This window comes from Emydura macquarii, unplaced genomic scaffold (assembly GCF_026122565.2).
Source record: "Emydura macquarii macquarii isolate MOO-44397 ecotype Brisbane River unplaced genomic scaffold, CSIRO-AGI_Emac_v2 contig_374, whole genome shotgun sequence".
Lineage (NCBI taxonomy): Eukaryota > Metazoa > Chordata > Testudines > Chelidae > Emydura > Emydura macquarii.
Genome location: NW_027130511.1, coordinates 7,728,719 through 7,830,165, shown reverse-complemented (window position 1 = coordinate 7,830,165; position 101,447 = coordinate 7,728,719). Strand labels below are relative to the sequence as shown.

The window sequence follows — 101,447 nt, the reverse complement described above, 5'->3', positions numbered from 1 at the left end:
AGTTTGCACTCTAAGTCTAAAACAAGCAACAAACAGATGGGTATGGACAAACAACTGGGGGAGTACAAGGGAACAATGAAACTATATTGGTCACCATGAGAGGCTGCAGTCCCAGTATATCAGCAGACTAACTACAGACAAGGTTTTTGTAAGCATCATGGCAAAGGAGGGTTTTGAAGGAGGACAATGAGATAGTTTGGAGGATGTTTATAGAGAGCTCCTGCCAAGCATGAGTGGCAGTATGGGAAGAAGCACTATGGTGCTTATTTGAAAATTTAAGCGGTAGCACATGGAGGTTGGTATCATGGGTCAACTGGAGGTGGGGGTCAAGCTTTTGATACTGAGAGATGACAGGCACAGTGGAGACAGGGCATGAAGGTCCTTGGAAAATAAGACAAGCAGCTTACATTTGAGGCACTAGAGAAAGGGAGCCAGTGGAGGGATTCAAAGAGATCAGTGGCATGGTCAAAAGCAATGGTCTGGGAAAGTGATCTTTGCAGCAGCACTCTCAATGGAAATAAGTTGGGCAAGACTGCATTTGTCAAGTCCAGAGAAAAGAATGTTCAAATCAGGACACAAGGGTCTGGACAAATTTTAGTTCTGTGGATAGACAAGAAAGGCTGTATCTTCGAGATATTATGTACTTCCATCAAAGCTGTCACCAAGTCTCACTGCTTCTCCCTTTACAGCTAGTGACTAGCAAATGATGGTCCACACAGCATGTGCTGGGAGTCCAGAGAGCTGGCTGAGAACAAGGAGAGCTCATAAAAATCACATTTAAAGATACTAAAAGAACATTGAATATTTTCCTAATATTAATTTCAAGTCTAGAAAATTGATGTTGTTGCCACAGGACCTTAAAGTACCTAGGGCAGAAGGCTGAGAATAGGAAGGGATATGAAGTCAGGCAATGGTGGATTGGAGAGGACACTGGTCTCAGGGTGGGAAGGGTGCTTGCTGACCAGTCTAATCACACCTGCTGGGGGCAGCAGACCTTCAAGAAGTAAATGGCAGGAAATAGTCACATCCTTTTATGGGGAGGGTTGTGAGAAGCAGGGACCTCCAATAGATTTGGTAAGTACCTGAACATTAGGCTTCTTCTCTAAACAAACCCCAAGCTGGTTTTATAGGCATTTCCTCAAAGTGACTGTAGGGGTTTCTATAGCTCTTCTGGGTATTTTTCCATCATTCCGACAAATGGCATGACCCATTGACACAGCATAACAATTCAGTCAGTGGAGCATTGGATGACCCCACTGGCAGCTATTTGGTACACAAGATATTTAAGACCAGCCCAAAAACTACATCAGTTTTAAGGCCCACCAAAATCAAAATGATAGTATGACAGAACCTGAAATTCAGTGAACAGCTGCACCACTCTCCAGTTGATCTGAATAATTGTCTCCAGAATGGGTAGGAAGAGAGGAGTCAGTTGCTGGCCACCACAGGTATAAGCAGAGGTTCTCCCACAAAGAACTGCCTTCATCTTGCCCTGGCCTCTACTCAGATCTGAGAAAACTCTCCTGAGCAACATTAGGCCAATTTTAGCTTCTCCATCTCTCACTGGGTCCAAACACTCAGATATTTTTTTCACATTGATGCCTTACCAAAGAAGCAACAGGCTGCCACAGCTTTTTCCTTTGAGTTTGCATCTTTTATACAGTACCCCAAGACTGGGGCATTGGCATACTTTGCAGCAAGGTTCCTAGAAGGTCCAGCACCTGGGCAATTCCAAGACCAGCTTCAGCTACTTTTTTTTAAATGGGGATTTATAGTCAGTTAGGTCTGAAATGAGTAACACAATGAGTATGGCAACCCCTCCCAGCTTACAATAAGGTTCTAAACTCTTCAGAGCAGACACAATGGCTTCCATGTAATTGAACAGCACAATAGGGCTCAGAATCTATGGGGGAGGTAGAGGAGATAGAATTTATTTATTTACCAGAAAACTCAGGTTCAAGCGCAGCATTTTCAGCAAAGGGTGGATTCCATGGCAAATTGAGCAGAATCCACCAGACCCCTGCTTTCTGTAAGGGGTTTCCTTCTACAGGCGCCATGATGTGGAAAGGTAAGGGCAGAGGCTCTCCCCTTTACTTTCTTTCTGATACAATGTTACAGAGAAGTGAGATGAAAGCACAGCAGAGAAGATGCAAACACAGACGTTTCATCATTAGGTGGGACTGCTGCCTGCCTGCCTGCCAGACTAACTGAAACTTGTCTTAATATGTTCTAAAAATGAGAATCCCCCAAAGCACCACCTCCCTGAACCAGTTTCTCCCTTAGTACTGCAGAAGAAACTCCTGATGTCTGGTGAGTGCCTTGTGCTTCTAGAAGACAGGCAGACAAAAGTTAGGAGTGGGAGAGAATGCTGCAGACAATGCAGTTTCCAAGCAGCACATTCATCCTTTAGCGTACCAGGCCAAGGGGTTGTGGGTGTGGACAATCAGGGAGCCTGCAACATTTTCCCTGGTGCAGCTGCCTGTAGGCACAGAGGACACAGGCTGGTGCATGCAGAATTCATGAGACACATGCATAACTAGGACTTCTCCTGGCCCAGTCCCAGGCAAAATCACATATATACTGGGATGGACTGAGGTTGCAGACCAGGCTACAGGTCACTGGCATCATTCCATTTCCATGACAACAGAAGGAACTGGTGAACAAGACAATGGAGCTGGCCAGATGACATCACCAGGGCAGAAACTTTAGAACCTGCTTCATGCTAAAGTAATTCAGACTGCTGCTCCCTCTCCTTCATGTCCAGCCAAACGGATAGTGTTTCTAAAAGCTCTTGCCTGCACCTTGACCCTTTCCCACGTGTCACGCTGCTCACGGTGCACATGGCTTGCTGATGTGCATGTCTGGAAGAGGAACACAGCCACTGCTGGAAACCATTTTGATCATTCCACAGGGTATATCTGGGCTATTTACCCACCTTTGAGAGCCCTGATTGAACACCATGAGCCCTAGAATCATCCGCTATAAGGTCTTCAGGGGATACTGGGACTCAGTCTCTCTACATTCTTCATGGCACTCATCACTGTAGTAACTGAGCTCAGACTTCTCTGCACCAGAGACAAAATGAGAGCTTGCTCCTGTTGAAGGCTGCCAGATGGTTCTCTGTAGTGCAATACTACAGCTGGGACTCTGGGATCCACAACTTCTGCTCACACTCTATCCAGCAGCTAGCACTCACTCACAGCTTAAAAGGCAAATACTGGCCACAGTAAGAGATGGGGATGCCAATTTCATTACACATTAGGATACCCGCCAGCACGTAGTGGGACATACACAAACCAACAGGGCTATACCTACCAGAGAAGGGGGAAGAACTCCACCGAAGCCTTTGGGCTGACTCCAACATACACTTTGACAGCATTACATCCAGCAATACAGATGTCAGAAGCCCATGATGCAGCTGTCACAGAACCCACTCCCTCCAGAGTCTTTTTTTTAAAGTTATGAAGAAAAATCTTCCAAACATGAATATTGACAAATATAGAGTTGTTAATCGGAGCCTGCAGATAGCCTGAAACAGCTCCCAGATTCACAGTGAAAGAATGTTGACCCTGAAGCCTAATGGTAAATATTTTGTTTTTTGTTAACTATTTAAGTTGATCATTTAGAAGAAACATCCAGATGCTAAGATTATATTCCACATTCCAAAACTGCCTTCCACGACTTCCTAGGTTCAATACACTCCAACTGTCCACTCTTCCAACCAAAGCCTTCAGCTTCTCCCCAACGTCTACAATGCTGTTAAGCAAATTCAATGCAAATACCTGTAGCACAGAATAAAATGAAATGCATTTATATCAAAATTAACTCAGAAGCTACTGTGCTGATCCTATTATCATTTGTACAGTAAGTTTACTAAAAATCTCACTTCTGGATTTACCAGAAGCTCCTGCAGAATTTCCAATGTGCTGCCCTGAAGCACCCCAGAAGTCAGAAAGTTTTGCAGCAGAATTCAGTTGAATTTCCAGGTCCCTGATTTAGTCGCTCCTACCAGAATTCAGTGGGATGGGCGCAATGACCAGCCCAATGCAGGGGGATAGACTTGGTAAGAAACTAGAGGATCTGAAGAGTACTCTTCATCACTAAGGCTGATTTATTTAGTTCACCTCTGTGCATCTTAGGAACAACCCCAAACCAAGACAACAGCATTTTTAAAATATTTTATTTATTATACAAACTATTTACATAATCCATGGGCTTCCAGAACCTGCTGAACTCCACTTGGAACTTGCCAGTGTGAACTGGGGCCTGACCTCTTTCTCTTACTCAGTCCCTGGTTTCTAAAACATGACTCTTGGATACAGGCAGAGGCCAGGCCCTGTGAGGTCCACAGCAGCTCCAGAGAGTGAGAAATCTGTCTGAGATAGTACCATGCACCAAAAAAAACTTTCTACTGAAGTGCCTCAATTAGGTGGGAAGAAATAAGGGACCAACTAAAATAAGGAGCCTCTGCAGCAGAAAACATACAGTACAGGTGACCACAGTGCATTCCGTACCTTGCCCCCACACTGGTGTCATTATATGGGAAGCATATAAGGTGGGTGCGTTGGAAAGAAAAAGGAAGAGATTTAGGGACAAAGAGATCCTCTGCCACTGAAGTGATGGAGCCCTGGGGGAAATGGGACCAGCTAATGGAAACAATACAGAAAGGTTATCAACTAAGAACTAACAGCATGCACCACAGTCCTGACTGCACTGGTGTTGAAAGAAAATCCTTGGCTTCTGTATAACTGCAGAGAGGCGAGGGGTGCTGACTGCACCACGATGAGGGTTAGGAAGCTGCTTCAAGCAGAGGAAATCTGCCCAGTGTCCAGCTACTCAGTTCTCAATGTAAAAACAGTCCAGCACTAGAGAAGGAGGAAGAGGATTCCTGAGGAAGAGGTCATCAGCAGAATCAGCCTATAACCACAAGGCTCAAAAGACCCTTGCCAGGCCACAGAACTAGACATAGGACTGCAATGAGGGACCAGCACCACGCTGTGCCTCCCCAACCAACATGAGTTGGGAGGAGCAACACCACCACCTTTCCTTGGTCAATGGGGAGAGCAGTGAATGAGTGGCACAGTAACCAAGAGCCCCAACTGCACTGACCATAGAAGCCACATAGAGTGCAAATAAGTTGGACTCATACTCTCCCCCCAGAGGAGGTCAGAACCTTACGGAAAGGGAGCCTGTTTTAAAAAAGGGACAGAGTAGCCACTGCTAAAGTGATCAGTCAGGGAGGAATTGCAGCAGCTGTCTAGCAGGCTGTCTTCCAGCACTTCAGTGCCTGAGAGGGAATGAATCCACAAGACTGAGAAATCCCCCTGAGCAGTGTCAATGTTTGGGGTTCTGGCTGGTTTTGGCACCACAATGGCTTATATTTCTGTACAGATGTGACACTCTCCCTAAGAACAGTTAAGACACTGCCTTAATAAAAGACATTTTGCTAGGTGTCGAATGTTCCCCAAGATTCCTAATTTATTCAGTTAAATTGTACTGGAAAAGCGAAGAGCCAACTTAAAAGCCATACCTCACAAATCCTGCCTAGTTCAGGGAAACTCCAGATCCAGCAGAATGAAGGGACTGAGGGTGATGGCACAATTTTTTTTTTAATAATTTTTTCTAAAATTAGCTCTTAGGAGAGATGCTAGATTGAGATCCCATCCCAGGAGCCTGATTCCTTCTCATTCCAGTGACTGCATACAGCACAGACAGTGCAGGTTCTTCTCACACACCAACCATTCACCAACGTGCCTCAGACTCTTAACCTGGAGAGATGCACTTTAGGGGCAAGTTGGGAGTTCAATAATTTGTTCAGACACTGGTTTCACTGCTGAACTGGACAGATTGCCAGGCTAAGATCCTTTACTCCCAACCTCTTTATTTTGCTAGGCTAGGAGGAGATGAGTGGACAGTCAGAGGTAACAGAACCTGGTAGTTAAAAATTTGCTGCTCATACTATCTCCCAGCTGTAATTTGGACAGCTGTTAGTACAACATGCCACTTGGTGGGCTACTCAGTGTCTGCTTGGGAAAAGCTCCAGTTTAGTATCCTATGTGCTGGAAAGCCAATAGCACTAGAAGGGATAGCAAGGAAGAGTTCTCAGGAAGAAAACAGGATTGGGAGGCGAGAAGGCCAGCTGCTCTCCAGGCACCAACATCCCACTGGGAAACACTGTCCCCTTTCTCCAGCATGCTTCAGGCAGAGCCTCCTGCAGTCATGTGATAGAGGTAGAAGACAAGACCCTGTGAAATGTCGGGCTGAGGCACTGGGTTCTGTCCAATACTGTCACCCCAATTGTAATTCTGTACAAACAGAAGCCCAGTGCACAGTAGTAGCTGCCTGCTAGCCTATCATACTACATTCGTGCCCTGCAGGTGAACGTTGGTTAAGCATTTGTGCTCAGCATTGAGGGCTCACACACTCATATCCATCCGCTCTCCTGAGGAAGGCAAGGGGCGTGGGACAGCTTCCTGTGCAATTTTAGGACCACTGTCAGAAATGTTCACTGGAGGAGAATCTCTTCTTCCAGTTTAGAAGCAGAGGCCCGCACCAGCCACTGCCAGTACTGAAGGATGCTTCTGCTGCCAGCCCTTGGCGGAGGTAGTACAGTGTCACTGCAAGGGCCAATGCTTGTGCTCCAACGAGAGAGTGTTCCTTTGGGTTACTCTCTCTAGCAGATGCTGCTCTCCCCCTCCTCTCCAGCAGGGGGAAGAAATGGCAGCTTCCAGTGCAAGTGAGAGGAAGCCCTAATGGGCCATGGACTGAACAGGGAAACAAGCCTACGCCCTTCAGAGACATGCAATACAAGGAGAGTTACATAAGCTACAGAAGAGCATCAGCAGAAGGACTTGGGCCAAAGCATGGAAAGGTATTAAGGCTTCCCACATGCCAGATCTCCAACAGAGCTTCAAGCTGGTCCTCCCCCAAAACAGCTACAGTACTGGCTGCTACATAGACCTCCTCCTGTATCAAACTGCAACTCCTGCTCACAGGCTCTCTCTCTTCCCAGAGGGATAGATGCACAGAGTCCTGCGAAATCCCACCATACCACCCTGACAAATGTACCACAGTTCTTTTGCCGTACCACCCTGAACTGAGATGGGAGTGAGGGGAAGGGACAAGGCGAGCTCTTGGTGATTTACTCTGGACATGGAAAATCCACATGCCAGCTTATGGATGACAGTCCTCTTTGCACAGAGTCTATACTCTGCCTCCATTGCCCTGTAAAGGGAAGAAGAATGAGCAGTGGACTGAAGGTACGCCTTGCCCTGAAGAGCCAGGAATCTAGGTAGGGGAAGGGGAAATCACAGCATGCCAAAGCCCTCACATCCCTCGCTGATGGCCAGCTGCAGCATCTTGTGGACCTCTTCATAGGAGTCATAAGTAGGGAGGCACAGCTGGTTAAAACTGAAAAAAGAAAAATAATTAATACACACTACCCATGCACTGGGGGAATGTCCACCACAGGCACCTCCAGCTGCTCATTGCCCTCAGGTGGGATGACATGGTGTCCATCACTTGTCTGTCACCCATTATATACAGGTTGCCCACCATATGCTTGCTACCAGCAGCTCACAGTTTAGAGGGGGGGCCACACACCTGGCATGCAATGTTGGCAACTCACCACAAGGCATGCCAATAAATGAAGTACTCGCCACTCACAAGCGCATAGTGTACTCCCACATGCATGCTTCAATCAGAGTGCAATGGCCAGGGCACTCACCAGGTGTGGGCTGTCGGCAAAGTACTATGGGTTGGAGCTGCGATGATCTGGAAAGAGGGACAGAGTGCAGCAAACCCTCCCGGAGGCAGCTGAGAGGAACCAGTTGTGAACTGCAACAGCCGGGCCAGTTCCTCCTGCGTGAAACTGGAGACCACGGTCCAAAACCACCTCATAACCTGATAGGGACCAGAAATGGCAGAGTCAGTCAGGGAAGCAGGGTCACGCAAGTACAATGGCATGTTACCAGAAGAAGAGCAGGCAAAATGTCTTGCAAGAAAGTAGCTCTACCAAATGCTACAGCCACCCCTATTATGAGGTCAAACCAGAAAAGGAACAATTGCATAGTCACTTCTCACCTACCACTTTTATCCCTTGTTGCTACCACCCACCTCTATTACACTAGAAATGTCTCCATCGCCCCCACAAATGGTGCTTTTCTCTATTGGAAATGTTGAATGGGAAAGCTAATTAGTTTAAGCTACGAATCCATATCTACTTCCTGCACTAGGCTAATGTTTTGCTCTCCCACATCCTCTGGTGCCTTGGCAGGTTAGAAGGGGGAACAGTGATAGCGTATCACTCACGTAATTTGTTTCCATCTTGGACATTTTGGCAGTTCCCATCACTTTTCCAGACAGTCCTATGTGCCCCCCACATCGGGGTGGGAAGTATAAGTCCAGGACCACGTGCTCAGGAATCTCTACTGTTGCCAACCTTCTACCCCACAATGACATATAGAACCTCCCCCGCCCCCAACCTGTTGCGAAGGGCCGGCGCAGCACAGCTTCCCCCTCTCACACACACTTACCTGCTACTCCAGCCCCGCGCCGGCTCAAAAGGGGGGGGGGAGGAGGGGAGAGAGGAGGAGGGAATGCAGACAGAGACGGACCATGTGCAGGCTGGCCCTTCACTACTGGTGGAGGGCGCAGGAGTGGCTGCTCCCACTTCTGCTCCTACATCCCTGTCCCGCCTTGCATGTCATGAAGGGCCTGCCCGGCCCCTCTCCCCCCAGGCTGGAGCCTCTTACCACATCTGAGCCAGCCAGGGCTGGAGCAGCAGATAAGTGCGCTCCGGGCCAACCCTTCATGGAGGGTGGGAGGCGCAGGATGCTCTGTGCCGCTCAGAGCTCCTGTCACCCCCTCCAAACTCCCTGTGCGTCCTGAAGGGCTGGCCCAGCACCCCCCTCACAGGCCAGTGCCCAGGGGCCCAGGCCCCCTCGGTACGCCACTGGGAAGAAGAAAGCATCCCACCTACCTTTTCTCGGAAATGCCAGGATCCTCCCACCACCACAGCATGAGCCTTGAAATCACAGACACTGATGTCTCCAATACCACACATCAGCAGCTGAAAGGAAAAAGACCTGCAGTTACGAGAGCAGGAACATAATGTATCCATGAAGCCAGCCTTATTCTGGTTACAATAGTCAGCTTTGTACCCGTAAGAGGCATGCAAGATGCTCAGAGCTCTGGGGTCAGGATATACACAACTCTAGTAAAACCCCTTGATCTCAGTAAAGAGGCAGGCCAGTACCAGCTTCTCCTGCTGGATGTAAGATGGGCTAAGGGAAGGGAAAAAACAGCTGCCAAACCAGGAAATGCAGAAACCCTGAGAGGAGGGAGTTGAGATTCCTATGCATTCCACTGCCATTCCAAAACCTTGTCACCTGCTGACAATATCCCCTTGTAGTACCCTAAATTGACTGGGGCAACAGTTACCCAAGAACTAGACCTCAGGTTTGGATGCCCAAAGGCCCACTGTAAAAAGCAAAGTACTAGACAGATTATACAAAGTGATGAGTCTAAGAGCTGGAACTGGGATGTGTGCACCAAGGAATCCAGGCTCAGATGTTAACTAGAGACCAGAGAAATTGATTAGTGCCTGTCTGTCTTGTACTGGGCTCAGTATTAGTATAGAAGGATGACCTAAAGGAACTGGCCATGTCCTTTCAAGATCATCCCACCTGCCCTAAGAGGCATTCACTGTCTATAGCTAGCCTTCTTACTACTCCAGGGGACATTAACAGCATCTGAACCTGTGACTCAAATACCCATTGCCTAGGACTATAATACTATAAACTATAAACAATAATACATTATTAACCACGAAGCCAGCACATACGTGAGAGAAGGATTCTCCCAAACAACACTCAGTGCCCTTTCCCTCAGAGACAAATATTCACAGATGGGGGAGGGAAAGAGAAGGGAGGGGGGAAGGTTTGGGGAGGACACACTTTGCAAGTGTTGAGTCTTTCCATCCCCAGCCAGCTTTACTTTCGCCCAAAAAGGCCCAAAGAGGAGAGTGGGTGGGCAGGTGGGCTCAGGACAGCAGCACCTACCTCAAGCTCATTCTCATAAAAAATAGCTAGGAGGTTTTCAGGAACCAGCTCATTGAGACCTGAAAGACAAGAAGAGAGCAAGTAAGTGCCAGTGCCTCCAGAATAGGGGTTAGGGTTAAGAAGGGAGCACACAGTACCTTACCTTTCAGGAAGTGATCCACCTCTTCTCTAACCTGATTGGCCAGTCTGTATTGGGCAAGCAAATTCAGGTAGAAGATCTTATTTTCATTGGTTACTGGGACCTGAGCCCCTCCAGTTACCAGCTCAACCACCTGAAACGAGGGGGCACATGAGGATGTCAGTGTAAGGATGTGTGAGGATAAGCAGTATTATACTTGTAGCATAAAACCACACCTGAAGAAACTCTCCCTGTGCTCCTACTTTGTTGATACTTTTCTTTTGTGGCCACTGCTGCAAGGACATCACACACAATTCCCAACCTCTCCACAACTACAGATGAAAGGCGTGAAGACTGTTCCCTCCTCACCCATCATCTCTCACCTTCTCCAGCTGCCCCAATTTGTTGTATTTCTCCTCAGCGAAGACAAGCTCCATCTCACTCACATCATTGTTCAGTATGAAACAAACCTTGGATTTATAGAATTCTGGGTCATCTGTTTCAAAATACTGAGGAAGAAAGGTAGATGAGGTATAAGGGTGTGGGGAGAGAGAGGGAGGGAGGGATTTAACATACACAGTTGAGCAGGAATTCTGGGTCTGTAGGGAGCAAAGCTCATATTCAGTGCCACTTCAACCTGGGCCCAGCACAGAGGCCAGTGTGGCCTTACCTTGTAGTGCATGCGCAGTCCTATGATCTGAGCCAGAAAGGATCTGGTGAAACGGGCTCGCACTAGCTGCTTGTAAGCTCCTCCCAGAGACGACTCATAGAGACACTTCCCTACCAGGCGGCCTGCAAACTCATACACCTTCAGTCGTAAATGTGGAGGCCGGCCAGGGTTGGGATGCACCTGCAGAAGCAAGGAGTCAGAATTATCTCAGTACCAGCCATGGTTAACACAAATGATACCAATGACCCCATCTGCCATTCACATTGCACACTGCACCTAGGAAGATGCCTTCACAGCCCTCAAACTGCATCCTAAATCTGAACACAGATTCATAGCTTTTAAGGCCAGAAGGGACCATTATGATCATCTTTCTAGTCTGACCTCCTGCATACCATGGACCATAGATCTGGCCTAGTGCTTAAGGTAAAGCTGTTGTGGGTCTCACAAGTGACTCTCTGGGAGCGCAGCAGCAGAATTAAAATCCAGAATCTGGCCAGCAAGGACACAACATGCACCACATGCATTGTCCCAGCCTGTGCACCAAAAACCTGCCTCCCACTCCATGACAAGCGGAAGGGATTCTAATAGGCAAACAGACTGCTTCCTGTGCCCAGTAAGGTCTTCTTAGGAAGTGCCACCCCCAGTTCCTGGAATCCCATGGTTCCTTGTTAGCAATGTACCTATGCCGGCCAACAAGCCAATGCTTTAACTCTGCAACACTGTGGGACATCCCAGCAACAAATTGGGAAGAAGTTAGAAGGTGCAAACCCTGCCAACAGCAGGGGGAGGCGGGCATGCATGCTGTTTTGATATGTTTGCTGTTTACCTGAGAGTATGCCCACATGCCCTGTTCTGTCCACCCAAAGTTGGAAGCTAGGACTCACCAGTGCCTGGTTGTTGTCACTGAAGCGGGTAAAATATTGATTGGTGGTATCAAATAAAGCCTTACAGATCAGCTCAAACCACTCTCTGCGCGGGCCTCCCCAGTCCAGAGCTACAAGATAAAATAAGTCCAAACCCATCAGCTCTGGGCCACACCCAGTTCTCTGTGTCCTTAACCCTTCTTCCCACCCATAGCTGCCAGGAAAACAGAATACTCTCTCTGGATAGATCATCATTTTCTCTAAGTCACTGTGATGGGCAGAGCATTGCCCCCGGGTATTGGATCACAGGAAAGTATGTACAGATATGGCTGTTCACTTAACTTTCCCATAATTACCTCATATCAGACTCCGTTCACTCAAACCTGTGGTTTCAAATCCATGAGGTGAGGATGAAACGGATGAGATTCATTTTCACACATATAAATACACAAGTGACTGGTGATACCTCTCCTTCTATCACTTTCACATCCCTTTCTGCACAAAGGAGGCTAATATCAAACCAGCCACTATTTACAAGAGACACAATGGGAAGCCAAGCTGCAAACTCTAAAAAGGATGGTCTTGTAATGAAGACACTGAACTAAGACTCAAGAATAATGGGTTCTGTTACAAACTCTGCCTGCCACCCACCCACCCAGAGTGACTTATGCAAGGTCACACATTTGTGTTTGTGCCTCAGATCATCATCTGTAAATTGGGGATAATACTTCCCTACCTCATAGGGGGTTGGGAGCTAAATTCAATAATGTTTATGAGAAACTACAGGGATGGAGACCATAAAAGGATCGAGACCACAGACGCTATAGAAGGATCTAGACACAGATGGATATGCTGCAAGACAGCCAGAATTTTACACCAACAAGTAACTCCGGTATGCTCCTGGCACACTCTCCTCAAGCTCATAAAAGTTTCTGCAGGAGCAGGTTTACTCACCTTCCTCATCCTGGAAAATCACTTCAAAGTTTTTGCTCCAGTCAGAAATGGAAAAATTCCGTGTTGCTTTCAGAGACTGAGACAGTGAAAGGAAAAGCATTAGCAGCAGCGGCCACCGCCCAGGGCTCAGTGTCCATGCACAGAGGACTTAAATGAAACAGAATGGGAAGGGTCCAGTCTAATAATTTGAATACAGGATGGGGAGCCAGGAACTAGTTTTGGCCTCTGGGACCTTGGGCAGGTCACTTTCCTTTCTGCCTCAACCATAGGTACGTTTTCCATTACAGAATTTAAGAGAAATGTTCCCCACATCTGACAGCTCCTGATCTCAAGACCAGGACAAAGTTTGCTCAATAGCAACAGCCTAAGTACTGCCCATTCACAGCACTTCCCCCAACGCCCCCCCTCTTCCCCCACCACACACACAAATGCAGCAATTCAATAGAGTTTAGAGTATTAAAACATCTGCAGTTAGGAGCAACTTTTGTAAAGAAAGGTCAGTTCTCTTTGGCCCATCTGTCCAGTTTAGCCTCTCAGAGAACATGTAGAAGAAAGAAGCCCAGAAAGGAATCACTGGTTTACATTTACCTGTTACAGCATGATTTACTTTAACAAAATCTTTCAAGTGACTAGAAATATGTAGGCCCAGATTCCTGATCCCAATTACAGGTCTAAGTGCAAAACAGCGCCCTGAATGCAACAGTGTTAGCTCAGACTTAGTTGATCATTAAATAAATTGGAGCATCATGCTAGCCCCATATTAGTGCTAATCTCTCTGGTTGCATTTGCCATGTGTGTTGCCCTCATACATCAAATGTTTACATTTCTCACACACACCCCATTAATTTCTTTGATCTTGTCTGACTGCAATGCTACAGCTAATGGCTCTGCAGCGATTTTTAAGATAACAGGGGACAGAGGGAATCTCTGAAAATGCCTTTAGGAATTAAAAATGGTTTGGATAGTGAACCAATATCTGAAGCCTCAGTGCATATAATGCACAGCTTGTCCTACCTCCAGAAAATATTCCCAAATCCAAATTTACCAATCATACCAAAGAATCTGAACCTTCCTCTCCCACAACTGGTCTTTTCCATTTCTGTCCATTTCTGGAATAGTTACCAAACCTGAACAAAGCACACTGGACTAAGTCAGTGCCTGTCACAACAGGGCTTGCCTTGAGGGCACTTGGGGCTCTTTCTACCACACACAAACCAACTGCCCCTTTAGCCTGGACATTCCTACTATTGCCACACCAGGAAAGCCCAACTGCCCCTGAGTCCTAGAGTGACTAATGCCAGAGGTTTAAGAAAAAGGCGTAAGGCTTTCAAAATATATCTAATTATGCAATACTACCAAATGCGAAGTTTCTCTCTGCTTCCCTTCCCTAAGCCGGTGATCAGTTTAAGCCCTGAAGCTACAGGATCAAACCTTCTTGTCATTGTTCCCCCAGCTGGTGTCAAATTGAATTTAATTAGAGAATAACTGAATGGCAGGGATGGGTGTTGGGCACGCTTGGGAGCAGCCTATGCACAGTGTCCCTCCAAGTGCCAACTATCACGAGCTCACTCACCGACTCCAGCAGGCCATGGCGGCTGACCTTGAGTGTAACCTTGGAGTGAGGTCTCTTCATATGCACTTGACGCAACTCCCGCTGGAAGAAATTCACTTTGTCCTGAAAGGTCTCTGAGCCACCTGAAAACAGTGATCTTATGATCGCATCTGAGCTGCCAACACCTCACGTGTCAGGATGGGGTCCCTATCCCTATTTGCCCCGGGCCATTCTATAATCAGAGTGAATCAATCATGAAAGGCATGACAGCAGATCTCCAAAAAGACAGTTTGTGGTTAGTCTCAGACATTCAGCAACTCATGGAGATGCCTTCAGAGGAATGACAGAAAAGCCTACTGAGCATGAGGAGCCAGGGGCAATGAAATCCATTCACTGGAATTGCTATCAGAAGCAGAATGGGAGGCAGATGACTACTCTGTGACTCAGATGACTACTCTACAACTCCTAGAAAAGTTATATAACCCTAAATAACCTCAAGTGCTAACTCCCTGCCTGCCACCCTGTGATGCATGCGAGCTGGGGATGCTGCAAGCTGGGTCCCCCAATCATAGCGCCTTCCCCCTCCCACCAGCCTGTTTTACCTATGTTTTTATGCAGCGAGCGAATGAAAGTGGCTGCCAAGATGTTCCTCTCCTTGCAGCTGAGCTCCACAGGGGGCTGGATCCCATCATCTACCACAAGGGTCAGCAGTTTATGCACAGGGTCAGGCCCATGGTAAGAAAACTAGAAGCAAAAGAGATGCAGGACAGGGGTCCAATGATTGTGTGCCAGAGTGCACAGCACATGCAGCAGATACACTAAGACCACCTTCTGCAAACACACTTTCCCCTCTGCCCATCCACACAGACCCAATAAATAGGCATGCTGCCTCTAGCAAGGACGTTACCTTTAAAAAGCCCACTTCAAACAGTACGGGCTTCAAGGGGACCAGAACTAGATGCTTAATGGAGGAGGAAGGCAATTAGGAGAAGGATGGGAGAGGACTGAGAATGATAACTAGGATCCTGATGTTGAGGTGGGGAGAAAAGACATGGTTGACCCCTGCTCACACGGCATTTCTAGAATTCTGGCAGGGAAGGTGCTTTTTGATTTCCTGGATCTCATGTATCTAGCTGATATGCAGTAGAAATAACACCACTTCAACAGGCAGATCATTATTCAGCATCCAGGGCCACTAGGGTGGGAACTGCAACAGTAGATGGATGGATCAGACCCACCTTGGTGCCAGGACACACTCTGAAAGTGAAGAGGCGCCAAGGAATGATCTTCAGGTAGAATTCCTTCACTGAGAATTGCTGGGGAGCCAAAGGGGAGAGAAACTATTAGCAGCCACATTTTTATTACAGCTCTTTTCTGAAGCATTCTAGACTCAAGACACAGGAGGAAAAAATACACAGGGAAAGTTTCCTTCCAAAACCTAGAGGTAAGTCCCCTGCCAGGTCAAGTCACACCCTCCCGTGACAGTAAGCACCTCCACTAAACAGTGACATCGGAGAGAAGAGTGAATGTAACAACTTGGCAGAAGGACTTCATTATTACACTTGTCTGAGAAGCACCCAGGACATGCTGATGTGACATAAACACAGCAATAAATCAGGGCATGCACTGACAGGTCTTACGTTTTAAAAAGATAGTTAGTGTATGGGAGTTTAGGGTGGAGGCCAGAACTGAGATAGCAAGGGATGCTACAGGACAGGACTGCAATGCATTGACAGATCTGGGAAGTCCTGAGGAAAGTTATCCTGTACTAGCCAAACTATTGCTGTTACTCCTTCACTTTCATGAACATCAAGTTAAAACAATTAAAAAAAAAAAATCTTGCAATTTTTGAAGCTGGGGGTGACCAGGGAATTTAGCTCTCTTCACCATGCAGAGTGTTTCTGGCAGAAGGCCCTCAGCTGTGGATCTCCCTCTCCCTGGAGGGCAGGCTAAGCCCCAATCTTAGCTCCTTTAGGGCACAACACAACTCCCTCTGCATAGGCCTCCTTCACCAAAGATGGCTGGGAAATGGTCAGCAGCAATTTTCCTGGAGCTGAGCAAGTGAGAACAGCCCTATGTAAGGAACAGCTGGGCTGGATAGCATAGGTCTTTTGGACGGGAATGATGCTCTGCTTTTTTGGCTTCCCTAGATACTCTGTGTAGGATAGGGATTTTATTGGGGAGTGGAGGATCAATGATTGCTGTAAATACTGTTCTGGTTACAATGGTAAAATCTACGTTGTCCCTCTCAATTTCCTGCCATTTCTCATAGTTATACCCTAGGATAACAAACTCAATAACCATTCTCTGTTCTAGGTTTTTATATTTTGATCCCCTCACCTTAGTTGTTGCTAAACAGATTTTGCTTTTCTAATCTTTCTTCCTAAGTCAGTCTCTCCCAAGAGGAGAGAAGACAGAGGAAAGGAATCTGAAATAACAAGTTTAAACAAACACTTAGTTTAGGCAAACTTTACCAGCCAAGTCTGACGTTTCTAGAAGAGGAGCCCAAAGTGAGGGGAAAGGCAAGTTCTGAAATGCCAGAACATCTAACCAAATGCTGAAGAGCAGCTACTATGTGGTCTTTACCTTGGGTGACACGTAGCAATATACTTTTTTAGGTTTCTTCACTTTCTCAGGAGTCTGGCTGTCAGAGGGAGAGTCTTCATCCTCATCCTCAGTTGTGGTAGAAGGACGGCGCTGGGAGGAGCCCAAATGTGTGGATGGGAGGTGCCACTGTGTGTTGGCATAGCTAGTAGAGTTGTAAAGATAGGCCTCAAAGTAGATACTGACCCCTGATGTGGACACATTGCGCTCTACAATGTTCATTTCATTTTCTAAAGGACACAAATGGAACAAATGTAAAGCTTGATAACAGCCAAGAAATGAAGTTCAGCATCTCAATTAATCTCAATTAGTCCACAGAATAGCACTAGGTTAGAAGTATCATTAAGGAAAAAGTCTAACTGTGGGAACTTGGCAAAGTGAATCTATAATGAAGGAGGCTCAAGGGCAGGATATGGAGCCTTTTACCTCCAGGAAATCAGTCTGTTGTGGCTGGCTGTAGGCCTGGGAGACAGGGTGGCTTGGAAGAGGGGAGAGTGAGAAAGAATACAGAACTCTTCACTTCTAGGCACCGGTTCTAACCTGACTCCTGTGTGAAGTGACCAAAAGCAATAACCATACGACAGTCATTCAGTAGCTTGTGTGAAAAAAATTGGTAGTTTCATTCCTTATGAGATAGAGGCCCACATCACAAAATAATTAAGAATGAGACTACTACCTAGTTTTTATGTAGTATTCTTCATCTGTAGTTCTCAAAGCATGCTCAAAATTGGCTCTCCTACTGTTAACCTCTGAGAGGCAAAGGAATCAGTAGGCCAGAGAGTCAGCTTGGCAATCACCTCTAGAAAGTTAACCTCTGAGGCAGGGGAGGAGGCAGCTCCTGGGTTATACCTGTTGTGAGGATAAGGAATGTCTGTCTCCAGTGTTTTCTCCATCTAGCTTTATTTGCCAGCATCAAATCACTTCATTTAAATATTTTTAAATGAATGGACATTACCAGGGCAACAGAGTGTGGCTGGCATGGAGGAAAGCCACATTTAAATCAGAAACCAGATCACTTGGCTACAACATATGAAATCCCATAGATATATCAAGGTGCGATTGGATTGGGATTAACTCACCACTGAGGACAATAATGTCAAAATCGCCATTGCTAATGGGCTGGTTTTGGTAGGAGATGCAAGCATGGAAACAGCCTCTACGATGCAATGTGAGTCGCAGGAACACTTGGCAAGTCTGCCGATTGGACATCACAGACTTCTCAAACAAAACAGCAGAGCCCTGTTCTTCTTGGGGACCCAGCTAGACAGAGAGAGAAAACAACAGTGGAGAGGATGACACTCTCTAGCTCCATAGGAGACTGGGAGATAGGGATGGAGTCCAACTCACCTCATGGATGGAAAGGCTGTAGTTGTGCTCATCTATTGGGGACACAGAATTGCTGGTGGGATTATCATACTCATCTCTGGGGACAATCTGCAAGGTGTGTTGCTGCCCATAGGTCAGCACCAAAGTGGAGAAGTGGCAAACAATTTTGGTCTTGGAGGGAACCACCATCCCTGAAACAAAGAGACAATTTAGAAAGAGAGAAAGCTCTTTGCTGCTGTGCCTGGGGCTAACAAGATAGGAGTACAATGCCCTGCAAAGAATGGATGAATTAATACATTCCTCGCCTCTGCAACTAGAGAACCAAGCCACTAAGCACTGAAATGCATGGGATGGGGAGGAAAGAGCTTGCTAGGGGATAGAGGCCCAGCACTCTGAACAGGGTTAACTCTCAGCTTCATTAGTGTCTATTTAAAAGAGTGTCCTTCACTCCAATCATGCTAGCATTTAAGCCTTCAACTCTGGAACTCACTCCCACTGCTGGTCCAACAAAGTCTGTTGAGACTGTAAGACTCATCTAGTAATGCAAGCTTTAGTCAGAAGGGTATTGAGTAAGTTCTGGGGATCCACTTTTGGAGGAGATAAAGGGGGCAACTGATCTGGTATTGTGTCTATTTTTACAATTATTTAACGGATGTATTTTTTTTATTGTACATGAACAGAGGGTATAAAATGTTGTGATAAGAATCAAACAAGAAAAATATAATTTAAAAGGAAAAATTTAAAGCTGATAAAAAGGAAACTTTTCCAAGCAATGTATAATTAATCTGTAGAACTGACTGCTACAGAAAATCAGTAAGCAGAGTTTAGAAAATCCAAGAGGACTGCAGTCAAATCAAATTGCCATGATATTAGCTAGGATATAAATTATAATTCTTAATCTTTGTGCATAATGGCATTCTCTGACCACAAACTTGGTCAGGATGAAGTTACCCACAAGGGATGGTATGGCGCCAATGGCTAGGTAGGTTGAGAGGCACTAACAGCCTACTCCAGTATAGCAGCTTCTATTTTCCCATGTTTGCTGGTTACAAGCTTGCTTAAGCCAAGAGTTTCTACCACTTGTGGTGGCATGTGTGAAGAGCAGAACGCTGAGGTGTAAACCACGACCACATATCTATCTCAGCTACCAACATGTATATCTTGGTGCCTCTGACACCTCTATATCCACTCAGGCTCACTACCAATTCATCTAGACCTTACCTGGCTGAAACACTTTGTAGTAGGGGCTGTAGGCCACATTCAAGCCGCCGAGCTTTATGGTTATCTCATATCGCCCAGCCCTGCGCACAGTGAAGGCCACTTTCGCCACATTGGAATTGGGCTCCTGAAGGACTTCCTGGGTCACAGGAATATCCATTGCTAGCTCCACATGGCAGATTTGAACTCGCAGCCCCACAGGCCGATGAGCAGGGAAGGGCTGCCCATTCTTATAGAATAACTGCATGGGGAATGGAGAAGCCCAGGTCAGCAGAGATATGGGATGCATGGACAGAGAGAAACCAGCCGCTTTCCAGAGGGGCAGGAAGGGCAAGATGGAGCCCTGCCTCAGCAAGGGAATGAGGGGACAGCAAATGCAGGACAAGGCCCCACAGCCCCTTTGTATGGGCACCATTCTGCCAGAGGGAGAAGGGACAGTGAGTACTCAGGTTCCTTATTGTTCTCGGATTAAAAAAGTGACTTGAGAAGAACAAGGTTTTGGGCAATTGATCCCTTAATTGTTAGTGTGCATCCAGAGCAGGATTAACAGAACCCAAGCTCAAAAGAAGAGCACGCAAAGCCACATCCTTATAGGAAGGCCACTAAGTCTTGTCCATGTGTCACCAGAGAACTATGCAGTGCCCCCCACCATTTCACCATAAAGGAAGGTGCATAGGAGACACTCACCCCAGCAGTTGACCTAGATTGTGCCGATGACATGCAACAGCATGAAAGGAGTTTGTTAGATACAAACATTGTACTCAGCTCAACCATGAAAATGACCTAATAGACAAACAGGGGAGGACCTCACCCTGTCCCACACCCTCCAAACAGGGAAGAGATTTTCCCTTACATCGCCTAGAGGTGGAACTCTGCTCCTAACCCCCAATCTGTGTGGAGACAGAAACATTCCCTTACATGCACTCGGAAGGCCATGCTGTGGCCCACCTCATAGGGGTCCTTCCAGTCCCAGGAGACTTTGCAGGAGCGGGGGTCCAAGTAGTTGCCTCGCACGTAGTCATAAATAGTTCGCTCCCCTCGGCGCTCCCTGTCCTCATGTTGGAGGAAGCTGACTACACGTGCGGCAAGCTCAAAGAGAAACTTAATGGTGAAGAAGAAGGCTACAACGGATACTGTGATCCCACCTGAAGCAGGGAGAGAATACGGGATGGTTATGACAGCATGACCAAGCAAGGCACTGAGATCCCACTTTCATTGAGATTGGATATCTTTCTAAAGGATACGCTCTAACTCAACCAGAAGTTATAGGCTGGATGTAGAAACTACTGTGGAAAATTCTGTGTCAATACACAGGCCACACTAGATCACCACAAAGGTCCCTTGGTTTTAGAATCTATGAATGACTATGAATTGAGTGAAGATGTAGATACCCAGAGTCCAAAGTATGGCACAGGAGAGTCTAGACACATCTTTGAGTGGTTCTCTATAAACACCCTACATAAAACTGCTGAGATCCCACCAAAGGAAACAATGGGACAACTACCATTTGTAGCATTTAAAACTAGACAGGGATGGATCACAGAGGGAACAATCCTCCACTAGTCCCTAAAGGAAAAGGGAGGGATGAGCTAGGAGAGAGGTCAATGGGATGAGCTCGCTTGGGATTGAAGAACAGAACAATGGGGCAAGTTTGCAACAGAAGGATAATGTGGCAAGAAAACTTTGTTTGTTAGGTAGATTCTAAATCAATATGAAACCATTCAAGACAGTAGAAGACTTAGGGAAACTCTTAGGATCCTACAACAAGATGCACAGACATTAGGGCAGCCCTCTCCACTTACCAATAACGTAAAACATCAGGTCCCTTCGGTGAAACAGCTGAGGATCATAGCTGCATCTAGAACACAAAGCAGACTGTGTCTACTGCAGTGACTCCTTCTCACATCCACACATCTTACAGTTCCCATCAACAAATACCCAATGCCCCATAACTGTTAGGAGCCAGCTGGACTCTCCATCTGCTTCATCCCTCCATGTTACATGCTTCAGTGGGAGCTAAGAAAACTGATCTTCTTCCTGAGATCCCTCATGCATGATACCAAAAGCCTATGGAACACTCAATCAGCCCAATTTATTGTAAAGAACAATTACACCACAGATTCCTGTTCTGAACAAGTGATATCTGAAATTAGGACAATGCAGTGCGGGCTACATAGACCGTACTGGGAGTGAGCAAGTGCACTTTGGGGACTGGGAAATAGGGCAACTCACGTCAGGGTCACCAATTCCAACACTAGTGACTGAAAGTAGTTCCTATCTGCTTGATGGCTTGGTGAAGTGAGTTTGCATGGATCTCAGTTCCATTCCCAGAGGTCATGTGGGCACATCACAAAACTACCACAACAGCTGGTGCAATTAGCCCTCACATTGGCAGCCTCAGTAGAAAAACTATGGAATAAATGGGTCACGGAGCATAAACTTCTTCCCCACCACTCCCTCCCCATGAGCCCTCTAGTGTAGGGTTGAAATACATTTGGCCCTTCGGAAGCTGAACCACAGAAGATAATGGGACAGGGAAGTGCACCTACATCTTCTCTCTCACTTCAGAGAAGTGGAAACACCATGCACTTTCAATTATTGCAAAAAGTTTGCAGGTGGCTCAGGGGACCCTCAGGTTGTGACATCATGGAGTAGTGCAGGAACCACTTTGTTCCAGAATCTAGTACCTAGCCCAATAGCCAGAGGTGAAAATTAGTTTCAGACACACCAGTACATACAATGTAGCTTGCCAGCCATTAGGTGAAGAACTACAATGTGCATACAGCTAGTCTATGCATGAGGTGAAATTACTTATCAGTTATCACAACAGTAACAGCAGCAAAGATCAGCACCATGCAGGAAGCTTAGGCCAGACATTTCCCTATCTGATGGCTATCACACCTGCCATCCCTGAGAATTCTCCCCACTCTCCAGCCAATGACAATCACATACCTTTACATGAGTGCCCCTGTCCTAAAAGCCAACAGGGAGGCACTCATTCCTCCTCAACGTCCTTCCTCTTAGATCCAGAGGTGGAGAAAAGGTCAGCAGGAAGGGTCCAAGCAGCAGAGCATTGTAGAGAAGGAGGCTTTTAAAACTCACACCGTAGGTTCAAAGTTGGAGAAAAGGGACTCAGGTACAGCAATGTATCCCCTAACTCTGCGAAGAGGATATCGCACTCTGCAGCCCCCAGGTACTTGCTAGCCTCCCTGACTGGGAAAGGACAAGAGGAAGAAAAATCAGTTACATCTATCCATGGATGAAGAAGGCAACCTAGAATGGGATTAAAATAAAAACTTGACTCCATGTCAATGCCACAAGCATAACAGCTGTAAAGCACCACAATGTAAGTGAAGTGCTAGGGCTTCACCATATCCCAGCACTCTGAATATAGCTGGGTCTCATTTCACTTTGCAGCCTAGATATGCAGGGCCATTCAGTCAACACCAACACCCCTGAAACCCTTCTGGTCCAAGATGGAACAGAACTTTGCCAGCCCAGATAGATTTCCACAGGCTGAGGATTTCAGCAGGGCAACCAATTACTTGGTTCCCATTTGAGAGTAAATTTTATGGACTGGGCACTGCCTGAGCCCCTCAGAGAAAGAGGGATGGGAATAAAGCTAATGAAAGGCATGGTGCCCAGCAAAATATGACTGCATCAATCCCACGTTAAAGTTATTCAGCTGTAGGGACATTGCCATTGTCTATAAATGTCTTACACAGAATTTGAGACCCAAAACAGATGGGACAAATGTTTCTGCTGCTGCCACTTTACAGGCATCCCAGATCTGAACAGCAGGTGGCCTCAAAAGACACTTCATTTTAAGCACTGTCCATCCTGCTAAAACTCTGGGGGCATGCTCACACTACAAATTTGTCAACCTTTGTTAGGTTGACTTACAGCCAACACAGTAATTACTGCATTTTTTCATGTCCATATTAGTCTCCTTCTGTTGGTGGAGCACATCCTCACCAAAAGCGCTTCCACTGACTTCAGAGGGGCAATGTGGGGGCGCTGAGAGCCTGGGCTCTCAGCTCCATGCAGAGCTCCCTACTGGGAGCCCAGCTGATGCCTGAGTTTTCAGCTCCACTCACCACTTGGAGCCCAGCCAGGAACTAGGAGCCCAGTTGCCTCTCCCCCATCCTCAGGGTTCCTGGTCCCCGACAGTGGGGAGCCTAGGTGGTAGCCCGGCTTTGGGTGAGGAACCTGGGTTGCAGCCCGGCTTGGAGCAGGGAGCTGGGAGACCAGGGGGGACAGCCAGGCTCTAGCTGGAGCCCCTCACCTGCCTTAGGCTGGCAGCCCAAGCTGGGGGGTTCATAGCAGGGAGCCCACCAGCCTTTCTTGTCAATTTCATGGCTCCAGCATAGGAACCATGAAATTGTCAAGAATGAGAGCAAACAGCCAGTGCAAGTAATGCAACTACACTGACATAAGCCCTATGCCTCTCGTAGAGGTGGAGTTATGTTGGTACAGTAGGGCACTTATATCGGCGGGAGCAAGGCTGTAGTGTGTACACTGACATAGTTAGGTTGACATAAACTGCCTTATGTCAACCAGGCCCGAGTTGCAAAACAGCAAATCTCTCATTCAGTCTGGAGACAAACCCCATAACAGACAGGATCTGTGCAACTTATAGAGAATGGGAAATGTCCCAGTGGTGCATGAGCCTTCCTAGCTCACACCTGTTCATTGAGAATGCAGAGTGAAGGAAGGAGACAGGAATAAATTAGGAATAACAGTGCAAGGCACACAACAGCAGCTCTCCCAGAACAGATCACATCCGCTAACTGTCTGATAGTGGTGTTCTCCTTCTCCTTCATGCCAGGACATCTGCTCTGCCTCACTCCCTACTTACCCACCCCTCCTCTTCAGGGTGCCTGCCATGTTTACCCCATCCCTTCCAAACCCTCTACTTCAGGATGCCTGTTGCCTCCCCAAGACCTCTTACCCACAACTCCACCGTACAGAGCCTGCTGCCTTCAGGGCACATAGCTCTCCAACTACATATGCAAACAGATAGGCAAATCTGTACAGAGTTCTATACATGTGCTGCAGAAAAATGCAGTCTCCTGCTGTCTCCTGCTCCCCCACATCTCAGGGAAAATCCCACCCATTCAGCTATTTTATCATTCCTTCCCTCTTTGGCTGAGTGAAGAGAGTTGCAGTCCTTACGGCATGAGCTGTCAATCTCTACTCTACCCAGCTTCACGCCTTTGAACTCTCTATTCTTAATACAGCAAGGCAGGAGCTGCTGATCTAGCTAATGCCCTGTGATACAGGCTGGTTAATTGACTCATGAATGGGTTACCAACTGTCTGTAAATTTACGAACAGTCAATAAAAAAAATAAAATTATAACACTGTCCGTAAACCCGTAAATAAATGAAAATGTCCGTGAAACTGGGTTGAAATAAAACATTGTATTTTGACATTGATTGTGATCATTCAGAATTACTTCTTGAATCATAAAACTATACTGACCCTGACTTCATCAATTTCCTGTTTTCCATTATTGCACATGCCCAAAGAACCCGATTGATCAATTATCTCCAGCTAAAACAATTACGTTACTCTGAATTCCTGTGTACAGAATATCATGAGTACACACTTTTGTGACATTATTGTATTGTTTATGGTATTTTTAGTGATGTCAGTAAGAAGTTTACCATGTCAGTAAAAAAAAAAAAAAAAAAAAAAAAAAAAAATCAACTTCAGATCTTCATGTCAGTAAAAACTAAAATTCAAGGGTGGCAACCTGTGCAACCCCAAATCTTTCACACTATGTACTAGTGACATCACCCCCAAACCTGTACTCCTTGATGCTCATTCATTTGGCCTTGAAGCCTGGCTTCAAACTATGCTCCAACTAAGCCAGTTTGTTACAAGGTTTTACCTATCCACCAGCATAAATGGTTATGAAGCTGCAATGCAGTCTAGGCAGGAATACAGTGCAGGGTATTGTTTCTAGAACTATTTCTTACTCTGGTAGCCTCAGCTTCACTGGCAATGAAATCATGATTGCTGCACTGTTTTTAAACACAGTAACACACGCCTGCCTCCACCACTCCTCCCACGCCTTCCCAGGACCACCTAAGTGCTCCCTTTGTATCTATCTCACCCTCCAAATGAGGAGTGCAGTCCATCACTGAGCAGTTTGTAAATTCCACAAGGAACCCCATCACTGTGCAACTCTGAAGTATTTTTGAATCTCCAAGGAAATGTTTCACCAGCATCTACAGAAACAGCTCCCTTGCCCCAGTGAAAAAATTAAGTACAAAACTGGCACTCAGGGCCCATATTCACAAGTTGCCTCAGCCCAGAACTACTTCCCTTCTCCAATAAGTCATGCTGAAAGTTAGCCTGTTCTAAGTTTGGTGCCTGCAACCTCCAGAATCAGCAAGATCCACATTGTTCCCACCCCTAGGAGCTTAATGCCAATACAAACCTGGGTCATTTGTTCTTGGTCACAGAATTTCAGAATTAATTACCCATGTCTGACAAGCTCTCTCCCTTAATCAGCCCAGCAAGTTCTTATTTCATTACCTCTGCATGAAACGGCAGGCAAGGCACCAGGTCAGGTGGCCAGCAGAGATTAAAGGAGCTGCCAAATTCACAGCCAGCTTCCCTCTAGCATGTGCATTAGAACCAGCCCCAAAGATACTAACTCAGCCGGGGCACTGTGAGGTAAGCTGTCTGCCCCAGTTAGCTGGTGCCCAGAATATGTAATTCATTCACAAGTTATTTTAGATTAGTATCAGGCAGTGCCAAAAACTGCCAGCTAACAAGGGTGCGAACTAACCTTTCTGTGAAAGATACCAGTATAGGGTCAATCTCACTGCTACGCAGAGAAAATGCCAGCTTTCCTACAGGCCTTATGTGCATGATCCAAGGACACAGAAAGAAGAAGAAGAATTTAAATTTGGAAGACTTAATCCAGATTTGCTTCCAGAACTACCTGCAGAGACAGGATGGAGTGCATAGTACCATACAGAGAACTGCTGCAGAGACAGCAGAGTATGCAGCAAAACTCTGAGAGCTGTGGGCAAATGTAATTGCAGCTACAAGGGGAATACTAGCTAGCACTGGCATGATAGTGTAATTGCAGATGTAGCGCCATTAGGGGGCACACGCTATACAGTATAAACCAGTCTTGTTGAGGCCCTAAAACACATCATCTTTTCCTCCTTTTGATGTTTTGTTGCTGCACTGATAGATTTATACTGGTTTCCTCTCCTCCTCTCATCCCCAGATTCCAACAGATTTCACGAAAAATGGATTACAAATCATTTCTGCAGGACAGTATTACCTCAGATCATAAAAACAAAGATGAGAACACCTCAGCAACTTTGTAAACAGAATACCATAGATGGCATATTTAGCCACGAGGACAAATACCCGCTGACAATGCTCAGTGCTTCTCAGAACACACACACAAGAAGTAGATTCTCCTTAGACTAACAACCAGTATTTTCTCACATACATTAAATGTGCGCAAAGGTACCAGTGCAATTGCACATATGCACTTAATTTTAAAACATGTTCCTGAAAGACAGAAGAGTCAGCTCAAGGGGCACTGGGCAAGTTCCAATATCTAGCCGCAAGCACAGAAAGCCACATTGATGGCGAAGATCAGCACAAACATCTGTTACTCTCTCTCTCCAGGGTTGAAATATATAATCAGAAACTTTAAACAAGGTCCAGGTGTAATGCAGACTTCGCAGAAAAGAAAAAATACAAATGAGACCACAGAACAATGCCAAAAATCTAAGATCACACATTCCTTCTAATCTCAAGCAGATCCCAAATCAATGTCAGCACGCATGTGCGCCTCACCTCCCACACAGCAGGTCAGCCTTCTCCATTCACTCATGACACAAAATTCACTTTCCAAATAAAAATAACCCTCAGCCACTGCTTCTAGGGGAACAGCGACTTTTCATTGCTACTCAACCCTCCAGCTCTTCCCAAAGTAGAGTCACTCAGACCATCTAAACATCACAAGCAAAACACTAGAGAATGCATCTCTTCAGCCAACAATTAATTTGAGTAAAATTGCCCAGATGTTGACCTCTCTCAAATGCCTCTCGTCCAAAGTTTCCTTACCAAGCCCAATTCTCCTTCCAGTCTTTGATTCTCTTCCTCACCACTGGCACGTCAATTACAGTTCTCCCCAAAGTACCATCCTCAGCAGAAGTGGCTCAGCTGTAACTCAGCCTGTGTTGCTGCTTGTCTTGATCATGCTCATGATCACTTCAGCAAATCAGGTAGAACTAGGTCACAACTGAAAGGCACCAGCAGCTCCAAGATCACAGCAATCCCAGTATATGCATGAAGAAGAGACGCCACAGCAAGGCTTAACTCCCCCTTCCTTTCACAAGACATCAGGGACATTGGTCACAAACTGGATCATGGCATAAGAGGTCTAGGAAAAGACCTATGGCCAAAAAGGGATGCGTCAACCACACTAGCCATCGCTCTCTGCTGGCAGCCTCAGTGAATTTCTGTGCATTTGTTAGAACCTCGGGCAATGGCCATTGCCAGGAAGTCTGAATGATGATAAAACCTCTCTCTTATATGAAGGACTGGACCAGCCAGAGTCAGGATCCTGCAGACCAACACTAAAGGAGTTCTTCAGACCCTAGAGCTTCACCTACAAGCGGCAGACAAGCAAAAGAGCTTCATATGAGAGGGGATATATAACCCTTCTCCATTTTGCAATGAAGTGGGAGGGAAGAGAAAGGGAATGTTTTCCCCAGGAACTGAAATTAGAGGGGGTGTTAGAATTTAAACGGGGGTGAGGGCCAACTGGAGAGACTGGGAGGGATGGGGGGGCAAAGGTTGGCTATACAGCACCATAGTAAAAACTGAAAAAACCACATAACAGTTTTAGATTTCTAAACCAAAAAATATAAAAAATGTTTTAAAATGTATTTAAACTGACTTTTGAAAAATTATTTTTAATATAATAAAAATGTTTAGCACAGAAACTCCTGGCTATAACGACCTCTTGAGATAGCAACGATGTGAGATAACAACCTTAGCAAATAATGCATTTTAAAAATCTTGGTCTAATAGGAAACATATACTTATATACAAATCTAGCATTCTGGAGCAAAGTAACTAAAAAGCATACTATTCTAGATGTCCCAAGAACAAGAAATTATATTAATTCCTTCTATATATGCATAAGCTTTCAAGATATTTCAATTAAAAAAAAATAAAGAGAAGTTAAGCTTACTGTGGCTGGCTGCCTGCTGGCTGTAAGCAAGTTTTGTATGTTTTCCTCAGCAAGCTGAGTCGGTGCTAACTCTCAACCTCACATTTTAAGACATTAAACACCAATAAAAATCAACATTTGAATTTATGATTATTGTTGTTTATAAATCATATTCTGAAATTATTAGGTTGGCCATGTGCCAACACTGCCGCAACAAACAGCTATGTGAGGAAGCTAGTCTTTTTTCATACTTTTCCAAACCTATTATGCTTTTTCAGGAACAAGTATTTTGTCATAGATACGCTTTTAAAGTGTGTATTAATGTTTCAATTTCAATTCAAATTTCCAACGAACAATTAAATGGAAATTTTTTTCCAACTAGAAAATTTTTAAAACAACTAGATCTAGTTGGAAAATGACTAAATTGGCAACTTTTAGTTCAATCTCTTTCAAAACAGCTAGCAAATTTTGATAGAGATTGCAAACTATAGAATATGCCCCCCATACACATACACACACAGTCTTGTTAAAAGTTTTTGATAACATAATCCAAACCATTGTTCTACACAGAAGTGAAATATGAGGCCAATTTATATCTGCAGCTTTCATTGAAGAAGACAAAACGCCAACAGAAACCTTACAAGTTCTGCAAACAAATATTATGCATCCGTAAGAATAGACAGTTGCAGGACAGAACTAGAGATTCCTTTTGCTAATCAACATAAAATAAGGATATGTTCTGGTGACACCTCAGTGGCCATAACTTTTTGCCCACTACAAAGCACTAGAGAAGAAAAAACAGAAACTTGACAATGACTCCACTGCAGGTACATCAGCACAGCGCAGGCCTCAACAATGAAATAAACAATTTCACCTCAGCCTAAATAATAATGTAAATCACTTATACTTCACCACAGCAAGGTGTGCAAAATTCAGGTAGACTTCTTCAGACATAGAAGCAGCAACTACAGAATGGAAGACAGAACTTAGAGGTAACAAGGCACAGAAGAAACACAAAGGAACAACCAAGTTTCTCATGTGATAGAGAATAGGTCCAAATTATTTCCAGCTTCACTGCAGAAACACTTCCTGGACTGATCAGAAATGACTTTTCATCCAAGGACGGTAGATCTCACTCTCTCGCAATCTATAGGGTAGCAGGCCCACAAACACTAATGGCAAATAGACAGGGGATCAAGTCCCAACCCCGCGGTGACACCCCACCTTGGGCAGAGACTTAATGTACTGGGGAATCAGATTCTAAATACACTGGGGAGCCCTGTGCTGGGTAGATACTTGCCCTATCCCCATCCCTCAGCGAGTTTAGGACTCGATGTCCTCGCACTTCGGCACCCGCTGCCAACCCGTCATGCCGCTCTGGCCGGACTCCTCTGCCCGCCCCGCCCCGGGGCTCCGCGGGAGCGAGGCCCACTAGCCATGGCTCTGTAACTGGCACTGCCTCTCCAGGGGCGCGCAGGCCCCGCCAGCTCCCCCACCCCTCCGGGCCCCCTTAGCTGCCCTGTCTCGAGGCCCAGCCCCGCACGGGCGGTTGGGTCGGGGGGAAAGGCGGGGGGGGATTTCCCAAGGACGAGCCCGGACTCCCCAGGGCCGCCCGTCCCCGCCACGGGCCCAGTCCCTGGCTGCATGGAGACAGTTACCAGGGCCTGCGGGCAGCAGGTTCCGGGCGGTGCTGCGGCCTAGTGGTGCGCGCAGCCACCAGCGCGGGCTCCCAACCCGAGCCCTCCGCCCCCTCCAACCAGCCGGTGGCCGGAAGTGACAGTTGCCGGAAGTGACAGGTTGGTCCGCGGTGACAAAAGAGGCGAGCGCCGGAAGTGACGAGAGGGTGGTGGCGGTAGGCTCAGGCTGGGAGGCGGAGCCTGGCGGGTCTGACTCGGTGGGAGCAGGAGCAGGATGGTGAGAGGCGCCCGGCGCCGAGCACGCGGGTGGGGGTTGTTGTGGGACTTGCTGCCTCCGCGTGGGGGTGGCCTGCGCCTGATTCTCCGAGTCACGGGATTCTGTGCCAGCCCCCGTAGGGCGGTGCGAGGGAGGCTTCCCGGGTGTCGGGGGCTGCTGCAGGGGGTGGTTATGTGGAGAGGATGATGTGGGGGGTCTCTGGGGAGAGAGGGTTTTGGGGGGCTGCAGGGAGACAATGCAGGGGATCGCTGAGGAAACAAGGCTCGGGAGGAAGTACCAGGGGGTTGTTGGGGAAGAGGTACCGGCAGGGGTGTGGGGAATGGATGAAGGGGGTGTCACTGTGGACAAGGGAGGTAGTTTTGGGGAGAAGATGCCCGGGAGTCACGGGTATTGGGGGAGCTCTCTCCTCTAACAATGTTTCCTTCCAGGGGAAACAAAAGAAAACCAGGAAATATGCCACCATGAAACGCATGATCAATCTCCGAGACCAGCGCATGTGAGTCTCCCAGCATGGGGTGTGGGGACAGTTTGTCAGGGGCCAATTCATAGAGATTTAGCTAGAGAGAAACTAGGCCTACAAAGATAAGTTGACCTATGTTAGGTTGACTTACAGCAATGGCATTAATTACTGCAGTGACTGATGTCCACACTACCCTCCTTGGCTCAGAGGTGTGCGTCCTCACTAAGAGAGCTTCCACTGACATAAGAGCGGAAGCTGGGGAGCTGAGAACCCAGTCTCTCAGATCTGCTGGCAGCTCCCTGCCAGGAACTTGGCTGCCCCAAAGGCTCCTAGGCTTCTGGCAGACTGCCCCCCTCTCCCTCACCTCCCCATTACTTGCTGAGAGCGGGCTCCAGCTACCTGGGCTTCTTGCCCTGGCTCCCAGCCAGGAGCAGAGTCCAGCTGCTCAGCTCTCCAAGGGAGTAGGAGGCAACTGGGCTCTCGCTGCCCAGCTCTTGTCAATTTTGCAATTGCCAAGAATGACAGCCAACAGTCGATGTAAGGAACGCTGCACTGGGTCACCCTGTGCTGACACTGCATCACCCTAACTACACAAATATAAGTCATATGCCTTTCGTTGAGGTGGTTTTATTATGTTATCATAGCAGGGGAGTTACATCGGTGGGAGGAGCATTTCAGTGTGTACACCTCCACTGTTTTTTCGACAACACTCTGTAGTGTGGACCAGTGTTTCCTCTAGTCAATCCCTGAAGGCCAATGCAGGATGAATCTTGGTTGAATGTTCTCCAAGGTCTTGTCCCATGTTCAGGATCCCCAGTGATTGCTTCCCCCTCCTGCCTTAGGAGATGATTTCCCACTTTGATCCATTTCATTGTCAAGGAGTCTTCCTGAGGGCTAACCTACATCTTCTTAATTTCAGTCTAACTTCCTAGTTTTACTTCCTTATATCATTTTTAGCTTTTCCATTTTCCCTTGGTTTTTATATCATTAAAGCATTTGTGATTTAGTATTATTTCCATTATTCTCCCTCTACTCCCTACTGACATACTTGTGTCACACAAAAACATAATTTATTTTTTGTTGTCTTAGCAAAAAGACGGAGCGAGCAAACTCCAAAGTGAAAAAGAAGGATGATCCCAGTGCAATCAAGGAAAGAGAGGTGTAAGTACCCAAGGAGCTGCACTCTGCAGTTTTGGGCAGTTGCAAGAATATTTTTCCCCATACCTTTCACTTAGAGGAGCATTCTAAAGATTGTGGGAACTTGCCCCCTTGGCCTGAATTTCTTGATGTGTATGATGTGGGAAGTGTTACTGTGAAGCAGGGGAGTTGACTCTCAGAAGGAAGAGGGTTGGGGGTAGGCTGCTTGGTAATTACCACCATCTTTCTCTCCAGGCATTATCTCAAAACTGCTCCTGACTGGGTATGTTTCCTAGCAAATTTGTCCAGGTCATAGGACTTGATGTATTGGTGATGTCAGTTTAAAGTAACTGATTTGAATTGTTTCTTTCCTGACAGCCCTCAGCACCCATCCTGTTTGTTCTTCCAGTATAACACACAGTTGGGCCCTCCCTATTACATTCTGGTTGATACAAACTTCATCAACTTCTCCATTAAAGCCAAGCTGGACCTGGTACAGTCAATGATGGACTGCCTCTATGCCAAGTGTGAGTGTCTGTTCCTGTTAGTTTGTCCTGAGACAGCATGGTGCGCTGGTGTGGTGAGGTCTGCTCTTTCCTGCAATAATCCCTCACTCTTCCACAAACACTTTGTAGGCCACATAACACTAGTTTAAGGTAACAAAAGTCCAGTTAAAAGGATTTATGCAGCTGGCAGAGTATAGCAGCCAAAGGAGCTTAATATTGTTCAATGACCCTAGGATTCTTGACCCACATTAACCTTAGAACTCTTTGCAATTAGTAATCAGATGAGTCTTAAATACTAATCTTGACAAAATAAAAAAAACTAAAGCCAAAAACTTTAAACCCAAAATTCATCCAAAAGCTCAACAAATTTAACAAGATATGCCCAGCTTACTGCTTGGTTGCTTAGCATTTTATCACTTCCAGTCTCCCTTTGCGAGTTTTTGTATGTTTAATACACTGTAAGCAATTCAGGGTAGAGATCTCCTTGATAGTTTATCTTAGTATTTTCTAAGCACATTGTCATAGCTAAGCTTTGTAGAGGTAAGAGCTAATATACTTTTGGCACTATAGAGGTACTAAGTAATATTAATAATATTCTGTTCATGCAGGTATCCCCTGTATCACAGATTGTGTGATGGCTGAAATTGAGAAGCTAGGGCAGAAGTACCGTGTGGCACTAAGGTAGGTGCAGGACACTCAACTCTGTTCCTTAGTCCATCTGTCCACTTGACTGCTCCAGACACTTCACTGATATAAGTGATATAAAGTGCTACAGTACACAATGGCAACCCCTATGTTTGAATTTTAAATAGGTATTGGGAAATGGAAAGTTCTGTTCCCAAAGCAAGGGTTAGATTGGGTTGGGGTGGAAAGTCTTGTCAGAGCTTCTCTTCTTGGCCTATCAATTCCTGCACAGTGTAAGCTTTTATTTAAAAAAATGTCTAGTCATTATGGTGCAAGTCACAGCTTCAGAATATTTAGAATCATTGTGAGCAAGACTGGCCAAAACAGCCAGCAAAGACATAAACATAGATCATTCACAGAAGACCTGCTACAATGGAAGCAGCAATCCCATCTGAATTAAATTGGAGGAACCCACCATGAGAAACATTTGACTCTATGTGAATGAAAACAGCCTGTATACACCAATTTGTCTATCATCCTGGATAGTTCTGCTGGTCAAAACCACATGGATATTCTGGAGGAGGATGATAAAATCTCCTTTGCCATGATTGCAAGCCATGTTCATAGTGAGATCTCGGTCACTGGTACTCTGTTCTTCTTCCTTTGTGCTTGTTCTCTACAGTGGGTAACCTGTTGGGAAAAGGGCATTTAGAAGTACCTGCATTGAGGACAAAAGTTGTTTATAAAGTTCTGTGAGGTCATCTGTAGCAGTCCTGCAGCCTGCATTGTGTTCTTGCACTGAAAGCTCTGTAGTCAACTTGATCCCTTTTAATATCAGGAGGTGATACAAAGAAACCAGTCTTCATCCTGACAGGAGAAAAGATGACTCTGGTCTCAGTCTGCACCAGCTAGATTCTTGATGTGCCAACTGTAACTCTGAATTTCCTGACTTATGTGAATTTAAATGATCACATACAGAATGAGGCATTCATTTATATTTCTTGCATCTTATGTTAAAAAAAAATCCATCTTCATGCTTCCACAGAGTCATGGTATTTGCTAGTGTGATCACTTAGAACTTTCTCCAGAGTGATTTGTTTCCAGAGCTTTGTACATCAGCACAGTAAAAAGAAATGATTGTGACTTTCCACTACAACATCCATACTGCACAGGATTTTGAAATCATTCCAGTTCTTATAACTATTTCATATTTGTTCAACCATATCACAGGCACCTGCCAGCATTAAGGTCTGGGTCCTGAATAAGTTTTGAAAAAGAAACAGATCGTCTTTATGGGATTCACCCAATCTCCAAATCTCTTACCTTATGACAAATATTTTTAATGCTTTAAATTCCAGCAAACTTTCCAAAAGAACATTTCCCTCCAGTCTGAGAATAAGTAGGTGAGAAACCTCTGTCCAGAGAAGGAGGTGTGTGTAGTTTTTTTCAAGATCAGTCCATGTTTTCAGGGACTTAGGAGCTGCATTCCATCTCAGTCTTATAGCAGCATTATAATGTGAACTGTTAATCCTAGAGTCAAGGTAGTGGCCTGCAATTAGATTCAAAGTTCCATGGTCTATTAGTCCAAGTCAGATAGCTAATTTTCCTCTGTTTTGTCAATCAGTCATAGTTACTCACTTCCTTTCTTGACCTATTATATAATATTGCAGTGCAGCTACTAAAGAACTGCTGTGTTCCATCCCCAAGAGGGCTCTGTTTTAATGGTAGGTGAAATTATTTCTGCATATAGCTTGTAAAGCACTTTGAGATGAGGTGCTAGAGGGAAATACAGTCTTTCCATCTACATAGACTGTCAAATCAAGCATATTAGTCTAAATATCTTAATCATTCAGTAGCTGAGGGAAAAGCATTCTGCAAGTCCATGAGAGAACCAGGCAGCCCTTGCCAATGGATGCAACTTGCAAATATATGACCTACATCTGACCACAGCAGCAAAGAGGGGAGTCACGAAGACCCCATTTATAGTTGCTAGCAGCACATCTAAAGCAATGTGAGTTTTATCCAAGGATGGCTTGGGAGGTCAAACAGGAAGCTGAACTGTTGGATCTGTCACAAGAAGGCATTGGCTATGTTTGAAGCTTGTTTTTGCCACCTGGACATGATATTGAGGTTTTGTAGGGGAATTGTGCAAAGAACTTGCATTTCTAATGACCTTTCTCTGTTTTGCATAGAATGCAGCACAGTGGGGCCCTGATCCTGATTGGATGCTACTGCAAAAAATACTAAGTAATACATAAATAAAGATAATTAACCACAATATTTGTTAATCCAACTTGTGCTTTTTGACCTTCTTTGCTCCTCATTTCAATTTGGCCTGAAGAGATTTTAGCCCCCAGGTCCTCAGGTTTGGAAATTGCCCAGAATGGAGGAGAGGTTGTTCCTACTTCCTCACCCTGGATTTGTCAGAAGATGCCTCTGTATAGGTCAAGTGTCTTGGGTACTTTTCCTAATGCTACCTTTTATGACCCCACAGGATAGCCAAGGACCCACGATTTGAACGCCTGCCTTGCACACACAAAGGAACCTATGCAGATGACTGCTTGGTGCAGAGGGTCACTCAGGTACTCCCATTCCAAGGGTTCCTTTACTGCACTGTTGACATGAAAACTTACTGAACTCCTATAGGTCCTAATGACCTGTAAAATCACCTGCTGAGAAACTCTGGGAGCCAGTCAAAGTTCCTCTAGTTCAGTATCCAATCTCTTACATTAGTTGTTCAAAGGAAGATATAACATCCCCATCATGTACCTCATTGTTCAGTTCTGTCTGAAGGAATACGTATGGGATGGGAAATTTCTTCCTGAGTACTCCAGCTGGCAAGCCACTAGCCTTCATAGCAATAAAGATGATAACACCGACCTCCTATATAGTGCTTTTTTCAGTAGATCTCAAAGTACTTTACAAAGGAGGTCAATATCACTGTCCCCATTTTACAGATGGGGAAAGTAAGGCCCAGAGAGGCATAAGAACTTGCACAAAGTCACCCAGCGGGCCAGGGCCAGAGCCAGGAATACAACCCAGGTCCCTGAGTTCCAGTCCAGCGCTCTATCCATTAGGCAACATTGTCTCCCACCTGTAAGTCACCTGGACACTATGATGAGCAGAAGAACATAGCTAAATCTGTAGTAGGGCTCTGTATGAATAAGACTAGCATCTTATCCTAGTAATGGCTAATTCTTTTAGACTTGGTGCCCTACATTGTTAGAATTAAGTGAAGAGAAGCATTTGTTTGGCCTCTCTAATGGGCTGGGTTGCTGTTACTGAATCTGACGTGCCTCCCTTTCCTGCAGCACAAGTGTTACATAGTGGCCACGGTGGACAGAGACCTTAAGCGGAGAATCCGGAAGATTCCTGGAGTCCCTATCATGTATATTTCCAACCACAGGTGGGAGACCTCTCTAGCAGGACACAACACTGACTTTGACAGAATTGCTGTCTGTTAGCAGTTCATTCTCAAAAATGTTTGATCATTCTAGCTATCTTTCAGTTTTTTATAGTGCCTGTAACTGTAGTGTCTTTGAGTCTTTATCAGCGGATGTAGTTACATAAAGGTATGTCCACCTGTGCAAAGAAAGGGTTGTACACTGTTGTAATAGGAGTACCTAATAGACTAAGTTTGGTATGCCATTTCCATTACAAACATTGCATTCAGTTGCTCATAATTTGGAAAAATAATTTCCTTGGGGTCAGTTTTCATTGTTTGATCCCAGCTCAGAAGTGATTTTTTTTTTACATTCTGAAATATCAGCAAAATACACTCAGAAGTTTCTTGAGGAGTAGGGTTTTTTCATGTTCCAGTCACAAATTTAGTGTCACACAGATAAGTGGGTGACCTAGTTTCTGATCTAAAACAAGACAACTTTGAATGAAATTGGTTTAGTGACTTTGAAGTTGCAAATTTTTCCAAGCATGTATCGCTTGGGTCTGCTTGCTCAATCTAAAGTTACTTTACACATTGCAGGACATGTAATCTGCTTTAACACAATCTAAATTTGCAAGGATTTGCAACAATCCCAGCCTTCCTGAAAAAGGTCTTTATTTACCTTTGCAGGTCACCTTCAATATTTTAATACTATCTTCTGCATGAAAAACAACTCTCCAGATTGTATCTTTCACACCAGCTGTTAAATGGAAGGGGGAGAGAAAACAAGATGTGGTCAGAGAAGAGGCTGTTTTCATGTGGGATTTAAAATGGGGGTGAGGGAGAGAGAGGAAGCTATTCCAGATGTTTATGGGGGAAAGAGGAGAAAGCTTTTGTACTAACAGTGATGAGATTGTGTGAAGAGAGGAGGAGTCTGGTGACAAATAGGAGGGAAGTAGTGTCTACAGTGGCTGAGACAAGTCGACAGAGTCTTAATTGAGCCATAATTGGAATGTTGCTTTGAATACTTCTCTCACAAAGTGTCTCCTGGTCTAATTCTTTTGTGCCCTTGAATGCAGCTTGGATGACTAATATAGCTGCTCTTTGAAGTGCTCTGCTTTCCGTGCTGCCCAGTCACAGGGCTGAAAGTACTAATGTTATTTATTATGAAAGAACTTGATATTAAACTTTTCCTCCAATAGTGGATGATGAGTTTTCTGGGGTGCCTCCTGTGTCGCAATAGATAGGTCTTGTGGAGGTTGGTAATGCTGGAACACTAGTGGGGACGTCTCCAAGTTTCTCCGTAATTCCAGTACTGCCAGTCTTTGCCCTCCCTGGGTATTCATGCTTCAGGTCAAAATGCCATGAAGCTGTTTGCTATGGGTCTGAATGCACTAGGCTTCTCTCCACATTTGCTGCCTGATAAAGGGGAAGATGGCAGGGCAGTTACTGAAGGATGCTACTTTCCAAGCAGGCTGTACCATATGCTCAATTTTTTTTTTTTTTTTTTTTTGTCACTTTCAGGTATAACATTGAGAGAATGCCAGATGATTATGGAGCCCCTCGATTCTAACCCCGCTACAGATGTTCCTAGCACATCCTGCTACCAAGCCACCAACCATCAGGACTCTAAGCCCAGTCAGAGGATTCTTCTGTTTCTAAACTCCCCTCTTCCCTCCCTCTGCTGGGATTGCTCCTAGGATTGCAGATGACACTGGACTCATTTCTTCGCTTTGCAGCTTTGATCTTCTAATGAAACACTGATTTGGATCTGTCTTTTCTGTCTTTATTCAATCTTGCTCTGACTGCTGCAGGTAACCTAATCCCATTGGTCACATCACCATGAGTGGGCAGGATACCAGGACCCAGACAGTGCATCTACCTAGCTTCCTCCTCATTCTGCAGGTTGGGTATTTGGAGAAAGTGTCAGGGAAGGATCCAGCAGTGGAACAGAATGAAAACACACAAGTTCCTAGAAACTGGAGTTGCAGATCAGTCTGAAAAACTGTGGCCTGCAGAAGAACGTGCATTTCTCTGGCAAAGCTGAAGTCTTTCCCACAATCTGAATTTCATTATCTGCATGGTGGGAAACCAGCAAAATTATGAGACCATGGCAATGGATATCCCTCATGTGGACATAGAGGCTCTGCAGAAATTCAACATAAGCTGGGGAGAAGGGGAGACCTAAATAGAACAACACCATCCTGCCTTCCAAATCCCTAATAGATTCTGTGTTCTGAGTCTGAACAAAATTCACAAAGTTCCTCCCGCCTCCCCATGAGAACATGGTGGCCAATGTTACTGAAGTTAAATCTCCCATTAAGTTACAAATGAAGAAAGTGCTTTGTCTAGATGTGACCATCAGGCATGAGGATAAACTAACTTAAAACATTCACTTAGCCATCAACTTTCTGGTGTCCTTGCTGAGGGAAAAACTGGCAAGTGTGACTGTTGGTGAGAGCACCATTGGCAAACTGCAGCACCTCTTCTAAACGGGCAATAATTAAGGAGTTCAGTCTCTATTTGGAATTAGTAGGCTTTTCTTCAACTATTATATAATCAGCATAATGAATTAAATATGATGCCAGTGTCTTACTTGCATTCTGAAACTCTGCATGTCTTCATGTGTGTCTGCCAACTTCCTGCTTAATACAGGCACTGTCCCACAACACATTCATAACTGGGTATAGGGCACCTCTTGTAGGCATTATAGCCACCTCTCTCTCAGAGGAGTCAGGGCAGAGAAGAAAAGGTGCCAAATGGATGCAATATTTGTTATTAAGCCCCTTACTGAGCTCCAGGATCTTGGAGAAGAATTCCCTGCTTAAACTGGTTCTTCAACAGGGCCCTGTCTACACAACAAAGACAAGGGTTTCCATTCAGCCCTCATGTAGATAGGGCTAACTCCCATAGACTTCAGTAGCAGTTGCAGCTGTTTTACCATTTGGAAGTTGGTCCTAAATGCAGTAGCTTTAAAATAATACATAAATCAGTACCATTTTGGTTAAAATGGCATCGAAAGCAATGAGACTGGTGCTTGAATAACTCATGTAGATTTAAAATATTTTATTCAAGTGCTAGCTCTGGAACAGTCTTTAAAAATCCATTTCCTAGCCTTGCTGGGATCTGTCAGAAGGGCTGCAGAAGATTCACATTGTCTGATCTAAGCAGCAAAATCACCAGCCCTTCAAGTCTTATCATTTTCTCCATTAGAATGGTATGTGTAATTATAAAACTTTTTCCTCTCTCATGAATGTACATATAATCTCTTGCTCATATGTTGGAGTCTATTAAATGGGCTAGACCTGGAAGGCTTTGAACTATTACTAGATCTTTCCCCTCACATACATGTACACTTATTGCATTAACAGTTATGCATTGTTATGTGTTCATTGTGAAATCTATGGCCTGTGTTATGCAGGTCAGACTGATCAGAAAGAATCCTTCTGGCCTTAAAATCTATGAAAGTAGAAGGTGGCACTTTGTTATTTCTATAGGCTAAACTGAGCACACACCAGGAACTCTTTTCATCCCTCCATTTCCCCACACAAGCTCCCTCTGTGCCATCCTCCCATCCCTCTTTATTTTAGCCCCAGCAATCACCACCCCTTTCCTCATGCCAGGGGCTCTGCGTATCCTCCTCCTCCCCTCCCCACCCCCGCATTCCTCATCCTCCTAATTGCCCTCCATGGCAGGTGCTCTGTGTACTCCACTATTTCCCCCTCTGTTACATGATGGGATTTGTGTGTTCCCCATACCTCCCTGTTCCCTCCCATTATCCCCACTGTCCAGGGGCTCTGTATGCCCTTCTCCCCTTATGCCCTTCCATACAAAGGTGTCTCTGTGCCCCCCACCCCTCATTCCCCCTTGACAGGTCCTGCATTCTTTCTAACACACACCAGCTGCTCTTTGCCCCTATATCAGGAGCTTTGTATGTGCCCCATTCCCCCTCCCCTCATCCCAGGGTCACCCATTCTCCTCCTGTGCCATGGGTTACTGTTATGCTGGAAAATGCTAATAGCTGCCATCAACTGTTTCATTGATCTATAGACAACAACAGAGCTAGTTGATGCTGCTGATCTGATAACCAGATTCCTGAGGGTCTGCATTTCCCTTATTTCCCCTGCTTTTTTTTTTTTTATTTTTCACCAAAATTCACTGTGTTCTGATGATAGCTGACTAGAATATTTCCCTGAAATTTTGGAATTGATCTGTGTTCAAAAGTTGTCGCATTACCCACAAACAAACAGAATGAATCAAATACCAATTTTTTTTATATTAACAGTTTTCCCATGAAAGGGAGCAGAATGGCACAGATTAGAGAATTTGACAAGGTTTATCTTGTTACGAATCTGGGTGACCTGGCCTATGCCTCGACTATTAATACAAACAGCAGACTGATGGAGTGCTTCTCTGCAAGACTAAAAGGAACTGAAGATGGCCATTGAAGTGCAATGCTAATAATAAGTATGTCTCTGAGCATGTTGCTGTACGCGATTCTGCAATTTCAGAAAGTACAGGGGAGCTTTTCTCAGGGGATGGGGAGGGGCACAATCAGCAGAGCTGGGCATCCTAGGCAAGTCCCTTAAGAGTTCTGAGTGTTCAGCAGAACAGGGGCTGAGCACTTCAGAGGGATGCTCAGAGGACTTAGGAGTTGGCAAGTGCCTATTGCTAATCTGTCCAGAGAAGCCTGGAAGACAGCATTTGTGTTGCCAGATGCTGGTAGTTTTATGGGGCTGATCCACAGTAGGCACAGACAAGGCTTCTTCACACTAAGGATAACTGGTAGCAAGGTGCATCACAACCATGGGTACCCTGGGAAGTGTCACATCAGGTACTTCTGTTGTCAGGATCCTATTTATTCCACCATTGTGTCCATTGTATTTACTGTGTAATTCACCCATTGGGACTGAACTGTGCTCCCAAATTTTAGCTTTAATTTAAGAAAATATATTTCTAGCTCTCGTGGTTGTGAATTGTAAACCCAGTTTAACCAAGACAGTGATGTCATCCTGAGTCTGCAGAGAGTCTACAACAATAGCTCTAAGAGGCAGGAGTTACCCCATTCATTTCAGTGGTGGTTGACTCTCAAACCTAAAGGTGACAATGTCAATCCCACCATTATTAACTATTTCACCACTGATAATTTTAGTAGAAACATCCAGCCAGTGTATTCACGCACAATTCTAAACTGTCTTCACACCTCTCTAGTTACCAAAAGTCCCAAATGTCCTACACCAAGCTACTATCATCTCCAACTTTCCCCCACACAATTGCTAAAATGTGGTTATACAACATCAGTTAAAAAAAAAAAAGAGGGGAAACTTAAATTAAATTGAATATGAATGAAACAGGGAGTACTGACTTTCTTTTTTATAAAAGTCCCTTTTTAACATTTATCTGAAGCTGCTAGCAGAATTCTTTCCAGTGCCACCTAGTACAGGGACCTTGCAACAGAACTTCGGTCCAGCTTACTGCAGAGAATATGGGATCTTGTCTACTGTGCTTTACATTGTCAATTAGCTTAATGAACACAATTCCCACAGCGACTGATTATGGCACTCCGATTCCCAGTGGCTATTGCCAGCTCATGGGAGCACAGCTTCGGTTGCATTGTAAGGCTGGCATGTACCTTTACTCTTAAATTTCCTGATTTTCAGAGATTTATGTTTAGCCACTCTCTACATTCTGGAAGGACACAAAACACTACTGTTCTTTATGCAACTTTATGTTCACAACATTTTGAAGCATTTGATTATCGATTCTGACCAAGTCATGCCTTAATGGTGCACAAATATAATAGGTGTAAGGAAGAAGAGGAGTTGTTTAGGGAGATACAAAAAAGGGTCTTTTAATATACCAGTGACTGTAGATGAGCATTACTGCCATCTATTGGCTGGTATGTCAGTCCAGGTTAAGTGCCTAACAATTGCCAAGTTAGATCCAAGGCCAGCCCCCTCAAGCACAGCTGAAGGGAAAAAAAGGGTTGGCCAACTGGCTGAGCAGCAGAGTGACATAGTGCAGGCCTCCCCCCCCAGGGACATTGGCAGCTAGGGCGATCCCCCTGATGGCCTACTCATAAGGCTGGCACTGGTTACATCACCATGAGACTATTCACTGACAAAAAACTTAATTGATGCAGAGTGAAGGTGCCTGGTGGTAGCTTGTTCCTTTCCAGAAAGCTGAGTTCAGCAAAACTCAAACGTGAAACCCAGGAAATGAAGAGGTAAGGTACACACCCAAGCAACCTGAACTCTGCCCCTCTGGAGCTAGCAATTAACCACTGGGAATTATCAGCATGTACTCCAGCTGCCTTCAGTGGGTTAGGTGTTGCTTTACTGAATGGTGGAGGAATTAGTTAGAACAGCCTGGAAGAGCTGTGAATGTGGAGAGAGTGCCTTTCTGGCAGCAGGGTCTGAGCCCCTCTTTGTGCCTGCTATGTGTGCTGGAAACTGCTCCTGCCCTGCTAGGGGGTATTTAACCCCTCTCCCTTCCACACCACATGTGAGCTGAGGTCTGGTGAAGCCTTACCTCTTTGCATGGGAAGCTAAGAACAGGAGTGCTGGGAGAATGCTCCAAGAACACAGTGACTAGACTAGGGTAAGGACAAGGAGTTTAATTTGAGAACAGGCATGCTTGCTTGATGTACATCACAGGCTCTCAAGTGCTGAGGAGGAGGGGATGGAACAATTCAGAGAGCTATTGTTTCAGGCTCTGTATTCATCTTCATAGCATGTTCTCATTCAGTTAAGACCATCACACTGAAATGAATGGGCCACTTCATATCTCTCAGAGCCTCCTGTGCTTTCAGGATTATTCTATACTGGGGATCTGGATATAACAAAGGTTATAATTGATTAATTTCCTGCAATATTGTAGTGTGGCACTAGCTTCTACAGAAATTAGAGGTTATTTGAGCAATGGGTTCCAAGAAATACAACCCTCCGCCTCCCTCCACAAAGAAAAAAAAACAAACAAAAAACCCAAACAAACCAACCCAGCATTTCATAAAGTTCAGTTTCTAGCATCTTTGATTTTGAAACTCACCTTGAGCAGAAATCTGAGAATTAACTGAAAACATTTGGCTAATATCTCTCTACTGAGTGACCTTAGGCAAGTCAATTCATTGCTCTGCATCTCAGTTCCCCATCTGTAAAATGGGGATAAGGATGAAAAGTTCTTTGAGATCTACTGATGAAAAACACTATATAAGATATATCTTTTTGTTATTAACTAGCCACAGTAGCATAGAGTCATAGACTCCAAAGTCAGAAGGGACCAATATGATCATCCAGTCTGGCACAATTCAGGTCACAGAACCTCACCCACTCCTGTAATAAACCTCTAACCTATGACTGAGTTATTAAAGTCCTCAAATCATGGTTTAAAGACTTTAAGGTACAGAGAATCCACCAGCAAGTGAGCAGTGCCCCATGATACAGAGGAAGGTGAAAAACCTCCAGAACCTTTGCCAATCTGCCCTGGAGGAAAATTCCTTCATCACAAATATGGTGATCAGTTAAATCCTGAGCATGTGGGCAAGACTCACAAGCCAGAAACCCAAGAAAGAATTATCTGTAATAACTCAGAACCCACCGCATCAAACATCCCATCACAGGCCATTGGCATATCTATCACCAGTAGTCAAAGAGCAGTCAATTGCCAAACTAGGCTGTCCCTTCATACAATCCCCTCCATAAATTTATCAAACTCAGTTTTGAAGCCAGCTAGGTTTTTTGTCCCCACTGCTCCATTTGGAAGGCTATTCCAGAACTTCACTCCTCTGATGGTTAGAAACCTGTGTCTAATTTCAAGTAAAAAATTCCTGATGGCCAGTTTGTATCCATTAGTTTTTGTGTCCACATTGGCGCTGAACTTAAATAATTCCTCTTTCTCCCTGGTATTTATCCCTCTGATGTATTTATAGATAGCAATCATATCTCCTCTCAACCTTCTTTTGGTTAGGCTAAACAAGCCAAGTTCTTTGAATCTCCTCTTATAGGCAGGTTTTCCATTCCACCGATCATCCTAGTAACCCTTCTCTGCACCTGTTCCAGTCTGAATTAATCTTTCTTAAACATGAGGGACCAGAACTGCACACAGTATTCCAGATGAGGTCTCACCAGCACCTTGTATAATGGTACTAACACCTCCCTATCTTTACTGGAAATAGCCTGTCTGATGCATCCAAAGACCGCATTAGCTTTTTTCACAGCCACATCACACTGGCGACTCATAGTCATCCTGTGATCAACCAATATGCCCAGGTCCTTCTCCTCCTCTGTCACTTCCAACTGAGGCATCCCCAGCTTATAGCAGAAATTCTTCTTATTAGTCCCTAAATGCATGACCTTGCACTTTCCACTATTAAATTTCATCCTATTTCTATTATTCCAGTTTACAAGGTCATCCAGATCTTCTTGTATGACATCCCGATCCTTCTCTGTATTGGCAATACCTCCAAACTTTGTGTCATCTGCAAACTCTATTGGCACACTCCCACTTTTTGTGCCAAGGCATATCAACTTCAAACCTAGATAAGAACTACAACTGTCTAAATGACCACTAATTCCTACAACAAACACTTCTTTTTCTTTAAAAAAAGCTAGGAAATTTGCTGACAAAAATCTTATTAGTGCAGAATGAAGGTGCCCAGTGGTATCTCATGTTCTACCAGAAAGTTGAGTTCAGCAAAACTGAAACTTCTGAAAACCAGGAAATAAAGATTTAAGACAAATGCCCATGCAACCTTACCTCTTCCCCTTTCCCCAGAGTTGGCATCACATATCCTGGTTGCCACATGGGAAGCAGGGACAGAGGCTCAGACAATCCCTAAAGGAGCAGGAACCCATCAGATTCCACCTCACATGAGGGAGTGGGAGACGGTCAGACCCCCATAATGGACAGCCTTCACACACACAGGGAGCCAGAGAGAGAGACTCAGATACCCTGGAGGGGAAAACCCACATATTGGCTCACATGAGAGGAAGGGCAGGGGGACTCAGACCTCCTTAAGGGATCAGGAGCCATCCAGGTCCTGACATAAACATGGGAGCAGGAAGAGGGCTGAGACCCTCCCTCTGAGAGGCTGCCTTCCAAATCCTGGCACACACATGGGAGGGAAGAATGTGGGGCTGAAAGGAGCCCCTGCCCCTATTCTCTCCCAGTCCCCCTGCCATTCTCCTCCATTTTTGCCTTCCCAGTGTTCCTAACCCCCACCCTCACCTGAGCCACCAACTACTCACCCCCATTTATCCCTCTCTCTATAATCCCTCCTTCCCTCAATACAGCCCCCAACCCCCCCCCACCCAGCCCCTACCTACTTCTCTGTCCCCAATCTTCCTTCCAGCAAACATTCACATGTCTAATTTTTATTTTTAAAGCTAGTTTGATTACATTGCCCCCACACATCAAAACCAAAAAGCCCCAACAAAAGTAGATTTTAGCAACATGCTTTTAAGCCTTTCTTACATTTCTGCCTTAGGTCAAGCTCAAACTGATACTGGCTAAGCATAAGTCAAAATCAGTAGTGATTGCATGTTTCTATGAGCTACTCAGCTGTAGTGAACACACATAGGCTAGAAATGCTCTTGGCTATTTGGTCCATATGTTTTCAGTATGCCTAACTTCAGAGCTTCTCTCTCTCACCATTATTTTCAATTTTGCTGTCCCAAAGGATTAGTGAATGGCATGCCCTAGCTGGGTACACATCCAGTGATTGAGACCACTTGGCCAGGCTCAGAACCACAGAGTGATTCCTTTTTCCCTAGATCTGGGCAAAAACATAGAATCATAGGATTGGAAGGGATCTTGTGAAGTCAGCTAGTTCAGCCTCCTGAACTTATGGCAGGACCAAGCACTATCTAATTCTAGACCATTCCTGACAGTATTTGTCTAACCTGCTCTTAAAAATCTCCAACAATGGAGATTCCACAACCTCCGTAGGCAATTTATTCCAGCACTTGTTGGTAGGTCAACCTTCAAAAATGCTTTTTTCTGGGGGCGGAGGGGGCTGTATTGCAGGAACCCCTTGCTGAAATGCCCCAAAATTTGGGTGACTAACCCTGCCCCAGACCCCCATGAGTCAGAGTAACTGCAGATTTTAAACACTTAAAATTTGAGTCAAGCTTTAAACAGAGAGCTGATCTTAATCTTTACTATAGCAGCATGAATAGTGCATGGCCTGGATGTAATCATCAGTTTTCTGTAAGCTCATCTAAAGCTACTCTAAAAGAGCAGCTCAGGTTTCCCTAATGGAGGGGAATCCTTAGAAAAACTGGCATAGCTAGCTTTATGCCACCCACCCGAGTATAGGGTCATATCAGGAGAGTACATGCTAGGGTTAAAGCACACAACTCTCCAGACGATCCTCACCTGGCAGAATGTCTTATAGGAAACTATTTTGTGTTAATGTACATCACAGCCACACTACCACGATTGGTTTTAGGATTGTGGGAGGTGGTGTAAACCCACCTCTGTTCCTCCCAACCCTCAGGTCTGTCAAACTCAGCTCGGGCTCTCCTGAGGATTAGGCCCTCACTATATTTAATTGCATAATTGTAAACCTAGCAGGATTCAGATAATAATGAAATCTTGGTTTTCTATTTTTTGTTGCATTACAGTAAAACCCTGCAGTGATTACTTAGACTCAACTTAGACCAAACTCAATCAACATTCTGAAGATCATATAATTTTGTCTAGTAAGGACTGAGCAAGAGCTGCAGGATTAGACCCTTATGGTCTGATTTTCAGTGCTGAGCAGCTATCAATTAAGAGCATATCTTCACTTCACTGCAGACATAACTCAAGTTATCTACACCTCACTTACTTTTCTCAAGAAAGACAAGGTGAGTGAGATAATATATTTTATTGGACCAACACTCTGTGTAGCTTGAAAGCTTGTCTCTTTCATCAACAGAAGTTAGTCCAATAAAAAATATTATCTATTTACCTTCTCTCTCTCTCTAATATCCTGGGACCAATATGTGCTACAACAACATTGCAGACTTAACTTTTCTCAAGGTAGTCTATCTCGAGTGAGAATGGCAACATAGCCAATGCTGCAGCTGCTGTATTCTCACTGGTGCTGCATTCACTTGTATGTGGCACTGAGATCACTTCTACTGAGCCCTATAGCAGCATAGCTATGGTGCCGTAGACCTCATGCATAGATATAGCCTAGAGTGACGGAAGGGTTTTTTCCATCACTGTAGTAACTCCACCTCCCCAAACAGTAGTAGCTAGGTCAAAGGAAGCATTCTTGCACTGATCTAGTTGCATCTACACTGGGGGTTATCAGACAGGCATATCTGAGGGGCATGGATTTTTAAAGCTGAGTGCTTTACATATGTTGACCTAAATTTTAAGTGCAGACCAGACCTGAGACAGTTGAATGCATATTCTACAGTTCTGAGCACTGCAATGAGATAAGCTGCACTACGAATTCTATTGCAGTGAATTGTGTGAGATTTATCCATCCTTCCTGGGCACATAGGGGGATTATGGGAAGGCACTGGAAAATTAGCACTACTCAAATGTCACCAGCGTGGGTCCACACTACAGATTGGTCATGTTAGCTGCTGACAAATTGGACTCGCTTGCATTTTAGCCTATAACCCCTTGGGCTAGCCAAGTCGTATTGAAATACCCCTAGGGTTTTGTGGTTGCATGGCACTTGAGAAAGGGGCAACACTTGAGTTCTAATTCAAGTTCATTTCCAGTGAAGCCAAGCCCTAAATCAGTGGAGTTGTGGTTGCTAAACAGTTGTGCAAATCAAGCTAACAGTCGGTCACCTCCAAGAAAACACAGGCACTGTAAACTGCGCACTGTCTCCATGGCAACGGAGTTGAGGGTTCAACGCTTTGTCTACGGTCCTCAGCAGCGTCCCCAGGCAGAGATGGCCCTGGCTGGTCATTACCGCTAAACGCTGGAGCTAGCGGAGCGGCTCTTCCGAGTTCCCGCAGGCCAGGGCTGGTCCGGGACCGGTTTGATCCCAGCTCGGGAGTGAATTTCTTTGTGGCCAGGGCCACTGACTCTGCCTGACACCGCCATCCGCCAGGCGGGAGGGAGGGAAGAGGCTCAGGGGCGCCCACTGCCAGCCAGCGCGGGAGGGGGGCAGTGACGAACGCCAGCGCGCGGGGCACCGAAGGAGCGCCCCGTCCCCTCCCCCGCATGGGAGGGACCTGACAGGAAGGGTGAAAATGTTGGTCGCGCTAGGATCCAGAAGGGGCCGGGCGGGCGACCTCCAGGCCAGCCTGTTCCTCCCCCACCCGGCTGCCCCAAAACAAGATGGAGGCCGATAGCTTTCCTCTGCGCGCGGCGCTCAGATCCTCTCTTTAGTCCAAGACGACACAAGGAAAGAAGACAAGAGAGCTGGGTTTCAGCGACACTCTAGTCCCCTGGTGCTCTTCTCTATGCTCCGTGTTGTTAATCCGCCGGCGCCCGACCACGCTGCGGACACCTATAGCCCGGGCGGTTCGGTGGGTGGCGCTCTAACTTGAGCGAACCACTCTCATTGATCTCTGTGGTCCAGGCTGGGGGCACTCTAGCCCCCATGACGCAACTCTTCTGTCCGGGAGGTCCAACGACGACGAGCTTCAGTCACTACGCAGGCGCCGTGCGGCGCACGCGCCGCTGTCGCCAGCCACTCGCCGCGGCCTGTGGAAGCTCCGATCTCCGCTCCCCGCTCCGGCCGCCGCCTCAGACCCGGCCCCGCCATGTACCCGGCCTGGGGCCTGTACGGGGCGGCGGGGCACTACCCGCCGCCTCCCACCTCGATACCGCCCCCGCCGCTGCCCGTGCCGCCCCCCAGCGTCCCGCCGCCCACCGTCCCGCCGCCCAACGACCCGCCGCCGGTTCCCGGCGTGGCCCCCGTGCCCGGCGCCTCGGGCTTCCTGAGCCTGCAGGAGCAGCACCTGGCCCAGCTGCAGCAGCTGCAGCAAATGCACCAGAAGCAGATGCAGTCGGTGCTTCTGGGGGGCCCCCGCCCGGGCCGCCGCCCCCGGGCCTCCCCCCTCCACCCCTTCCCGGCTCCTTCACCGACTGGCCGCCGCCGCCAGTGCCACCCCCTGTCCGCAGCTATCAGAAGCAGTTCAAGCACCGCGAGCCCCCCCCGCCGCCCCCACCCCGGGACCCCCAGATCTGCAAGCCCCCAGCGCCCCCGCCGCCCCGAGAGCATGAGACCCTGCAGCCGCCCCTGCCCCACAGCGAATGGGAGCTCCTGCCTTCTTCCCCAGTGCCCATGGACATGGAGCTGTCCTCTCCACCACAGTCGCCTCCGCCACCTGACCAGGCCTATCCACCCCCTTCGCAGCCCTATCTGCCCCCAGCCCAGCCTGAACCTTATCTGCCCCCAGCCCAGCCACCCCCTTCCCAGTCCCCTCCACCCCAGTCTTATTTGACCCATTCTCAGTTCTCCCAGCCACCCCCACCATTGTTTTTGGAGCCCCCTCCATCAACTGCTCCTCAGTCCTATTTACCCCCATCCCAGTCCTATCTGTCACATTCTCAATCTTACCAGTCCCCTTCCCAGGCTTCCCCTTCCCAACCAGTGCAGTCTAATTTGACCCCGTCCCAGTCTAAATCTCATTTCACTGCATCCCAGTCGTCCTTGCCCCCTCCCACTCCTCCCCAGCAAGAGGCATTGCAGAGCGCTGCTAAGGATACCAATGACAGTTCTGATCAACACAGCACCCCACAACCAGATCCCTCCACCATGACACCCCAGGTAAGAACAAAGTGTCCAATGTGTGTGCTCTGCTGCAGATTGTGGCATCAGTTTGGAAAAGGTAGTGATGGGAACTGATCATTTATAGATGTATTGTGAGTTGTAAAGATGCTCAACTAAAGATAGATAAAATAGAGCAACGAATCACATTTAAATAACTTGCAATATTTGGCTTTATTTCACAAAAGTCAAAAATGGCACAGATAAAGCTAAAATTCCATAAATCCCCCTGAAATTACATTTTGTACCCTGTGTTTCAAAAGCCCACAGTTCCCCAGTATAATGGAATGTGTAAAGAACAAAGTTTCAACCTTGACTTTGAACTTTATCCCTTTGGTGGACTTTTCAGACATTTAAGGCCCCAATCTTGCAAAGTATGTTGTGCAGATGAATTGCATGGAATCTGGTTGACTTTAGCGGACCCTCCATGCAGATGTACTAGTTTGTTGGCATGTTGTATGTTGCAGGATTGGTACCTAGTTTTGTTTTGCGTAGTTTCTTGTTTTGATTTTTCTCTTACTGTAATATTTTTTCAGTTTATCAACACAAATGATATAGCAGTATGACAGTGGTTGCTTGGCCACACCTGCAATAGTTAAGATTACAAAAGTGTTTCCATTATAGACCCTAGATGCCTTATATGTAGAGCTTTTAAAAATATTTATACCTTGTCCTAACTATGTACGTGCTTGATCTCTTCCTAAAGGTGAGTTTTTATGAAGCATGTGAGGAAAATCCTTTCAGATGTTTTTGAGTTGGTGAAGGTGCAAAATATACTTTTTACTGTTAAAAACACTTCATATCTATAGCTGGGCAGTCAGGCCCCAAATCTGTAAACATTGACCTCAATGTGACCACTCACCTTCATTAAGCTGGAGACTGCTCACTTGCATAGAATTAACCATGCACATGATTGGGGCCTGAGATTGTATGTGCAGCTGATTAAGACTCTGCTTGGGCTCTGCATGAGCCCAAGGATCTCCTGTTCAAATCCAGTTGTGACCTAAGTATGCTCTTTAAAAAAAACCTGTTGATTTAATTTTTATAGTTTAAAATTAACAAGCTTTTTTTTTCTGTAATTTGACTATTCAGAGTTAAAGCCAAATTTGGAAAAAAATTAATTTGATTGGTTAAGTCACTGATTAAAATTATTAATCGTTGGGACCACTTAATTCGTATCCACTTAAAGCTATATAGCTGTACATGCATAGGTATTAAAAATGCATACTTTTCTAACTGATACTAGTCAGCCTTTTGTGTGGTGGTGTTGGTTGAGTCTATGAGCTGCAGTTTTATAATAGTATTGATAGGCACTAGCTGGTCTTTTACTTCTATAGAAATGGGGACTCTTATTTTCATTTTTCTTTAAACTGTACCCCCCCCCCCCAAAAAACAAAAAACAAAAAAAACAACCAAAACAAAACAAAATAGTAAATTAATTGTGGATTCAGTATTGTGTTTGCATTACTGAGTCCTCAAATGTGCTGGACTTGAGGAGGTTGACTATTAAATTTTAACATCCCTCCCCCTCTCCCCATGCTTTATGGCCATCCATTATGATATAGTCTGTAACTTCATTATGGTACACTATTTTTAAAATAATTCAATACAATAATTATTTTGACAACCATACATACATATAGCATAGTCATAATTAATAGATTATTGCAATGCATACTTAGGGGAGCAGAGTTGTGTTTGAACAAACACCCCTAACTTTTGCATTTTCTGCTTTTTGCTCTAACTTTGCATTAGTGTAGTTTATTGAATTTGATACAATACAAAATTAAAATTTAATTTAAAAAGGAAGTGGTACTTAAAGGGTTGTAAAGACTGAACATTGAAATAATATAATTTCTACTCGTGTGCAAAAAGAGTTATGAAATTTTTCTTTTTTTAATTAATGACAATCTAGTCTGGGCAGAAGATAATTTTCTGATGATCTCCTGTTGTATGTGTCCGTAGCCAAATAGATTGGGTGCTGCTTTTTTCCCTCTCCATATATTCAGTATATTATGCAACAGATTGCAATTTGTCATTTGTAATTCCTGTTGTATTATTTTTCTTCCACTATGTAATGTTGACAGATCTCTATGTGTGATGGTGGTTTAGAATCACATGCTATGTGACAGATTTTGCAGCGCAGCCTAGCACAATAAAAATAAGGTTCCTGTGTCTTCTTATGGCAAGGTGTATCTTTTGAGAAACACTTAATAAGTGAAGTGGTGTGTTTATAGTATACGATTCACTTCGATATCTGGGTGCATATTCTGTGCAAACTTAAACAAAGATTATGTATTATTTCCATGAAGGATACCTAAGCTTCATCGCTCTGCGTTCTGGACTGCTGTGTAGTTTTCCTCTTCCCTGCTTATCATGTTTGTTGTTATCTTCTTCCATGAGGAGCATCATCAGGCCTTTTTTTGTTTTTTTTGCCATCCTGGAGAAGGACTTGATGCAAAAAAGATGGGTCTTGCATTATACACTAAAGGCACTCTGATTCATCCTGATATTTTCTAATAACTAAGACCTCCAAGCTTTTTGCCATGGACTCTGCCATTCACACTGCTTGCATAGAGACTTGCTGGCCTGGTGGGCCATTAAAGGTTTTAAAACTGAGAACTAGTACTTGAAATGGATACAGAACTGAATGGAGAGTCAGTGGAACAAGTGGTATGTTAATGTAATGCACTTCTTTGTTTTTTCTTGTTTGAGTCAGGCTGCTGTAGGTCATACCAGGTGGGGCTTCTGTGTGACCTTCTGTCACACTGGCTGGATAAGGGGGGCCCTTGAGGTGTATTCAGGAGCTCTGATTACTCCCTTCTACACCAGTCTCGCATTGGGGGTGTCATGATGGCTGGATTGGGGAGGGCATTTATTACATTTTGACATCAGTATGTTAAAATCATAATAATTCATGTAACATATGACATGTCAGGTACTGTTAGAAAGGCTATAATGTGCTTAGTAAGATGATGATGTTTATTATGTTCATGTGTTATATGTGTAATGGAAGGTATGGATATGTTTGATGTATCTGTATTTCAGATTGTGCTGTCTGGGTCACACCTCAGACAGGATGGCTGCAGGACAAAAGCCTGCTTGATGGCCCATTAAGAAATTCACAGATACAAGGGGCCCAGAGGGAGAAACCAGGGATATACCTGATGGGTCACCAGGACTTGCTCATGTGACTCTGGACTCAATTTTGGTTCCATTTTGTCTTCAATCCTGTTCAACTTTCAGCCACCTATCTACCTCTGGATCAAGTCATCTACAACAGAATCGAAGACACAATGGATCCCATGCCTCTGCCTTTTATGTCCTCTGGCCCTTTCCATGATGCTTGTGGAATTACACAGGAGCCAAAATGGAGTCCAGAGTCACATGGGCAAGTCCTGGTGACTCATCAGGTATATCCCTGGCTTCTCCCCCTGGGCCCCTTGTATCTGTGAATTTCTTAATGGGCCATCAAGCAGGCTTTTGTTCTGAAATACAGATACATCAAACATATCCATAACTTCCATTACACACATAACACATGAACATAATAAACACCATCATCTTACTAAGCACATTATAGCCTTTCTAACAGTACCTGACATGGCATATCTTACATGAATTACTATGATTTTGACATACTGATGTCAAACAATATAATAAATGTCCCCCCCTCCTCTCTCCATCCAGCCAGCGTGACACCTTCACAGTTGGGTTTGGCAGAGTGGGTTGTGGTAATTTAACCTGACCAGAAGGTGATGACACCAGGTTCACTGTGGTAAGATCCTCCCCTGAGAGGAATAGTTATAAACCACTGTGGCTCTCTAATGTGTCTCCTGGGGCTCTTTGCAGTATGATATTAAAACACTGTGAGCTTTAATCATTAAGCAATCAGGATGCTTTTACTATGTTATTAACCAATTAAGTTATCAACTTGCACTAAATTATTAGGTGATTTGCTGTGAGATAATATAATATAAAACTAAACATTTCTCCTGTCATACTGTTTAAATATATGAATTTTACTATAGTAAATGTAACAATGAACTCACACTACTGTGGCTATAATGTTGATGGCTAATTGGGCGCCTGAACCACTGAAGTCTGAGTATCACTGGTATAAGCCATTGGTTAGCCAAAGACAGAAGAAGGTACTCTTTGATATTATTGCATTCCTTGTGTCTAGGAGTAACAGTTATTGCAGTAGGACTCAAGAATGGTCACCACCTTGACACTGAGAGAGTAGAAGCCCTCAGTCAAAAATGAGGACTAAAGTTCATACCATCTCTTTGAAATGTATTCTTCACCAGCGTCTCCTCTGTTTTGCTCAGTCTGAGCTTTAGACATCTGTTTTTGTCCATTCACTTTTTTCAGTCAGATGCTGGGACATAAGATAGTTCTAGTTTCATGTGCTGTGAAGGAAATTTATAGCTGGGTGTCATCATATTGGTGGTATTAGAGCCGGTGTCATGACTTCTCCTAGAGATTAATCTATATATTGAGAAGGAGAGGAGACAGGATGGGTTCATGGGTGACTGGGTTTTTCGGACAGAACAGCAGTTGTTCATCATGACTGTCTATCTTTTATTTATGTTATCTATGTAACACCCATCACTATTGCATAAAATCACTTTATGTGCCATCTTTTTTAAAAGAATGATTAAATCCATTTTAGTGCCTCTGCTCGATTTTGAATGCAAAAACAGTTTCTAATGCAACATGGAGTGGAAGGCTGCTGAGAGAGATCCCATGTTGCAAGTATGGATGTTTGTCTTCCACTCATAGCCATGAAAGCTTCTCTGTGTCATATCCTGATCTGAATTCTGGTTATGAAGGATATTGGCAGAGGTCAGTAGGGTCTAGAAAGATACCATCTCCTATCATAGACATAATCCTCAAAATGCCATCTTAGAGAAGTGATTTTCTGAATATACCTGCTCTTTAAATTAATCCATTTTACACCTCACTACTATTAGGCCCTTCTAATTCAGACATAATGTGTGTAGATGGCGGAATCTTGCACTGCACATGCTTATTTTGTACCTACTGTATTTTGAAGATGAATTGGAGACTTTAGTCTTGAGGAATCTCATCTGACACTATTCACTAATGCTGAATTTACACTTGCATTTTAAAATTAACTCTTATTCATGTTGTCTTCTCTATTGTTCCTGTGCTTGGTTTTCAGAAGTGGCTCTTCTTGACTGTGTGTGGGTAGAAAAGATGAACAAGAAGGATATGAAAGATAAGGGGCAGTCACAGATTCTCAGAGGAGGGGAAATTGCTAATAGAGCTTGCGCTTTCATAGGCTGCATCGTTCCATCAGCTTTAGGATAATTTTCAATGTCCTCACTTCATCAAATACCAACCTCTATCCCCTTTATTTTGCTAGAGTTCTCATAAAAGATATATATATTCTCTTGACGAATGGGACTTTAATACATATTCAGTATACATTTTTAGTAAACATTCAGTATTCTGAATTCATAAAGTAGAATTTAGTTCTTTCTGTATCTTACACTGTATTTTAAATCTGAGTTCACAGCATTTCATTGAGTTTTAGTGTGTGCGCAGATTATAGAACCCTAATCACTAGGAAGTCTCTTCCAACTTTATCCTTGATATTTGGGGCTGGACAATGAAAATCCTGATAAGTAGTTATTGAGCTACCCATTATTTTGAAAATGTATAAAAATATTTGAGGGCTGAGCTGTTCCTTGTAATAATCTCAGCCTGGAGAAGATGTATGCCACGTGGTTACAAAAGCTAGAAAAGGGGATTGATAATGGATAATATATATCCATTTGTCCATATGACACATATGGAGAAAGTGAAAATCTTTGAAAATTCAGAAGAAATTCTGCAGCATTATCCCCTTTAAAGAAGGTCTAAATGTCATAATATGCCATCAGACCTTGTAGAACCATGTCCCAGAGGACAGGTCTTTCACCTATAAAGCACCTGTACTTTGAACATATTTAAAGTTGAGGACTTAATGCTAGGAACTTGACTGTCTCCATAGCTGGTCTTGTCTTAATTTCTGGCTTCCCCATCTGGTTACATTTGCAGCTCACAGATACCAGTGAGGTTAGAACATGGTTTTTTAAATCTGAACTCTGGGTATTATTTTCTGTCTTGATTGATTGTCCCAGCCTCCTTCCACATCTCTCCCTCATAGTTTCCCTGCTGCCATCCTCACTCTTCCTGCTCTCCATGGTCCTCTCCATTTGTCTCTCCCCTTTCTTTCCTCTGCATTTCCTTCCTTCCTTCATGTCCTTCTACCCCCTCTTTTCCCTGTTCCATTACTCATATTAATTCTCCTCCAACTTTCCCATTATCCCGCCCCATTTCAGCTGCATAATAAATATGTATAATAAATTAATAATAAAACAATGAAATGGAATTAACAAGCCCATTTCCCTCATCCCTTATCTTGTATTTTGAACACCTTTCTCTCATTGTTTCTGTTTTTAGCCTTCAGTTTTAAGCTCTTTGGGATTGCAGTTGTATCTTCCTTTGTATCTGAACAGCATCTAGGACAGTGGTGCCTGAAACATGCATAAACACTTCTTTTGAGACTGTTTTCTCTGCCAGATTTCAGTGATTATCTGGGTTGATCCCATCAATGCCAAGATCTGTTTTTGCCTATTAAACCTGGTTGCTACTGTAATTCTCACAAACTTTGTGTGTATTATAGGAACAGCAGCAGTATTGGTACCAGCAACACTTGCTAAGCCTACAGCAGAGGGCAAAAGCACATGCTCAGGGACAGCAGCAACTGAAGGGTCCAGGAGTAGCGAAGGATGCCCCTGAGCAAAGAATACAGCAAGAAGATGGGAAAGTGACTGCTCCTACCCAGCAATCTGAACCACCTTCACTTAATGAACCCCTGATACCAGCCCCCCAAAAAGAGGAACCTACTGTCTCATCCACTGAACCTAAGGTAGGCTATGCAAAGATGATGTTCCATATGTGACATTCATTCCTAAAAAAAATGTTTTCCTCTCATCCCTGTGTCTGAATAATAATACCTATCTCTTATATAGCACTTTTGATCAGTAGATCTCAAAGCGCTCTATAAAGAAGGTCAGTATAATTATCCCCATTTTACATATGGGGAAATTGAAGCACAGAGGGGAAGTAATGTACCCAGAATCACCCACCAGGCCAGGGGCAGGTCTCTTGAGTCCAGTAGAACCCAGATCTCTTGAGTCCAAATCCAGTGATCTATTTACTAGGCTATACTGCCGCCCAGTTAATAGAATTTACAGCTGGGAAAGATAGGCCTGGGCACACATGTCCCTGGTCTGTCAGGTTTGGAACATAGCAAAATCTTTTTCAGGGGCAAGCTGCTGCCTCAGTTTTGTTAAGTGATGAGTTGCACAGTCAGGTTGGGTTTGTAGAGTCTTCCTACTACAGAGTTGTAAGGCTTTTGCTACCTGTCTGCTGAAGTGAATAATGTTTTGAGGTTCTGAACTGATGCCAGTAGGTCAGATGACATCTCATAAAAGGTGAATTATTTTAAAGAAAATAGACTAAAGGAAATGAATTAATTACTGTAGTCCCATTTAGTTAGTCCCCTGCCCCCTCGTTCCTTAACCTGAAATCCCTGAATGAGTTTTCCTTATTAGTGTTCAAGCTTTTTACCTCTATTCTTCTATATGATTTGCTAATCCTACTTGCTGAACTGGAAGGTACTAGTACCGTTCCCCTTTGCAGCTGCTTGTATAAATTTTGCAGTCGTGATTAGAGATGTGCCTGAGCTAGTACCCCATAGTCAGTCTAGAGCCTCTGTCTGCAAGACTTCATGAAAATTCATATCCAGACATACATCTGAACTTAATAGCTCAGGCCTGAACCAGACCACTAAATCCAAACACACCTGAATTTTGGAATAGTTTGGATTTTAACTTAATTAATCATTCCAATTTTTAGTTGAGATGCATATTACTTTTCTGTTATGTGCTGGCAAAAGAAAATGATGATTTTGCCTTCCACTTCTGACCTTGGGAGATAAAAGATTCCTGTGTTAAAGAATGGAGTCATAATCTCTGCCTAATAACACGAAGTTTTGCCGAAAAACCTTTCTGCCCATGTGCTTAGTGACAGTTTTTACTTAGGATACGCAGGCAAATTCTCACAAATCGGATTTTTGGCATGAACCATCCATCTTATTGAAGAAGATAAACAAAATAATCTATCCTGAAAGTGTTATGGAAAGTCAGACCACCAAAATGCGGGGTCACCGAATTATGAACTGCCATAAAAAGTCTATGAATTTGGTTGTGCTTGTTTAGATATTATGCTTGATTGAGCTTTCCCTTAGTTATAGTAATTACATTATCTTTAGCTGAGTATTGAACCTCCTGAGGACTCAGAGGAAGATTTGAGGTTGCAGCAGTTGCAGGTGGCAGCAGCTCAGTGGCAGCAGCATCCACAGCATCGAGTTGGCTTTCAGTATCAGAGAATAATGCAGAAGCACGCCAAACTGCAACAGATTCTACAGCAGTACCAACAGATCATACAACAGCCACCACTCCCACAGGTTAGTCACTAAGGAACTGGCGTTTGTTATACCTCTTGGATGATGTAACACCCATGGTCTTATGAGAAGTATATAGTATAATTATTTCTTCTTTCTGACTTGTTTGCCTCGCTATCTCTTTAATCTTTCTTTATGGGCAAAGACTTAGCTCCCCCTTTCCTTAGAAGTTACTGTCCAGTCTCAACTGAAGAGTAACAAGAATATTCAGAGATGTTGGTGGAAGCAGTTTTCATATGAGGAGTAATTAAAAAGACTATTTATTTACATGGGATAAAATTCTCAAAATCGCCTCAGGAGCAGTTGAGTCTCCTAAGTCACTTTTGAAAATGGGATTTAGACGTCAGAAACTTTTATACTAGGACTGCTTAGTTTAGAAGAGAAAAGGTTACTTAAAATGGCTAGAACAGAAAGAGCTGGTCGGGTGCCCTTATTTAATGTGTCCTCTAATGCAAGAAAAAGAGGATATTAAAAAAGACAAATTTAGATAAAGTATAACTAATTGTGGAACTTACTGCCTAAGGATATTATTGATATAAATAGATTAGTAAGATTAAAAATAGATTAGACATCTGTAAAAATAGCAAATGCAGATAAAACTAATTGTTGTAAATCTTCATGCTTCAGAGTGTAAAATGATTGCTATCTGGGGCCAGTGGGATGGTGTTAGGTAATTAAGCAGATTGTTGGTGGTTAGGAGAGCCTACTATGCCTTTCCAGTGTCTTTGTGGGAGGGGCTGTTTTCACCCTTAAAACCCCCACATTATTACAGTAGCTCTTAGAGACCCCCGACTAAGGTCAAGCCCCCCATTGTACTGGAAGAGGTACATACACATAGAGAGAGTCCTTGCTTGAGAGAATTTACAGTCTAAACAGATGAGACAGACCAGACAAAGGGTAAGAAGGGAAACAGGCACTGAGAGAGAGCCCATTTCTGGGTGAGCTGGGAATAGAATCTTGATCTCTTGTCCCAGTCCAGTGCTCTGCACTGCCGAGTGTGTGTGTTTTACAGCAGCTACAATCATGGGGTCCCGATCCTGATTGGATTCTTTGGTCATTACCACAATGCAAATAATACATAATAATACATCATTGCTTGTTCTGAGAGACAAAATCCAAGGCTAGAGGGGCAACTGGTTTGACGCAAACTAATTCAGACCTTACTACAATGAATTAACTGGACTGTTGATTTAGCAGTTCCTCTACTCCTCCTTGACTGCTTATGACAAAATTGAAAGGGGAGAGATAAAAGATGATAATTCGGCTATGGCATTTTTTCTTGCACAGCTCATAGTGGACTCTAGTTGATTCACATTTTATACAAAATATACTATGCTTTAATACTTTTTCATTTTATGTTGTATTAGTGTGACTCTGCATGAATAATATGTATTGTATGGATGTTTGCCACTCCAAGTGCTCAAGGAGCTGAAAGTCATTAGATAATGAAAGAGTAAATTGGAGCCAGTAGCCCCAAGAGGAACTGGGTGAAGGAGACAGGTAAAATCATCACCATGGTTCCTAGGATAGTACATTTTCATGATTTTACAAGGCAGGGTAAAGGAGACTTGCAGTTTGGTTACAGCAATTTAAATACAGAGGTGGGTACAGACAAAATATATGAAATAGTTAGTGACTGTTGTAGGTTAACTAACTGTTTATTACAAGCTTAATGAGAGATTGTTCTCTGAGTTTTTGTTAAACAAGTTCGGTAAATCCAAACTTGGAGAACTACTGTGGTTTACTCACAGTATACCTGGTTTAGTTATTCTCGAATGTGAAGGAAAGTGCATTTAAAGTGAATTGCTATGCCCTTTGAGAAATAAATTGAAGAGCTTGGGAAGCAGGGCTGCTTGCTAAATATATTAGAATATTTGTGGATTGATTGTGAGTCAGTAGGAATGGAGGATAATCTAGTAATAACCCGAGATAGTTTGGCTGTGTACAGAAGTAATCTGTTGCTAAAATTTTACTCTCCCCCCCTTGAGTTACATGGGCTTTTTGGATGGAAGTGTGTGCGCCCTTTCCTAGCACTAAAATGTATAGGTTGGAGACAGTGGATTGTCACAAAAATATTCCAGACAGGATATGTTTGCTTCTGTTTTTACATAACTCTTCTCTCAAGCTTCTGCCTAAATTGAAGATTGTGACAAAGGGTGATACTCAAGCATGTTGCTTCAGAAGGAACTTAAAATGTATTCTGTACCATTTTCATCTCTTTTTCTTGCAGACAATGTCAGTGGATATGCAGCTGCAGCATTATGAGACACAGCAGAAACAGTTTCAACAACTTCACAAAGAATGGGAGCGTGAATTCCAAGGATGGCAGGATCAGCTTCAAACCTATCCTCACAAAGATCAGCTTCAGGAGTATGAGAAACAGTGGAAAACATGGCAGGGACAGATGAAAGCTACTCAATCCCATCTGCAGGAGAAAGTGAACTCGCTTCGAAACATGAAGAGTCAATATACTGGGAATGTTGCATTGCCACCTCCTTTTGTTCCATACACTCAAACATCTCAAGGAGGCATGCCTGTTATGCCTCCCACTTTGCCTTCAGCCATCCCTCCTCAGGTTCCCCCACCTCTGTCTTCTGGTCCTCAGTTGTCTAGCTCATCTGAACCCCCATCCAGTCCTCGCGTCTTCCAGGCCACTAAGACAACCAGACCAGCCCTACTTCCTATTCCTGATTCTTTTGTATTTAAAATATCTGGTTCATCTGCACCTTTACCTTGTCATTCTGAAATAACTTCATCTGCTGGCTCTTCAGATCAAGGAAGCTCTCAAGTTCATCTGGGCAAGCAAGCTGTGCCATTTGTTTCTGTCTCATCTGAACAAGCATCTGGAGAACTGAAAACCTCTTCTACAGTATCTTCAACCCATGTACTCTCCACCTCCACCATTCAGGAAAAAACAGTGAGATCAGATGGATTGCTTCCAGACCCACCCAGAGGATCATATTTTGAAGGACCAAGAGGTCCTAGGTAGGTCTTTTTCTTTTAGTTTACACACATTCTCATCTAAACAGATTCCTATACTAACTTCATCACCTATAATGCCAGTTGTGCATTAAACAATGTGAAAAAATCTGTCACGTGTGCTTCATTCTTTGTCACCTGTCCCCAGGGGAACATTGTGTGGTATAGTGGGTTTTAAAAATAAATTATGTATACTGTGCTCTGTGTTTATCTTCTTCCTGGTTGGTCTACACTTAAAATTTAGATTGACCTATCTATGTACTCAGGGATGTGGAAAATTCACATCCCCTGAGCACTAGTTAAGCAGACCTAATTCCCAGTGTAGATGTGGTTAGGCTGACAGAAAGTTTTTTTTGTAGACCTAACCTACTGCTTTTTGGGGAGGTGGATTACCTACATGGATAGAAAAACCCCTTCCATTGGTGTATCAAGTATCTGTGCTTCAGTTCTGCTGCTGTAGAGCCCACAGTGTAGACATGCTGTCGGTGAAAGCAAAGTCAGAGACGTGCACCTTGCACTTGGCCATTATCAAGGGCGGGTCACATCTTTCTAGCGTGACTGTCCTGTGTACCCACACACAGCATCCCTTTCACAACTACAGTTGCTCACATGGAAAAGAAACAGAAAAATATTTACTGTATTTTTAGTTTCTTTTAATACAGGTTATCTGGAAACCTAGTGTTACACTGTTACACGTGTTACACTGATCATCTATGGTTCAGAACAGTTCGGGAACATATACTGCAAAAATGTTTAAAGGATATCTGTAGGCACAATTACAGTTTGTGCTCTTTTCCCTAGATAGTATTTTAACCTATGCACTGTGAATGAGATACAGGCAAGTATCCAACTACTACTGACTTGGAGCATCTAATTATCTAACTACCAACAAATTAGATGCTGTAGTAAAATCAAGAAATGAAGTAGCCTGAATCCTAAACCCCAGCTATATTGTCTACTGAAGGTTGTTACAAACAGATGCTGGGGAACATAACATCACATATTGATGCAACATTGAGGCCTGACACTGATTATTTTGTGACTCATCGTCTAGCATTATTTCCTAGAGGTCGCTGAGTCTGCAAGTGGCTTATATCACTCTCAGTTGTGCAGTGTGAAACTGAAGTGCATTTTTCTGTATTTCTGTACTGATTCAATAGGGCTTGCTCATGCGGCGCACAGAGATATGTTTGTATGGAAGTGATTTTATAAAGTGAAAATATCTTCTAGAAGATTGTCACTTGATTTGTTCATTTGAATACAATGTCTCTTGTTTTATTTGTAGGTTTGATGGATCTCGAGGAAGAGGCTTTGACAGATTTGAAGGGCCAAGACCGAAAGGGCCTCGTTTTGAGGCCCAGCGCTTGGAAGGGCCCAGGCCAAGATTCGAAGGTCAGAATTCAGATGGACGGTCTTCAAGCAAATGGGGAACTATTCCCCGGGGGCCAGCATCACAGTTTTATACTTCCCCCAGTACGTCACAGATGCACAGTTCCCGACCAAGTGGGCCACAGTGGAGGGGATCCAGACCTCCTTTTGGACAACAGCAGTCTCAAGTAGAGTCCCGAACAGAAAACAGAGAACCTTTTGCTGATGTGGCTGTCAATCAGCAGTTGGCAAATAGAACTCAATCTACTCCAGTTCCTTTTGATATAGATGCAAAAAATTCTGGTCCAGTCCAACCAGGTGATGACCTGACAAAAGCTCAACAGGAGCCACCTAAAGCTGAAGTCAAACAAGTTATTTCAGGGCATAAAAAGTGGACTTGGAGTTCTCATGATCCTGCAGAGCAATTAGAAAAGACAAAACCTGCTACTCAACCTCCACCCATGCAGAATCAAAAACCAACGCCTCTTCCCACTATGCCCATAACTGTGCAGTCTACTATTCCTCCGAGAACAGGAGGAACTGCAGCCTTACCTCCATCCCCTGTAACAGGAAATAAAGACTTGAAATCTACAGATAGTAAATTGCCCCTTTCAGAAAATAATCAAGATAAAGGGTTACCTGGATCAGAAAATAACCAGGGTAAAGGACCGGTTCAACCAGAAGACAATAGGGGCAAAGGACCAGTAAGCAGAGGCAGGGGCAGACTGGAGGACGGCCGAGGCCGGGGGCTGGGCAGACTGGAGGACGGCCGAGGCCGGGGGCTGGGCAGGCTGGAGGACGGCCGAGGCCGGGGGCTGGGCAGGCAGGAGGACGGCCGAGGCCGGGGGCTGGGCAGGCAGGAGGACGGCCGAGGCCGGGGGCTGGGCAGGCAGGAGGACGGCCGAGGCCGGGGGCTGGGCAGGCAGGAGGACGGCCGAGGCCGGGGGCTGGGCAGGCAGGAGGATGTCCGAGGCCGGGGACTAGCAAACAGAGGCAGAGGATTGCCCAGACAGACAGCCCCCCGAGGCCGGGGAATGGTTCAGAGAGCGAGCAGCCGGGAGAAGCTTCCGGATAGACGGTCAGGTAGCAGGGAAAGGATGCCAGATGGGCAGTCAGGCAGTTGGGAGAGGGGGCCAGTTGGGCGGTCAGGCAGCCGAGAGAGGGTGTTGTCTAGCCGAGATGAGGAACCAGGTAGTCGGGCTGACAGCAGGGATAGGGGACTGTCAGGAAGCTGGGAGAGGGGCCCTGTCAGGCGGGCTGGAAGCCGGGAGACGGGTCCTGTCAGACGGGCTGGAAGCCGGGAGACGGGTCCTGTCAGACGGGCTGGAAGCCGGGAGAGGGGTCCCGTCAGGCGGGCAGGTAGCTGGGAGAGAGAGGTGGGCAGGTCTGAAACAGGCAATATTGATAAACCAATCCGCCTAGGCGACAGCTCGGAGAAATTATCTCTGTATCATCGAGAGGAACCACTGAGGGGTCACTGGAGTCATGAAGAGGAGAGAATGCAAGAGGAACCTCCCTTAGATTGCCGAGATGCCCCTCTAGAGCATGAGCTATTGGATGATTGGGAAAGAGATCGATATTGGAGAGAACGTGACCCAGATTTTAGGGATGATCCCCTGGATCCATATGATAGAGATGACAGGTTACCACTCCGTCTTTCATTGCCTCCACTATCGCCTCTTCCTCCTCTACCTCCTTTGTCTTCTGATCTTGACAGACGAGACACTTGGTGGGATGATTGGGAAAGCCCAAGGGAGAGAGAGTTGGATAGAGATCTGGACAGGATTGGAAGACCCTTGGATATTTATGATCGAGAATTAGATAGCGAATGGGACAGAGATTACTTGAGACCTCTGGATTCAAGAGATACACTTAGTCATGACCTAGACATTCCTCCTCTTCCGCCTTTGCCTCCACTTCCACCTCTGGACAGGTACCGTGAGGACCGGTGGAGGGAGGAGAGAGACAGGAATCTCTATGACAGAGACCTCCGAGACAGGGGGGAGTTGAGGATCCGAGAGTATCCAGAGAGGCGTGATACATCAAGGGAGAAGCGAGATTACCTTCCTGAAAGGACTGACTGGGAGAGGGAACGGTTGTCGGATAGATGGTATCCAGATGAAGTAGACAGACGACGACCCTTAGAGAATCAGCTTGATCCACCCCTTCCATCACCACGTTCATCTGACATGCTGGGAGCAGAGCCTAATCGGGACCCTGAACAGTCACTTGGTGGGGTAATGGTCCTTAGTCAAAGGCAGCATGAAATAATCCTGAAAGCTGCCCAGGAGCTGAAAATGCTTCGGTGAGTTGGCTAATCTTGTAATTTCTTTAAGGAAAAAAATTGCTAATTTATCAGAAATAATCCATGGAATTGTATTAAGTACTGTCATGTAGGGTCACAGGATTTGCTTTATCAGTTTAGACCAGGGGTGTCAAACATATGGCCTGCGGGCGAACCTTTTTGATCCGGCCCGCGTTCGGCCAGTTTAAGTGAGTCGTGCTGCCGCCGAAAGTGCCACTTGAAGACATTTCTCTGCTATGGCATTGCCACTTTAAGAGATTTGTCGGCGGAGGGCATTGCCACTTTAAGAGATTCTTAAAGCGGCAATACCTTCCTCCGCAAAACCCAGCCTCCGAAAGGAGGTGGCAGTAAGATTTCTCGGTGGAGGGCATGGCCCACTGGAAAAAAGGATTATTGGAATGTGGCCCGGCATTGCCAGCGAGTTTTGAATGCGGTGAGATTTGACGGCAGCAGCCCCCGAAAAGGGGAAGATGCCCCAAATTTTTCGGCGGAGGGTATTGCACCTAGAAATCCCTTAAAGCGGCAATGCACTCAATCCGGCAACACGGTCCTCCGCAAAATCCCACCGCCTAAAGAGGCTGATGCTGCACCGCTAAAAAGGGGAAGATGGCCCGAATTTTTCGGCGGAGGGTATTGCATGGCCCCTGTGAAGTGCAGTTTATGAGAATTTGGCCCGTCACCATCAGCGAGTTTGACACCCCTGGTTTAGACAATTAGTGCATCCCTTCTGGCATTCTGCCTCTTGCAGTTGCCAATACATGATGCTTCAAAGAGATGCCCCTGGTTTGGCTCATCTTTTAAGACCATCCAGTTGTACAGTACTGTGTGGAGAGCAATTATTTCCTCCTTCGTTCCTATATGTGATAAATGTTTGGCTTGAAGCACATGGATCTCTTATTCTGTGCAAATCCAAAGATACTACTATCTTAATTTTCCTTTAGTCCTTTTCAATCTTGACTGTATTTTAATTAAGCCCAGATACTATGAGGATGAGGACATTGCAAATACCTAGGATGTAGGCAAGAGCAGGATGTGGAGATCTGTAAAGATGAGGACAAAAGTCTTTTAACTTCTTTTGCCTTATTCAGTTTGTGTTGAGACTCAGACATCCTGGATAACTTTAAGCAATTCGATGTGCAGAAATGTGTAGGCGAGCAAGAGGTTTGCCCCAAAAATAATATCTGTCAAATATGGCCATTTAGTCTTGAGAGTCAGAATGGCAATACTACCGCTTTATAAACTGCCTCACAGCCCTGGCTTCTTATTAGACCTAACAGGTTTGCTAACCAGCCTTTTAGTGGAATGGAGTTTCCGTGACGACTTGACCTGGGAGATTTCAGTATCCACATGAATAACACCTCCAGCACCTAGGACCAAGATCTTATATTGACCTTATTATGAGTTTCTCTCATCTGATCTCCATACTAGACCTGTTCTTTGGTCTAGGTTGTAGGGTAGACATAGGGAACATAGTCCTGGTCAGCAACTTCCTGGTCAGACAGTCTCCTTCTCCAGAGAGGGACTGGGGTTCTCTCTCTCACCAGGCAGACGAATTGACTGTGCTGGTCTGCCCTTGAAGATTCATGATCTCAGCAAGTTTCTAAAACATTCTATTCGCAAATTTTGCCCAAAGATAGAATCAGGATGCTGATGTACTCTACAACCACCTATTGTCCAATACCTTTGATGCTCTAGCTTTGAAAATATTTACTTTCTCCTCAATACCGTAGATAGATAGATATGGTTCATAGTTGACCTACTAGACTGCAAGTGGCACAAAATGAAAGGTGATTCTGAATGACTGCTGAGCAAGGAATTCCTGCAATCTAATGCTGCAGACGTTAGAAAAGCCAATAAATCCTCCTATACAATAGCAGATGCAAAATTTCATCCAAAGAAACTGGGGTAATGACCTGAATTGTCATTCATAGATTTTATCTAGTCATAGCTGTGTAACACAGATCATAGAATTTCACCCAGTAATTCCTACAGTAGAGGGAATTTTTATCCTACTATGTAAGTGAACACCATCAAGACCAATAACTTGTTGGATTAGATCTTATCTGTTAGAAAGACATCTGTGTTGACATTTTCAAAAGTGCCCAAGTGAGTTAGGCTCCTAAATCCCTTTGGCTTTCAGCCAGTCTTGATTTAAAGACTCCAAATGATGCTGAACTAACCACTTTCCTTGGTAATCTGTTCCAGTGTTTCACTATTTAAAAGTTGTCTTGTTTCCAATTTGAATTTATCTAACTTCAACTTCCAGTTATTGCATCTTGTTATGCCTTTGCTAGGTTAAAGAGCTCCATAAAGTCTAATCTTTACTCCCAGTATAGATACTTAATGGTTCTGATCTAATATCTTTTAATTTTCTCTTTGATCACCAAAATAGATTGTGCTCTTAAATCTCTCAGTGTAAGGCGTGTTCTCCGGACCTCTAATTAATTTTTTGTAGCTCTTCTCTGAACTCTCTCCAATTTTTCACAGTCATTTTTAAAGTTCAGACACCAAAATTTGATAGTTTTCCAGTAGTGATTTCTGACCTGTGCTGAATATGAAGTTGATATCACCTCTCTATGTATTTAACGTTCCTCTGTTTATGCATCCAAGGATTGGGTTAGCCTTTTTTGACACAGCATCACACTGTGAGCTCATGTTCAGTAGATTATCTATAGTCCTTTTCCTTAAGTCCTTTTCAGAGTTACTGCTTGGCGCTCCCAGCAGCATGGGGGAGATCAGAAACCTCCTCTGGCTGCTGGCACCTCCAGGGCTGCTGCCCATCCCCAGAGCTTCCTGCAGCAGTGGGAGATACCGGAGGTGGGTCTGATATGCCCTGTGCTGCTGGGAGCTCCTCAGCCCGCCCAGGACTAGCAACTAGGAACCCCTGGCTGGGGCGCTCCCAGCAGCATGGGGTAGATCAGATTTCACAGGGAAGGGCCAGTTTCGTGGTCCATGATGTGTTTTTCCTGGCCATGAAATTGGTAGGGCCATACAGATGAGTCATCAGCACCTCTTAATTAAAGGGTGCTGGTCAAAGCTGCAGACAGATCTAACATCAGAATGTATGTGTGCCAATTGTTTTTGGATAAGAGGAGATTTTCCATCCATGTGACCAGTGCTGTTTCTGTTCCATATGCTAATCTAAAATCTGTCAGAGTAGGTTTTAAGATATTAACAAAGGTCAAATGCTGCTGGAGATGGCTTTTCACCAATGCTTCAATCCAGCCCCGGAGCTTCCTGCAGCAGAGGAAGGTACTGGAGGTGGGTCTGATCTCCCATGTGCTGCTGGGAGTGTCCCAGCTGGTGGCCCTTAGCTGCTAGTCCCTGTTGGGCTGAGGCGCTCCCAGAAGCACAGGGGAGATCAGACTAACCTCCCTGTTGCCTTCAGTGCTCTGGGCTCTGAAGGTAGCACAGAAGTAAGGGTGGCCATCCTGCCAACCCCTACAACAGTTTTGCGACCTCCTCACAACAGGTTTGTGACACCTCCACCCCCTTAACCCATTTTGGATCAGGACCCCCATGCTTACAACACTTTGAAATTTCAGATGAAAACATCTGAAATAGTGAAATTGACCAATTTTCAAATCTTATGGCTGTGAAAATGACTAGAATGGACTGTGAATTTGGTAGGCCGTACTCATCTGAGTTACTTGATGAGATGAGCAGATTTGCATTAAATTGGCTTCCCTCATTCCTGTCGTGTCATAATGGGCTATTGCACTTCCTAGAGAGATTTCACAGGAGGACTCTCAGGGTTTAATTTTGCTCTCTAGGGTTTAATCTTGTTTATCCTATTCAACTTTACTATCCTTTATTAAATTGTTACAATTCTAGGGAAGATTTGAGATACTGTGAACCCAATGCCAGCAATATGCAGATATCCTCTAGCTGCAAATATTCTGTAGATGGTGTCATTGTCCAGATATCTCAGTATCTGAGAGAACACAGGTGCTGGATGAAAAACAGCTTACTAAAACAAAACCTGGGAAAGACAGAGGTGATATTGTTGGGAAGAGTAAAATGCTTTGAAGAACTTGCCAAAACTGTAGCATGGTCCTCAGCATTTGAAGATGCTTGTGAGAGAGAATCTTTTTTTCTGTTTCTTGTACAGTGTTCCGTACATTGCTGGCACTTAGTAAATAACTGAAAATGTCTATCTTTCAGTTGTTACAGTGATATGCAGTCTTAAGATGCTACTGGACTTCTCACTGTCTGAAGATGCCTAGATGGTGACAATAGCAAAATAGCTTTTTTTATATCCTTGTCTAGTCAGGAGCCTGGCTGCTTAGATGTGGACCTGTCCATGGTGATCCAAGTGGCAATCACTGCAAACTCAACTATTCCAACATGCTGTACCTGGGATTGGAAGTGGGAAGGCAAAAAACCCTCTCACCTGCTGGTTCAAAATGTTAGTGGTCTACTTGCTAGGCCACAGGGCCTGATGACTGTTTGTCACTTCAGTTCTCTGCTCACTGCAGTGGCTCTCAGTCAACATTCGAATCCAAATGTAATTTTTATAAACCAGGGCCCAACCAACCGATGACCTCAGAGTTTGCCCCTTTCCTTGCAGCCCATAGCAAAAGCCGTGTTCATCATGTACTTTTGAGCTCTCAGTGCCCAGAGTGAGGCTAGAAAGTCAAACATTCTCAGTAGTAAACCCACAGCTCCAAAATGAGGTTGATGCTTGATTTTACTATCTGCATAATGAAATGTAAAACAATTTCTGCTACATCATTATCACAAGAATCCTGAAGAATGGCCCAGCAACAATAAACAGCAAAATATTCCTCCAAACCCTTTTTCAAAACACCTTAACACTGGAAACATTCAGAGGTGCACTAATGGTGTGATACAAAGAGGGAGAAAGCTTGGACTTCTGACCAAATGTCACTTTGTGTAATTTGGTGCACAGGTACTATGAGTGGTTGCATCACGCACATTTATAGGAAGGAACATCAAAAAAGGAAGAGAGAAATTTATAAGTTGGAATATAAACGAATGAAGTCTTCTGGGGAAGAGTGTAGAAAGAAGAGGAATAGAACCAAGAACAGAGTGTCATATGGTTCATCTTCCAGAGGGAACAGGAAGATCAGTGAAGGAACAGTGTTTAGTAAAACCCAGGGAATGGGATAGCCCCCACTTTCCTGTCTCTGCCACTGCACCCTTTAGCGTGATAATCACACAAGCTGGATTTAATGCTAAAATGATAAACAGTTACTGTTCATGTTTGTCATCCTTAGGTTTCAGTTAAAAACACATGGGAGTGAATGGAGACATTTTCCATCTCTCTCAAAGCTGTTTTGTTTTCAGACTCATTAAGATAGTACAGCTTTTCTTCCCATGTGGAAGGTTTTAACTGCAACCAGAAATGCTAGAAATTGAATTTTCAAAAAGAGAAATGAAGTTATGATTCTGAAGAATTTAATCTGTCATGGGGACTGGTTTAATACACCAGGTTGTCAGGGCCTTTGTCACCTGTGTTTTAGAGAATGATGTTTAAGGCCTAATAAATTGATACACTGAAACAAGAAGGCTTCATATGTGAAAACAGATTCTCTCTAAAACACTAAAGAAAAGGTGCAATTAAAGAAGATTCTGTTGACTGTTTTCTTCAGTTTTAAAATTAATGCTGTGGAAGTCACCCTTTTATATCAAAACATATTTAGAGCTGTGTTTTGCACCTTACACTGGCTCTTCTCATTGCGTACTTCAGAAAGAGCAGATTCTAAGCAGAAGTGGAAGTGGCTTGAAATTGATAAGACTCCTGCTGATGATGCTGTGACACAGAAGAAATAGTAGAAATGTAAAGATAGCTTCTCTCAGCATCAGGTGTAATGCGTTCAACTAGATCTGTTGTCTGTGCATCTGGCAAGTCTAATGTGAGTTGCATGTTGACCTGGATTTGCTCGCCAATGCTTTTTTCCAAAGCCAAGTGTTAGAAACACAGGATGTTAGGAGGAACTCTCAGCTGCTGATGCTGTCATTATTTGTTTGCATTGAGCTGGCACTTAGGAGTCCCAGTCATGGACTAGGATCCCATTGTGCTAGGCACCCTACAAACACACAACAAAATATGGTCCCTGCCTCAAAGAGTTTACAATCTAAGTCAGGTCTCTCCCAATATGCTGGCTGTTGGGGTGCTACCAGCTGCTTGTGTCCTAGCTTATCCCAGCCATAAGCTCTGTAGTGAGTATTGATTCTTAATACTACTACAATATATTTTGTTGGTGGAAGACTCGTTCCCTTCATTTTTTAATGGAGCATTTATGCTACAGATTGGTAATACGTCTTTGTGATTGATGTGCAGGGAACAAAAAGAACAGCTGCAGAAGTTGAAAGAGTTTGTGCCTGATCCTCAGCTGCCTGAACTGCCATCACAGGAGTCTTCTAGATCACAAAACACAACTACAAGGCCACGTGCCTTTCAGGTAAATGAAATCTATGCTAAAGGAATGAAATGCTGGTGATCATTAACCTGGGTGTGTACATTAGTTCAAATCTAATCTAGCTAAAATAGTATGGACTTTATTTCCTGGCTTCTGAGGGTGAGGCTAAGCAAACTGAGGTAGATAATTCATAAAATAATAACTTTGTGCTTAGTCAAACCTCACAAAATGGTACTTGGGTAACCTACAGAGCCATATGGAAAAAAAACTTTTGAGCTTGCAGTTCATTGGAACACAAGCCAGTAAGATTCTGCTGCTGTGTTGGGGGCAAGAGTAATGTGTCTCATGACATGCTTCTCACAGACCAGTGGGGGAACATAACATATACTTCTCCCAGTATGGGAGCACCATATAAATTCCTAGCTTTGAGGTCAGGGATTGTGTCTTCCTTTGTGTTTGGAAAGCACCCAGTGTATCATGGATATAATAATATCCTGCTTTTCATGTTTAAATCACTTTACAAACATGACCAAATGCTATAGCACCTCTGTGAAGTAGGTAAATAAGTATTAGACATGGATTGGCAGAAAAGCATGAAATCCTCAGATCCATTTTCTTTTAACTTGTCTGTTTTCCATATGCTGAAGCAACTCTACTTCTGTATGTCTCAGCAATCCATGCCACAGGCTCTGTGTAGGAAGCTAGAAGAGTGACTTTTTTCTTGAATGTCCACAAACTGTGCTTTCCATGTCTAGGCCTGGCTTGACATGAGTAATTGGACATGAGGGAAGCCTCATTTCTTGAGATACAGGATTAGGTAGGTAAATGGATCAGTAGGCTGGAAACAGAATGTCTTTACTAGCTAAGGCAAAGGGGAGCACCCAGGGAACCATTTACAATGGACAAAATAACAATGATAAGATAAGTCAGGAACGTAAAGATGAGGTAAAGAGTAAGTTGTACATGGAGAGTGCTTGGACAGAGCATGCAGTACAAGAATTGGTTCCTACAAAGTAACCAAGCCAATCCCAATACATGTAATGCAATATATAGCAAATGTAATGTGTAAATGAACATAATAAAGGAAGAGGTTTGCTGTGTAACTTTGGATTTGTGGTATGCATTATACCCATCCTCTACGCTTGAATCTTGTCAACTCAGCGTAGCTTTGCTATATGCCAAATAAAGGAACCTGAGTGATGAAAGTGTAGTTGGACTGAGTTCTGGGGGAACCTCAGCACCTTGCTCTTTACTGTCTTCTGAGGTAGCCAGAATCCCATATGCAGTGAGAAACTTGCTGCTCCATCACCATCTCAGATTTTGTGTCAAGATGGCAACGGTCTTGTTAATGAGATTTGTTCACCTAAGTAGGCAAAAGTGATGTTACTTACAAGTTGTTTTTCGACCTAGATGCAATTTATTGACCATATTATCTGTTTTCAGCTCATTCAGTTTTGTAACTGGTTGAGACATATCAGATTGCTTTATGGCTGTCTTTATTTGTTAAACCAACCTCAAACTTTTAAAGTGTGGTGTGTCTGGTTTAAGGTGTAAGTACAAAAAGAGCCAAGTTCTGCCCTTTGATAAAATCATACAACTTATATGGTACAGTGTGATTGGGTCATTGCACATGTGTATTGCAAGGCAGCATTTTATTCTTTAGGCTTTAAAATATTTACATATTAGGAAAAGCATTACAATTTTACTCCAAAGATTAATATAAAGGCAAATTTCTCAATAATACTCACCTACTTTTGAAAACCTGGCAACAGGTTTTTAATTAAAATAGAAAAGAAGAAAATCCCTGCAGAGAATGATTTTGAATTAAAGATTTCTAGTGAAACATTAGCAGGTGAAAGCAGCAACTAAGGAATAGAGCTTTGCTATTCATTTGTATTTGTTACAAAGTTTTAAATAAAGTTACAATGTTTCTTTTCATTTGCCATTTTTGGTATTATATCTGTTATGGAAGCGGGGTGGTCAGACTATGGACCTGGTGGTGATTAAAAGAGCATATTTTCCATGTAACGTAGAGGGCCAAAAGGTTCATGTTAGCTCAACAGTAAGCAAGTTCACTGTAGGGTGAGCCAAAGGTCTGGTGTTAACTCTGGAGAGGGTGGATTTTTGTTGGGCGTTGTCAAGAAGCTGGTAATAGCTGTAGAAAGGGTGGATGTTCACAAGAGCTAGAGAGGTAATTGTTTGTATTGTTGGAAGCTTTGTTTATACTAGGAAGTTTACTAATTGCTGACAAAGGATGTTGCTGAAAACAGTTTAACTGCAAGTATAGACTGGCCAAACCATGATCACAGCTTTTTCTGAGTAGTTCTCTATAATGGTTTGTGAAATAGTGCAGAACATTGTTTAGTCCTGTGTATAGTTGCAGTTAAATCATTTTCAGCACTGATTCAGCTACACCTTTTGTCAGCAATGGGTACATTTCCTAGTATAGATGCAGTCTTAGACCTGCTGCTGTTTAGTGGCAATTCTTCTTCACATATATAGAACATGAAACTTAGCTGAGAGAACCAGCCTGAAAGGTACTTTGGATAAAAAGAGAGAGCTTAATTTGATAAGGTCATTTTGGATGAGAGAACAGTTACAGTAAGTCTTTATTTATGTTTGACTTAATGGGTTTAGATGTTTCAAGTAGTGAGCACACACCAACCAATGAAGAATGGCCATTCCTCTTGGGATATCAGTGTGTAGTTGTGCCCTCCTATGAGGGAACCTGAAAATGCTAATGCAGTGGTTCTCAGTTTTTTTATATTGGTGACTCCTTTCACACAGCAAGCCTCTGATTGCGACTCCCCTCTCCCCCATAAATTAAAAATACATTTTTTATATTTAATACTATTTTAAATGATAAATTTATAACCCTATTGTTTAAAATGAATATACCTTTTCTCACTGCTTTTAAATTACGTCTAAAATACATTTTATCAAATTATTGTTATAAGCAGAAAAGTTATTTTTAAAAAAATAGTTACAGTTTAATATTAGGGGTGCAAAGAAATTTGTCAGTATCACTTTTCAGAGCAGACTTAGTGCCCCATTGCCACCCTTACTTCTGCGCTGCTGCTGGTGGCGGTGACGCTGCCTTCAGAGCTGGGTGGCTTGCAACCCCCATATCATAACCTCATGACCCCCTGAGGGGTCGCGACCCCCCAGTTTGAGAACCCCAGTGCTAATGGTGAGGAATGTGTGATTTACAGACTGTTATGAAAGCACCCTTCTCGGCTGGGACTAGAGGTCTACTCAAGCCTAATTTTAAAGATGGACCTGGACAATCTGACCCTCATACAGTCGACCTGAACCTGACCTGAGAGCGTCAAGTCCTTTTCCGACTCTACCCGGACCTGACACTTTCCCCTGAAACTGCGTTGCCACCGCTGCTACCTTGTCCTGGGAGCTCATCTGGGAGGGGCTTCCCAATCCCCACACCTGGTGCTCGTGATCAATCTCCTGCCAGCTCCTGCACATGGGGTTGGTGTGGCAGTGACTGCATACTCCACTCCTGCCAGCTATAACTGCCTCACTGCACTGTGTGCACTGTGGAGTGAGAGGCACTGCGACTTGTCAGCACACTTACTCCCCGGCACATGCAGTGCAGCAAGGTGACAGTGCCTGGCAGGAGCAGGGCATGCATCTTCTGCTGTGGTGCCAATCACCAAGAGAAGGTGATCAGAGCTGACCTGACCCAAACCTGATACTTGTAGTTGGGTCCTGTTGTGTTTGGGTCAGGTTGCAAGGCTCTATCTGAGAGTTATTCAGAGGGCTTTGTTTACTGTTTTCACAGGGGGTGAGGGAAGCTGTTTATAGATCCTTATTAAAAATGTTTCCTGTGTCTAGGCATCTTCTCAACTGCCACCTGAGACATCAGTAGAATCCCAACCTATCAAATCTTCTCCTGCTGTTATTATAAAGCCGCCAGTGTTGTTCAGGCAGCCCACCCCGGTGACTAGGCAATCTGCCCCGGTGACGAGGCCGACTGCACCGGTCACGAGGCCAGTTGCTCCAATTCCTGCTGCAGCTACAACCCCAGGTCAGGCTCCAGCTTTAAAGCCAACGTCTGGTGTTGTGAAACATGAACGTTGGGATGAGGATTCTTTTCATGGACTCTGGGATACCAATGAAGATAAAGGAGCAAGTCTGAAGTATGAATTATGTAAATCAGAACCCGAGCTGCCACCTCCAGGGTCATCTTCTGTGAAAATACCTTCTCCACTTCATGCTTCCATTCCATCAGCTACACCAGCACCAATTCCTAAACCACCTATAATTCAACAGACTGTGGACTATGGCCATGGGCGGGGTGAGTAGTGGAAAAAATAATTTTGCCTCTAGTACAGAGTCACTTAAACAAAACTTTTTCTTTCTAAAGGGACATGTTGTGAGTGATATTTACCCCCCAAAGTATGCCCAGAATCTTACCACAACCACCTTGTAAGCTCTGAACATCAGTATGTAGTGCCAAATACCTCAGTAGCAATGATATTGAAAGTTGGTTCTACATGATCGTTCTCCTCATTTAAATAATTAACCTGTGCTCATGAGTTTACTTTTTCCTTTCACGCTGTGATGTTGAGGTGGTTCACATGAATTACATTTGTTATTGCCATCTCTAGTTCTAATCAACACTAGCCCATGTGATAGAATCACAGAACAATATATCCTAACCAGTGCAATATTGATACTCTGCATTAAACCTTTTTATCTGAATGTTAGATTACCAGTAATAAAATGGGCCACTCTTTGAATCCCTGCAATCCTCAGGACAGCATGGCAAGTTAAAGTAGAACATCTAATGTTACTGTTTTTTTATTATTTGTCTGTGTATTGCCCAAAGTATATGAGGTGCTCTGCAGGCAAGAATGAAGACAAATTCCTTCCCCTCAGGAATTTACAACCTAGATAGGCGACTGACAGATGAAGAATGATGGATGGGGTTCAGATTTAATAATGAATTTCCCAAGTCTGAAATTTAATATGCAGCTTTTAGTGAGAGTGCATTTCTCATGGTTTTCCTCTACTTTAAAAAGAGAAGTTCTGCTAGAATGTAGTTACTTTTAAAATGAGTGTTGTTGTTTGGCTAGCTTTATTGTCTCTGCAACTTGCCAGAATTGCCATGATTTGAATATTTTATTAAAAATTGTTTGAAAACTGACTTAGTTTGTTAGGAATCTAAACTGGCTGCTTCGGTTACTGTTGTCCAAATACCAGTATCTCAGTGACAAACATAAGATATGGCTATATTGCAATTAAAAAACCCACAGCTGGCCTGGGCCAATTGACTCAGGCTAAGGTTTAATTGTGGTTTAGATGTTTGGGCTCAGGCTGGAACACGGGTTTGAGGACCCTGCAAGGTGGGAGGGTCCCAGATCTTGAGGTGCAGCCGAGCCCAAAATTAAACAGCTCCTTAGCCCAAGCTCCAAGAGCCTGAGTCAACTGGTACAGGCTAGTCACAGGTGTCTAACTGTTATGTAGACATACCCATATTCTCTTTTCATAAAGTGTTTGTGCTACATAAACTCCTCCTTAAGGAAGGAAATATATTGCCTTGGGAAAATAACCCACCAGTTCAGTTTTAAAACAGCTGCTTTTCAGCTACTTTTTAAAAAGTTTGTATTTTTATGCATTTTTTTTTGTTAGTCTATAAAACAACCAGCATCAGACTGTTAGTTTTACAGTAGATAAAGCTGGTCTATTTAAAGAAACCCCATAAGCTCCCCTTGTTGTCTGTGTCCTGACCAACTACTTCCTGCAGTCAAAGTATATGCCTGCCTGCTTACCTTTTAGACCTTTCCACAGCTGTAACATTCCAGTTTGTGCTGCTGTCCCTAGACTCTTCAACCAGATATAATCTCTGGCAAAGGAAGAGGATGTATGCGTGGCATTAATCCCCCAGCAGCTGTTCTGTTTTAATCACTCCCTCCTTTCTTTCCGTTGGCTTGCAGAGTGTACAACACATTTTAACAATTAAACTCACCCTTCCTAAATTTCAACTGTAGTAAAAAATGTTTCAATGGTTTTCAGTAGAATATTTGGTTATTTACTTCCACTGAAAACTTTCAGCCTGGAAACGACTAGATTTTTAGAAAAAGATAACGTCTTTAAAATTGCAGCTGCAGTGAATTACGCAAATGCTATAACGACTCTTCCTATTTAAACTCTGAAATGTTTTACATGCATGTTATTTCAACAGGCAAGGTCAAAATATTTTTAATTAAAAATTTGAAAATATGCACTTCTGAGATTAGATTTTTTTTGTTCAATTTGAGCCAATAACATTTAAACTCTCATGGGAACCCACATTTTTGATGCACTGCATTTCTCTGTCAAAGAGTCAAATTCCACTCTAATAATAAGACAGTAGTAAAAGACCTTCACTGCAGTGCTGTTTGTTTCACCATTGGCCTTCAATGGTATACGCCTAGAAACAGAAATGTAGACATCAACTTAACTGTAGTATTGCTAGGGAGTGTCTTTCTGTTTGTACCATTCTCCTGGGAAGTTTAGCTAGCTAATTTCTGTACCTTTAATGGAATTAATGAAAAAATTATATATATGGGGAAAAATACATTAGCTTTTACTTGTGCACGTAGTTTGTTGCTCTGAGTGGTATTCAGTTAACATTAATGTAGGCCAAACATTCTTTATACAGCAGGTCACTATATTTTATACTTACACCTAGTTACCTTCTGATCACTTTGAATGCCACTGTGTCATTGCTTTTAATTGGAGAGGAAAAGAGATGAATGAGGGATGTGGTTTGAGACAACATCCTTAATTATTTTCTTGGCAATTTTCTTTACCAGATATAACCACCAGTAAAGTTGAACAAATTCCCTATGGGGAGAGAATAACTTTGCGTCCAGAACCTCTGTCTGAGAGGCAACCATTTCCAAAAGGTAGGCACTGCTTAGCTAACTCTGATATCCTTTGGGAAAGGTAGGCAGACATCAGGTGGATAGCTGAGACCACTAGACTTCTCTTCCATGCTGGAGATTGCGTGCTGCTTTCTTCTTTTAGACGCCTGTAAAGGTCCCCTGTTGCGGGCAGGGCCGGCGGCCCTCCCTTGCCATCAATCTCCCAGGGAGGCCACACCTCCCAGTTCCTGCACCCTGTGTGGAGTCCTAACAAAAGGGGTGAGTCTCTAGCTGTTAGTGGGGTGAGTTCCAGTTCCAAGCCCCAGTCCTTAGGTAGGGTGGGCCAAGCAGCTGGGGAAGTAGTCTCTATCCCTCAGCAGGGCATGCATACCATTCCAGGCCCTAACCCTTAGGCAGGGCAAGCCAAGAAAACGGGGAAGTCTCTAGCCGTTTGTAGGGTGAGTAAGCAGTTCTGAGCCCCAGCCCTTAGGCAGGGCGAGCCAGACAGAAGGGAGGCAGTCTCTAACCCCCCAGAAGGGTGAGCAAGCAGTCCCAAAGCCCTGACCCTTAGGCAGGGCAGGGCAGGAAGCAGGAAATGGCTCTGGTCTTTAGCAGGCGATCACCCCTAAGTCAGGGTAGGAAGTGGGGAGGGAGACGCAGGCCCACCCAACTCCACTGCATCCCAGCCCAGGGCCCTCGCAGTGACGGGTTGTCCCATCACTGGGTCAGCAGGACTCCAGCTGAAACACGCTCACTCAGCTACAAGCCATAACGCTGCCAGATGGATGTCTGGCTCCCCTGGGCTTTTTCCTCCCCCTCCCCCCCCTTTCCCTAGTGTACCTGGTCCCTCAAGTTGCTCCCTGTGTTCTCGGGATACTCTGCCTGAGGGAAGTTCCAGAATCTCTTGGCCTTGTCGCTCGACAGCAGGTTCGGGAACTCTTCAGAGCCGTCCGTGGAGGGCAGCTCCTCTAGGTTGCAGGATTCTGGGGTCTCCTCTGGTTCGCAGGGGGCTGGCAGCTCGGGTAGCTCCTCCAGGTCCTCGGGGGTCTCCTCCAGCTCACCGGGCTCAGGTGGTTCCTCCAGGTCCTCAGGGTCCCAAGCAGTTGGCAGCTCCAGCAGCCTCTGCTACGGCTAATAGTCAGTCCAGGCCCTGGTACCAAGGGAGAGACATCCTTCTCCCTTGGCCACTTTATCCTTACTTAGTGGGAAGGCCTGCCTTTTATACTTCCTGCCCCGCCTATCTGCTTCCAGTCAGGTGGAGTTGTACTCCTGGGCTCCCCCGCCCCCAGAGGGGGTTTGGCTCTGCCCCGCTGTCAATCTCTGATGGAGACCACATCTCCCGGCTATGATGCCCATAACTATAACATTATTTCTGTGCTTCTCCTGTTCCCTTGGGGTTCTTTTAAGGGTTGACATATCTTTATAGTTCAGATTTTGGGGGTTTCTTTTTTCAGAGCATCCAGGCCAGCGGGATCGTTACAACAGAGAGAGAGATCGTGAGTCTTACTTTGAGCGTCAAGGCAATACAAACACAGATTACCGAGATTTCAAAAGGGAGCGGGAACTGCACAGAGACCGAGGCTCTGGAGACTATGATCGAGAGAGGTTTGAGAAAAAACATCGTCTTCGAGAGGACAGGTATGCAGTGCAGGACAAGTTGGATCATAGTTGCATCCACATGATTGATGCTCTATTAGGTGCTGTCAGACTGTCAGTTTTGTTTGTGGGACGTATGTTCATATACTGATTGGGAATTCAGTGCTGAGCTCTGTAACAGAAATCATAGAGCTATACAAAATGCTGTTTCTTCTGTCAGGGCACCTCCAACTGGGCCTTCAAGGACTCAGTCTTACCGTGATGAGAAAGACCATCCTTCCTCAAGGCGGGGGGGCTTTGAAAGACCATCGTATGAACGAAAACCTGAGCGCCCAACCTATGATCATGGACCTTCCATGTTTGGAGGTATAGTTCCTCAGCCCCAAAGTAATACTAGAATATTGGAAAAATGGAACCAGGAAGGTAGGTTTACAAAGAGATGAGCTTGATAGTTGTATTACTTCATTAAAAATATAAATGTTAGTGGCATTTATCAGGGCAGTGTCTGTCTTGTTCTTGTGATCATCTGTCTCTCACTGGTGATGAGATCTGGAAAGTAGCAGTGAGATACTTTGCTGATCAATTATACAAATGTCTGTGATCAGAATTGCTCAGGACCGCAATTGTGATTCACTTGGTGTTGACTTCTGTAAAGTCTGACTCCTGACACTAAAAGTTCAAGAATATTTCAAGACCCTGTAGGATCATATGCAGTAATTGTGACCCCATGGCTTAGCCTGATTTGATTTCAGTTCTCAGAAGTCAGAGGGAGGAAAGGGTTATGAGAGTCCCCACATCTCGGGAGTGAGAATCCCACAGATGAATATCATGTAACAAGAATGATGAACTGTCGATCTTGGTACTTATAATAAACTCAGCACACCGGTGCTTGAACACCTGAATGGAAGTGATGCAGAACAAAACTATCAAAAGTACCTGAGAGACTTTGGGTCTTCAGCCCCCCCTTATGCAGTATGGTATTCCCTGTTGGGTCTGACTTTTTTTCCCTGTTTTGCTGAATTGTGAATTAAATGATCATAGACCAGTATATGCTGATGACAGAAATTACAAAGGCCAGTCCATTTTCCTTGTTTATGTGGACTGAATAATCATGCTTAGCATTTATATAGGAAATTTACATATTCAAAGCATTTTATAAACATTAATTAAATCTCAGAACCCTTCTAGAATGTAGGTCATTATCATCCCCATTTTACAGTTTATAAAGAGGTTAAGGGACTTTCCCAAGGCCACAGAGGGAAGTCACTGGTAAAGCTGAGACTTGAACTATCAATCTTGTATTCCAGTCGTCTTCTTCTTTGAGTGGACCATTCTGCCTCTTGGAAATATGATCATATTTCTATCAGTCCAGATTTTCTGTTTTTATGGCATTGGTTAAATGGCATTGTCTTTATCTTTTCCTCTACAAATCAGATCTTAAATTGAGGCTAAACAAACTGTATTGGAAATCAGTGGGTTCTGTTAGAATTCTCTGGACTGAAGATAAGGAGTCTTAGATTTCTGATTTCAGTGAGCCGAGAAAACGTTTGTATGCAATTGCTGAAATTTGTAGGTGATCGGAGAAATTACGCTGAGGAGAGGATGCCTATTTCTGCTCCATCAATACCCCGCCAGCCACCCCCTGCCCCCCGGGTAGAGAGGAAACCAGAGTCTAAGAATGTGGATGATATTTTGAAGCCACCAGGACGGGACAGCAGGCCAGAGAGGGTGAGTTGCAGGGAGCTGCTATCTATTCTGAAGGCAACAAGCCGTGTATTCTGATAAATTTCCCATGTATGCAGTATATGAGTTTCTGAAGCAAATCTCTGCCCCATCTAAAGCCATTGAATAATTTGTGAACCCCAAAATGGGGAGCAGATTGAACATATCAAATGTAACTTGTTAATTTTGATGTTCTCAGAGACCAAGTAAAGACTGCAGGAAAGGGATTGGGAAAAAAAAGTTGTGAAAGTTCACTTTGGGGGAGCTCCAAGAAGGCTTTGGTGGTGATGCAAACAGACAGAATAACACAACATAATCAAGTGGAATGACACCTGAGATTTAAACCTCTTGGATTTGAGAATGCAAGAATAGGATTCCTATGAATTGGCAATATTCTGTATTTCAGAATTCTTTCTGAGAGCAGCGCTTGACTATGTGGGTGAGGTGGCTAGACCATATGCTGTAGAGGAAGGGGAAGAAAAAGTTAGTATATGTATAGGGGCAGAGGATTGTGTAGTTAAGGTAGGCTAATACAAGTAACTTTATTTTAACAAATTCTATTCAATCTTACATTATAGGGCCCATTCTTCAGCAGCTGTCAGATGAGGTTATGATTCTTACTGGTCACAATAAAAATAGTTAACAAACATGTCATAGTGCTGGCTCTGTTTTGTGATTCTGTATCCAGGGGTTATTCAGGGTTCTGAGCCAGAGCACTTTGGTTGGTAGATAGGTTGTTTTCCATGCTCAGAAATGCAGTTCAAAAAGTCACCTTTCTCTTATGCTGTCTTTACATCAGATTGTGATCATAATGAGAGGATTGCCTGGCAGTGGAAAGACACATGTAGCAAAGCTCATCCGGGTAAGTAGATAAATAGCCACTTCCTATATTTTGCCAGACTCTTAACTGTAGAACATCAGCATCTCTCTACACCTGTGCCTCTACGTGCACATTTCTTCTCACCTTTCCTTTCTATTTGTCCAGTGCACAAAGAGAGATCCTATTAGGTCAGTCCTTTGGAAAAAACAGTTTTGGATGTGGAACCTCAGTCTCTAATTGCTTTAGGTTCTACTTCTTCAAATGGTTGGGTACCCTCTTACAGAACTAGAGGGAAAGGCAGCTGGGTTGACTGAAATAAAAAGAAAGGTGTTAAGTTGCAGGAGATAGTAAAATGTTGTCTTCTTTCTCTTACTGTATGTGGATCATGTCGCTGGGGTGTGCCCTGGGCATTCTGAGGGCCCACGTGGTAGAGTGGAAATTGTATTCCTTGGTTGTTTCCTTCCCAGGACAAAGAGGTGGAGTGTGGAGGACCTGCACCCAGAGTTCTCAGCCTGGATGACTATTTCATTACTGAAGTGGAGAAAGAGGAGAGAGACCCAGATTCAGGGAAGAAAGTGAAAAAGAAGGTATACTCAGTTTGTGTCTCTGTTGACTTAGATCTTTTCTTGAGAAAGGAAGGAAAGGCTTATTTTTAAAGGAAGCACATAGCAGTGTAATTACAATTAGGGCTGGAACCTGCTGTTTTGGTGCAGTGACGTTCTTCTGAACAAGGCATTTCTATGTGTGGCCAAATTAGAGAGAATATGGGGGCAAGTTCTTTTGAAATCTACTTGTATAGGGAAGTTTGCTTTTGCTGACCATATGCCCAATGGTTGTGATATCAGGAACTGAACACCAGCTATTTTAGAACTCCTTCTGCTTTCTCTTGACTTGCTTTTGTCCTGAACCCAGGTGATGGAGTATGAGTATGAAGCTGACATGGAAGAGACCTACCGCACCAGTATGTTTAAAACTTTCAAAAAGACCTTGGATGATGGCTTCTTCCCTTTCATTATCCTGGATGCCATCAATGACAGAGTGCGCCATTTTGAGCAGTTCTGGAGTGCAGCAAAAACCAAGGGCTTTGAGGTAATGGTGTTAGCAGTCATTCTCACTCACTAGTACTTCTAAAACAATAAGCCCCTCTTCAGGAAAATGAAACCAAATGGAATCCCCTATCAGTCCTGCTGGTATTTAGTATTAAATGCCCACTCATGTATCAGTGTATATATCTTCTGCACATGCAACACCTATGTACACTTACTCTGTGGGAAAACTACTTTAGATACTAACATATTAATTTCCTGATGAGTTTATAGTGTTTAATTTGATTTTCTCTCTCTAGGTATATTTAGCTGAGATGAGTGCAGATAACCAGACTTGTTCCAAGAGGAATATCCATGGACGCAAGCTAAAGGAGATCAATAGGGTAACTGTATAAAGAAGTGGAATCACAGGCTTATTGAAGTTAGATTTCTTTGGGCTTTCAGGTCCACTGATGTTGGCAAAATCTCATATTCTTTTACAATGAATATATCCCTCTCTCTTTTGAAGATGGGCCCATGTTCCTTTTGATTATTTCAGTAGAATGGCTGTAATATAACTGTACTAAAGAATGGTCTGTTCAGACCCATTTTTTCAATGTGGTGTGTTGCAGGAAGTACTTTATTTTGTATGTCTCTTATTAGATGTCTGATCACTGGGAGACTGCACCACGTCACATGATGCGCTTGGACATTCGTTCTTTGTTGCAAGATGCTGCTATTGAAGAGGTGAATGTCACTGTATTTGAATGAAGTGGGGAGTGTATGCATTTGTGTTTATATTGAAAATGTAAATTGCAGAAGAGAAGTCTGGTTATTATTTATTAAGTACCAGCAGCATATTTAGCACTGTACGAACCAAACATGGTTCAGACTGACCCAGGCACCAAAACAACTTGAGGAATTTTACTGCTGCCTTTGTGGAAACTATGCTCACATTTCTTAGGGGAAGAGTGGAAACTATTTAGTCCTCACGACTTTTGACTATCAGTTAAAGCGTATCTTTACTCTCTCAGAAGAAACTCAGCACTTCTGCAGAATAGTTGTAGCGGTGTAACTGATTGATTAGTGAGCTTAAAGTTTGAAAAATGTTGGCGGCTTGGTTAAAACCTCATTGATTCCTCCGTGTGCTTGCTTTGGGAAGTCCAGAAATTCTGTCACAGAAAACAAATATCTGGATCCATATTATATGGCTGGAGAGGAGTGCTTTGAGAGAAAAGCGTGTTGCTCTTTGTGTTCCAAGGGGAATTTGCTTTGACCATGCATCCTTGACATTTTAGCTTTTTGTATTGCTGTAATCTTCTTAGTCAGATATTTTAGTAAATCAAGATTTGGGAGTAGATTGGTGCACAAATGATGTACATTTTGAAAGAAGCACAGCTGTATGCTGATGTCAGAGTAGCTGTCGTGGACTTAGAAACTTCTGAGCTGCAAAAGTAGAAAAACAAGAATTTATTCTTTGCATCTGGACAACTCAAGGTTCCTTACAAACTATGAGGTCAGCAATTCATTTTCCAGTCTACAAATACTAATGCTCTTGAAACTAGTTATCTCAAAGAGAAGAACAAAAGTCTGAGGTCTCAGGAAGAGAGAGTTTGAGCATAGAATTGAGATTTATTCTACTCTTAATGTGGGCGTCCAGCTTCCATTTATGGCATGAGGAGCTGTACACTCATTGTGAGGGCTTTATATTCCTTGATGCATATGTGAACATCAGCAAAGAGATGGGTCCAAAAAAGTAATCAGTTACATGGGCAAGGTTGAATATGTGTATAACTTATTCCTATGTCTGATAATATTCCATTATCTATGTTTTTTCCAAGGTGTAAACTCAGTAGAAATGTGTTGGCAGGTAGAGAGGGCACTTCCCAGTATTATATAAGTCGCAAGTTTGTGATCCTTTTTGAGAATTCAGAGTTTGACATGAATTTGTGTACAGTGTGTGTGTGTGTGTGTGTGTGTGTGTGTGTGTGTGTGTGTGTGTGTGTGTGTGTGTGTGTGTGTGTGTGTGTGTGTGTGTGTGTGTGTGTGTGTGTGTGTGTGTGTGTGTGTGTGTGTGTGTAAAATGAAAAAATATCTTACTATTACAGGCTCCTGTAGCATAAAAGGAGATCTATGGAGGAGAAGGCTATTATTGTGACTTCTCACCAAATTCCCCATTCTTTTCTGTGACAAGAATAGAAACTTAAATGAAACCATTTCTGTAGGGAAGAAAATGGAATCTGTCTCAATACAGCATATGGCACCAATATATTTGTCTGAATGAATCCCCTCATTCTGTTTTCTCTCTTTCTTGGCCTTTGGAGTCTACTCTGCACCCTTTAAATAAGCAAGTAATATTTAGAAGTCAAGCAGTGCAGCATAATTCTGTGTGTGTGTTTTGGACCAGGTGGAGATGGAGGATTTTGATGCTAATATTGAAGATCAGAAAGAAGAATCCAAGAAGGATACAGCAGAGGAAGAAGAAAACGAACTGGTAGGAGATACCTCACCCAACTCCAACAAAGTGTCTTTTATTAGAATAACTCAGATGGACTTTAACTGTTATAAATCCCAGTCATCTGCCACTCCCAGTAGTATAATGCTAATACGTACATTTTTCGTGTTTGGTTTCTTATGCATATCTGAGAGGATTTTAGTACTAAATCTTGGTCTTTTTTTCTTAATTGATTTTAAAAAATCCATGACTATATTTACTATGAATAGGAATAGTATTCTCAACAGAGCATGGTAGCATGCTCCAGGCACAAATCTACAACCCACTGGAACCTGCTTTTGTAGACAAGTTTGAAACTTCTTGGGAGCAGGGGGGAAGGGAAAGCACATGTACTGTTACATATGGAATATCCTGTGTAAATATGAAGACCTATAGCAACCATATGATGGGAACAGAGTTTATTTAATCTTAGCTTACTTAAACTTGCACTTGTCTTATGAACTCTTCTTGACTAAAGTAGTGTCTGACACCACTTAATGCTGTTACTCACCTCTTAGAAAGGTTTGGTAAGAAGCACGTCATCTTTGACAAGGTGCACTGTCTTAGTTCTTGATGACGTGCATGCCAAATCCTGGCTCCCACTACCAAAGAGCTAAATTGCAATAAAGAAGAGGTTATAGTGATTCTGAGAGACACTGGGCCTTCCTCCTGATGAAAACTCACTATTCCTTAGGAATGGGGTCAGCGCTGATAGATTCTAGAAGAGAAAGGAAATATAAAAGTTAAAGAAAAAGAAATCTCCTTAGGCAAAGTAGAGATTAATAAACATTTTTTCTCTTGATGTGACTCATTTATTCTCTTTACTCAAGTTATCCTTTGACAGAGAGAATAAGCCTGAATAAAGTGTGATCAGGAGTTCCATCTAAAGACACTTCACTGTTTGCAAGACATGGCTATTAACTTCTGATTGCCTGGAAGTGGGCCATACCTAAAACAGACAGTAGTGCCTTTAATTTTCTGGAGCTTCCTATATAAATGTGTGTGTGTGTGTGTGTATGTGGTTCTAATATACAGTACATATAACTACAGATTTGAGTTGCATAAATCAAAGAAAAAGCTTGGTGGGTTAAAATTGAGCAAATTATTAATTAAAAGCAGTCCATATATAAATATGGCTTCCATTCAGAAACACAAGAGGAAAAGCAGCAAAGAGTTATGTAGAACAGTTCATGTCTGCTACTCGCTGATGTGGTCAATGTCAGAGAGAGGCATGCCAGACTGGTACAGAAAGGTGGAACAATGCACTGTTTTTGACATATGTTGTCTTTTTGAGAGCAGTTAGTGGGAGTTCTTGATTCATTTTGTTATACTTCCATTCTTCCCTTCAAGAAGGAGGGGTTTGATGCTCCTGCCAACTGACAAATGTCCCTGAGAGACTGTCTCACATCAGAAGTTGAAGTCTGAATCTTGTCTTATCCTAACTGAAGAAGGAGGATATGGTACAGATTCAGCATATAATACAGAGGGCGTTTAATTCACACCATCGTAGTCACTCGTATGTTGATATATCGACTCTACTGGATTCTTTGTGTAGTTCAGAAAAAAAATTCTTTTCTGTGCTTGATGGTATCAAGTGTTGACATTTTTAATTCAGTGTTGTTGTCAGCATATGGATAAAACTAGTCCATATAGCACAGTTGTTCCATAAAATGCAATGTTCTAGTGGTAGATGAACTTTTCCGCAGGTTTTAATGCACAACTTATTAAAGTTTTTGATATAATGAACATGTACATTTACAGTGTAATGTTGCAACACAGACTGACTTAGTTCCTACTAAATACATATTTGATTTAAAAAAACTACTTGCAAATTAAAAAACATAATCTTTAGTAAACTAAAAATCATTCTTAAAATGCTGAAACTATTACTGGGTAAAAGTTAGAACTGTATAAAAACTTTGAAAGAGTCATGCTGTGGTGTGTGTAAATACCAGATATGCAACAGCAGCATGTCTGTCTGGAATGATATACTCTAATCTGGTACTCAGCCTGTATACTGTCACCATACACTAATACCTCTAGAGAGAGCCTATAAAGAGAATAGAAATGGAGTTAGTATAATAAAACTGATCTAAGGATTGGGGCTAATCTCTTGATGAAACCTGTTTATAGGGATGCTTACCCCTTTCTAGAGAGAATAATACTTTGTAACAAGTTTCTCATACAAGATCTGTTTCAGTATGTTCGTTTTTTATATGACTACATAGCATTAAATAGTGTTATAACAAGTTAAGCAGCTGAAACTGGAGTGTATAAGAAAGCATGGACAAATAGTATAAATAAATCCTCACGAAGCAAGCACTGTAAAATGGAAAGATCATAAGAGAATAATCAAGTGAATACTTTCAGAATTTAAAGCTTTGAGTCGCATGGAATAAAATAGCTGAATACTTTATTACATATAAAATGCATTCTTTCTCTTAAGTTATTGATACAATAGTTATATTCGTATGACAAGCAATGTTTGAACTGTGATACATTTGCAGTTTTTCAATAAGCACTATTTTTAGTGTTTTAGTATTTAGTACATATCTCATGATTCAACAAAATCTAACTCTAAACTAGTAAAAAGGATTCACCATTTAATGTTAGAGTCCCTACTAAGTTGACTTTGCATACTAAATTCTTGTTTGTTCCTTTAATAGGAATATTCAGTGAAGTCTGGATGTAGTGCATTGTTCTGGAAATACATTCTTAAGATCATATGACTAATGTAATTTCTTTTTGCAGTTGTATTTGTAGTGCACTCAATATCTGATCATTTATGTTATAAAACCTATGCCACATTGGGCAATATAATGTATTAACTGCACACAGTTTCAGTACTATTGCTGTCTGTTAAATTTGGTCTGTGTTTGCAGAAGCAGCACTCTTTGTAGCAATGCACAAGGACTGCTAAAAGCACTGAATATAAAGTGGATATAGAAGTTCTGAAGTAAATAATAACCTGTTTCCCTCAGTTGCTTACTGAATTGCACTTTACCAAAAGAAATGTTTTAAGCTCCCGTTATAATGCTTTTTCCAGTTCAAAAGTGATATGCGTGTGTGTGTGTCTCTAATCCTTCGAGCTTCTCTCTGTGTATGATTTAGGGTTACATTCCGAAAAGCAAATGGGAGATGGACACTTCTGAGGCAAAGCTAGGTGGGTATTTCTTTTTTCCTGTTTTCTATAGTTGGTATCTGATGGTATGTGCAGAACTTTAATTTGCTTATTTGTGCTGTGCCTCCCCGCCAAAGACCAAATGGCTTTGTATTGATCTCAAGGATGTGTATGTGAATCTACAAGACATTTCTCTTCCATGTAAAAAGTGGTTTCTCTTTTATGCGATAATAGAGGTAGAGATAGTCTAATGTTTCTAGCCATAGCTGTTTTATACATTTTGACATGGAGCACACATTTCCATACTGGTGCTCTTCCACCTGTTCAAGGAAAGTCGTTTGTCTCAAAAAAAAAAAAAAAAAAAAAAAAAAAAAAGGGGGGGGGGGGCAATATTTCATGCTTTATTCATGTTCACTGAGTTGTAAATAGGCAACAGAATCAGTTCACATTACACCACATATTTATTCATGCTGCATACATTTTTTTCTTAAGTCTTAATCTTCCATTAAAAAAGTGTCCATCTTGCAATATGAGTGTCCTGCTGATTGAAGGAAAGGCTGGTGTACCCTACTGCTTGTGTGTTCATTGTTTTACTAAGCCGTCACAAAGGGCTTAGAAACATAAATACTATACCTTGTCATGCTTCTATTCTACATGTATTTTTTTTTTGAGCCAACAGGAAAACATGGTTAATTTAATAATCAAGGAGAGACTGTTCTTTCTTGACACAGATGTTTTATAGAGAACAGCACTGGAGAGCCTTCCAAAACTGTCATGTGACAGGACAGCACAAGCTCCATATTCTGAACCTAGTTCTGAATGATCCAGTCATAATCACTTCCTATTAAAGGCCTAGACATAAAAATTACAGTCAGCTGTTCAAATGAAATTTTTTGAGAATTGAGACACTTTTCATAGGATTCAGAATGGACCTTTCTGGAATAGGAGATGATTTTAACTCCACTGCCATTGTCATTAGTGTTGCTGTGCTGTGAGATACTATCTGTTATAACTGATATTTCCATCAAAATCAGCAGATTTCATAGAATGAAATGCAAGCACAGGGCCAAGTGATGGAGCATGTGTTCATGCAAAGGAATTTCCATTAATATTCAATTTTTGAGCCACAAAGTTTCTTTCAGGAATGGTACTAAAACAGGATCTTTGACCCAACCTGTGTAAAAGGATCACTTTCAGTCACCTTTATGATAAAATAATAAATATCTGAAAGGGGATGTGTAGTGTAAATTTCAAAGAGAAAGTCCACTACAAGTAAACAGCCTAACCCTTTGGACTGTGAGTCTGGTAGGGGATACATGCCTCTCTCTCCTTGTTTTCAAATCCTAACTGCACCATAGAAATGACACCAGAAGATCCTGTTTATATAAACAGCCTTTTGTCTCCTGCTAAGTGCTTTGCTGCAGCACCTCTTCTGCTGCCACATTCTCTTGATGAGCCATTGAAATCCTGATGGAACATCTTGACTTCCTGATACCTTCAGCACCAATGGATGAGCCTTTACCCAGTATCTGAGGCCCATCAAACAGCTAAGCAGATGAAGAAACTCACTCTGAGGATTGTGTGCATTCTTGCTATAGAGTCCACAATCCTGGTCTGTTAAGCTTATTTCTTAGATGTTGCCAAGATCATTTTAAAAAAATGTTGCTTGGGAAATCATAGCGTAAAATACTCTGTGAGTGGTTAAAAAAATTTCAGAGCTGTTGGTCATTGTGTTATACTCCAAATAACTGTTGTTTTTCATTTAAATATACATAAGAGGAATGGAAATGTCACATTACACACAATTAACATTTTTTAACCCCCCTCAAAAAAAAAAACCCTCAATCATGCACATTTTACAAATATCAAACACAGAAACCTAAAATATGTATGATACATAAAACAGTTAAACTGGTTTAAATATATATCATGCTTTTTGTAGCATTCTCAGCAAAACCGAGGGTTGGCTGCAGCAGAAACTAACAAATACAGCTTTTAAAATAACCCGTTGTTAAATCTCTCTAATAAAAAATAGAAGCAAAACAATTATTTTTAAAATACGCTTTCCAGATCATAAATCCAAACTATAAAAAACCCATTTTGGATCATCTTCACATAACCTAAATATGTATAAATAAATGTATAATAAACTGCAGAGTTAAACTCCTAACAAAATGACTGTATTAGCTACTGATCTTGACATCAGCTGTACTCATATCTTGTAACTAGCTCTCATCAGGAACTCAGCTAGCAGACAGGACACCAATATTCCACAGTCACCACGTCCAGTTGCTAAAGAGATCTCAGCCTGGAAAGAGACTGACTCTATCGCTGTTTTGATATAAATAGCCTCTCCACCCATAAGCCTAAATTCTACAAAAAGCTATTGAAAACACAAATTAAAATGCACTAAAAATAGGTATCATATTGTTACAAAGAGCCCTAAATCCTGTTGTAATGGATGCTGTTTCCTAGAAGGTTGCTCTATAAACTGTCAGCCAAAACTGTGGTTAAAAAACCTTGCATTTTGGGACTTAGCGTGGTTATATCTGATGCATCCTAGGATTTTCAGGGAAATGCTTGTGAACCATAGTTATTCCTAAAAGTCCATTTCAGCCATGACTGATTAAAACTGTATACTAAAAGGTGTGTAAAGCTGTAATATAGATTTGTTATTCCAGATTTGGGTTGTTTTCTCGGAGATGCTGGCCTGTCCAGCATGTTTATAGTCAGTAGATAGGCTTTTACAAGGTAAAAGGCAGAATTTTAAACCAAATACATTTCTTTGTTGGATTGGTTCATCCAAATCGCTTGGCAATTACAAATTCTGTTGTGCTTTCTGTCTTTATTTATAGATATTGTTGCAAATAAAGTACAACAGGATTTTACTGGCTGCAGTGTGTCATGGAGAATGTCCGAAATGTTGAGCTTTTGGCTGAACATGCTTGTGACAGTCATCATGCACATTCAAATCTCCTTGCCCCAGAGTTCTTACTGTTGTTAATATTCATGGCAGGACCAGTACATTTCTCTTCTGAATACTGTGTGCCTGCATACTGCTGCCCATTTTCCATACTTGTTCTGGATGCAGCCACAGGCACATTTCCATTTAAAATGTAATACTGCTATATCAATGTGCCTTTCTGTATTTGTGCAGCAAGTTCTTCCATTTACAGCTTACAGAAATGGGCTGATGCTTGTTGTCTTAACTGAGGTATAATTGCCTCTTCTAGTATAATAATCTCTTTAAAAGTTTAATAATGCAATGGTTTAATAATGCTATGTTCAGACCTCACAGACGGGGAAACTAACTTCACAATATCTGAAGTATTATCTCCACTGTAAAACTTTATTCTAGGATGCAAATAACATTTCACTCAGGCCACTATCAGTTGTATTAAAAATGTGAAAACTCTTAACTTTTTTTGGGGGGGCAGTGTTGACAAACAAAAATAATTGGCTGATTTCAGGTACTTTCATAATTAAAATAATAAAGGTGAGTTTTTGAGAAGTTATACAGATTTTAAGGATAATGCCACTTTGCTATTTTAAAACTCTAAATGGTAGAATTATTAAAGTTTGAGAATTGGAAGCAAAATAATCGTTTCCTCCATAACTACCATCGCGGGCTCCATATTACAAAGTGAAATCTTGTCTCAGAAGAAGGAACCCTTCTGAGTTGATGTGCCAGTGATCAGTGCAACAGGACTTGAGAATGCTTCAAGGTGTGTCTGCTCTGGGTCACCTCTGGACATACCTTGAAGTACCACAGCATAGATGGAAGCACATTTCCCTGGAAGGGCAGCCAACTTCAAACACAAAAAGAGGTTAAATTTAAAAACATACTCTATGCAGAGATAACTGAATCCTTAAAAGAAGGATTATTCAAACTGTTGGCACAGTCCATAACTCACCCTTTTATAATAGAATGTTGTAAAACTCTCAGGTACCGATTTGCGATTCTTGTCATACACAGGCGAAGTGGGAGAGTTAACTTTTTCATGTTGGTGATCAGATGTGCTTGCTACTTGCACTTTGCATCAGAAAATTCTGACTCCCAGTGCAAAAGTGTCGATATGACTGCCTTACCACAGAATTCCTGGACTTTGCTATTTGTCACAACTTAAATGTTCCTAAATGTGTGTACTGCTCTCCTTTTCAATGCTGTTTATTCTGGAATGGTCTATGTTTAGTAATCTGTGAATAATATTAGATGAGCTTGGAAGCACCTTTACTGCTGAAGCAATATAAAGGAATTTCCCATGTCGAGAGTTTCTCTCCTGGAAGGAGATGGCATCTGTCTATGGAACTGTAGCCACAAATTTGGCATATTTGACTTAGAATAAAAGAAGAAACTTAATGCAATGTAACAATTAGCAATTCAGGAAAGCAGAGACAGCTATTCTGTGTTGATTTTTAACTGTAGTGTCTTTGGGGAGGGGATTTGAAAATGCTTTGCTTGGACAGATGAAAGGTTTAAATCTGTCCCAGTGAAATGGGGCATAATGGATTCTTGAAAAATTCTAGTTTTGAATGAGGCAGGGATTACTTTATTGGTTTTCATATTAAGTTTTACTACAGTGTGCACAAATCAAAATTGTTTTTTGGTCTTGTATGATCTCTAGTACTACTCTGCTTTTTTGCTATTTTAAAAAGAACCAAACTCATCTATGTTCTGAAATTCTTTGGATGCACATTTTTAGACTGTCTTTTTCTGCTGCCCAGCAAATATGCTGCTTTGTATTTGATAAGTTTCAGAGTTGTGTGATTTAATAACATTAATGACTTCTGAGCTAGTGTCATTTTCGTCACTGGCAACAGTTTACAAAGAACACCAAAAAACTGTAACATATACATTAATGTGGCAGTGATTGTAGAAATTGTTTAAAATGTTGGGGCAACAAACCTACTACATGGCATTATGAACCAGTGAGTAAACACCAATGGAAAAAAAAGTGGTGGAATTATTTTTAGCTCTGTAAAGCCAGTTTCATATCTTCACACCTGCTAGTCCTTAACCTTATGTACTTTGTCTCATTACCACTAGCACTCTATCTTGAGTAAATGGCCCAAAAGAAGTAGTTCTTATAACTCATTAAATGTCATCTTGTTTCGCCTCATCTCTCAAGTTGGTCACTCTGGTTCAGTAATCAACAGAAGAAAAAAGTGATCTTTGGACAAACTTGCTTCTACAGCATTTATGTATGAGTGAACTCTCATACCATAAATAATAGATTCTGAGTCTTTCTGCAGTCTCAGGATATTGTGTTCAGTAGAAGCAGTTCTTCAAAAACTGCTTAGTGTACAGTTCTGAGTAGGTTTAACAGTTTGATGGACACCACGTTCCTGATATTGCCTGATTTGCCATGTTTGACACAGTATTAAACTGAACACAGGGAAGAAAATGTGTGGAGTTAATATTGTGTTAAACTGCAGAATATATGGGACTGTTGTTCCACCAACAGCTTCCAGCAGCTGTGTTATGCTTGCTGGGCATGGACTCTGAATGATGTGAACTTCCAGGAAGATAACTTTTCCTCCCTCATAAAAACAACAATACTGAATGTTACTGACAAAATTAATATGAAAGATAAATAAAAGTTGGAAATGGGGTGAGTCTTCAGAGTTGAAACAAACTAGAGATCATTCCACTCATCAACACAATCTGGATTTGCAAGTTCTGCTGCTGTGAAATACAGACTCATTCTTTTGGAAGTGTTCCCTCTCTCATCTTGTTTGTGTGAGTATTACCCAAGTTTTCTCCTTTAACGCTGAGGCTCTGTGTTTGTTCTCAGACAAGCTGGATGGCTTGCGGACAGGCACAAAGAGGAAACGTGACTGGGAAGCAATTGCCAGCAGGATGGAGGATTATCTTCAGCTTCCCGATGACTATGATACACGTGCTTCTGAACCTGGCAAGAAGAGGGTAATAAACTCCACTAGTGTCTTAATTTCTCTAAGGGACTCATATAGCATTCTCTCCATGGAACACAGTCTGTACCATTCATTCAGTTTGCCTGCAGATAGGACCAGTGTGGACTCATTGTTTTCATTTCATTGTCCCATTAGATGCCATGGCAGACTGTTCTTGAGAATATGGTCAAAGATTAACAACATACGTCACATATTTTGAGAGTTAGAAAAAAGATATGCTGTTCTTAAGGAAAGGTACTATATAAAGATGCAGACTGTCAAGAAAAGCCATGGAGATGGGTATTCTGTGTGTATGGTGTATGTTTTGTGAGAGGATAAAAGGCATAGTATACAGTGTAGGTTCTGAGCAAAGAGGCTAGGAAGTTTATACTGTGTGTTGTATATGAAAGAAGAGGAAAATAAAATGGATCCTATGTATATGATTTACATTCTGTTAAAGTTAATCTGATATTTTTGTAATAGGCTTTGTAACAAGGGCAGTGGAGGAAACAGCACATGTTCTTAAAGTCAGAGCAGGTTCAGTTTGAGTGATTTTCTTTGGAAAAATAGACTTTATATAAATTAAAATTTATCCTTTGTCTGCTGACTGTGTGCTGCTGCTTGAAATTCTGCTATGAATGGAAAATAAAAATACATGGAGACACAAGAATGTACAAACCTGCATTTCGAGCATCACTTAAAACAATAATCTACCATCAAATTAGGTATCTTAGAGTTAAGGTTGCTTAACTGCATTTCCTATGAAGATAGTCACTAAAAATCAAGGAAACTGCCTGTAAAGTCATTTACATCTATGCCCAATGAACTGTCTTACCCCCTAAGCATTAATAGAATATACTCTGAGTCCTCAGCTCCACAACAAACTCCCTTTTAATTCCAACATACATTCAATACCCCGAACTCTGATCTCAGTAAGATTAAGCGATATTCCCTATAGATGTGTGTAATCATAATGTCTAATATTAATTGTTCATGAAAAAATATGAGTTTGATGTTCAGGTTGTGCATTTCAGAGGGAATCTGAGGAACTGGTTGTGTACATTGTGGTTGTATGTTAAAACTGAAAGTTTGTCATGGAGCTGAGGAGTTTGCAATTGTGTTTGGGTAGTAAGATGTAAATTGAAGTTGGTGTGGATGTTAACATTGACCTTTCTAGCGATATCCTTAATTTTTAATGATCCTGTTCATAGGAAATGCAATTGAGCAACCTTTACTCTAAGCTAATTTTTGTGGAGAGTGTCTTTGATTTTTTCAAAGCATGGATGGATGAGGGTTAGTTTTGGCCAGTGGATCCAGGAGGAGTGAGGGTATTATGGAGTTTTTGGCAGGAGGACAAGAAGATGACGGGGGAGGACAACAGTGGTTGATGGGCAGTGAGAATGGGGAGATATGGGATAGTTACCTGGAGGTGTGGACTGGGAATGGGTTAGCAGGAGAATGGTGCTCAGTGTGGGTTTGTGCAGGGTGGGTAGAGGGAAAAATAAGGCTGGAGAAGAGAACCCAGGGGTCTCTTCTGGTGAACGTCTTATAGTTTAACAGACAGAAGCTCTGTTCTAGTGGAGCACCTGCTCACAAACCATAAGAGATCTGCAGAGGTGAATAAGAATTGAGGGGGGAGCAAGGTGGGGGAGCAGCTCTCCCTGGTTCCATCCCCATCAGGGCTCCTACTTGACTAAACAAGGAAATAATTTTTACATTTATTAACATTTTATTTTTTATAAATATAAACATACACAATCAGATATATTAGAAATAAATGTAAAAGTTCTTTCCTTGTACATTGGCTTAGCAGAATGAGGCATTGAACTAAGTAGGCTGGGGAACTGGGCTAGTAAGTGAGGGGCGGGCATTGGGGGCCAATGAGTCAGCAGAAGATTGGATTGGATTGGGATTGGAGGGCAGGGTTAGGAAGAGATCTGTTCTTGAAGGTACGTCTGCACAGTGAAGAAAAACCCAAGGCTGGCCCATGCCAGCTGACTTGGGTTTGCGGGGCTCGGGCTACGGGGCTATTTCATTGCCATGTAGACTTTGGGGCTCGGGATCTCTGGGATCTTCCCACCCTGCAGTGTCCTAGAGCCTGGGCTCCTGCCCAAGCCTAAGTCTACACAGCAATAAAACACCCTCACAGCCCAAGCCCTACGAGCTCCAGTCAGCTGGCATAGGCCAGCTACGTCTGTCTAGTTGCTGTGTAGACATACCCTGAGTTGCCTTCAGATACTGCTTCTCTAGCTCTGCCATCCTTCTCTCTTCCTACCTATTCCCTGGTTACAACCCTCCCTTTAGCTGCTTTTATGCCCTATTCCACCCCCCCCCCCCCCATCTCCCCATTCCATATATGCACGTATGTGTGGGTGAGAAGGTGACTTCAGAGGTCTGAACAGATTGGAGGTGAAGGATGTGAGTGACTTTAAGAAGCCTTAGAGGAGGAAGTGGCAGTTTTCAACGTGGGACATAAATGCACGAATGAGTAGCATAGCACAGTGAGTGATATAGTGAAAAGATTCATTCAGAAACGTGTCATAGAAGTCAAAAATAGAAAAGAACTATTAGATTATGACTCCCTCAGTCAGTGCAAGATTGTTCCCTACAGTATGTCTTCCTGTACTTTGTTCAGTCTAGTTTTAAATGTCTTCATTATGTAATTAAGCTTAAAAGGTAGATGTAGAGAAATATTGTAGTTATGAAAAAATTGTAGCTCAACATTATGGTATCATGTTTTCTGTGCCACTTCATTTGAGACCAGGAGAATACTGATTTGCGCACATTATGTTGGCAAACATTGAGAAGTAAGCCTATGTAATTCCTTACAGAAGCACTGTTGCGTTCTGTGGCTTTCCTCCAGTATCCCTCAATCCTTCCACACAGAAGGATACTTTCCAATGGTCTCTTGTCTTTCTGTTACTGTATCTTGTTTCCTGTGAGCGCTAGGCATCCAGCCTCTAAGCCTTAGAAAGGGGAATAAATGCAGCCATTATGCTCTGAATCACAGAATTATTAGTGTTAAAATGGAAAAGGCTTAATTATTTAGTCCATCTCCCAGCCAGTGCAAAATTTTTCTCTACTTTGTGGTACATTTAGGACATCACTTTTAAATGATGTATTTGGTGGGACTTCCATCGCTTCTCTTGAGAGAATGATTTGGGTCTTAAATTTCATAATCAAAATGATTAAGTGCAAGTTAAGAATTTTCCTTGTACGCTAGTCTGTGAGGGAAAGGCCTACTAGAGTTCCAGTGTTTCTTCTTGAACGACTGTCCTACTGACATTGTGTTCTTCATAGGTGAGGTGGGCAGATCTGGAAGAAAAGAAGGATGCAGACAGGAAGAGGGCCATTGGTTTTGTGGTTGGACAAACAGATTGGGAGAAGATCACAGATGAAAGTGGTCATCTTGCTGAGAGAGCCCTCAACCGCACTAAATATATCTAAGACAATTATTATATGGAATTTTTGTACCTTTAAGGTAAGTGTTCCACCATCTTAGTCTCACAGTTTTTAAGAGTTGAGGATAAGATTAAAGCACCCACGTTGCTAGGGTTCTCCCTCCAGATATTCTTGTTTGGGACCTTTTATGATAGATGGATTTGTCAAGTATGCACGTTCATTGGTGTGTAATCTCCTGTATAGCGTGTGACGATGGAAGGAAAAGGGGTATCACACTTCAAAATCTCCCAGCATTGTCAGTAATAAGAGTTTAAGTGTTCATTATAAAGACAACAGGAATATTTGTCAGCTGATTACCTAGTTCTTCCCATTCCAGATTCTACATTATTGTATTTGAATTCTGACCATTTTTATTGATACATTTCTCAGTGTAACAGACTTTTCCTTTCTTTACAGGACATTTACTTTGAGGAGAACTGAACCCGATGTGGCATGAGCATCCTATATGGATTGTGTCACTCCCATCTTCACAGATTCTTTTTTCTTTTGTTACTTTAGTTTGTGAAAGTTGAAATATTGGCAGGTGATAACCAGTGTCCCCAAAAGGCATAAAATCCCGCTGCATCGAAGCGAGAGAGTTTTCTTTTTAATATTTTTTGGAGGGGAGGGAGGGTCAGTAGTTTTAGCTGCTATGCGTGGGGTAGGGTGGAAAAATTAGGCAAAGAATGTTTCCTCCACTGTACTGTAACAGAATGTCTGTATCATCTTTGCTTTGTGGCTGTTCTCGTTTTATACTGTATGTACCTTGTAGCTTCTGTACTAGGAATAACAATAAACTTTCACTATAAACCCAGTGAATTTGGGGGGGCCATACAACATGGGCCTTTCTCTTGGTGTTTGTTTTACCTTTTAAATGTGGTCTGTCTTAATGTGCTGATAGAATGTTCAAAATCGCCGTCATCTGGAAAGGGCATCATGCTCCTATTTGAGTGCATGTCCTACCTGGGGACTCCAGGAGCACCTGCCCTCCTCTTTGTAGCAAGCTTTTTTCAGGCCTTAGCTCTTGTTGGCCTGTAGTAATTTTACATCTTCTCTGTCATCTTGGAGTGCAGCTGCTTTTTAAAGTATTTTCTGGATTGTTAGTTTCTCAGTTGTGTTAAATTTCCCTTGCTACCTATGAGTTTGAATTTAATTCTGTGGTACAGAAATACTCCTGGTAGCAATGTGGGGTGTGAAAAATGTTCCTTTATTGCTGAGTTTGAAATTAAACTAAGTAATAGAAAACTGTGAGTGTGGATAGCCCTCTCAGTGGGAGCCCAGAAAGTCCCTGTGGTCACAATAGGTCATGTTGTCTATATGACTCCCCATCAGTGCATATTCATTCCCCTCACAAAATTTGATCTCACTTAAAAGAAGTAATGAAGACTATCAGATTTAGAATTAAAGGGGATGCCTCTGTCCTGCCAAGAAATGGGCTTCACCAGATGTAAAAGGTAGATAAATAATTGTCCCCATTGAGAACAATGGGGTAGGATTTTTATGTACAATATCATTTGTCTCACTACTGCTGCACAGTATCTCAGATTTGCTAATGAGCAAGTTGAATAGGTCATTTTGTCCTTTCAGGGTTTCCAAACCAAAGGCTTATATTAAGAGTTGTATGGAAAGAGAAGGTGCTAGATTGTCTGAAAAATGTTTTAATTGATGGTGAACTATTTGAAATTGCTGTCCTGTACACTTTGATTGAAGAAAGTGAAATTCTGAAAGCTTTTTCTGTGCTCCTTGTTGCTCTGCTGAGTGATTACATTGCAAATTGCTTCTAAATTCATTAACCAGTCAATACTGATGAGGGCATTGTTTGGTTCATTAAAAGAGAGCCATTGTTTGTAAAATTGAATTGTTTTTGTTTACCTTCTAATACATTTCTGTTTACTTGACATTTCTCAGTCTTATTCATTATGTGAGATTGAAAACTCTTCTTAGGGTGAACAACAGAATATCTGAATGTATGTCCAGAATGTATGTTTACATACAAGAAAATGAGTCTCCTTAAATGCAATGCTGTTACACCAGAAGGTAACAAATGTGTATCTGTATGTATACATCCCATAATACAGCAGTATTTACTTTGTTTTTAAATGTTACAAAGTACTCTCTTTGAATTCTCACACAGTTGGCATTGCCAACAAATAATAAAGCAGTAATTGCCAAGAACTCCTGGAAATCAGGGGGCTTTTGTGCTCTTGTGGAGATCAGTCAAAGCTTGCCTCAAAGGAGTTGCGATCTCATTTCTCTGCATATTGGTTATCAGAAGGATTCTGAGTCCACCAACTGGAGTCTGGTCTATAACAAATCTGGAATGCTGATGGTATTTCTTGAACCCGTTTTGACTTCCTGTGTCAATTTGATGGGATGGTTCTGTCTCCGGACACGAAGAGCTGATGTTTTCACCTTCATAATCGATCTGACTCTAGTTCTAACCCTTTTCCTTCCCAGGGTAAATAATGCTCCTGGAGCATGCAAGAGTCATGGAAACAGATAGAGTGGCAGAGGAATCACAGTGTCTCCTCTATT

General features: G+C 43.3%; 3 protein-coding genes across 10 annotated transcripts; 2 read left to right on the top strand and 1 right to left on the bottom strand.

Annotated features, from left to right (window-relative positions):
- Positions 1 to 1,686: 1,686 nt before the first annotated feature.
- Positions 1,687 to 30,359, bottom strand: AREL1 (apoptosis resistant E3 ubiquitin protein ligase 1). 7 transcript variants are annotated; one of them, XM_067533278.1, is made up of 20 exons: positions 30,244 to 30,359; positions 21,169 to 22,579; positions 20,285 to 20,511; positions 19,370 to 19,607; positions 18,170 to 18,339; positions 17,902 to 18,082; positions 16,805 to 17,052; positions 15,457 to 15,534; positions 14,821 to 14,962; positions 14,240 to 14,361; positions 12,667 to 12,742; positions 11,734 to 11,843; positions 10,850 to 11,029; positions 10,563 to 10,688; positions 10,204 to 10,333; positions 10,062 to 10,120; positions 8,981 to 9,070; positions 7,727 to 7,902; positions 7,331 to 7,410; positions 1,687 to 3,782 (listed from the first exon to the last, which is right to left on the bottom strand). In XM_067533278.1, the coding sequence occupies exons 2-20, from the start codon at positions 21,182 to 21,184 to the stop codon at positions 3,760 to 3,762; spliced, it is 2,472 nt and encodes an 823-aa protein (XP_067389379.1). In that variant the 5' UTR covers positions 21,185 to 22,579; positions 30,244 to 30,359; the 3' UTR covers positions 1,687 to 3,759. The 7 variants fall into 7 exon arrangements, with proteins under 7 accessions (XP_067389379.1, XP_067389385.1, XP_067389361.1 ...); XM_067533284.1 differs by lacking the exon at positions 1,687 to 3,782 and adding an exon at positions 4,164 to 6,211; XM_067533260.1 differs by lacking the exon at positions 1,687 to 3,782 and having other exon boundaries at positions 4,164 to 7,410; positions 21,169 to 22,053; positions 22,319 to 22,579.
- A 26-nt stretch (positions 30,360 to 30,385) lies between these two features.
- On the top strand, positions 30,386 to 39,928 carry FCF1 (FCF1 rRNA-processing protein). 2 transcript variants are annotated; one of them, XM_067533312.1, is made up of 8 exons: positions 30,386 to 30,499; positions 30,928 to 30,995; positions 32,049 to 32,120; positions 32,475 to 32,623; positions 33,211 to 33,283; positions 35,721 to 35,808; positions 36,538 to 36,632; positions 38,133 to 39,928. In XM_067533312.1, the coding sequence occupies exons 1-8, from the start codon at positions 30,497 to 30,499 to the stop codon at positions 38,179 to 38,181; spliced, it is 597 nt and encodes a 198-aa protein (XP_067389413.1). In that variant the 5' UTR covers positions 30,386 to 30,496; the 3' UTR covers positions 38,182 to 39,928. The 2 variants fall into 2 exon arrangements, with proteins under 2 accessions (XP_067389413.1, XP_067389424.1); XM_067533323.1 differs by lacking the exon at positions 30,386 to 30,499 and adding an exon at positions 30,562 to 30,622.
- A 9,327-nt stretch (positions 39,929 to 49,255) lies between these two features.
- Positions 49,256 to 99,731, top strand: YLPM1 (YLP motif containing 1). The gene is given in 22 exon segments (XM_067533217.1): positions 49,256 to 49,577; positions 49,580 to 50,334; positions 57,032 to 57,277; positions 58,685 to 58,879; positions 61,107 to 61,861; positions 63,141 to 65,528; positions 71,836 to 71,956; positions 75,764 to 76,226; positions 78,730 to 78,822; positions 80,235 to 80,418; positions 80,597 to 80,742; positions 81,950 to 82,104; positions 82,898 to 82,960; positions 83,386 to 83,505; positions 83,831 to 84,007; positions 84,264 to 84,347; positions 84,607 to 84,690; positions 86,351 to 86,437; positions 89,549 to 89,600; positions 95,354 to 95,484; positions 98,772 to 98,952; positions 99,330 to 99,731. Coding segments are annotated over 21 exon segments (6,699 nt in total). The 5' UTR covers positions 49,256 to 49,324; the 3' UTR covers positions 98,919 to 98,952; positions 99,330 to 99,731.
- Positions 99,732 to 101,447: the final 1,716 nt, after the last annotated feature.

Excerpts from the sequence above, each read along its gene's own strand:
- AREL1 (XM_067533278.1), bottom strand. Across the intron at positions 14,362-14,820 it reads CTCGCTGCATAAAAACATAG|GTGGCTCAGAGACCTTTCAG; the intron begins GTAAAACAGGCT and ends CACTGTTTTCAG. Across the intron at positions 11,030-11,733 it reads GTGACAACAACCAGGCACTG|GTGCATCCCAACCCTGGCCG; the intron begins GTGAGTCCTAGC and ends TTGCTTCTGCAG.
- FCF1 (XM_067533312.1), top strand. Across the intron at positions 30,996-32,048 it reads AATCTCCGAGACCAGCGCAT|CAAAAAGACGGAGCGAGCAA; the intron begins GTGAGTCTCCCA and ends TTGTTGTCTTAG. Across the intron at positions 32,121-32,474 it reads GCAATCAAGGAAAGAGAGGT|CCCTCAGCACCCATCCTGTT; the intron begins GTAAGTACCCAA and ends CTTTCCTGACAG.